Source organism: Gorilla gorilla, chromosome 8 (assembly GCF_029281585.2).
Source record: "Gorilla gorilla gorilla isolate KB3781 chromosome 8, NHGRI_mGorGor1-v2.1_pri, whole genome shotgun sequence".
Lineage (NCBI taxonomy): Eukaryota > Metazoa > Chordata > Mammalia > Primates > Hominidae > Gorilla > Gorilla gorilla.
The window spans coordinates 146,384,271-146,528,449 of record NC_073232.2 but is presented as its reverse complement, the minus strand read 5'-3'; the positions used below and the strand labels follow the sequence as shown (position 1 = coordinate 146,528,449).

General features: G+C 40.0%; 1 protein-coding gene and 1 non-coding gene across 4 annotated transcripts; one reads left to right on the top strand and one right to left on the bottom strand.

Annotated features, from left to right (window-relative positions):
• Positions 1–46,829: 46,829 nt before the first annotated feature.
• LOC134759272 (U6 spliceosomal RNA) lies at positions 46,830–46,936 on the top strand. The gene has a single exon (XR_010135350.1). It is a non-coding gene; the product is annotated as a U6 spliceosomal RNA (small nuclear RNA).
• A 30,024-nt stretch (positions 46,937–76,960) lies between these two features.
• On the bottom strand, positions 76,961–130,890 carry LOC134759270 (solute carrier family 35 member F5-like). 3 transcript variants are annotated; one of them, XM_063710603.1, is made up of 18 exons: positions 130,760–130,890; positions 127,451–127,516; positions 125,201–125,300; positions 123,629–124,151; positions 119,040–119,162; positions 116,942–117,195; positions 116,544–116,685; positions 115,635–115,699; positions 108,930–109,124; positions 100,686–100,853; positions 97,619–97,706; positions 94,621–94,685; positions 92,438–92,542; positions 88,385–88,544; positions 86,104–86,194; positions 82,167–82,321; positions 80,937–81,034; positions 76,961–78,381 (listed from the first exon to the last, which is right to left on the bottom strand). In XM_063710603.1, exons 10-17 carry the CDS (start codon positions 100,747–100,749, stop codon positions 80,959–80,961), a joined length of 804 nt encoding a protein of 267 aa, XP_063566673.1. In that variant the 5' UTR covers positions 100,750–100,853; positions 108,930–109,124; positions 115,635–115,699; positions 116,544–116,685; positions 116,942–117,195; positions 119,040–119,162; positions 123,629–124,151; positions 125,201–125,300; positions 127,451–127,516; positions 130,760–130,890; the 3' UTR covers positions 76,961–78,381; positions 80,937–80,958. The 3 variants fall into 3 exon arrangements, with proteins under 3 accessions (XP_063566673.1, XP_063566675.1, XP_063566674.1); XM_063710605.1 differs by lacking the exons at positions 108,930–109,124; positions 115,635–115,699; positions 116,544–116,685; ... (4 more) ...; positions 127,451–127,516; positions 130,760–130,890 and adding an exon at positions 103,084–103,810; XM_063710604.1 differs by lacking the exons at positions 108,930–109,124; positions 115,635–115,699; positions 116,544–116,685; ... (4 more) ...; positions 127,451–127,516; positions 130,760–130,890 and having other exon boundaries at positions 100,686–102,397.
• Positions 130,891–144,179: the final 13,289 nt, after the last annotated feature.

Sequence of the window (144,179 nt, the reverse complement as noted above, 5' to 3'; positions counted from 1 at the left end):
ATGGATATATCTTCACCGCCATCTGCATGAACATAGATATATCTACACAGCAATCAGGATGAACATGGAAATATCTACACCGCTATGTGTGTAAACATGCATACATTTTCACCGCTATCTGTATAAACATGGAAATATCTGCACCGCTATCTGTATGAACATGGAAATATCTACAGCGCTATCTGTTTGAACATGGAAATATCTACACCGCTATGTGCATGAAAATGGAAATATCTACACAGCTATCTGCATATACATGGAAATATCTACACAGCTATCTCTTTACACATGGAAATAACTACACCGCTATCTGTATGAACATGGAAATATCTACACCACCATCTGTATGAACATGGAAATATCCGCACCGCCATCTGTATGAACTTATAAATATCCACACGGCCATCTGTATTAAGAAGGAGATATCTGCACCGCTCTCTCTATAAACATGGATATATCTACACCGCTATCTGTATAAACATGGAAATATCTACACCGCAATCTGTATAAACATGGAAATATCTACACCGCTACCTGTATAAACATGGAAATATCAGCACCGCTATCTGTATGAACATGGAAATACCTTCACCGCTATCTGTATGAACATGGAACTATCTACACCGATATCTGTATGAACATGGAAATATCTTCACCACCTTCTGTATGAACATAGATATATCTACACAGCCATCTGGATGAACATGGAAATATCAACACCGCTGTCTGTATGAACATGGAAATATCTACACCGCTATCTGTATGAACATGGAAATATCTACACTGCTATCTGTATGAACATGGAAATATCTTCACCGCCATCTGTATGAACATGGATATATCTACACAGCCATCTGGATGAACATGGAAATATCTACACCGCTATCTGTATGAACATGGAAATATCTACACCGCTATCTGTGTAAACATGCATACATCTTCACCGCTATCTGTATAAACATGGAAATATCTGCACCGCTATCTTTATGAACATGGAAATATCTACACCGCTATCTGTTTGAACATGGAAATATCTAAACCGCTATCTGCATGAAAATGGAAATATCTACACAGCTATCTGCATATACATGGAAATATCTACACAGCTATCTCTTTACACATGGAAATAACTACACCTCTATCTGTATGAACATGGAAATATCTTCACCGCCATCTGTATGAACATGGATATATCTACACAGCCATCGGGATGAACATGGAAATATCTACACCGCTATCAGTATGAACATGGAAATATCTACACCGCTATCTGCATGAAAATGGAAATATCTACACAGCTATCTGCATATACATGGAAATATCTACACAGCTATCTCTTTACACATGGAAATAACTACACCGCTATCTCTATAAACATGGAAATATCTACACCGCCATCTGTATGAACATGGAAATATCTGCACCGCCATCTGTATGAACATGTAAATATCTACACTGCCATCTGTATTAAGAAGAAGATATCTACACCGCTATCTGTATAAACATGGAAATATATACACCGCTACCTGTATGAACATGGAAATATCTACACCGCTATCTGTATAAACATGGAAATATGTACACAGCTACCTGTATAAACATGGAAATATTTACACCGCTATCTGTATGAACATGGAAATACCTTCTCCGCCATCTGTATGAACATGGATATATCTACACCGCTATCTGTATGAACATGGAAATATCTACACCACTATCTGTATGAACATGGAAATATTTACACCGCTATCTGTTTGAACATGGAAATATCTTCTCTGCCATCTGTATGTATGAACATGGATATATCTACACAGCCATCTTTATGAACATGGAAATATCTACACCGCTATCAGTATGAACATGGAAATATCTACACCGCCATCTGTATGAACATGGATATATCTACACACCCATCTGGATGAACATGGAAATATCTTCTCTGCCATCTGGATGAACATGGATATATCTACACAGCCATCTGGATGAACATGGAAATATCTAAACCGCTATCTGTAGGAACATGGAAATATCTACACCGCCATCTGTATGAACATAAATATATCTACACAGCCATCTGTATAAACACGGAAATATGTACACCGCTACCTGTATAAACATGGAAGTATCAGCACCGCTATCAGTATGAACATGGCAATATCTACACGGCTATCCGTATGAACATGGAAATATCTACACCGCTATCTGTATGCACATGGAAATATCTTCACCGCCATCTGTATGAACATGGTTATATCTATGCAGCCATCTGTATGAACATGGAAATATCTACACCGCCATCTGTATGAACATGGAAATATCTGCACCGCCATCTGCATGAACATATAAATATCTGCACCGCCATCTGTTTTAAGATGGAGATATCTACACCGCCATCTGTATGAACATGGAAATATCTGCACCCCCATCTCTATGAACATGTAAATATCTACACTGCCATCTTTATTAAGAAGGAGATATCTACACCGCTATGTGTATAAACATGGAAATATCTACACCACTACCTGTATGAACATGGAAATATCTACACCGCTCCTTTATAAACATGGAAATATTAGCACCGCTATCGGTATGAACATGGAAATATCTACACCGACATCTGTATGAACATGGAAATATCTTCACCGCCATCTGTATGAACATGGATATATCTACACAGCCATCTGTATGAACATGGAAATATCTCCACCGCCATCTGTATGAACATGGATATGTCTACACAGCCATCTGGATGAACATGGAAATATCTACACCGCTATCTGTGTAAACATGGAAATATCTACACCGCTATCTTTATGAACATGGAAATATCTACACCGCTAACTGTTTGAACAGGGAAATATATACACCGCTATCTGCATGAAAATGGAAATATCTACACCGCTATCTGTATGAACATGGAAATACATACACCGCTATCTGTATGAACATGGAAATATCCACACCGCTATCTGTATGAACATGGAAATATCTACACCGCTATCTGTATGAACATAGAAATATCTTCACCGCCATCTGCATGAACATGGATATATCTACACAGCCATCTGGATGAGCATGGAAATATCTGCACCACTATCTGTGTGAACATGGAAATATCTACACCGCTATCTGTATGAACATGGATATATCTACACAGCCATCTGGATGAACATGGAAATATCTACACCGCTATCTGTGTAAACATGCATACATCTTCACCGCTATCTGTATAAACATGGAAATATCTACACCGTTATCTCTATTAACATGGAAATATCTACACCGCTAACTGAACAGGGAAATATATACACCGCTATCTGCATGAAAATGAAAATATCTACACAGCTATCTGCATATACATGGAAATATGTACACAGCTATCTCTTTACACATGGAAATAACTGCACCGCTATCTGTATCAACATGGAAATATCTACACCGCCATCTGTATGAACATGGAAATATCTGCACCGCCATCTGTATGAACATATAAATATCTACACCGCCATCTGTATTAAGATGGAGATATCTTCACCACTATCTGCATAAACACGGAAATATCTACACCGCTATCTGTATAAACATGGAAATATCTACACCGCTATGTGTATAAACATGGAAATATCTACACCGCTATCTGTATAAACATGGAAATATCTACACCGCCACCTGTATAAACATGGAAATATCAGCACCGCTATCAGTATGAACATGAAAGTATCTACCCCGTCATCTGTATGAACATGGAAATATCTGTACCGCCATCTGTATGAACATATAAATATCTACACCGCTTCTGTATTAAGATGGAGATATCTACACCGCTAACTGTATAAACATGGAAATATCTACACCGCTATGTGTATAAACATGGAAATATCTACACCGCTATCTGTATAAACATGGAAATATCTACACCGCAACCTGTATAAACATGGAAATATCAGCACCGCTATCTGTATGAACATGGAAATATCTACACCGCCATCTGTATGAACATGGAAATATCTTCACCGCCATCTGTATGAACATGGATATGTCTACGCAGTCGTCTGGATGAACATGGAAATATTTACACCGCTATCTGTACGAACATGGAAATATCTACACAGCTATCTGTGTAAACATGCATACATCTTCACCGCCATCTGTATAAACATGGAAATATCTACATCGCTATCTGTATGAACATGGAAATATCTACACCGCTATCTGTTTGAACATGGAAGTATCTACACCGCTATCTGCATGAAAATGGAAATATCTACACAGCTATCTGCATAAACATGGATATATCTACACAGCTATCTCTTTGCACATGGAAATAACTACACCGCTATCTCTATAAACATGGAAATATCTACACTGCCATCTGTATGAACATGGAAATATCTGCACCGCCATCTGTATGAACATATAAATATCTACACCGCCATCTGTATTAAGGAGTTATCTACACCGCTATCTGTATAAACATGGAAATATCTACACCGCTATCTGTATCAACATGGAAATATCTACACCGCTATCTGTATAAACACGGAAATATGTACACCACTACCTGTATAAACATGGAAGTATCAGCACCGCTATCGGTATGAACATGGAAGTATCTACATCGCTATCTCTATGAACATGGAAATATCTTCACCGCTATCTGTATGAACACGGAAATATCTTCACCGCCATCTGTATGAACATGGATATATCTACACAGCCATCTGGATGAACATGGAAATATCTACACCGCTATCTGCATGAAAATGGAAATATCTACACTGCTATCTACATATACATGGAAATATCTAAACAGCTATATCTTTACACATGGAAATAACTACACCGCTATCTGTATGAATATGGAAATATCAACACCGCTATCTGTATAAACATGGAAATATCTACACCGCTACCTGTATAAACATGGAAATATCTACACCGCTACCTGTATAAACATGGAAATAGCACCGCTATCTGTATGAACATGGAAATAACTTCACCGCTATCTGTATGAACATGGAAATATCTACACCGCTATCTGTATGAACATGGAAATATCTACACCGCTATCTGCATATACATGGAAATATCTACACCGCTATCTGTATGAACATGGAAATATCTACACCGCTATCTGCATATATATGGAAATATCTACACCGCTATCTGTATGAAAATGGAAATATCTACACAGCTATCTGCATATACATGGAAATATCTACACCGCTATCTGTATGAACATGGAAATATCTACACCGCTATCTGTATGAACATGGAAATATCTACACCGCTATCTGTATGAACATGGAAATATCTTCACCGCCATCTATATGAACATGGATATATCTACACAGCCATCTGGATGAACATAGAAATATCTACACCACTATCTGTATGAACATGGCAATATCTACACCGCTATCCGTGTAAACATGCATACATCTTCACCGCTATCTGTATAAACATGGAAATATCTACACCGCTATGTGAATGAACATGGAAATATCTACACCGCTATCTGTTTCAACATGGAAATATCTACACCACTATCTGCATGAAAATGGAAATATCTACACAGCTATCTGCATATACATGGAAATATCTACACTGCTATCTGTATGAACATGGAAATATCTACACCGCTATCTGTATGAACATGGAAATATCTTCACCGCCATCTGTATGAACATGGGTATATCTACACAGCCATCTGGATGAACATGGAAATATCTACACCGCTATCTGTGTAAACATGCATACATCTTCACCGCTATCTGTATAAACATGGAAATATCTGCACCGCTAACTGTTTGAACAGGGAAATGTATACACCGCTATGTGCATGAAAATGGAAATATCTACAGCGCTATCTGTATGAACATGGAAATACATACACCACTATCTGTAGGAACATGGAAATATCTACACCGCTATCTGTATGAACATGGAAATATCTACACCGCTATCTGTATGAACATGGAAATATCTTCACCGCCATCTATATGAACATGGATATATCTACACAGCCATCTGGATGAACATGGAAATATCTACACCGCTATCTGTATGAACATGGAAATATCTACACCGCTATCTGTGTAAACATGCATACATCTTCACCGCTATCTGTATAATCATGGAAATATCTACACCGCTATCTGTGTAAACATGCATACATCTTCACCGCTGTCTGTATAAACATGGAAATATCTACACCGCTATCTGTATGAACATGGAAATATCTACACCGCTATCTGTTTGAACATGGAAATATCTACACCGCTATGTCCATGAAAATGGAAATATCTACACAACTATCTGCATATACATGGAAATATCTACACAGCTATCTCTTTACACATGGAAATAACTACACCGCTATCTGTATGAACATGGAAATATCTACACCACCATCTGTGTGAACATGGAAATATCCGCACCGCCATCTGTATGAACATATAAATATCCACACGGCCATCTGTATTAAGAAGAAGATATCTACACCGCTATCTCTATAAACATGGATATATCTACACCGCTATCTATATAAACATGGAAATATCTACACCGCTATCTGTATAAACATGGAAATATCTACACCGCTACCTGTATAAACATGGAAATATCAGCACCGCTATCTGTATGAACATGGAAATAACTTCACCGCTATCTGTATGAACATGGAAATATCTACACCGATATCTGTATGAACATGGAAATATCTTCACCGCCATCTATATGAACATGGATATATCTACACAGCCATCTGGATGAACATAGAAATATCTACACCACTATCTGTATGAACATGGCAATATCTACACCGCTATCCGTGTAAACATGCATACATCTTCACCGCTATCTGTATAAACATGGAAATATCTACACCGCTATGTGAATGAACATGGAAATATCTACACCGCTATCTGTTTCAACATGGAAATATCTACACCACTATCTGCATGAAAATGGAAATATCTACACAGCTATCTGCATATACATGGAAATATCTACACTGCTATCTGTATGAACATGGAAATATCTACACCGCTATCTGTATGAACATGGAAATATCTTCACCGCCATCTGTATGAACATGGGTATATCTACACAGCCATCTGGATGAACATGGAAATATCTACACCGCTATCTGTGTAAACATGCATACATCTTCACCGCTATCTGTATAAACATGGAAATATCTGCACCGCTAACTGTTTGAACAGGGAAATGTATACACCGCTATGTGCATGAAAATGGAAATATCTACAGCGCTATCTGTATGAACATGGAAATACATACACCACTATCTGTAGGAACATGGAAATATCTACACCGCTATCTGTATGAACATGGAAATATCTACACCGCTATCTGTATGAACATGGAAATATCTTCACCGCCATCTATATGAACATGGATATATCTACACAGCCATCTGGATGAACATGGAAATATCTACACCGCTATCTGTATGAACATGGAAATATCTACACCGCTATCTGTGTAAACATGCATACATCTTCACCGCTATCTGTATAATCATGGAAATATCTACACCGCTATCTGTGTAAACATGCATACATCTTCACCGCTGTCTGTATAAACATGGAAATATCTACACCGCTATCTGTATGAACATGGAAATATCTACACCGCTATCTGTTTGAACATGGAAATATCTACACCGCTATGTCCATGAAAATGGAAATATCTACACAACTATCTGCATATACATGGAAATATCTACACAGCTATCTCTTTACACATGGAAATAACTACACCGCTATCTGTATGAACATGGAAATATCTACACCACCATCTGTGTGAACATGGAAATATCCGCACCGCCATCTGTATGAACATATAAATATCCACACGGCCATCTGTATTAAGAAGAAGATATCTACACCGCTATCTCTATAAACATGGATATATCTACACCGCTATCTATATAAACATGGAAATATCTACACCGCTATCTGTATAAACATGGAAATATCTACACCGCTACCTGTATAAACATGGAAATATCAGCACCGCTATCTGTATGAACATGGAAATAACTTCACCGCTATCTGTATGAACATGGAAATATCTACACCGATATCTGTATGAACATGGAAATATCTTCACCACCATCTGTATGAACATAGATATATCTATACAGCCATCTGGATGAACATGGAAATATCAACACCGCTGTCTGTATGAACATGGAAATATCTACACCGCTATCTGTATGAACATGGAAATATCTACACCGCTATCTGTATGAACATGGAAATATCTTCACCGCCATCTGTATGAACATGGATATATCTACACAGCCATCTGGATGAACATGGAAATATCTACACCGCTATCTGTATGAACATGGAAATATCTACACCGCTATCTGTGTAAACATGCATACATCTTCACCGCTATCTGTATAAACATGGAAATGTCTACACCGCTATCTCTATGAACATGGAAATATCTACACCGCTATCTGTTTGAACATGGAAATATCTAAACCGCTATCTGCATGAAAATGGAAATATCTACACAGCTATCTGCATATACATGGAAATATCTACACAGCTATCTCTTTACACATGGAAATAACTACACCTCTATCTGTATGAACATGGAAGTATCTTCACCGCCATCTGTATGAACATGGATATATCTACACAGACATCTGGATGAACATGGAAGTATCTACACCGCTATCAGTATGAACATGGAAATATCTACACCGCTATCTGTGTAAACATGCATACATCTTCACCGCTATCTGTATAAACATGGAAATATCTACACCGCTATCTTTATGAACATGGAAATATCTACACCGCTAACTGTTTGAACAGGGAGATATATACACCGCTATCTGCATGAAAATGGAAATATCTACACTGCAATCTGTATGAACATAGAAATACATACACCGCTATCTGTATGAACATGGAAATATCCACACCGCTATCTGTATGAACATGGAAATATCTACACCGCTCTCTGTATGAACATAGAAATATCTTCACCGCCATCTGCATGAACTTGGATATATCTACAGAGCCATCTGGATGAGCATGGAAATATCTGCACTGCTATCTGTATGAACATGGAAATATCTACACCGCTATCTGTATGAACATGGATATATCTACACAGCCATCTGGATGAACATGGAAATATCTACACCGCTATCTGTGTAAACATGCATACATCTTCACCGCTATCTGTATAAACATGGAAATATCTACACCGCTATCTCTATTAACATGGAAATATCTACACCATTAACTGTTTGAACAGGGAAATATATACACCGCTATCTGCATGAAAATGGAAATATCTACACAGCTATCTGCATATACATGGAAATATCTACACAGCTATCTCTTTACACATGGAAATATCTAAACCGCTATCTGTATCAACATGGAAATATCTACACCGCCATCTGTACGAACATGGAAATATCTGCACCGCCATCTGTATGAACATATAAATATCTACAGCGCAATCTGTATTAAGATGGAGATATCTTCACCACTATCTGCATAAACACGGAAATATCTACACCGCTATCTGTATAAACATGGAAATATCTACACCGCTATGTGTATAAACATGGAAATATCTACACCGCTATCTGTATAAACATGGAAATATCTACACCGCTACCTGTATAAACATGGAAATATCAGCACCGCTATCAGTATGAACATGGAAGTATCTACACCGTCATCTGTATGAACATGGAAATATCTTCACCGCCATCTGTATGAACATGGAAATATCTACTCCGCCATCTGTATGAACATGGAAATATCTACACCGCTATCTGTATGAACATGGAAATATCTTCACCGTCATCTGTATGAACATGGATATATCTACACAGACATCTGTATGAACATGGAATTATCTACACCGCTATCTGTATGAACATGGAAATATCCACACCGCTATCTGTATGAACATGGAAATATCTACACCGCTATCTGTACGAACATGGAAATATCTACACTGCTATCTGCAGGAACATGGAAGTATCTATACCGCTATCTGTATCATCATGGAAATATCTACACTGCTATCTGTGTGAACATGGATATAACTACACAGCTATCTGAGTATCAATGGAAATATCTACACTGCTATCTCTATAAACATAGAAATAACTACACCGCTATCTGTATAAACGTGGAAATATCTACACCGCCATCAGCATGAACATGGAAATATCTACACCGCCATCTCCATAAACATGGAAATATCTACACGGCCATCTGTATGAACATGGAAATATCTTCACCGCCATCTGTATGAACATGGATTTATCTACACCGCCATCTGGATGAACAGGGAAATATCTAGACCACTATCTTAATGAACATGGAACTACACAGCCATCTGCATATACATGGAAATATCTACACAGCTTCTTCTATAAACATGGAGATAACCACACCGCTATCTCTATAAACTTGGAAATGTCTACACCACCACCTGTATGAACATGAAAATATCTACACCGCCATCTGAAGGAAAATGGAAATATCTACACCGCCATCTGTATGAACATGGAAACACCTACACCGCTATCTGTATAAACATGGAAATATCTGCACCGCTATCTGTATAAACATGGAAATATCTACACCGCTATCTGTGTAAGCATGGAAATATCTTCCCCGCTATCTGTATAAACATGGAAATACCTACACCGCTATCTCTATAAACTTGTAAATATCTACAGCGCTATCTGTGTAAACATGGAAATGTCTACACCGCTATCAGTGTGAACATGGAAATATCTACACTGCCATCTGTATAAAATTGAAAATATCTACACCGCCATTTGTATGAACATGGAAATATCTACACCGCCATCTGTATGAACATGGAAATATCTTCACCGCTATCTGTATGAACATGTATATAACTACACGGCCATCTGGATGAACAGGGAAATATCTAGACTGCTATCTGTATAAAGATGGAAATATCTACACCGCTATCTATATAAACATGAAAATATCAACACGGCCATCGCTATAAACATGGAAATATCTACACTGCAATCTCTATGAAAATGGAAAAATCTACACCGCCATTTGTATGAACATGGAAATATCTAAACGGCCATCTGTACGAACATGGAAATATCTATACTGCTATCTCTATGAGAAAGGAAATATCTACACCGCCATCTGTATAAACATGGAAATATCTACACCGCTATCTGTATAAAGATGGAAATATCTACACTGCTATCTATATAAACATGAAAATATCTACACGGCCATCGCTATAAACATGGAATTATCTACACCTTCCTCTCTAAAAACATGAAAATATCTACAACGCCATCTGTATGAACATTTAAATATCTACACCGCCATCTCTATAAACGTGGAAATATCTACACCGCTATCTGTTTGACTATGGAAATATCTACACTGCTATCTGTATAAAATTGGAAATATCTGCACCGCTATCTCTATAAACATGGAAATATCTACAACGCTATATATAAAACAAGAAAATATCTAGACCGCCATCTCTATAAACATGTTAATATCTACACCGCTATCTGTATAAACTGGGAAATACCTTCACCGCTATCTGTATAAACAAGGAGATATCTACACCGCTATCTCTAAAAACATGGAAATATCTACACTGCTATCTGTATAAACATGGAAATATCTACACAGATATCTCTATAAACATGGAAATATCTACACCGCTATCTGTATAAACATGGAATTATCTTCACCACCATCTCTATCAACATGGAAATATCTACACCGCAATCTGGATGAACATGGAAATATCTACACCCCTATTTCTATAAACATGGAAATATCTTCACCGCTATCGGTATAAACATGGAAATAACTACACCAATTTCAATATAAACATGTAAATATCTACAACGCTATCTGTGTAAACATGGAAATGTCTACACCGCTATCTGTGTAAACATGGAAATATCTACACCGTTATCTGTATAAACGTGGAAATATCTACACCGACATCTCTATATACATGGAAATATCTACACCGCTATCTGAATAAAATTGGAATTATCTGCACCGCTATCTCTGTAAACATGGAAATATCTACACCGCTATCTGTATAAACAAGAAAATATCTAGACCGCCATCTCAATAAACATGTAAATATCTACACAGCTACCTGAATAAACACGGAAATATCTACACCGCTATCTGTATAAACATGGAAATATCTTCACCGCAATCTGTATGAACATGGAAATATCTGCAACGCTATCTCTATGAACTTGGAAATAACTACACCACTATTTCTATAAACATGGAAATAAGTATACCGCTATCTGTATAAACATGGAAATATCTACAACGCTATTTCTATAAACATAGAAATATCTACACCGCTATCTCTATAAACATGGAAATAACTACACCGCTATATGTATAAACATGGAAATATCTACACCGCCATCTCTATGAACATGCAAATAACTACACCACCATTTGTATGGACATGGAAATATCTACACCACCATCTGTATGAACATGGAAATATCTTCACCGCCATCAGTATGAACATGGATATATCTACACAGCTATCTGTATATCAATGGAAATATCTACACTGCTATCTCTAAGAACATGGAAATAACTACACCGCTATCTGTATGAACATGGAAATATCTGCACCACTATCTCTATAAACATGTAAATATCTACAAAGCTATCTGTGTAAACATGGAATGGTCCACACCACTATCTGTGTAAACACGGAAATATCAACAACGCTTTCTGTATAAACATGGAAATATCTACACCGCCATCCCTATAAACATGGAAATATCTTCACAGCCATCTGTATAAACATGGAAATATCTACACCGCCAACTCTATAAACATGGAAATATCTACACCGCCATTTGTATAAACATGGAAATATCTACACCGCCATCTCTATAAACATGGAAATATCTACACCGCTATCGGTATGAACATAAAATTATCTACACCGCCATCTCTATGAAGGTGGAATTATCTACACCGCTATCTATATGAACATGGAAATATCCACACCTCTATCTGTAGGAACCTGGAAATATCTACACAGCTATATGTATATACATGGAAATATCTACACCGCTATCTGTATAAACATGGAAATATCTGCACCGCCATCTTTATGTACATGGAAATATCTACTCCGCCATCTGTATTAAGATGTAAATATCTACACCGCTATCTGTATAAACATGGAAATATCTAGTCCGCAATCTGTATAAACATGGAAATATCTACACCGCTATCTGTATAAACTTGGAAATATCCGCACCGCTATCTGTTTAAACATGGAAATACCTTCACTACTATCAGCATAAACATGGAAATAACTACACAGCTATCTCTATTAACATGTAAATATCTACAACGCTATCTGTGTAAACATGGAAATGTCTACACCGCTATCTGTATGAGCATGGAAATATCTACAATGCTATCTTTATAAAATTGGAAATATCTACACCGCTATGCCTATAAACATGGAAATATCTACACCGCTATCTGTATAAACAAGAAAATATCTAGACCGCCATCTCTATAAACATGTAAATATCTACACCGCTATCTTTAAAAAATGGAAATATCTACACCGCTATCTGTATAAACATGGAAATATCTACACCGTTCTCTCTATAAATTTGGAAATAACTACACCACTATCTCTACAAACATGGAAATATCTAGACCGCATTCACTATTATCATGGAAATAACTACACCGCCATCTGTATAAACATGGAAATAACTACAGCGCTATCTCTATGAACATGGAAATATCTACACAGCTATCTGTATGAACATGGAAATATCTACACCGCTATCTGTATGAACACGGAAATATCTACATCGCTATCTGAACATGAAAATATCTACACGGCTATCTCTATGAACATGGAAATATCTACACCGCTATCTGAATGAACATGGAAATATCTACACCGCTATATGTATGAACATGGAAATATCTACGCTGCTATCTCTATATACATGTAAATATCTACACCGCTATCTGTATAAACATGGAAATATCTTCACCGATCTCTCTATAAACTTGGAAATAAATACACCACTATCTCTATAAACATGGAAATCTCTAGACCGCAATCTTCATAAACATGGAAATATCTACACCACCATCTGTATAAACATGGAAATATCTATACCGCTATCTGCATAAACATGGAAATATCTACAATACTATCTCTATAAACTTGGAAATATCTACACCGCTATCTCTATAACCTTGGAAATATCTATACCGCTATGTGTATCAACATCGAAATATCTACACCGCTATTTGTTTAAACATGGAAATATCTAAAGCACTCACTATATAAACATGGAAATATCTACACCACCATCTCTATACACGTGGAAATATCCACACCGCCATCTGTATGAACATGGAAATATCTACACCGCCATCCGTATGAACATGGAAATATCTACACCGCTATCTGCATGAACATGGAAATATCTACACCGCCATCTGTAGGAATATGGAAATATCTACACTGCCATCTGTATCAACAAGGAAATATCTACACAGCCATCTGTAGGAACATGGAAATATCTACACCGCCATCTCTATAGACATGGAAATAACTACACCGACATCTGCATAAACATGGAAATATCTACACCGCCATCTCTATGAACCTGGAAATATCTACAGTGCCATTTGTATGAACAAGGAAATATCTACACCGCCATCTCTATGAACATGGAAATATCTACACCGCTATCTGTATGAACATGGAAATATCTACACCGCTATCTATATGAACGTGGATATATCTACACAGCTATCTGTATATCAATGGAAATACCAACACTGATATCTCTACAAACATGGAAATAACAACACAGCTATCTGTATAAACATGGAAATATCTACAACGCAATCTCTATGAACATGGAAATATCTACACCGCCATTTGTATGAACATGGAAATATCTACACCGCCATCTGTATGAACATGGAAATAACTTCCCCGCCATCTGTATGAACATGGAAATAACTACACCGCCATCTGTATGAACATGCAAATATCTGCACCGCTAACTGTATGAACATGGAAATATCTACACTGCTATCTATATGAACATGGAAATATCTACACCGATATCTCTGTGATCATGGAAATATTTACACCGATATCTGTATTAACATGGAAGAAACTACACCGCTATCTGTATAAACATGGAAATATCTACACCGATAACTGTATAAACATGGAAATATCTGCACCGCTATCTGTTTAAACATGGAAATATCTGCACGCTATCTGTATAAACATGGAAATATCTACACCGCTATCTGTATAAACTTGGTAATATCCTCACCGCTATCTGTGTAAACATGGAAATATCTACACCGCTATCTGTACAAACATGGAAATAACCACACCGCTATCTCTATAAACATGTAAATATCTACAGCGCTATCTGTGTAAACATGGAAATGTCTACACCGCTATCTGTATAAACATGGAATTATCTACACTGCTATCTGTATAAACTTGGGAATATCTACACCGCTATCTCTATAAACATTGAAATATCTACACCGCTATCTGTATAAACATTGAAATATCCATACTGCTATCTGTATAAACATGCAAATATCTACACTGCTCTCTCTTCAAACTTGGAAATATCTACACCACTCTCTCTATAAACATAGAAATATCTAGACTGCCATCTCTGTAAACATGGAAATAACTACACCGCCATCTGTATGAACCTGGAAATATCTACACTGCCATCTGTATGAACATGGAAATATCTTCACCGCCATCTGTATGACCATGGAAATATCTACACCGCCATCTGTATAAACATGGAAATATCTACACCGCAATCTCTATAAACATGGAAATATGTACACCGCCATCTGCATGAACATGGAAATATCTACACCGCCATTTGTATGCACTTGGAAATATCTACACCGCTATCTGTGTAAACATGGAAATATCAAAACCGAACTCTGTATAAACATGGAAATATCTTCACAGCCATCTCAATAAACATGGAAATATCTACACCGCCATCTGAATGAACATGGAAATATCTACACCGCTATCTCTATAAACTTGGAAATATCTACACCGCTATGTGTATCAACATGGAATTATCTACACCGCTATCTGTTTAAACATGGAAATATCAAAACCGAACTCTGTATAAACATGGAAATATCTTCACCGCCATCTCTATGAACGTGGAAGTATCTACACCTCCATCTGAACATGTAAATATCTTCACCGCCATCTGTATGAACATGGAAATATCTACACCCCTAACTGTATGAACATGGAAATATCTACACCGCTATCTGTATGAACATGGAAATATCTACACCGCTATCTCCATGAACATGGAAATATCTACACCGCTATCTGTATGAACGTGTTTATATCTACACAGCTATCTGCATATCAATGGAAATATCTACACTAATATCTCTATAAACCTGGAAATAACTACACCGCTATCTGTATAAACATGGAAATATGTACACCGCCATCTATATGAACATGGAAATACCTACACCGCCATTTGTATGAACATGGAAATATCTACACCGCCATCTGTATGAACATGGAAATATCTACACCACCATCTGTATGAACATGGAAATATCTGCACCGCAAACTCTATGAACATGGAAATATCTACACAGCTGTATATATGAACATGGAAATATATACACCACCATTTGTAAGAACATGGAAGTATCTACACCGCCATCTGTATGAACATGGAAATATCTTCACTGCCATCTGTGTGAACATGGATATATCTACACCGCCATCTGGGTGAACATGGAAATATCTACACCGCTATCTGTATGAACGTGGAAATATCTACACCGCCATTTATATGAGCATGGAAATATATACACCGCCATCTGTATGAACATGGAAATATCTTCACCGCTATCTGTATGAACGTGGATATATCTACACCGCTATCTGGGTAAACATGGAAATATCTACACCGCTATCTGTATGAACATGGAAATATCTACACAGCTATCTGTATATACATGGAAATATCTACACAGATTTCTCTATGAACATAGAAATAACTAAACCGCTATCTCTATAAACTTGGAAAAATCTACACTGCTATCTGTATGAACATGGAAATACCTTCACCGCCATCTGTAGGAACATGGAAATATCTACACCGCCATCTGTATGAACATGGAAACATCTACACAGCCATCTGTAGGAATATGGAAATATCTACACCGCCATCTCTATAGACATGGAAATATCGACACCGCCATCTGTATAAACATGGAAATATCTACAACACCATCTCTATGAACATGGAAATATCTACACCGCCATTTTTATGAACATGTAAATATCTACACCGCTATCTGTATGAACATGGAAATATCTACACCGCTATCTGTATGAACATGGAAATATCTACACCGCTATCTGTATCATCATGGAAATATCTACACGGCTATCTGTATGAACATGGATATACCTATACAGCTATCTGTATATCACTGCAAATATCTACACTGCTCTCTCAGTAAACATAGAAATAACTACACCGCTATCTGTTTAAACATGAAAATATCTACACAGCCATCTCTATGAACATGGAAATATCTACACCGCCATTTGTATGAACATGGAAATATCTACACCACCATCTGTATGAACACGGAAATCTCTTCACCGCCATCTGTATGAACATGGATATATCTACACCGCCATCTGAATGAACATAGAAATATCTACACCGTCATCTGTATGAACATGGAAATACCTACACCGCTGACTGTATGAACATGGAAATATCTACACCGCTATCTGTATGAACAGGTGTATATCTAAACAGCTATCTGCATGTACATGGAAATATCTTCAAAGCTTTCTCTATAAACATGGAAATAACTACACCGCTATCTGTATAAACATGGAAATATCTACACCGCCATCTCTATGAACATGGAAATATCTACACCGCCATTTGTAAGAACATGGAAGTATCTACACCGCCATCTGTATGAACATGGAAATATCTTCACCGCCATCTGTATGAACACGGATATATCTACACCGCCATCTGGGTGAACATGGAAATAGCTACACCGCTATCTGTATGAACAAGGAAATATCTACACCACCACTTGTATGAACATGGAAATATCTACACTGCCATCTGTATGAACATGAATATACCTTCACCGCCATCTGTATGAGCATGGATATATCTACACCGCCATCTTGGTGAACATGGAAATATCTACACCGCTATCTGTATGAATATGGAAATATCTACACCGCCATTTGTATGAACATGGAAATATCTACACCGCCATCTGTATGAACATGAATATATCTTCACCGCCATCAGTATGAACATGGATATATCTACACCGCCATCAGGATGAACATGGAAACATCTACACCGCTATTTGTATGAACATGGATATATCTACACCGCCATCTGGGTGAACATGGAAATATCTACACCGCTATCTGTATGAACATGCAAATATCTACACCGCCATCTGTAGGAACATGGACATATCTACACCGCCATCTGAATGAACATGGAAACATCTACACAGCCATCTGTAGGAACATGGACATATCTACACCGCCATCTGTATGAACATGGATATATCTTCCCCGCCTTCTGTATGAACATGGAAATATCTACAACGATATCTCTATGAACATGGAAATATCTACACCGCCATTTGTAAGAACATGGAAGTATCTACACTGTCATCAGTATGAACATGGAAATATGTTCACCGCCATCTGTAAGAACATGGATATGTCTACACCGCCATCGGGGTGAACATGGAAATATCTACACCGCTATCTCTATGAACATGGATATATCTACACCGCCATCTGGGTGAACATGGAAGTATCTACACCGCTATCTGTATGAACATGGAAATATCTACACAGCCATCTGCAGGAACATGGAAATATCTACACCGCCATGTCTATGAGCATGGTAAAATCTACACCTCCATCTCTATGAACATGGAAATATCTACACCGCTATCTGTATAAACATGGAAATATCTGCACCGCTATCTGTATAAACATGGAAATATGTACACCTATATCTGTATAAACTTGGAAATATCCACACCGCTGTGTAAACATGGAAATATCTTCACTGCTATCTGTACAAACATGGAAATAACTTCACCGCTATCTCTATAAACATGTAAATATCAACAGCGCTGTGTAAACATGGAAATGCCTACACCGCTATCTGTATGAACATGGAAATATCTACAGTGCTATCTGTATAAAACTGGGAATATCTACACCGCTATCTCTATAAACATGGAAATATCTGCACCGCTATCTGTATGAACATGGAAATATTCACACCGCTATCTGTATAATCATGCAAATATCTACACCGCTCTCTCTATAAACTTGGAAATATCTACACAACTATGTCTATAAATATAGAAATATCTAGACCGCCATCTCTATAAACATGGAAATAACTACACTGCCATCTGTATAAACATGGAAATATCTACACCGCTATCTGTGTGAATATGGAAATATCTACACCGCTATCTGTATGAACATGGAAATATCAACACCGCTATCTGTATGAACGTGGAAATATCTACACTGCTATCTGTATGAACGTGGAAATATCTACACCGCTATCTGTATGAACGTGGAGATATCTACACCGTTATCTGTATGAACATGGAAATATCTACACAGCTATCTGTATATCAATGGAAATATCTACACTGCTATCTCTATAAAAATGAAAATAACTACACCGCTATATTTATAAACATGGATATATCTACACCGCTCTCTCTATAAACTTGAAAATAACTACACCACTATCTCTATAAACATGGAAATATCTAGACCGCCATCTCTATAAACATAGAAATATCTACACGGTCATCTGTATAAACATTGAAATATCTATACCGCTCTCTGTATAAACATGGAAATATCTACAACGATATCATTATAAACATGGAAATATCTACACCGCTATCTCTATAAACTTGGAAATACCTACACCGCTATCTCTATAAACTTGGAAATACCTACACCGCTATGTGAATCAACATGGAATTATCTACACCGCTATCTGTGTAAACACGGAAATATCTAAACCGAACTCTGTATAAACATGGAAATATCTACACCGCCATCTCTATAAACATGGAAATATCTACACCGCCATCTGTATGAACATGGAAATATCTACACCGCCATCCGTATGAACATGGAAATATCTACACCGCCATCTCTATGAGCATGGTAATATCTACACCACCATCTCTATGAACATGGAAATATCTACACCTCCATCTATTTGAACATGTAAGTAACTTCACGGCCATCTGTATGAACATGGAAATATCTACACTGCCATCTGTATGAACATGGAAATATCCACACCGCTAATGGTATGAACATGGAAATATCTACACCGCTATCTGTATGAACATGGAAATATCTACACCGCTATCTGTATGAACATGGAAATATCTACACCGCTTTCTGTATGAACATGGAAATATCTACACCAATATCTGTATGAACATGGATATATCTACACCGCTATCTGTATATCATTGGAAATATCTACAGTGATATCTCTATAAACATGGAAATAACTACACCGCTATCTGTATAAACATGGAAATACCTTCACGGCTATCTCTATGAACATGGAAATATCTACACCGCCATTTGTATGAACATGGAAATATCTACACCGCCATCTGTAAGAACATGGAAATATCTTCACCACCATCTACATGAACATGGATATATCTACACCGCCATCTGGGTGAACATGGAAATATCTACACCGCTATCTGTATGAACATGGAAATATCTACACAGCTATCTGCTTATACATGGAAATATCTACATAGCTTTCTCTATAAACATAGAAATAATTAAAGCGCTATCTCTATAAACGTGGAAAAATCTACACCGCTATCTGTACGAACATGGAAATATGTACACCGCCATCTGTAGGAACATGGAAATATCTTCACCGCCATCTCTATGAACATGGAAACATCTACTCAGCCATCTGTAGGAACATGGAAATATCTACACCGCCATCTCTATGAACATGGAAATATCTGCACCGCTAACTGTATGAACATGGAAATATCTACCCCGATATCCCTATAAACATGGAAATCTCTACAACGATATCTGTATGAACCTGGAAGTATCTACACCGCTATCTGTATAAACATGGAAATATCTACACCGATATCTGTATAAACATGGAAATATCTACACCGGTATCTGTATAAACATGGAAATATCTGCACCGCTATCTGTATAAACATCGAAATATCTACACCGCTATCTGTATAAACTTGGAAATATCCACACCGCTATCTCTGTAAACATGGAAATATCTTCACCGCTATCTGTATAAACATGGAAATAACTACACCGCTATCTCTATAAACATGTAAATATCTACAGTGCTATCTGTGTAAACATGGAAATGTCTACACCGCTCTCTGTATGAACATGGAAATATCTACACTGCTATCTGTATAAAATTGGAAATATCTACACAGTTATCTCTATAAACATGGGAATATCTACACCGCTATCTGTATCATCGTGGAAATATCTACACCGCTATCTCCATGAACATGGATATACCTACACCTCTATCTGAATATCAATGGAAATATCTAAAATGCTATCTCTGTAAACATAGAAATAAATACACCGCTATCTGTATAATCATGGAAATATCTACACCGCCATCCCTAAGAACATGGAAATATCTACACCGATATCTGTATGAAGATGGAAATATCTACACCGCCATCTGTATGAACACGGAAATATCTTTACCGCCATCTGTATGAACATGGATATATCTACACCGCCATCTGGATGAACATGGAAACATCTACACCGCTATTTGTATGAACATGGATATATCTACACCGCCATCTGGGTGAACATGGAAATATCTACACCGCTATCTGTATGAACATGCAAATATCTACACAGCTATCTCTATGAACATGGAAATATCTACACAGCTATCTGTATATACATGGAAATATCTACCCCGCTACCTCTATAAACATGGAAATATCTTCAGCGCTATCTGTGTAAACATGGAAAGGTCTACAGCGCTATCTGTGTAAACATGGAAATACCTACACTGCTATCTGTAAAACGGGCAGATAGCCACACCGCTAGCTCTGTAAACATGGAAATACCTACAACGCTATCTGTATAAACACGGAAATATCTACACTTCTTTCTGTACAAACATGGAAATATCTACACCGCCATCTGTATAAACATGGAAATATCTACACCGCCATCTGTATGAACATAGAAATATCTACACCGCCATCTCTATAAAAGTGGAATTATCTACAACGCTATCTGTATGAACATGGAAATATCTACACCGCTAGCTGTATGAACATGGAAATATCTACACCGCTATCTGTATGAACATGGAAATATCTTCAGCGCTATCTGCATAAACATGGAAATATCCACACCGCTATCTGTATAAACATGGAAATATCTTCAGCGCTATCTGTATAAACGAAATAACTACACCGCTATCTCTATCATCATGTAAATATCTACAACGCTATCTGTGTAAACATGGAAAGATCTACACCGCTATATGTGTAAACATGGAAATATCTACACCGCTTTCTGTATAAAAATGGAAATATCTACACCGCCATCTCTATAAACAAGGAAATATCCACACCATCTGTATAAACATGGAAATATCTACACCGCCATCTCTATAAACATGGAAATAACTACACCACCATCTGTATGAACATAGAAATATCTATACCGCCATCTCTATAAAGGTGAAATTATCTACACCGCTCTCTGTATGAACATGGAAATATCTAGACCTCCATCTCTAAAACATGTAAATATCTAGACCGCTGTCTGTATAAACATGGAAATATCTACACCGCTATCTGTATAAACATGGAAATATCTACACCACTCTCTCTATAAACTTGGAAATAACTACACCACTATCTCTATAAACATGGATATATGTACACCGCCATCTCTATAAAAATGGAAATATCTACACCGCCATCTGTATGAACATGGAAATATCTACTCCGCTAACTATATGAACATGGAAACATCTACACCGCTATCTGTATGAATATGGAAATATCTACACCGCTATCTGTATGAACATGGAAATATCTACACCTCTATCTGTGTGAACATGGAAATATCTACAGCGCTATCTGTATCAACGTGGAAATATCTACACCGCTATCTGTATGAATATTGAAATATCTGCACGGCTATCTGTATGAACATGAAAATATCTATACTGCTATCTGTATGAACATGGAAATATCTACACCGCTATCTGTATGGTCATGGAAATATCTACACCACTATCTATATCAACATGGAAATATCTACAAATCTTTCTGTATATCAATGGAAATATCTACAATGCTATCTCTATAAACCTGGAAATAACTACACCGCTATCTGTATAAACATGGAAATATCTACACCGCCATCTCTATCAACATGGAAACACCTACACCGCCATTTGTATGAACATGGAAATATCAACACCGCCATCTGTATGAACATGGAAACATCTTCACCGCCATCTGTATGAACATGGAAATATCTACACCGCCATCTGTAGGAACATGGAAATATCTACAATGCCATCTCTATAAACATGGAAATATCTACACCGCCATCAGTATGAACACGGAAATATCTACACCGCCATCTCTATAAGCGTGGAACTATCTATACCGCTATCTGTATGAACATGGAAATTTCTACACTGCTCTCTGTACAAAATTGGAAATATCTACACCGCTATCTCTATAAACATGGAAATATCTACACCACTATCTGTATAAACAACAAAATATCTAGACCTCCATCTCTATAAACATGTAAATATCTACACCGCTATCTGTATAAACTTGGAAATATCCACACCGCTATCTGTGTAAACATGGAAATATCTTCAGCGCTATCTGAATAAACATGGAACTAACTACACCGCTTTCTTTATAAACATGGAAATATCTACAACGCTATCTGTGTAAGCATGGAAAGGTCTACACCGCTATCTGTGTAAACATGGAAATACCTACACTGCTATCTGTAAAACAGGCAAATATCTACACCGCTGTCTGTATGAACATGGAAATATCTACACAGCTATCTGTATATCAAAGGAAATATCTACACTGCTATCTCTATAAACATGGAAATATCTACATCGCTATCTGTATGAACATGGAAATATCTTCACGGCTATCTGCATATACATGGAAATATATACACAGCTTTCTCTATAAACTTGGAAATACCTACACCGCTACCTCTAAAAACTTGGATATATCTACACCGCCATCTGTACGAACATGGAAATATCTTCACCGCCATCTATAGGAACATGGAAATATCTACACCGCCATCTGTAGGAACATGGAAATATCTACTCTGCCATCTATATTAACATGGGAATATCTACACCGCTATCTGTATATACATAGAAATAACTACACCGCTATCTCTATAAACATGTAAACCCCTGCAACGCTATCTGTGTAAACATGGAAAGGTCTACACCGCTATCTGTGTAATCGTGGAAATATCTACACCGCTTTCTGTATAAACATGGAAATATCTACAACGCCATCTCTATAGACATGGAAATATCTACACCGCCATCTCTATAAACATGCAAATATCTACACCGCCATCTGTATGAACATAGAAATATCTACACTGCCATCTCTATAAAGGTGGAATAACCTACTCCGCTATCTGTTTGAACAAGGGAATATCTACACTGCTATCTGTATGAAGATGGAAATATCTGCACCGCGATCTGTATGAACTTGGAAATATCTACTCTGCTATCTGTAGGAACAAGGAAATATCTACACCGGTATCAGTATGAAGATGGAAATATCTACACCGCTATCTATATGAACACAGACATACCTACACAGCTATCTGTATATGCATGGAAATGTCTACACTGCTATCTCTACAAACATGGAAATAACTACACCGCTATCTCTCTAAACATGGAAATATCTACACCGCCGTCTGGATGAACATGGAAATATCTACACCGCTATCTGTATGAACATGGAAATATCTTCACGGCTATCTGCATATACATGGAAATATATACACAGCTATCTATATAAACATGGAAATAACTACACCGCTATCTCTATAAACTTGGATATATCTACACCGCCATTTGTATGAACATGGAAATATCTACACCGCCATCTGTAGGAACATGGAAATATTTTCACCGCCATCTGTATGAACATGGAAATATCTACAGCGCCAACTGTAGGAACATGGAAATAACTACACTCCCATCTGTATTAACATGGGAATATCTACACCGCTATCTGTATCAACATGGAAATGTCCACACCGCTATCTGTTTAAACATGGAAATATCTTCAGCGCTATCTATATAAACATGGAAATAACTACACCGCTATCTCAATAAACATGTAAATATCTACAACGCTATCTGTGTAAACATGGAAAGCTCTACACCGCTATCTCTGTAAACATGGAAATACCTACTCCGCTTTCTGTATAAACATGGAAATATCTACACCGCCATCTCTATAAACATTGAAATAGGTATACCGCCATCTCTATAAAGATGGAAACATCTAAACCGCCATCAGTATGAACATGGAAATATCTACACCGCTATCTCTATAAAGAAGGAAATATCTACACCGCCGTCTGTATAAACATGGAAATATCTACACCGCTATCTGTATAAAGATGGAAATATCTACACCGCTATCTGAATAAACATGGAAATATCTACACCGCCATCTGTATGAACATGGAAATATCTACACCGCCATCTGTACGAACATGGGAATATCTGCAACGCTATCTGCATGAACAAGTAAATATCTACAACGCTATCTGTATAAAGATTGAAATATCTACACCGCTATCTGTATAAACATGGAAATATCTACACCGCTATCTGTATAAACTTGGAAATATCTACATTGCTGCCTGCATAAACATAGAAATATCTACACCGCTTTCAGAATAAACATGGAAATATCTCCACCGGTATCTGTATAAACATGGAAATATCTACACCGCTATCTGAATAATCACGGAAATATCCAGACCGCTCTCTGCGTAAACATGGAAATATCTTCACCGCTATGTGTATAAACATAGAAATAACTTCACAGCTACCTCTATAAACATGTAAGTATCTACAATGCTATCTGTGTAAACATGGAAATGTCTACCCCGCTACATGTGTTAACATGGAAATATCTACACCGCCGTCTGTATAAACATGGAAATATCTACAATGCCATCTGTATAAACTTGAAAATATCTACTCCACAATCTCTATAAACATGGAAATATCTACACCGCCATCTCTATAAAGGCGGAAATTTCTACAAAGCTATCTGTATGAACATGGAAATATCTACACTGCTATCTGTATAAAAATGGGAATATCTACACCGCTATCCCTATAAACATGGAAATATCTACACCGGTACCTGTATAAACAAGGAAATATCTAGACCACCTTCTCTATAAACATGGAAATATCTACACCGCTATCTGTATAAACATGGAAATATCTACACCGCTATCTGTATAAACGTGGAAATATCTACACCACTATCCCCATAAACTTGGAAATAACTACACCACTATCTCTATAAACATGGAAATATCTAGACCACCATCTCTATAAACACGGAAATATCTACACCGCCATCTGTATAAACATGGAAATATCTATAATGCTGTCTATATAAACATGGAAATATCTGCAATGCTATCTCTATAAACATGAAAATATCTTCATCGCTATCTCTATAAACTTGGAAATATCAACACCGCTCTTTGTATCAACATGGAAATATCTATACCGCTATATCTGCAGAGATGGAAATATCAAAACCGCCCTCTGTATAACCATGGAAATATCCAAACCACCATCTCTATAAACATGGAAATATCTATACTGCCTTCTGCATGAACATAGTAATATCTACACCGCCATCCGTATGAACATGGAAACATCTACACCGCCATCTCTATGAACATGGAAATATCTTCCCGGCCATCTGTATGAACATGGAAATCTCTACACCGCTATCTTTATATACATGGAAATATCTACACTGCTATCTCTATAAACATGGAAATATCTACACCGCCATCTGTATGAACATGGAAACATCTACACCGCTATCTGTATAAACATGGAAATATCTACACCGCTATCTGTATAAACAAGGAAATATCTGCACCACTATCTGTATAAACATGGAAATATCCACACCGCTATCTGTGTAAACATGGAATTATCTTCAGCGCTATCTGTATAAACATGGAAATAACTACTCCACTATTTCTTTAAACATGTAAATATCTACGACGCTATCTATATAAACATGCAAAGGTCTACTCCGCTATCTGTGTAAACATGGAAATAGCTACACCGCTTTCTGTATAAACATGAAAATATCTACACCGCCATTTCTATAAACATGGAAATATCTACACCGCCATATGTATGAACGTAGAAATATCTACACCGCCTTCGCTATAAAGGTGGAAATATCTCCACCGCTATCTGTATGAACATGGGAAAATCTACACCGCTATCTGTATGAACATGGAAATACCTACACCGCTATCTGTATGAACATGGAAATATCTACACAGCTATCTGTATGAACATGGAAATACTTACACCGCTTTCTGTATGAACATGGAAATATCTACACAGCTATCTGTATGAACATAGAAATACCTACACCGCTATCTGTATTAACATGGAAATATCTACACAGCTATCTGTATGTACATGAAAATATCAACACCGCTATCTCTATAAACATGGAAATATCTACACCGCTATCTCTTTAAACTTGGAAATATCTACTTCGCCATCTGTATGAACATGGAAATATCTGCACCACCATCTGTATGAACATGGAAATATCTACACTCCCATCTGTATTAAGATGGAAATATCTAGACCACTATGTCTATAAACATGGAAATACCTACACCGCTATCTCTATAAACATGAAAATATCTACAACGCTATATCTATAGAAATGGAAATAACTACACCGCTATCTCTATAGACATGGAAATATCTACACCGCGATCTCTGCAGACATAGAAATATCTACATCGATATCTGTATAAACATGGAAGTATCTACACTGCTATCTGTATAAACATGGAACTATCTACACCGCTATCTGTTTAAACAAGGAAATATATACACCTTTATATGTTTAAACATGGAAATATCTACACCGCTATCTGCATAAACATGGAAATATCTACACCGGTATCTCTATAAACATGTAAACATTTACACCGCTCTCTATATAAACATGCAAATATTTACACCGCTCTCTCTATGAACGTAGAAATATCTACACTGCTATCTCTATAAGCACGGAAATATTTACACAGCTATCTCTATAAGCATGGAAATATTTACACCGCTATCTCTATAAACATGGAAATATTTACACCATTATCTCTATAAACATGGAAATACCTCCACTGCTGTCTCAATAAACATGGAAATATCTACACTGCTATCTCTATAAACATGGAAATATCTACACTGCTATCTCTATAAACATGGAAATATCTACACTGATATCTGCAAAAACATCAAAATATCCTCACAGCTATCTCTGTAAACACGGAAATACCTACACTGCTAACTACATAAACATGAAAATATGTACACCGCTATCTGTATAAACACGGAAATATCTACACCGCTATCTGTATAAACATGGAAATATCTACACCGCTTCCTCTATAAACATGGAAATATCTACACCGCTATCTGTAAAAACATATAAATATCTACACTGCTATCTGTGTAAACATGGAATTACCTACACCGCTATGTGTATACACAGTTAAATATCTACAATGCTATCTGTATAAACATGGAAATATCTAGACCGCTATCTGTATAAACCTGGAAATATCTACACCGCTATCTCTATAAACATGGAAGTATCTATTCTGCTATCTCTATAAACATAGAAATATCTACACCGCTCTCTGAATAAACATGGGAATATCTACACCGCTATCTGTATGAACATGGAAACATCTCCACCAATATCTCTATAAACATGAAAATATTTACACCGCAATCTGTATAAACATGGAAATATCTACACCGTTATCTGTTTAAATATGGAAATATCTACTCCGCTATCTGAATAAACATGTAAACCTTTACACCGCTATCTGTATAAAAATGGAAATATTCCACCGCTATCTCTATAAACATGGAAATATCCACATCGCTGTCGGTATAAACATGGAAATAACACCGCTGTCTGTATAAACATGGAAATATCTACACCGCTGTCTTTATAAACATGGAAATATCTACACCGCTGTCTCTATAAACATGGAAATATCTACACTGCTATCTGTATAAACATGGAAACACCTACACCGCTATCTGTATAAACATGGAAATATCTACACCGCTATCTCTATAAACATGTAAACATTTACACCGCTATCTCTATAAACATGGAAATATCTACACTGCTATCTCTATAAGCATGGAATTATTTACACCGCTATCTCTATAAACATGGAAATATCAGCACCGCTGTCTCTATAAACATGGAAATATCTACACCGCTATGTGCATAAACATGGAAATACCTACAGCGCTATCTCTGTAAACATGGAAATATCCACTCCGCTATCTGTATAAACATGGAAGTATCTACACCGCTATCTCTATAAACATGGAAATATCTACACCACTACCTATATAAACATGGAAATATCTACACTGCTATCAGTATAAACATGGAAATATCTACAGCACTATCTGTGTAAACATGGAAATATCTACACCGCTATCTCTATAAACATGGAAACATGTACATCGCTATCTGTATAAACATGGACATATCTACACCGCTACCTGTGTAAACATGGAAATATCTACACCGCTATTTATATAAACATGTAAACATTTTCACCGCTCTCTGTAAAACATGGAAATATTTACACCGCTATCTCTATGAACGTGGAAATATTTACAACGCTATCTCTATAAACATGGAAATATTTACACCGCTATCTGTATACACATGGAAATATCTACACTGTTATCTGTATAAATATTTAAATATTTATACCGCTATCTCTATGAACATGGAAACATCTACACCGCTCTCTATACAAACATGGAAATATCTACAACGCTAACTGTATAAACATGGAAATATCTACACCTCTGTCTCTATAAACATGGAAACATCGAAACCGCCATCTGTATAAACATGGAAATATCTACACCGCTACCTGTATAAACATGGAAATATCAGCACCGCTCTCTGTATAAACATGGAAATATCCACAACTCCATCGGTATATACATCTAAATATCTACACCGCCATGTGTATGAACTTAGAAATATCTACACCGCCATCTCTATAAAGGTGGAATTATCTACACCGCTATCTGTATGAACATGGAAATATCTACACCGCTGTCTGTATGAACATGGAAATATCTACACCGCTATCTGTATGAACATTTAAATATCTACACAGCTATCTGCATATACATGGAAATATCTACACAGATTTCTCTATAAACATGGAAATAACTACACCGCTATCTCAATAAACTTGAAAATATCTTCACCGCCATTTGTATGAACATGGGAATATCTACTCTGCCATCTGTAGGAACACGGAAATATCTACACCGCCATATGTAGGAACATGGAAATATCTACACCGCCATCTATATTAAAATGGAAATATCTACACCGCTATCTGTATAAGGATGTAAATATCTACACCGCTATCTGTATAAACTTGGAAATATCTGCAACGCTATCTGTATAAACATGGAAATATCTACACCGCTATCTGTATAAACATGGAAATATCTGCAACGCTATCTGTATAAACTTGGAAATATGTACACCGCTATCTGTATAAACATGGAAATATCTGCAACGCTATCTGTATAAACATGGAAATATCTGCACCGCTATCTGTATTCTCATGGAAATATCCAAACCACTATCTGTGTAAACATGGAAATATCTTCAGCTCAATCTCTATAAACATGGAAATAACTACACCGCGATCTCTATAAACATGTAAATATCTACAATGTTGCGTAAACATGGAAAGGCCTACACCGCTATATGTGCAAACATGGAAATATCAACACCGCTTTCTGTATAAACATTGAAATATCTACAACGCCATCTACATACACATGGAAATATCTACAACGCCATCTGTATAAACACGGAAATATCTACACCGCTATCTGCATGAACATGGAAATATCTACACCGCCATGTGTATGAACATATTAATATCTACACCGCCATCTGTATGAACATGTAACTACCTTCACCGACATCTGTATGAACATGGAAATATATACACCGCCATATGTATGAACCAGGAAATACCAACACCGCTAACTGTATGAACATGAAAATATCTACACCGCTATCTGTATGAACATGGAAATATCTACACCGCTAACTGTAAGAACATGGAAATATCAACATCGCTATCGGTATGAACATGGAAATATCTACACCGCTATCTGTATGAACATGGAAATATCTACACCGCTATCTGTATGAACATGGAAATATCTACAACGCTATCTGTATGAACATGGAAATATCTACAAAGCTATCTGTATATCAATGGAAATATCTACACTGCTGTCTCTATAAACATGGAAATAACTACACCGCTATCTGTATAACCATGGGAATATCCACACCGCCATCTCTATGAAAATGGATATATCTACACCGCCATTTCTATCAACATGGAAATATCTACACCGCCATCTGTATGAACATGGAAATATCTTCAACGCTATCTGCATATACATGGAAATATCTACACAGATTTCTCTATAAACATGAAAATAACTACACCGCTATCTCTATAAACTTGGAAATAGGTTCACCGCCATCTGTATGAACATGGAAATATCTACCCCGCCATCTGTATGAATATGGAAATATCTTCACCGCCATCTGTATGAACATGGATATATCTACACCGCCATCTGCATGAACATGGAAATATCTACACCGCTATCTGTATGAACATGGACATATCTCCACAGCTATCTGCACATACATGGTAATATCTACACAGATTTCTCCATAAACATGGAAATATCTACACCGCTATCTGTATAAACTTGGAAATATCTACACCGGTATCTGTATAAACATGGAAATACCTACAGTGCTATCTGTATAAACATGCAAATATCTGCACCGCTACCTGTATAAACATGGAAATATCTGCACCTCTATCTGTATAATCATGGAGATATGCACACCGCTATCTGTGTAATCATGGAAATATCTTCACCGCTATCTGTATAAACATGCAAATAACTACACCGCTATCTCTATAAACATGTAAATATATACAACGCTATCTGTGTAAACATGGAAAAGTCTACACCACTATCTGTGTAAACATGGAAGTATCTACACCGCTTTCGGTATAAACATGGAAATATCTGCACCGCCATCTCTATAAACATGGAAATATCTGCTCCGCCATCTGTGTAAACATGGAAATATCTACACTACCATCTCTAAAACCATGGAAATATCTACACCGCTATCTGTATAAACAAGAAAATATCCAGACCGCCATCTCTATAAACATGTAAATATCTACACCGCTATGTGTATAAACATGGAAATATCTACAACGCTATCAGCATAAACATGGAAATATCTACACAGCTATCTCTTTAAACTTAGAAATAACTACACCACTATCTCTATAAACATGGAAATATCTAGACCACCATCTCTATAAACATGGAAATATCTACACCGCCATCTGTATAAACATGAAAATATCTACACCGCCATCTGTACGAACATAGAAATATCTACACTGCCATCTCTATAAAGGTGGAATTATCTACACCACTATCTGTATGAACATGGAAATATCTACACCGCTATCTGTATGAACATGGAAATATCTACACCGCTATCTGTATGAACATGGAAATATCTACACTGCTAACTGTATGAACATGGAAATATCTACATCGCTATCTGTATGAACATGGAAATATCTACACCGCTATCTGTATGAACATGGAAATATCTACACCGCTATCTGTATGAACATGGAAATATCTACAGCGCTATCTGTATGATCATGGAAATATCTACACCGCTATCTGTATGAACTTGGAAATATCTACAAAGCTATCTGTATGTCAAAGGAAATATCTACACTGCTATCTCTATAAACATGGAAATAACTACACCACTATCTGTATAAACATGGAAATATCCACACCGCCATCTCTATGAAAATGGAAATATCTACACTGCCATTTGTATCCACATGGAAATATCTACACCGCCATCGGTATGAACATGGAAATATCAACACCGCTATCTGTATGAACATGGAAATATCTACACCGCTATCTGTATGAACATGAAAATATCAACACAACTATCTGCATATACATGGATATATCTACACAGTTTTCTCTATAAACATGGAAATAACTACACCGCTATCCCTATAAACTTGGAAATATCTACTCCGCCATCTGTATAAACGGGGAAATATCTACACCGCCATCTGTAGGAACATGGAAATATCTACACTGCCATCTGTATTAAGATGGAAACATCTACACCGCTATCTGTATAAACTTGGAAATATCCACACCGCCATCTCTATAAACATGGAAATACCTACACCGCCATCTGCATAAACATGGAAATATCTACACCGCCATCTGTATGAACATGGAAATATCTACACCGCTATCTGTATGAACATGGAATTATCTACACCGCTATCTGTATGAACTTGGAAATATCTACACCGCTATCTGTATGAACATGGAAATATCTACACCATTATCTGTATGAACATGGAAATATATACACCGCCATGTGTATGAACATGTAAATATCTACACCGCCATCTGTATGAACATGAAATAACTTCACTGCCACCTGTATGAACATGGAAATATCTACACCGCCATCTGTATGAACATGGAAATATCAACACCGCTAACTGTATAAACATGGAAATATCTACACCGCTATCTGTATAAACATGGAAATATCTGCAAAGCTATCTGTATAAACATGGAAATATCTGCACCGCTCTCTGTATAATCATGGAAATGTCCACACCGCTATCTGTGTAAACTTGGAAATATCTTCAGCGCTTCTGTATAAACATGGAAATAAATACACCGCGATCTCTATATACATGTAAATATCTACAACGCTGTGTAAACATGGAAAGGTCTACACAACTATATGTGTAAAGATGGAAATATCTACACTGCTTTCTGAATAAACATGGAAATATCTACACCGCTATCTGTACAAACATGGAAATACCTACACCGCTAACTCTATAAACTTGGAAATAACTACATCACTATCTCTATAAACATGGAAATATCTAGACTGCCATCTGTATAAACATGGAAATATCTACACCGCCATCTGTATAAACATGGAAATATCTACACCGCCATCTTTATGAACTTAGAAATATCTACACCGCCATCTCTATAAAGTTGGAATCATCTACACCGCTATCTGTATGAACATGGAAATATCTACACCGCTCTCTGTATGAACATGGAAATATCTACACAGCTATCTGCATATACATGGGAATATCTACACAGCTTTCTCTATAAACATCGAAATATCTACACCACTATCTCTATAAACTTGGAAATATCTACTCCACCATCTGTATCAACATGGAAATATCTACACCGCCATCTGTAGGAACATGGAAATATCTACACCGCCATCTATATTATGATGGAAATATCTAGACCGCTATCTGTATAAGGATGGAAATATCTACACCGCTGTCTGTATAAACTTGGAAATCTCTGAAACGCTATCTGTATAAACATGGAAATATCTACAACGCTATCTGTATAAACATGGAAATATCTGCAACGCTATCTGTATAAACATGGAAATATCTGCACCGCCATCTGTATAATCATGGAAATATCCACTCCGCAATCTGTGTAAACATGGAAATATCTTCAGCGCTATCTGTATAAACATGGAAATAACTACACCGTGATCTCTATAAACATGCAAATATCTACAATGCTGTGTAAACATGGAAAGGTCTACACTGCTATATGTGCTAACATGGAAATATCAACACCGCTAACTGCATGAACATGGAAATATCTACACCGCTATCTGTATGAACATGGGAATATCTACACCGCTATCTGTATGAACATGGAAATATCTACACCGTTATCTGTATGAACATGGGTATATCAACACCGCTATCTGTATGAAGATGGAAATATCTACACAGCTGTCTGTATATCAATGGAAATATCTACACTGCTATCTCTATAAACATGGAAATAACTACAACGCTATCTATATAAACATGGAAATATCTACACCGCCATCTCTATGAACACGGAAATACCTACACCGCCATCTGTATAAACATGGAAATATCTACACCGCCATCTCTATGAACATAGAAATATCTACACCGCCATTTGTATGGATATGGAAATATCTACACCACCATCTGTATGAACATGGAAATATCTACCCCGCCATCTGTATGAATATGGAAATATCTTCACCGCCATCTGTATGAACATGGATATATCTACACCGCCATCTGCATGAACATGGAAATATCTACACCACTATCTGTTGGAACATGGAAATATCTACACAGCTATCTGCATATACATGGAAATATCGACACAGATTTCTCTATAAACATGGGAATATCTTCACCGCTATCTGTATAAACTTGGAAATATCTACACCGGTATCTGTATAAACATGGAAATATCTACAGTGCTATCTGTATAAACATGCAAATATCTGCACCGCTATCTGTTTAAACATGGAAATATCTGCACCTCTATCTGTATAATCATGGAGATATGTACACCTCTATCTGTGTAATCATGGAGATATCTTCACCGCTATCTGTGTAAACATGCAAATAACTACACCGCTATCTCTATAAACATGTAAATATATACAACGCTATCTGTGTAAACACGGAAAGGTCTACACCACTATCTGTGTAAACATGGAAATATCCACTCCGCTTTCTGTATAAACATGGAAATATCTGCCCCACCATCTATATAAACTTGGAAATATCTACTCCGCCATCTGTATAACCATGGAAATATCTACACCGCCATCCCTATAAACATGGAAATATCTACACCGCTATCTGAATAAACAAGAAAATATCCAGACCGCCATCTCTATAAACAAGTAAATATCTACACCACTATGTGTATAAACATGGAAATATCTTCAACGCTATCTTTATGAACATGGAAATATCTACACCGCTATCTCTATTAACTTCGAAATAAATACACCACTATCTCTATAAACGTGGAAATATATAGACCGCCATCTCTATAAACATGGAAATATCTACACTGCCATCTGTATAAACATGGAAATATCTACACCGCCGTCTGTAGGAACATGGAAATATCTACACCGCCATCTGTATTAAGAATGAAATATCTACACCGCTATCTGTATAAACATGGAAATATCTACACCGCTATTTGTATCAACATGGAAATATCTGCACCGCTATCTGCATAAACATGGAAATATCTGCACCGCTCTCTGTATGAACATGGAAATATCTGCACCGCTATCTGTATAAACATAGAAATATCTACACCGCTATCTGTATAAACTTGGAAATAACTACACCGCTATCTGTATAAACATGGAAATATTTACACTGCAATCTGTATAAACATAGAAATATCTGCACCGCTATCTGTGTAATCATGGAAATCTCTTCACCGCTATCTGTATAAACATGCAAAAAACTACACCGCTATCTCTATAAACATGTAAATATATACAACACTATCTGTGTAAATAGGGAAAGGTCTATAACACTATCTGTGTAAACATGGAAATAGGTACACCTCTTCCTGTATAAACATGGAAATATCTGCACCGCCATCTCTATAAACATGGAAACACCTACCCCGCCATCTATATAAACATGGAAATATCTACACCGCCATCTCTATAAACATGGAAATATCTACACTGCTATCTGTATAAACAAGTAAATATCCAGACCGCCATCTCTATATGCATGTAAATATCTACACCGCTATGTGTATAAACATGGAAATATCTTCACCGCTATCTGTATAAACATGGAAGTATCTACACCGCCAACTGTATGAACTTAGAAATATCTACACCGCCATCTCTATAAAGGTGGAATTATCTGCACCGCTATCTGTATGAAAATGGAAATATCTACACCGCTATCTGTATAAACATGGAAATCTCTACACAGCTATGTGCATATACATGGAAATATCTACACAGCTTTCTCTATAAACATGGAAATAACAACACCGCTATCTCCATGATCTTGGAAATATCTACTCCGCCATCTCTGTCAACATGGAAATTTCTACACCGCCATCTGTAGGAACATGGAAATATCTACACCGCTATCTGTATAAACATGGAAATATCTACTCCGCTATCTGTATAAACATGGAAATATCTACACCGCTATCTCTATAAACATGCTAATATCTACACCACTATCTGTATAAACATGGAAATATCTACACCGCTATCTGTATGAACATGGAAATATCTACACCGCTATCGGTATGAACATGTAAACATCTACTCCGCTATCTGTATAAACATGGAAACATCTACACCGCTATCTGTATAAACATGGAAACATCTACGCCGCTACCTGTATAAACGTGGAAACATCTACACCTCTATCTGTATAAACGTGGAAATATCTACACCGCTATCTGTATAAGCATGGAATTATCTACACCGCTATCTCTATAAACATGGAAATATCTACACCACCGTCTGTATAAACATGGATATAACTACACCGCTACCTGTATAAACATCGATATATCTACACCGCTACCTGTATAAACATCGAAATATCTTCACCGCTATCTGTATAAATATGGAAATATCTACACCGCTACCTGTATAAAGATGGAAATATCTACACCGCTACCTGTATAAACATGGAAATATCTACACCGCTATCTCTATAAACATGGAAATATCTACACCGCTATCTCTATTAACATGGAAATATCTACACCGCTATCTATATAAGCATGGAAATATCTACACCGCTATCTGTATAAACATGGAAATATCTACACTGCTATCTGTATAAACATGGAAATATCTACACCACTATCTCCATAAATATGGAAATATCTACACCGCTATCTGTATAAACATGGAAATATCTACACCGCTATCTCTGTAAGCATTTAAACATTTACACCGCTATCTGTGTAAACATGGAATTACCTAACCCACTATCTGTATAAACATGAAAATATCTACAACGCTCTCTCTATAAACATGTAAACATTTACACCGCTATCTGTATAAACATGGAAATATCTACACCGCTATCTGTATAAACATGGAAATATCTACTCTGCTATCTCTATAAAATGGAAATATGTACACCGCTATCTGTAAACATGGAAATAACTACACCGCTACCTGTATAAACATCGAAATATCTACACCGCTGTCTGTATAAACCTGGAAATGTCTACACCGCTATCTCTATAAACATGGAAATATCTCCACCGTTGTCTGTATAAACATGGAAATATCTACACCACTATCTCTATAAACATGGAAATATCTACACTGCTGTCTCTATAAACATTAAAACATTTACACCGCTATCTATAAACATGGAAGTATCTACACCGCTATCTGTATAAACATGGAAATATCTACTCCGATATCTCTATAAAATGGAAATATCTACACCACTATCTGTATAAACATCTAAATATCTACACCACTACCTGTGGAAACTTGGAAACTTCTACAACGCTGTCTGTATAGACATGGAAATATCTACACTGCTGTCTGTATAAACCTGGAAATATCTACACCGCTATCTCTATAAACATGCAAATATCCACACCGCTATCTCTATAAACATGGAAATATCCACACCGCTATCTGTGTAAACATGGAAATATCTACACCGCTATCGGTATAAACATGGAAACATCTACACCGCTATCTGTATAAACATGGAAATATCTACACCGCTGTCTACACCTTCTTTCTACACCTTCTATCTACACCTTCTTTCTAGGACCCACTGACTCTCTTTTAATCTGATCTTCCATTCAGACTTCCCTCCCTGGCATTGTGGAGTTTCATCTGCAAGCTACTCTCTAGACAGTATTTCTGAAAATGATGGCTTCATTCTTTCAAAGTGATGTCAGACTTCTAGAGTGAATTTATTTTGGAGGTGTTTGTCAAGACCGAATTCTGCCAGGGAGCCCCCTAGAGCTCAGACTCATGTCCTCATGCAGGCATTGGAATTGGTTTGTTTTCAATGGCGTTTTACAAAACTCTTTTTTTTTGTTTTTGTTTTTGTTTTTTTGAGACAGAGTCTTGCTCTGTCGCCCAGACTGGAGTGCAGTGGTGCGATCTCGGCTCACTGTAACCTCCAACTCCTGGGTTCAAGCGATTTTCCTGCCTCAGCTGGGACTACAGCACACGCCACCCTGCCTGGCTAATTTTTTGTGTTTTTAGTAGAGACGGGGTTTCACTTTGTTAGCAAGGATGGTCTCGATCTCCTTACCTCGTGATCCGCCCGGCTTGGCCTCCCAAAGTGCTGGGATTACAGGTGTGAGCCACTGCGCCTAGCCTGCAAAGCTCTTTCTTAATAAAAGCTGAGACTGGTCTCAGAGAATACAACAGCAAGAAGAGAAAAATTCATCCCTGGTTCAATGACCACACAGGCAGGGATCAAGGTGGTAAGAGATGGTTGTTGGAGAGAATGTCATAGAGACCCATGTTTAACTCATTCATGTCCTCAAGTTGAACAGTGCTTTGTTGTTGGGGGCCGAATGCCTCAGGTCTCCAGGATGTGCAGTTCAGATGCCCAACACTTTCCAGACGGTAGATTAAAAGTCTCTGCTTAAATATTGAGGCTGGTGGTTCTGTTACTGAGAGCTGTACACTTAAGAGCCTCCAACACATGATTGTGGGTGTCCCACAATAAAACACTTGCTGCAATATTCAACCCCAGACTTGGCTTGAAGAGGAAGATCCCTTCTGATGGTGAGGAGGAGGATGCCGAACCATCCAAGGTCAAGGTGGAGACCCTGCATAAGCTGTGCTAGTCAATACAGGCAGGACTCCTTGCACCTCAGATAATTATCTGATTGGGACTCCATAGACCGTAAGTTTAAAGAAGGTACTGCTCAAACCCAAGTGGATCATTTCTTGGGCAAAACTTAAAGACCCAATGAAGTGAAAACACCTATTATTATGCTCTGGTTATGGGAAAGAGGATATCTCCTGTTAGCATACGGCAATGGTATACCTAGCAATTCAGATGCTAGTTTGTCTGGGAGCAGTCAGGAATCATGAACAGGAAGCAGAAGAGTCACCCCATTCCCTTGAATAAATGGGCTCTGATGACCCTGGAGGATGGAGCTCTAAATGAAAAAAATGGAACAGTCAGACTGGGTGCCAGATGTCAGCAGTGAGACAGATGGTGAGGCCAGGTAAAGTCAAATGCAGCACCCAACAACCTCTCTCATTCCTAATAAAAAGATAGTAAGGGCTCCTTTGAATGTCAGCTTATAAAGATTAGCCTACATCTGGCAGGCTCTCCAGAGGGGAGATTCTGGGACTCTGAGTCTGGAAAAAACATTACTGGAAACTAGGATCAGGGAAGAAGCTGTCCCCTCTCGTCATCCTCAGCCTTCATTCATGCTGCCACTGTAGAGCAGTCATATAGACTCTGAGCATGACATCCTCAGTGTTAGACAGAGCTTGTCTGGGGTCACAGCATGGTGAGAAAAGGAGCCAGAACTGGATAGAGAGGCGCTGGAGAGGACAGAGGGAGAGATGTTGGTTAACACTCAGTAAGGAGGGCTGCCCAATCCATACTTGAGCATGCGAAGCCTGGTATCACCTCATATATAGAAATATGACCCTGGGGACAGAGTTCTGAGACACAGCAGAGCAAAAAACCATGTCGTCTTTACCTCCAAGAAGAAAAGTTTAAGTGAAGTTGGAAGAGACTTTTGCAGGTACTGTGAAGAACACACTAGGGAGAAAGAGAAATAAACATTCTCTGCACTCTCTTGGAGGCTTTATTCTTCCAGATGCTTAGATTGCAAGTAATAATAACCCAGACTACATTAACAGGAAAAAGAACAAAGTATTAGCTCATAGAACTGAAAGCACAGGAATAAGTGCCTGTTTCAGGCAAAATTAGATCCAAGGCCTCCAACAATGTTTTCTGGAAATTGTTGCTCTGATTCTGCTTTCCTCTTGATGTGATTTGGATGTGTGTCACTGCCCAAATCTCATTTTGAATTATAATCTCCAATGTTAGCAGTAGGGCCTGGTGGGAAGTGATTTAAATCATGGGGGCAAATTTCTCATGAATTGTTCGGCACAGTCCCCTTGGTGCTGTCCTCAAAATAGTGAGCAAGTTCTCGAGAGATCTGGCCATTTAAAAGTGAATGAAACCGAGACAGCCAAGTGTAAAGGGGTCCCCAGAGAAACTCCAAATGGCCTGCGCACTGGGAGGGGTGCACACTGGGGTGGAGCCTCGGGAAGTTGGTGCTGTTTGCAGCCGGAAGGAGCCTGGCCCCTCCTCTTCCTGGGCGGAACGTGGGATTCAGTCTGCGAGGTGGGAAGCACACTAGCAGGGTTCTGGCTTTGTAGAAGGTCCCTGTTGGGGTTTTTTTCCCTTTTGCCCAATAATTTCCATTTATTCTCACCCTTCAAAGTGTCTGCAAGCCTGATCTCTCATGGCCATGTGACAAGAACCCAGCTCTTAGCTGAACTAAGGGAAAAGTCCTACAACAAAACCTCCCTCCCCACTCTCTATCTCTCTTCCTCCTGCTCCAACTATGAGAGAAGCCTGCTCTCCTTTCACCTTCCCCCATGATTGTGCAGCCTGAAGAACCATGAGCCAATTAAACCTCTTTTCTTATAAATTATCCAGTCTTAGGTATTTATTTATAGCAATGTGAGAATGAACTAATAGACTTCTCTATTAAGCTTCATTTTCAGGCAGGCTCCCTCACCCCTTCTGGAGAACATCAGCTACTCTAGGCTTACAGTCTACAGTTTAACAATCCCAGGGAAAAAAAACAAGACCCTTTTTCAATATTTCCAGCACAAGTCCAGGCATTGATACCAATTGGTACAGCTTGGTCCTGTGCCCATCACTGGTTGGGCCAATTAGTGTGCCTAGAAGGACATGTGGTCTGATACATTAAGCTCACATCATGACCTTGCCTCTGACACCTGTAGGAGGGATGAGAGCTCCTCTTTATAGGACTGAATTGAGAGTGGGAGGGCTTAGCTCTCCAGAAGAAAACAGGTGCACTGTTCCTCAAAGAAGGAGTGTTGGGAAGGTGAAACAAGTGTTCACTCACCCAGTGGCCTAGGAAGCCACTTCTGCCATAAAATTGCAATACGGGTAAATGCTGGCGCTCTGAACACAGGCAGGGGTGGGCTTGAGTCCTTATGACTTATTAGTATGAGCTCAGTGAATGATTTCACTCCTCTAGGCCTCAGGTTTCTCACTGTAAAGTGAGAATACTGCCTTCTTTGTGGGTATACTGGGAGAGTGAAATGAAACAATATTAAATATTCATTCAAAGCTAAAACTAATAGTACCTTTTCCCAACCTCCCCTAGCAGCTTCAGCTTAGATTAAACTGAAAGTAGATTTTGTCTGCTTTCTTCATAACTATTTCCCTATTCTTTATAGAAAGTAGGCATCCTTGTATACAGTTGCCATAGTGTCAACATTTGTTGAATAAATGAATGAATGATGACAAAATTAATACATTTCTGGAGAATTCCTACCTTTCAAATATCAGCTCCCAAGCCCTAGCAAACAGAATGAATTATCCCCTCCTCTGTGTCTGCTGGTATTTTTAATTAACTCCTCTTCCAGCTCTTATCAGCCAGAATGTGAACCAGGACTGTGTGTGACTCAACTCAAGCTCCTACTGCCTAGCACCCAGCCCAGTTTATGTTGCTGAATAAAAAAGATCAGCTAGTCCAAACACCTCACTTTGCAGATGTTCTAATAGAGCCCCAGAGAGGTTAATTTGCCAGAAGCCCCACAGCTTACCGAGTGATCCATGACTTCTAGTCTATTCTTTTTTCTACTTCATACTCAGAACTCAGTTTTTTTCATGCTGCCATGAGCAATGCACACTGCCAGGAATAAAGCGAAGTTCTTGGTCCTCTAGAAAGGAAGGGGCATCTTCAGTATGAAAAGTCATCATCCTTAAAGAGTGGCATCAAGTATCAAATGCAAGTGTAAGTGTCATTCACTTGCTTCATACCACATATAAACACATTTTTAGTTTCAACATTTTTGTTTTTATTTTTGTTTTTGCAACCTTTGCTTCTTTCCAATAACTCAGGCAAGGCTCAGCCATTCCTACCTATCCTCCCCACACATGCATACCCAATTCCCAACTATGGTTGGAGGAGGCCAACAGGCCTTATTCAGGCTGGAGACTGAATGCTAAGCCCACAGCAGTGGGTTGTTAACCTCCTCACACTATGCCATCCCTTTTTCTGTCTGAAGGAAGCGGTCCCAGCAGGTACTAAGCTAGCATCTCCCCTTCCCTGACTGCTCCTAAACCCAGTTTCCCAAAATCCACGTACCCTGCCCAGTTAAATTCTATTCAAACAGAATCCACCAGAAACACATTCAAGATTATTTATGCTATTTTCCTTCCTGGAGAATATGAAAAGACATTTCTCTTATTCATTTACTAATTCAACAAACATTTTAGCAGATACCTGTACTATGTGCCAGGCACTGAGCGTACGAGAACAAATAAATGAATCATGAAGAATGTATGCAGGGCTAAGGCAACTATGTAATCCCTTAATAGTTTTTGTATCAGAATCCCCAAAGCAGAACTTTCTCATTCACCAACCTCTCCCCGCACTCCTCCCCCCACAAACACCAATATTTAACTCAAAGAGCATGTCGTTAATAGCTTTTTAATTAAGAGGAAAGTTTCTTTCAAGGTAAGCTGAATCTTTTGGCTGCAAAAAGGTGTTCTTCTTATAAAAATAAAAAAACAGCAGGTAGGTCTCTCATATTGATAGAAAGAAGGTTGATGGTGATGTATTCACTGCTTCCTTAATACCAGGAGGAAGGGATGAATCTAAACTCAAAGTACGTGGAATGTTTTGATGTGAGAAGAAAGCAAAACATGTAAGACTCCATCAAAAATCCCCTTTGGAGGAGCTCAGAGGAGCAAGACATTTCTCCAAGACTCAGGTGCACAGCTAATATATCTGAATGAATTAACTCGGCTATGCATATTTTTCTTCCTCTCTTATTCCTAATGAATTCATTCATTTTGAAAATTTAATGACCCTAACTTAGTAGTGTTAAGCCAGGCTTCTAGAATGTTCCCTAGTATTCCAAAGCTCCTTCCTTGCTAATTGTAAAAAAGTTTCCTTTTCAATTTATAAAAAGAGACATCTTGGCTTCTCATTTGTGCAAATATGTCATTTTCGAGTGAGGAAACTGAGACCCAGAGTACACAGCTAAGTAGCTCTAGATCCAAGACCCAAGCCTCTTAACTACAAATTGAGAATTACACTTAAAGAAGTCCATTCGATAACTGTATTCCTTGAAATTTACATAATAGTCTACCAATTATTAAGGGTCTATTATGTACTAGGTACTTTACATATTTTTTTCTTTTAAGCCTCAAGTAAAACCTCCAAGATAGGGGTCACTAATGGATGCTGTTGAAGTGTTTAAATAATACCGTTATATAGCACTTAGGGTGTACTGAATACTTCCTACATATTATCTCCAATTTTCACAAAAACCCTGCAAAGTATCATCAACCTTGTTTTATAGATACAAGACCTGGGTCTCGGAGGGATAAAGCAACTTGCGAAGCTCACGCAGCTAGGACATGAGTAGGGCTGCATCCAGATCTCAAAGCCTGTGTGCTACCCCTGAAATGCTGCCCATGTAGGCAGCCATAGACCTATCTCAGCCCAAATAAATAGCATCAAAGACTCTTTCTCTCAGCGGGCCTATTGTACACCATAGAAACACTCCCCAGCATGAGGTAGCTAACTAGAGTGATGGTGCAACTGATAAGGTAGGTGACACTTCCAGGCAGGGCCGAGCTCTCAGCATAGTAGTGCCATGTAAGGGGACCTTGCATTATGGTTCTATCTGGGCCTTGGCTTGTCAGAGCCTGGAATTTCGCCCTAACATTTCATTTAGGGGTGGCCGGTATCCTTAAATTTTGTTTAATTTTAGCTGTATCACAAAACAACTATCATATAATGATTATAACGATGATGATGCTGATAACTACCATTTATTGAGTCCTATGTCACATGATGTGCTTTATGTACTTTGTCTCTAATTACTATGAAGATTGACTTACCCACCTAAAATGAAGCCCATTTCTCTTTCAGGACACATCCACCTGTTGAATTGTGGTGTTTAAGAGATTTTTTTTCAGAACTGTTGCAGACAGAGGTGAGTTCCTATCTCCTTCTGCAATTACCTGCTGAATATCCTTGAGTGAGAGGTCATTGCCATAAAAATAACTTGCCAAAAGTTAATTTTCCTTATGCATAAGTCGTTGTTGTAGTCTGTTGAAGCTGCTATAACAAAATGCCATGGGCAGAAATTAATTACTCATGGCCCTAGAGGCTGGAAGTGCAAAGTCAAGACACTGGCAGATTTGGAGTCTGGTGAGGGTCTGCTTCCTGGATCATAGATGGCTGTCATTTTCTGTGTTTTCACATGGTAAAAGGGGTGAGGAATCTATCTGGGGTCTCTTTTATAAGGCCACTTGCTCTTTTAAATAAGGGTCCCACGTTGTTGCCAAGTGTACAAAAATAGCAGAAAAGCTAAAATCAAAATGTTGGACTAAGATTAGATGCAGGAAAAGATGTAGACAGGATGTAAAAAAAACAAGTATGTAGAGTCATGAATGGCTCAAAGTCAGACACAACAGCATCACAAATAACAGTCTAAACACTGGTCATCTCTGAGATGTCTTCCACAGATTAATCTCACCCATTGCATACAGATGCTTCCATTTTATCTTAACATTTCGAGGTGATTCATTTTATTTTGAGGACCTACGTGCCATTCATTTTCTTCCACAGCTGCACCAACATACACACACATGCTCAAACATTAGTCTCAACCAAAAATTATATACACAAACAGACTGAAGCTGGGGATGCAGTCAGTCAGCCAGAAGTTGTTTGGTAAATTATCTATTCATTTGGAAGAAAAACAAAGTTAGATCCCTATCTCAAGCTACTGAATGAACAAAATTAAAACTCCAAAATGTAAACATTAAAAAAAACTATAAACATACCAGAGATGATACTTCAAGTTAGAGCAGCCTAAAAAGGTGGACAAATCCTCTCCCCGCCAAAACAAATATAAAAGTATAAAGTTGTTTTGCTCACTTCAGCAGCATGTGAACTAAAATTGGAATGATACAGAGAAGATTAGCATGGCCCCTGCACAAGGATGACACGCAAATTCATGAAGCATTTCATTTTTAAAAAAGTATAAAATTGTTTAAACAAGCGTTTTAGGACTGGAAATCAACCAAAAGCAAATAATAAACTAAAAAGGGTCTATTCATGAAATCTACCCAAATGTCATATAAGAACAGCAAGAGTCTGAACTTACTGATTATTTCCTTCTATCATCTCACATCTATAGACATAGATAGATGAGTAGAAATTATCCTTTCTGCAGCCAGGCGAGGTGGTTCACACCTGTAATCCCTGCACTTTGGGAGGCCGAGGCAGGTGGATCACCTGAGGTCAGGAGTTCGAGACCAGCCTGGCCAACAATGATGAAACCCCACCTCTACTAAAAATACAAAAGTTAGTCAGGCATGATGGCGGGTGCCTGTAATCCCAGCTACTTGGGAGGCTGAGGCAGGAGAATCACTTGAACACAAGAGGCAGAGGTTGCAGTGAGCCAAGATAGTGCCACTGCATTGTGGGCGACAAGAGCAAAACTCTACCTCAAAAAAAAGAAAGAAAGAAAGAAAGAAAAATTATCCTTTCTGAAGAACACAGAAAAAAAAGGCTGGAGAAAAATGATCAGAGCCTCAGAGACCTCTGGGACAACATCAAGCACACAAACATACATATAATAAGAGTCCTGAAGGGGAGGAGAGCAGAAAAAAGGTTAAAAAAATTTTTTTTGAAGAAATAATGCCCTGAAAACCTCCCAACTATGCTGAAAAACATTAATCAGCAGGTTCAAGAAGCGCCACAAACCTAGGTAAGAAAAACACAAAGAGATTTGCACATCATAGTTAAATTGCTAAAAGCCAAAGACAATTTAAAAATCTTGAATGCAGTAAGAGAAAAATAACTCCCATGTACAGAAGAACAACAACATATTTAACAGCTGAGTTTCCATCAGAATCAATAAAGGCCAAAAGGCAGTAGAACAACATATTCAAAAGACTCAAAGAAAACAGTGTCAACCAATATGTCCAGCAAAATCCAGCATATAAACAGAACCAAAGACAAAAACCACATGATTATCTCAATAAATGCAGAAAAGGCCTTTGACAAAATTCAACAGCACTTCATGCTAAAAACGCTCAATAAATTAGGTATTGATGGGACGTATCTCAAAATAATAAGAGCTATCTATGACAAACCCACAGCCAATATCATACTGAATGGGTAAAAACTGGAAGCATTCCCTTTGAAAACTGGCACAAGACAGGGATGCCCTCTCTCACCACTCCTAGTCAACATAGTTCTGGCCAGGGCAATCAGGCAGGAGAAAGAAATAAAAGGTATTCAATTAGGAAAAGAGGAAGTCAAATTGTCCCTGTTTGCAGATGACATGATTGTATATCTAGAAAACCCCATCGTCTCAACCCAAAATCTCCTTAAGCTGATAAGCAACTTCAGCAAAGTCTCAGGATACAAAATCAATGTGCAAAAATCACAAGCATTCTTATACACCAGTAACAGACAAACAGAGAGCCAAATCATGAGTGAACTCCCATTCACAATTGCTTCAAAGAAAATAAAATACCTAGGAATCCAACTTACAAGGGATGTGAAAGGCCTCTTCAAGAAGAACTACAAACCACTGCTCAATGAAATAAAAGAGGATACAAACAAATGGAAGAACATTCCATGCTCATGGATAGGAAGAATCAACATTATGAAAATGGCCATACTGCCCAAGGTAATTTATAGATTCAATGCCATCCCCACCAAGCTACCAATGATTTTCTTCACAGACTTGGAAAAAACTACTTTAAATTTTATATGGAACCAAAAAAGAGACTGCATTGCCAAGTCAATCCTAAGCCAGAAGAACAAAGCTGGATGCATCCCACTACCTGACTTCAAACTACACTACAAGGCTACAGTAACCAAAACAGCATGGTACCGGTACCAAAACAGAGATATAAACCAATGGAACAGAACAGAGCCCTCAGAAATAATACCACACATCTACAACTATCTGATCTTTGACAAACCTGACAAAAACAAGAAATGGGAAAAGGATTCCCTATTCAACAAATAGTGCTGGGAAAACTGGCTAGCCTTATGTAGAAAGCTGAAACTGGATCCCTTCCTTACACCTTATACAAAAATTAATTCAAGATGGATTAAAGACTTAAATGTTAGACCTAAAACCATAAAAACCCTAGTAGAAAACCTAGGCAGTACCATTCAGGACATAGGCATAGGCAAGGACTACATGCCTAAAACACCAAAAGCAATGGCAACAAAAGCCACAATTGACAAATAGGATCTAATTAAACTAAAGAGCTTCTGCACAGCAAAAGAAACTATCATCAGAGTGAACAGGCAACCTACAGAATGGGATAAAATTTTTACAATCTACCCATCTGACAAAGTGCTAATATCCAGAATCTACAAAGAACTCAAACAAATTTACAAGAAAAAAAAACCCCATCAACAAGTCAGCAAAGGATATGAACAGACACTTCTGAAAAGAAGACATTTATGCAGCCAACAGACACATGAAAAAATGCTCATCATCACTGGCCATCAGAGAAATGCAAATCAAAACCACAATGAGACACCATCTCACACCAGTTAGAATGGCGATCATTAAAAAGTCAGGAAACAACAGGTGCTGGAGAGGATGTGGAGAAATAGGAACACTTCTACACTGTTGGTGGGAATGTAAACTAGTTCAACCATTGTGGAAGTTGGTGTGGCGATTCCTCAGGGATCTAAAACTAGAAAAACCATTTGACCCAGCCATCCCATTACTGGGTATATACCCAAAGGACTATAAATCATGCTGCTATAAAGACACATGCACACATATGTTTATTGTGGCACTATTCATAATAGCAAAGACTTAGAACCAACCCAGATGTCCAACAATGATAGACTGGATGAAGAAAATGTGGCACATGTACACCATGGAATACTATGCAGCCATAAAAAATGATGAGTTCATGTCCTTTGTAGGGATATGGATGAAGCTGGAAACCATCATTCTCAGCAAACTATTGCAAGGACAAAAAACCAAACACCGCATGTTCTCACTCATAGGTGGGAATTGAACAATGAGAACACATGGACACAGGAAGGGGAACATCACACAGTGGGGCCTGTTGTAGGGTGGGAGGGGAGGGATAGCATTGGGAGGTATACCTAATGTTAAATGACGAGTTAATGGGTGCAGCACACCAACATGGCACATGTATACATATGTAACAAACCTGCATGTTGTGCACATGTACCCTATAACTTAAAGTATAATAAAAAATATATATATATATATAAAGAAGCTAAAATAAATTCATTCAAAGATATACAAAAACAGGCCGGGCACAGCAGCTCACGCCTGTTATCCCAGCATTTTGGGAGGCCGAGGCGGATGGGTCACTTCAGCTCAGGAGTTTGAGATCAGCCTGGCCAACATGGTGAAACCCCATCTCTACAAAAAATACAAAAATTAGCTGGGCGTGGTGGCAGTCACCTATAGTCCCAGCTACTCTGCAGACTGAGGCACAAGAATCACTTCAACTCCGGAGGTGGAGGTTGCAGTGAGCCAAGATCGTGCCACTGCACTCCAGCCTGGGTGACAGAGCGAGATTCTGCTCAAAAGAAAGATGAACAAAAACAGAATCTGTAGCTAGCAGAACTGTCCCATGAGAAATACTAAAGGAAGACTTTCAGGTTGAAAGAAAATGGTACCAGAAAATGAATCCGCAGAAAGAAATGAAGAGCAATGGAAATGATAAATATGTGGGTTAGCATAAAGGGCTGTATGAACAGGTTTTTTTCTCTTTTTTTTATATGAGTTTGTTTTAAATGTTCTGTTTAAATATATATTTATAGATTATGTAAGTTCATATGATATATATATATACATTTATTAATATAAAATAGTTTAAAATGTTTGTTTAAATATTATATGACTGCACAAGGCAATCACTCTATCACTGTTCTGTCGGATTTATGGCATATATAAGTATAATAAATATAGCATTAATGGCTCAAAGAATGGGGAAATGGAGCTATATTAGAACAAAGTTGTTATATTTTTCAAAATTCCCAGCATTAAGCTAAAGTAGATTGTGACAAGATATATATTATAATCCCTAGAGTAACCACAAAGAAAATTAAATATCAAAATAGTTAATAAAATAACCTAGGACTTAAAATGTCTCACACTTAAAAAAAAAGGATGTGTTTAACACAAGAGAAGGCAGCAAAATAGGATGGGGGGAAGAAAGACATGGGACATACAAAAACAAATAGTAAAATGGCAGATGTAAATCCAAAGATATCAACAATTAAATTAAATGTAATGGATTAAACACTCCAATCAAAAGGCAGTCATTATCAACATGTACGAAAAAGCACGGTCCAATACAGTCGTGTGCTACACCATGACATTTCAGTCAATGACAGGCCGCATACAGGAGGGTGGTCCCATAGGATTATAAAGAAGCTGAAAAATTTCTGTTGCCTCGTGATGTCATATCTGTGGTAACGCTGCAGCACAAAGCATTACTCATGAGTCTCTGGTGAAGCTGGTGTAAACAAATCTACTACCAGTCATATAAAAGTATAGCCCACATAATTATAGTTGCAGTCTCTAATGCTTGATAAAGATAATAAATGACTACGCTACTGGTTTATGTATACACCGTACTATACCTTTTTTTGTTCCTATTTTAGAGTGTACACCTACTTATTTTTTTTAACTGTAGAGCAGCCTCAGGCAGGTCCTTCAGGAGATATTCCCAAAGAAATTATTGCTGTCATAGGAAGTGACAGCTCCGTCCATGTTACTGACCCTGAAGACCTTCCAGTGGGACAAGATGTGGAGGTGGGAAACAGTGATATTGATGATCCCGACCCTCCCTGTAGAGCCCTAGACTAATGTGTGTGTTTGTCTCTTCGTTTTTAACAAAGAAGTTTGAAAAGTAGGAAAAAAAATTACAAATTTTAAAAATAAAAATTGAATAAGGCTATAAAGAAAGAAAATACTTTTGTACAGCTGTACAATATATGCTTTAAGCTAAGTGTTATTGCAAAAAAGTCAAAAAGTTAAAATATTAAAAAGGATAAAAGCCAAGCTTGGTGGCTCATGCCTGTAATCCCTGCACTTTGGGAGGCCGAGGTGGGCAGATCACAAGGTCAGGAGATTGAGATTATCCCGGCCAACATGGTGAAACCCCATCTCTACTAAAAATACAAAAATTAGCTGGGAGTGGCGCCACGTGCCTGTAATTCCAGCTACTCAGGAGACTGAGGCAGGAGAATCGCTTGAACCCAGGAGGCAGTGGCTGCAGTGAGCCAAGATCACACCACTGCACTCCAGCTTGGCAACAGAGCTAGTCTCTGCCTCAAAAAAATAAAAGGGTATAAATTTAAAAAGTTGTAGTATGTAATGTTATTTTATTATCGAAGAAAGAAAACCATTTTTAATAAATTAAGTGTAGCCTAAGTGTACAGTGTGTATAAAGTCTGCAGTAGGGTACAGTAATGTCCTAGGCATTCACATTCAATTACCATTCACTCACTGACTCACCCAAAGCAACTTTAGTCCTACAAGCTCCATTCATGGGAAGTGCTCTATACAGGTGTTACATTTTTTATCTTTTATATCATATTTTTACTCTATCTCTTCTATCTTTAGAAATGTTTATATACACAAATAGTCATGATTATGTTACAATTTCCTGCAGTGTTGAGTACAGTAACATGCCGTACAGGTTTGTAGCCTAGGATCACTAGGTTATACCCTATAGTCTAGGTGTGTAGCAGGCTATACCATCTAGGTTTCTGGAAAGGTACATTTCTCAAAACATCCCTGTCATTAATTGACACATGACTACATAAGCTGTCTTCAAGAAAAGCACTTTTAATTCAGACAAAAGTAGTTACAAAGTAAAAGAATGGGGAAAATATAGCTGGCTCATGCCTGTAATCCCAGCACTTTGGGAGGACCAGGTGGGCGAATCGCTTGAAGTCAGGAGTTCGAGACCAGCCTGGCCAACATGGTGAAACCCCATCTCTACTAAAAATACAAAAATTAGCTGGGCCTGGTGGTGCACACTTGTAATCTCAGCTACTCAAGAGGCAGGAGGCTGAGGCAAGAGAATCGCTTGAACGTGGGAGGCGGAGGTTGCAGTGAGCTGAGATTGCACCAGTGCACTCCAGCCTGGGTGACAGAGAGAGACTCTGTCTCAAAAAAAAAAAAAAAAGAGAATGGAGAAAATATATGTAAATCATACAAAATGTTACCATAAGGGAGTTGAAGTACTTATGTTAATATCAGAAAAAAAATAGAATTTAAATCAAGAAATATTGGTAGGGATAAATAGCAACAATATTTCATAATGATAAAAGTATCAAAACATCAGAAACATAAAACAATTATAAAGACATAGGCATTGAATAACACATACATGCAGCAAACACTGACAGAATGGAAAGGAGAAATGGACAATTTAGCAATTGTAATTAGAAATTTTAAGTCCCTTCTCTAAGTAACTGATAGAATGGCTAGGCATAAAATGAATAAGGATATATAAATCTTGCACAACTGTCAACCAACTTTACCCAGCTAACATATAGAATGCTCCCACCCAACAGCAGGGTATACAGTCCTTTCACATCCACATGGAACATTTTCCAGGATAGAGCCTTTGCTGGATCACGAAACTAGTCTCAATAAACTTAAAAGGATTGAAGTCATCTGAAGTATGTCCTCCAACCCTGATGGAACTAAATTGAAAATTAACGACAGAAAGAAATTTGGTAAACCCTCAAACATTTGAAAAACATACTTCTAAATAACCATGGAGGCCAGGAGCGGTGGCTCATGCCTGTAATTCCAACAATTTGGGAGGCTGAGGAGGGTAGATTACCTGAGGTGAGGAGTTCGAGACCAGCCTGGCCAACATGGCGAAACCCCATATCTACTAAAAATACAAAAATTAGCCAGCATGGTGGCACGCACCTGTAGTCGCAGCTACTCAGGAACCTGAGGCAGGAGAATTACTTGAACTGGGAGGCAGAGGTTGCAGTGAGCTGAGACTGAGCCACTGCACTCCAGTCTGGAAGACAGCATGAGACTCCGTCTGTGAAACCCCGTATCTACTAAAAATACAAAAATTATCTGGCATGGTGGCACACGCCTGTAGTCACAGCTACTCAGGAGGCTGAGGCAGGAGAATCACTTGAACCTGGGAAGTGGATGCTGCAGTGAGCCGAGGTCGTGCCATTGCACTCCTGTCTGGCCAATAAGAGCAAAACACCACCCCCCCAAAATAAAATAATAAATAAATAAGTAATTTAATAACCATGGATCAAAGAAAAAAAATCATAAGGTTAATTAGAAAACATTTCAAACTGAATGAAAACAAAACCACTGAAATCTCTGAGGGTAGCTAATGCAAGGCCTAAAAGAAAGTTTATAGCTTTAAATGCTTAAATTAGAAGGAAGAAAGATCTATAATCCATAATCTAATCTTTCACTTCAAAAGGTAGAAAAAGAAGGGCAAATTAAACCCAAAGTAAAGTGAAGGAAACAATAGCAATCAAAATACAAATCAATAAAATAAAAACAGTAAGGAAGAAAGTCAAAAGCTGATTATTTGAAAAGAGAAATACAGTTGATAAAATTTTCTCTAGACTGACAAAGAAAAAAAGAAATAAGACATAAATTATGAAAATCAGGAATGAAAAGGGAATGTAGCTACTGACCCTACAGAAAGGATTTTAAGAGAATACTATGAACAGCTTTATGCCAGCAAATTACACAACATAGATGAAATGTATAAATTCCTAGAAAGACAAAAATTACCAAAACTGACTCAATCAGAAATTTAAAATCTGAGGAGACTGATAACAAATAAGAAATTGAATTAGTAACTTAAAATCTTCCCACAAAAAAAAAACTCTAGGCCCAGATGACTTTACTGGTCAATTGTATCCAATATTTAAGGAAGCAATCTTGCCAATCCTATACAAACTCTTCAGAAAATCTGTGTATTTGTTTATGAGGGCTGCCATCACAAAGTACTGCACTATGTGGCTTAAACTATGGAAATTTACTGTCTCACAGTTCTAGAGGCTACAAGTCCAAGACCAAGGTGTTGGTAGGTTGGTTCCTTCCAAGGACTGTGAGGGAAGGGTCAGTCCCAGGCCTCTTTCACTGGCTTGCAGAGTCATCTTCCGCCTGTCTTCACATTCTCTCCCCTCTGTCTGTGTCTGTGTCCAAATTTCCGCTTCTTACAAGGACACCAGTCGTATTGGATTGGGACCCACCCTAAAGACCTCATTTTAACTTGATTACCTCTATAGAAACCTCATCTCCAAATAAGAGCACATTCTGAGGCACTGGCACTTAGCATTTTAACGTATACATTTGGGCAGGAGGGCACAGTTCAACCGATACCAATAGGTGAGGAGGAAATATTTCCTAACTCATTCGATGAGGCCAGTATCATTACCCAGATACCAACACAATACAAAGATATCAGAAGTAGGAAAAACTATCAACTAAAATCTCTCATAAAAATAGATGCAAAAACTCTTTAAAAATAATACTAGCAAACTGAATACATAAACATATATTTTTAAGTACCCACCATGACAAAGTGGGAATTACCCCAGGAAAGTAAGGTTAGATTAACATCTTAAAATATATTAATATTACATACCATATTAATAGAATAAAGAATAAAAATCGCATGATTATCTCAATAGATATAGGAAAATCATTTGACAAAATCCATGATAAAATAAAAAGAACTTTCCACAAAGTAGAAAAAAGCAGAACTTCTTCAACCTTATAAAGAGCTTTTCTCAAGAAACCTGTATCTATGTGATATTTGATGGTGAAAGACTGAGATCAGAAACAAGACAAGCATGTCCATTCTTAACACTTCTATTGAAAATTTTACTGAAAGTTATAGCCAGGGATAGACTGGAAAAAAATAATAAAAGGCATCCAGACTGGGAAAAAAAAAATAAAACTGTCCTTAATCACAGAAGATGTGTGCAGAAAATCTGATGGAATCTATTTTAAAAAACCTGCTAGAACTAATGAGTAAGTTTAGGAAGGTTGCAGGATATAAAACCAATATAAAAAATCAATTGTATTTTATATGCTAGCAATGAACAATCTAAAATGATATTAAGGAAAAAAATTGCACTCACAATACAATAAAAAATAATAAAACACTTGGGAAAATATCAACAAAAGAAGTGTAAGACTCATACACTGAGAATTTCGAAACAATGTTTTGTGAAGATCTAAATAAATGGAGAAATATGTTATGTTCCATGGCATTTTATTATATTTATAGCATAGTTTTATTATAGTTATAAAATCAGTTTTTTTCTTTTTAATGGAGTTCTTTTTCAAGTTTGATTTTTTCTTTTTTCTTTTCTTTTTTTTTGTGTGTGTGTTTGTTTGTTTGTTGAGACACGGTTTCACTCTGTCACCTAGGCTGGAGTGCAGTGGCACGACCTCAGCTCACTGCAACCTCCACCTCCTGGGTTCAAGCCATTCTCCTACCTTAGCCTCCAGAGTAGCTGGGACTAAAGGTAGGCACCACTACGCCTGGCTAATTTTTGTATTTTTTTGTAGAGACAGGGTTTCACCATGTTGGTCAGGCTGGTCTCGAACCCCTGACCTCAAGTGATCCACCCACCTTGGCCTTCCAAAATGCTGGGATTACAGGCGTGAGCTACTATGCCCAGCCCCGAATTTGATTTTATTATACCAATATTATCTTCTCCCCTCCCACAGTTCCCCAATCACTTCTCTACACACTCTGGTCTGACACAGTTTCAAATTTGTGGAGTTGATATCTGGGGCTCCTACTGGAAGGAGGATAAAAACAGAAGGAATTTGGCACGGGGCTCCTCCATCTTCCACACATGCGGCATTTGTTCTAAGAATGTCACCTCCCTCACAGTGCATGTCAGAATGGCACGCCAGCATGGGCCTCTGGTCTAGCACACAGAAAGGGTAAAAAGTACATATGGTGACCATTGTCACTTTGCAGATTTCCTGCCTCCCACTCACATGTCTGAGACCAGTTTTGCTACTGTTGCACCGCTAACCACAGAAGCCAGAAAGGGAAACTACTTTCTTTCTTTTTTTTCTTCTTTTTTTTTTTTTTTTTGAGATGGAGTCTCACTTTGTCGCCAGGCTGGAGTGCAGTGGCACGATCTCGGCTCACCGCAACCTCCAACTCCCTGGTTCAAGCTATTCTCCTGCCTCAGCCTCCCAAGTAGCTGGGATTAGCTGGGTGTGGTGGTGCATGCCTGTAATTTGTGTATTTTTAGTAGAGACAGGATTTCACCATGTTGGCCAGGCTGGTCTTGATCTCCTGACTGTGTGATCCACCCACCTTGGCCTGTCAAAGTGATGAGATTACAGGCGTGAGCCACTGCGCCCAGCCAGGGAAAATAAGTTTTCAATAGAGAATTTTCTATTAAGGAAGAGAGTGTTCTTTCAGCAAAGACAGGCTTTAGCCACACCTGTTTTTATAAGGATTTGAGGGGAGGGAAATATGCCAAGAGACAACTTCAGAAGTTTATAAAGACAAGAGCGACCTCTCCAAAACAGCTAGGAGAGTGGGTCTTTAGTGGTGAGGTCTTCATCTCTGTCTGATCTCTCTAGGCTGAAGGACAGATGTGAATTTGCTGTGAAGGGATATTCTTCTCAAGGACACTTACCGTCTGTTTCCTGGGGATCGGAAGGTAAGTCATCAGTGTCAAGAACCTTACTGGTAAAACAATAAAACAATGTATTCATTCGGATTTGTGCTCTTCAAGTGAGAGGGGTTCCAAAACAGCCTTTCTGTCTGGACCCCTCGATGGTAAACCATCCCGTGTGAGGTCTGCTCTTTACTGTGTGGACGAGGCCAGGGCTGTCATTTGACATCCGTGGCCACAGCCCGGAGTCGGCCAGCTCCGGTGCGATTGTACTTAGTACATCAGTAGTCACGAGAAAACTGGCTAAGAAAACACAGAGCTTCAACTGGAACAAAATGTTATACGTGCAACACCCATGACCGTGTGGCTGTTTTATCCCCATTGCTCCTTTCTTTTCTGCAGAAGGTTCTTTTTAAATTTTAACGTATATTTGTCCAATTGTTTGGTAATGCATTTCCATGTTTTCAGAAATAGTGAATCAAATCTGGACTGGGACAACACTCCCTCACTTACCTCCTGCACCCAGAGCCTGCCTCGCTGTGGGAATGCCCCATCCTTGGTGTCTTAAAATTTGCAGAGCGTCTTTACTTGTACATGAGACATGTACATATACAGAGCAAAAATTCTACATGACCTCACTTACGTGTGGACTCTAAAAATGTCACACTCACAGAAGTGGAGAGTAGAATGATGGTTACCAGAGGCTGGAGGGAGGGGCGGGCAGGGAAAGGGGAGAGGTTGGTCAATGGGTACAAAGTTATCATCAGTTAGAAGGATTAAGTTCTGGTGCTCTATTGTACCGCGTGATGACTATAGATAATACTAATGTATTGTGTATTTGAAAAGACCTGAAGGAGAGGATTTTCAATATTCTCACCACAAAGAAATGGTAACTATCGGAGGTGATGGATATGCTAATTAGCCTGGTTGTATCATTCCCCAGTGTATATGTGTATCAAAGCATCACACTGTATCCCATAAATACATGCAATTATTTTTTAATTAATTTTTTTTAAAAACTTAGGCCAGGCTTGGTGGCTCATGCCTGTAACCCCAACACTTTGGGAGGCTGAGGAGGGGGGATCATTTGAGGTCAGGAGTTTGAAACCAGCCTGACCAACACAGGGAAACCCCCTCTGTACTAAAAATACAAAAATCAGCCAGGTGTGGTGGCATGTGCCTGTAATCCTAGCTACTCAGGAGGCTGAGGCAGGAGAATCACTTGAACCCAGGAGGCAGAGGTTTCAGTGAGCCGAGATCACACCACTGTACTCCAGCTTGAGCGACAGAGCGCAGGCTCTGTCTCAAAAAAAAAAAAAAAACCTAAAAACTTCAAAAATAAATGTGTATCTTATTGTCCCAAATGTTTCACACACCAAAAAACCATTCTGTTCTAAACCTTGTTTTTCTTTTCATTGAACAATAATTTTTGGAGAGCTTTCCAAAGCAGCACATACAGAAATTCATTTTTTGTAGCCCTATAGTATTTTATCTTCGCACAATTTATTTCAAAGCCTCTATTGAGGGACACGTGGACTGTTTACAATGCTTTACTATTATTAAAAAAAAAAAGAATGCTGCAGTGAATTACCTTACACATGTATCTTTTGCGTTGTATCTATGGAATAAATTCCTAGATATAGAATTGGGAGAGATATACATTTGCAATAAATATCACCAGACTGTCCTTTGTAGGCTTTGGCTTATCACTTTATAACATAAAAATTTTTATAAGATATATCCTTACCTCATACCGTATAAAAAATTAACTCAAAATAAAACAAAAGCCTACATGTAAGAGAATACACAGGGATAAATCCTGATGATCTCAGATTTGGCAATGGGTTCTTTGTTCTGAGAATCCTGACTCCCTCACAGTGTGTGTCAGAAGCTCAAGCAACAAGAGAAAAACATAGATGAAATGAACTTCAACAAAATTTTAAACTTTTGTGCATTGAAGAACTCTATCAAAAAAGTGAAATGACAACCCACAGAATGAGAGAATATGTTTGCCAACTGTATATATCTGTTCAGGGTCTGTCTAATATTGTCCTGTGATTTCCCAGATTTTTTTTTTTTTGAGATGGAGTCTCGCTCTGTTGCCCAGGTGGGAGTGCAGTGGCACGATCTCAGCTCACTGAAACCTCCACCTCCCATGTTCAAGCCATTCTCCCACCTCAGCCCCCCAATTAGCTGGGATTACAGGCACACGCCACCACACCTGGCTAATTTCTGTATGTTTAGTAGAGATGGGGTTTCACCATTTTGACCAGGCTGGTCTCAAACTCCTGACCTCAAGTGATTTGATCTCAAGTGATCTGCCCACCTTGGCCTCCCAAAGTGCTGGGATTACAGGCGTGAGCCACTGCGCCTGGCCTTAAATTCTTTATGTCTATTTGGCATCTAGTAACTGCAAGGCCAGCAGACAAGTGTTTACCTCTCCCCTTCAAGAAGGGGCATTCCCCTCCAAGGATGGGGCATTCCCACACTGAGGCAAGGCTGGGTGCAGGAGGCAAGTGAGGGAGACTTGTTCCCGTCCACGTTTGATTCACTGTTTCCAAAAACATGGAAATGCATTATCAAACAATTGTACAAATATACGTCAAGTTGCCTGGAATTCTCCTTTCGTGTGCAGACAGGCTGATCCAAGTCTGTGCCTCCACCTACCTTCTATATAACTCTCACACACCAAACCAATACTTCCCTTATCCTAAATCATCCCAAGGCCAGGTTCCAGGCAACTAGAGACCACCCCCTATAGCCCAGGCTCACCCATGTTATTCAAAGTAGCCAGTCCTAAACTGATGGCCCGGCCCTGCCTTGCCTTTCCTGCAGAAACTCCAGTAAGGGCTATGGCCCATGCCTTCTCACTCATCTTTTGCCTCTTGACCATCCTAATGCTTTCGCTGTGGCCCTGCGTGTTGTGGCATGTCCCCTCCTCTCAGGAACTGTAAGAAAACTCTTCTTTCAGTAACATTGGCCTCTCCACATCATCATTCAGTCACCTCCATAAACTAAAATCCTGCCATTACAATTGAGACAAGTATCCATAATATATAAAGAATGGTCACAACTCAACAATAAAAACACAACCCAAATCAAACATGAGCAAAGATCTTGAACAGACAGTTCTCCAAGGAGGATATACAAATGGCCAGCAAGCCCAGGAAAAAGATGCCCAACATCATTAATCATCAGGGAAATGCAAACCAAAACCACCATGATGCGAACAATATGAATGTCATGAAGGCCGCTGAGCTGTACAATTAAAAATGCCTCAAATAGGCCAGGTGCAGTGGTTCACACCTGTAATCCCCGCTCTTTTGGAGGCCAAAGTGAAAGGATTCCTTGAGCCCAGGAGTTCAAGACCAGCCTGGGCAACATGGGGAGAACCCAGCTCTACAAAAAATAAAAAATTAGCTGGGTGTAGTGGTACATGCCAGTAGTCCCAGCTATTCGGAAGGCTGAGGTGGGAGGATCACTTGAGCCTGGGAGGTTGAGGCTGCAGTGAGCTGTGACTGCACCACTGCACTACAGCCTGGGCAAGAGTGAGACTTTGTCTCACAACAACAACAACAACAACAACAGGCTAAAATTATAACTTTTATGTGCTGCATATTTTACCACGGTAAGAAAAAAATAATTAAAGCATTGTGTTAGTCAGGGTTCTCCAGAGAAATAGAACCAGTAGAATTTGTTTGCTTGTTTATAAGCTATTGATTGGCTCATCTAGAACCAGAAATACCATTTGACCCAGCAATCCCATTACTGGGTATATTATAAATCATTTTACTATAAAGACACATGCACACGTGTGTTTACTGCAGCCCTATTTACAATAGTAAAGACTCGGAACCAACCCAAATGCCCATCAATGACAGACTGGATAAAGAAAATGTGAGACATATATATCATGGAATACTATGCAGCCATGAAAAAGAATGAGTTCATGTCTTTGGAGGGTCATGGATAAAGCTGGAAACCATCATTCTCAGCAAACTAACATAGGAACAAAAAACTAAACACCACATGTCTCACTCATGAGTGGGAGTTGAACAATAAGAACACATGGACACAGGGAGGGGAACATCACACACCAGGGCCTATTGGGGGTGGGGGGAAAGGGGAGGGAGAGCATTAGGAGAAAAACCTAATGCATGTGGGGCTTAAAACCTAGATGACAGGTTGATAGGTGCAGCAAACCACCGTGGCACATGTATACCTACGTAGCAAACCTGCATGTTCTATGCATATATCCCAGAATTTAAGTAAAATTAAATTAAATTAAATTAAAGAGATATTGATTGGATCACATCATTCTGGAGGCTAAGTCCCGCTGTGAACCACCTGTGAACTGGACCCCCAGGAAAGCCTGTGGTGTCCCAAAGTCCAAGAGGTGGAGAATCAATAGTGTAGATTCTAGTCCAGGTCTTAAGGCCTGAGAACCAGGAGTGGTGAGGGCTGGAGAAGATTGATGTCCCACCTCAGTAGTCAAGCAGAGTTAATTCAACCTTCCTCTGCCTTCTTGTTTTATTCAGGCCCTCGGTAGATTGATAATGCCCACCCATGTTGACCATCTTCTTTACTCAGTCCAACCATTCAAATGCTAATCTTTTCTGGGAACACCCTCACAAACACACCAGAAATAAGGTTTAACCAACCAGCTGGGTATCCCATCACCCAGTCAAGTTGACACATAAGAGTAACTATATCAAGCATAGACCATAAAAACGAAACCAAAACATCACAGTGATACACCACTTCGACTTACGAGTAAGGCTGTATGAAAACAAGAAAGCCCCTAAAAAACAGAGCATAACAAATGTTGTTGAGGATGTGGAGAAACTGAGACACTCATACATTGCTGGTGGAAAGGAAAAATGGTGCAGCCACTGTAGAACAGCTGGGCAGTTCCTCAAAACATTAAACACTGAGTTACCATTCGATCCAGCAATTCTACTCCCAAGTATATATCCAGGAGAAATAAAAACGTGTCCACACAAAAACTTGAACACGAACATTCGCAGCAGCACTATTCATAATAGCCAAAAGGTGGAAACAACCCGAACACCCAACAACTAATGAATAGATCAACAAAATGTAGTTTGTCCACACAATGGAGTATTATTTGGTCATAAAAATAGGCCAGGCGCGGTGGCTCATGCCTGTAATCCCAGCACTTTGGGAGGCTGAGGCTGGTGGATCACTTGAGGTCAGCAGTTCAAGACCAGCCTGGCCAAATGGCGAAACCCCGTCTCTACTAAAAATACAAAAATTAGCTGGGCGTGGTGGCGCATGCCTGTAATCTCAGCTACTCAGGAGGCTGAGGCAGAAGAATCGCTTGAACCTGGGAGGTGGAGGTTGCAGTGAGCCGAGATCAAGCCACTGCACTCCAGCCTGGGCGACAGAGCGAGACTCTATCTCAAAAACAAACAAACAAACAAAACCCGTAAGATTCCAACCTTTTGGGCTCAGCAATTACACTCCCAGAAGTCATGCCTCAAATGCACTTTTCTGTCTTCTAGGTCTTTTCTCCTCTCTGTCCTAATCTCCTCTCCATGCCTCAAGTGATGCCAATAAATGGGTAATAATTCCCTTAAACTCCATGGAATTAATTTCTTTTTGACTACAGGAATTCACAGTTCAAAACAAAATAACCCCAGATTCCTTAATAAATAGAAACCTTAAAGTTCCTTCTAAAAAGATTCACAGCTATAAAAGTAATAAATGAATCGCCCAAAATACTGCACTGTGGGTCGGGTTAATAATCCTACTGGACAGGAGCTGGCATGACTCAGTTTGGGCGGCCGAGCCCAGACATCAGCATATGTGCTACTGTAGTGCCCTCTTCTGGCCGAATACAAAATCAAATTTATGTGGCCGCTTTTAGTCAAGTTTTCCATAGCTGCTTACAGGCACTGAGTTTCCTGCGACTTCCTGTTTATTGCCTCTGCTCTCCTCAAGTTCTCAACTTTTTCTTGCATCAGCTAGGCTTGCCTCCTCCTCCTCAGGGAAGATCAAGATCCCCTGATATTCCTAATCTCAGCTCCCAAGATTTGCCCCTTCCACTACCCTGTTTCCTGGCTGTTTGCACCATAGCCTCCCACCTTGAGTAAGTCTAGTTCCATCTGTTCTCTCTTATCTATCTGCCTCCGTACTGGCCATTTACCATGTGCCAACATTGCATCTGGGCCTCTGCAATCATGACCTACCTGCCGTTCCCTCACTCACTGCCCCATCTCACCTACACTTGCCTGAGCACTCTCCGTTGATTCCTTGATCCGGGTTTTATAAAATGAGGTCTGTGGACAATCTACATTCTCTCCACCTGGCTGCTTGCTACCGGGCAGATTCGTGAGCTCCCTGAATCAGACCTTCTGGAATCCTGGAACCCGCATTTATAATACCGTAAATAATTTTTATGTACATGCACACACATACACACAAACACACACACAACATAAAAACCACCCTGGGCTGGGCACAGTGGCTCACGCCTGTAATCCCAGCACTTTGGGAGGCCGAGGCGGGTGGATCATGAGGTCAGGGGATCGAGAACATCCTGGCTAACACGGTGAAACCCAGTCTCTACTAAAATACAAAAAATTAGCCGGGCGTGGTGGCGGGCACCTGTGGTCCCAGCTACTCGGGAGGCTGAGGCAGGAGAATGGCGTGAACCCGGGAGGCGGAGCTTGAAGTGAGCCGAGATCGCGCCACTGCATTCCAGCCTGGGTGACAGAGCGAGACTCTGTCTCAAACAACAACAACAACAACAACAACAACAACAAACACCCTGATGTTTTTGTTTGTTTGTTTTACTAAGCCATATTATCTTGTCCAGAAACTTGCCATGGCTCCAAGCCATCTAAAGATTTAAATGCAAAAGACTCAGATTGGCTTTCAAGGCTTTTGGTAAATTGTTTTATATATTTTTTGTCCTTTCCTGTAAGAGGATTATATTTCCCCTTTCCCAGGGATGGCAGGCATGGCCAAGTGACTTGCTTTGGCCAATGAAACGTGAACAGCTGTAACATATGCCACAGTCAAGCGGACACTACGAAAACCATTGAACAGTTCTCCCATATTTTCTTTCCCTTGGCCAGAATTGATGATAACCCAGATCGAAGCTGCTTCTGCAGCCTGACCCCAGAACAAAGGAGCCATGGAGCAGAGCTACAGATACCCACAAGGGAAATGTAATGTAAGAGAGAAATAACCTTGTAGTATTGCTGTGATTTGGAGAGTCCTTTGTTACTGCAGTTTAACTGCCTAAGCCGACTGATACACAGTATTTCACAATTTGCTTTTCTAACTCTGTTTCCCATTATTCCCTAACACTTATTCCAACTCCTGCCAGACTGAACTACTTGCTTTTCCCCAAAGACCAACAAATTTCTCCAACTCGATGCAGTTATTTGCTTCCTATCTCCTGCCTGCCAACAATACCTCTCAAAGTTTAATTTCAACCTTCAAGTTCATCTCAAGCGCTACTTTCTCTGTGCAGGGGTGTCTGATCTTTTGGCTTTCTGGGCCACACATAAGATACACTAACACTAATGATGACTGGTGAGCTAAAAAAAAAAAAAAAATCTCATAATGTCTAAAGAGAGTTTATGAATTCGTGTTGGCCCACATGCAGCCTGCGGTACACAAGCTAGACAAGCTTGGTAAAAAGCCCTTCCCCATTCCTTTGATGCCAACTACTGTAAACTATGTTATTGTTTCGACATATTTTCTTATCACCTCCGCCAAGAAAAAAATCAAACTCCTTGACATTAAAGACTATCTTATTGGCCAAGTGCAGTCTCTCACACCTGTAATCCCAGCACTTTGGGAGGCCGAGACAGGCGGGATCACTTGAACTCAGGAGTTCGAGACCAGCCTGGCCAACATGGTGAAACTATGTCTACTAAAAATACAAAAATTAGCCAAGAATGGTAATGTGCTTCTGTAATCTAAGCTACTTGGGAGGCTGAAGCAGGAGAATCACTTGAAACCCAGGAAGCGGAGGTTGCAGTGAGCCGAGATCACACCACTGCACTCCAGCCTGGGAGACAGAGCAAAAAAAAAAGACTATCTTACTCACCACTGTATTCCTTGAAACTTTGCAAATAGTAGGTATCCACTCAAATATTTATCAAATTAGCACATTCAATTAGAGAACTGCTGTTTAATATGTTTATGATTTTTTTACAGGAAGATTTTAAAGAACATTTAACATACTCATTGGGGAAGCAAAATTAACATGCAAGAAGAATTAAAAATCATAGCAAATAGCAAAGATTCCTACTGAGTAAAATATGGGCCAGGCACGGTGGCTCACATCTGTAATCCTAGCACTTTGGGAAGCCAAGGCAGGCAGATTGCTTGAGGCCAGGAGTTCGAGACCAGCCTAGGCAAAATAGCAAGACCTCATCGCTACTAAAAATCAAAAAACTTAGCCAGGCTTGTTGGTGTGCACCTGTAGTCTCAGCAACTTGAGAGGCTGAGGTGGGAGAATCACTTGAGCCCTGGTAGTGGAGGTTGCAATGAGCCAAGATCATGCCACTGTACTCCAGCCTGGGTGACAGAGCAAGACCCCATCTCAAAAAAATAAATAAATAAAAATAAAGTATAACTCAAAGTTTAATGAATCTCTTTCTCTCTCTCTCTCTGTAAAAATAAGCATGTCTTGACCTTCATCTCTCTCCCTGGATATACTCAACAGATCTTAAAGTAAAACTTCACCAAAGGGAAACAATGTGTCACACGACTCATGAGTTACGACCCCTATTGTTATAGTCCATATGCTAAAAGCAAAGATTTTTCTAATTATGGAACAAATTAGCTTATGTAAATTCTTAGGCGTAGGAAAAAATATATTTCCCTGCTTTTGATTAAAAGCCAACAAAATATAATTCCAATTTTAAAACAAATCCCCTTACCAAATCCCAACAGCAAAGTGCTGCCCCTACAAACCTCACAGCAAATAGTCCTTATTCTCAGTGACTAGCAGCTGCCTCTTTTCTCACTCCTCTCCAGCTTCAATTAACCTAATGCCCTCTGAGACATTTTGGCAGTAATTGCAAAGCTTCTTCCGGTTTGGGAATCTAATTTAATTAGATTGGCGAGAATTGATTTTAGATGTTTCTCCTCAATACTAATTCAAAACTTAATACTTACTTTGCTTTTGTTTCCTGGTAATAACTGGTTTACGGCCCTGAGAAGAAAAATTGGGGCCAATAAAACAAGCTGGATTAGCCTGGTTCTTCACTGACTCCACAATCGGCCTACCATTTGTGCAAAGTCCACTCCAGGAGAAAAATGCTTTGAAGGTAGGACTCTAACATCCCAATGTGTCCAGACTCAGTGGGTTCTTGGTCTCACTGACTTCCAGAATGAAGCCGTGGCCCCTCGCGGTGAGTGTTACAGTTCTTAAGGCGGCATGTCCGGAGTTTCTTCCTTCTGGTGGGGTTCGTGGTCTCGCCGGCTCAGGAGTGAAGCTACGGACCTTCGCGGTGAGTGTTGCAGCTCTTAAGGCGGCGCGTCTGGAGTTGTTCATTCCTCCTGGTGGGTTCGTGCTCCCGCTGGCTTTAGGAGTGAAGATACCGACCTTCACCGTGAGTGTTACAGCTCATAAAGGCAGTGTGGACCCAAAGAGTGAGCAGCAGCAAGATTTATTGCAAAAAGCGAAAGAACAAAGCTACCACAGCTTGGTAAGGGAACCCCGGTGGGTTGCCACTGCTGGCTCCGGCAGCCTGCTTTTATTCTCTTATCTGGCCCCACCCACATCCTGCTGATTGGTCCATTTTACAGAGAGCCAGTGGTCTGTTTTGACAGGGCACTGATTGGTGCGTTTACAATCCCTGAGCTAGACACAAAAGTTCTCCATGTCCCCACTAGATTGGCCAGATACAGAGTGTGGATTGGTGCATTCACAAACCCTGAGCTAGACACAGGGTGCTGATTGGTGTGTTTACGAACCTTGAGCTAGATACAGAGTGCCGATTGCTGTATTTACAATCCTTTAGCTAGACATAAAAGCTCTCCAAGTCCCCACCAGAGTCAGGAGCCCAGCTGGCTTCACCCAGCGGATCCCGCACAGGGGCCACAGGTGGAGCTGCCCGCCAGTCCCGCACCCTGCACCCGCACTCCTCAGCCCTTGGGTAGTTGATGGGACTGGGCACCGTGGAGCAGGGGGCGCTCTGGCCACACAGGAGCCCACGGAGCTGGGAAGGCTCAGGCATGGCGGGCTGCAGGTTCCAAGCCCTGCCCCGAGGGGAGGCAGCTAAGGCCCGGAGAGAAATCGAGCGCAGCGCCGGTGGGCCGGCACTGCTGGGGGACCAAGCACACCCTCCGCAGCCGCTGGCCCGGGTGCTAAGCCCCTCATTGCCCGGGGCCGGCAGGGCCCGCCGAGCCCACACCCACCCAGAACTCGCGCTGGCCCGCAAGCACCACGTGCAGCCCCTGTTCCCGCCCTCGCCTCTCCCTCCACACCTCCCCGCAAGCTGGGGGAGCCACCTCCGGCCTCGGCCAGCCCAGGAAGGGGCTCACACAGTGCAGCGGCAGGCTGAAGTGCTCCTCAAGTGCCGTCAAACTGGGAACCCAGGCAGACGAGGCGGGGAGAGTGAGCGAGGGTTGTGACAGCTGCCAGCACGTTGTCACCTCTCACTAATCCAAAGACTGAAGATTAATTGTTGGCCAATACTGCTTCCTTTGTGGATCCATATCAGTCTAGTATAGAGAACACTAGACTGACAGTCAGAAAATGTGAATTTTGTCAGCAGCCTAGATGTTAAGAAACATGGGGCATATAAGGGTGGTCAGGTAATTTAATGTCTAAACTATGACACTTTTGAAACTGAAAGGGGCATTATTCATGATTGTCCTAGGACAGCAGGTAGAAACTAGGACTGTCCTTGGCAAACCCACACACCTCGTCACCCTAGAGACCCTTGAAAAATGATGCTGTGGGCCGGGCGTGGTGGCTCACGCCTATAATCCCAGCACTTTGGGAAGCCAAGGAGGGCGGATCACGAGTTCAAGAGATCGAGACCATCCTGACCAACATGGTGAAACCCCGTCTCTACTAAAAATACAAAATTTAGCTGGGTGTGGTGGCATGCGCCTGTAGTCCCAGCTACTCGGGAGGCTGAGGCAGGAGAATCGCTTGAGCCCAGGAGGTAGAGGTTGCAGTGAGCCGAGATCTCGCCACTGCACTCCAGCTTGGGCGACAGAGCAAGACTCCATCTAAAAAAAAAAAATGCTGTGATTAGTGAACTGATTTTAAATGTTTATCTCTAAAGGTTAGGGTTGACAAATGACTAAGTGACTTTTCAAAATAATTAGTAGATGAAGAAAGAAGTTATAAGTAGTCAAGTAGTCAGATCAAGGCTTTAAGAACACTATCTCCTTAAGATTCTATTTTCAGTCTTTCAAGAAAAAAATTTAAGAAATTATTTTTACTCTTTCCCAAAGCTTCTATGAATACACTATCCTGAATGCTTTCATTCTTATCTTTTGTCACTGAAAAATATTTTTCATATTTTATATATGTTTGGTTTTAAAGAGGCAATAATGTTCTTCACATTTCCCTTTAGCTCAGCTTGGGAGAAGAAAAAGGGAAAGGGGAGTAAGTAGAGGAGGGAAGGGATTCGAAATACTAGTCCAGGGCAGGTACTTTCCCCTAATTCCACTTTCTGGAGTGGACTTGACATGGATAAAGGTGATCTTGGTTCCAGAATATTTCTTGTACCGTGACATCTTCGCAGGCTGTGATTCTACTGTTGAAAGTAAGTGTTGTCCATACGATATGGTCCCCAGTGCAAATGTGCCAATTCTGAGCCTGCTTGACCTGAGGTCTGCGGCTCTGCTCTAAGTCAGGGGAGTCGACACCAGAGGGATACCACCAAGCTCCAAGCTCCTGTGCCAGCTGGCTTCCAGTCAGCTCCTGCCACTGGGAGTCAATGGCAAAAAGCAAAGCAAAGCGAGAGTATTTCTTTCCCTCCTTCTTTGCCTCCAACTGCAGCACCCTGAAGGCCCCTGTGCTCTGCTGCGGGGGTTGTGCTTCCTCTGGGTGACCCTGGCCTTGAGCTTTATGACGGCTTCCTCCCTCCACCCCACCATCCTAGGGATAGCATTGGCTTTCTGCTGTTGCTAATTTCTATTCCAATTTTGGAGGAAAAGTTCAATGGAAGGGACTTATCATGAGATGGAATGTAGATCTCTTATTCAGGACCCTCCCAAGGGCAATTTGATTATTCAAAAATTTCACCTTTTGGCTTTAGACCTTAACATGCATAAGATGCAACTCAGTGTGTTTAATGTTTGGTCTCCAAAGCTGAGTGATGTGCTCCACAAGAAGACCTACTTTATCAAATACCCGAGACACATCTTAGAGACTAAGGTGTGAAAGAATGAATGAGTGAAAATGTTTTAATAAAAGGAAACTAGAAATCAAATATTTGTATAAGGACAGATTTGAGGTTTTTCTGTACTTTTAATGAGCTAGAAAATGCATACTATAAATAGAATATACAAATGATTTTACACAAATGAAGCATTAAAAATCACAAATCTTATATTTGGTTATCCACAGTCTATAAAATAATGTTCCCAAATTATATACTTTAAAATACACAATGTTTCAAGTTGCAGACAAAACCAGGGTAGTTTTGGCCCTAAATCATAGCTAACATAAGTAGGAATTATAATTAATTTTATAATTGTGTTTAAATTTTAAATACTCTAGAATCTGAAAATATTAAATATTAAATAGATGGAGGGATCAAATTATCAAGTTTTTTAACAAAATTGAGGTAAAAATCTGCATTAAATTCCACCAAGAAAAACATTTCTAAAACATTGTTTCCATAACTCATTATAAATATTTCATCTTCCGAAAGTACTCTTTGATTACCTCTGGACTTCTGGGTCTGGTAATTAAGTTGACTTAATATTTGCACATAGCTACTGATTACTCAATACAGGCCTATCAGATAAAACTAAAATGCTGCAACTTAATCAGAATGATGCAATCTTGTCTTATATAAATATACAAATCACAGTATGCTGACACTAGATAACTTCAGCTTTATTTGCCAAAGGGGATTTAGAATATACTACAAAATTGTATATAAAATAACCCTTTACAAGGATTTACTAGGATGACTGCAAAGAAAGGGAAATTAAATATACCTGGTCCCATACAAGAATTGTTGCCTAACCTCATATACTAATTTGAATATGAAGACTCACTTTTTATTTCTTATTTTTTTGAAACAGGGTCTCGCTCTGTCACCCAGGCTGGAGTGCAGTGGTGTGATCTCAGCTCACTGCAACCTCTGCCTCTTGGGTTCAAGCGATTCTCCTACCTCAGCCTCACAAGTAGCTGGGACTACAGGCGTGCACCACCATGCCTGGCTAATTTTTTGTATTTTTAGTAGACAAGGGGTTTCTCCATGTTGGTCACACTGGTTTTGAACTCCTAATCTCAGGTGATCCACCCGCCTCGGACTCCCAAAGTGCTGGGATTACAGGTGTGAGCCACCGCACCTGGCCTGAATATAAAGACTCATTTTAAATTATACTAGTTGAACCTTTATACTACAATGTATCCTGACACTTATTTTTTTAAACCATTATCAGATATTTCATGTTCTACTAGTAAAGGGAATTCGCATTTTCAATGTCCTGTCTGCATTCCTCCTAGCCTCTCTCTGCTCGGGTTTTGGAAAATAGATCTTTCAAATGCAATTGCAGTATCCAAGGAAATTCCTCCCACCCATGCCACCAGTGCTCATCCTGTGGGCACCCCACAGTCAGCAGTTTAAGACCATTCTGGATGAATGCAAATGCTTGATTCAATTTTCCCAAATCCCAATCAACTAGCTACAGCTTTTATTGTATGCAATCTTCCCAACATTGCAGTAAAGCAGTCTAGATGGCTGGGGAAAGGTAAAAGAACCCTGGTTGTGATTATTTTTTTCTAACAAAATGGAATTAAAAGATGAGAAAACCTCGTAGTATTTTAGTCTGGTACTTTTAGCATCCCCAACTTTTAAGATTATAAATTCACAATAGTGAACACCCTAGTGACAACTTTTAAATAAAATACTGGATAGCTGGGCACAGTGGCTCACACCCGTAATCCCAGCACTTTGGGAGGCCGAGGCGTGTAGATCACTTGAGGTCAAGAGTTCAAGACCAACCTGGCCAACACGGTAAAACCTCGTCTCTACTATAAATACAAAAAATTAGCTGGGCGTGGTGGTGCATGTCTGTAATCTCAGCTATTCGGGAGGCTGAGGCAGAAGAATCACTTGAACACAGGAGGCAGAGGTTAGAGTGAGCCGAGATCATGCCACTGCACTTCAGCCTGGGCAATGGAGCGAGACTCTGTCTCAAAAAAAATAAAAAATAAAAAATAAAATACTGCATAATTACATGCTATAGTAAATTAATCATACGCTCACAATTTTAGCTTGGATTTGTTTTGCAACTGATTTGATGCTGTCTGAAAATCAAGATCAAGCAGGTGATGAAAACTATACCTTTTGAACATGCATTAGGTAACCAGGGGGCAACATAGTAGGGACTAATAAGGCCAGTAACTCAGGAAAATTAGCCTATTCATCTGACATATTCGGCCTCCATAAAACTGCCATGGATTCCAACTGTATTCAAACATAATACAACTTCTTCAATGCTGCTTTATAAATCTGACTGAAAACTTTTAAGGAGTCAAGATGCTGAACACCCTAACAAAAGCAAAAACAAAATCACGGCCTATGTGGCGTCACTGTTATCACCACTCTTTACAAAGCACTAAGTACATACAGGTGTTTGGCATTGTCTCTGGAACTACAAAACTACGGCCTATGTGGCGTCACTGTTATCACCACTCTTTACAAAGCACTAAGTACACACAGGTGTTTGGCATTGTCTCTGGAACTACAAAATTAAACTTTTAGAATCACAGCATTTTACACCTGAGAGGAATCTTAAAAGATACTGAATTTCGCTCCTCACTTTATAGCTGAGAAGAGTGAGGGAAGGACTGACCATGGGAGTCAGCATTTTTCAAGCATCCAGGCACGCTGGGCCTGGTATTTCAATTAGAGTTTCTGATTCTCACAGTCTCAGGCAGGTTGCATTAACCTCCACTTCACAGCTAAGTAAATGCGGATCTACCAGATTGAATAATCTCCCCCAAATAAATTCACTAATGAGGAACAGAAGGAATCCAACGTCAGAGTTAGTGCTCTTCTCAGAGTAATAATCTGCAAAGTGTGGTCCTGGGACCAGCAGCTGGGGCATTACCTGGGCGCTTGTTAGAAAGGCAAATTACCAGGCCCACCATCCCCACCGCCAGACCTACTGAATCAGAAACTCTAGGGTGGCACCCAGCAATCAAGTTTTTGGTTTTGTTTTTTTTAATAGACAGGGTCTCACTTTGCTGCCCAGGCTGGACTGCAGTGGCCCAATAATAACTCACTGCAGCCTCGAACTCCTGGGTTCAAGTGATCCTCCTGCCTCAGACTCCCAAGCAGCTCAGACTACAGGTATGCACTACCATGCCTGTTTGTTTTTTGTTTTTGTTTTTGTAGAGACAGGGGTCTTGCTGTATTGCCCAGCCTGATCTTGAACTCCTGGGCTCACGTGATCCTCCTGCCTCAGTCTCCCAAAGCACTGGAATTACAGGCATGAGCCTGTGTTCTCCCCTCTCTTCCAATAATGTGTATTCAACAAGGCCTTCAGGTGATGCTGGTGCTGTCTGAAAGCCACTGCTCTCCAGCATGTGGTCTCTGAAACTTTACTTAGGAGTATGCATATTAAAATATATACATAACTTAACACTATGCTACTACAAAGGGCAAAATAATTCACTTTATTGTACTTTATTTTAGAATAATTAAGACAAGGATAGGCTTCAATGAAATTTCGCTTTCATGTTACATGGTCTGACTGACACTGGATTTCTTCATAAGAAAAATAAATGTGAAAGCTATTCCAAGTAAGCAAATGGTGGCAAAAACAATCTAAAGAATTGGTTTTAGCCAGGCATGGTGGCTCATGCCTGTAATCCCAGCACTTTGGGAGGCCAGGGCGGGCAGATTACTTGAGCTCAGGAGTTCAAGAGCAGCCTGGCCAACATGGTGAAACCCCATCTCTACTAAAAACACAAAAATTAGGCAATATAGCAAGACCCCATCTCTACCAAAAATACAAAAAAACTAATCAGGAATGGGGGCACATGCCAGTAGTCCCAGCTACTCAGGAGACTGTGGTGGGAGGATGGCTTGAGCTTGGGAGGTTGCAGTGAGCCAAGATCCTGCCACTGCACTCCAGCCTGGGTGATACAGTGAGACCCCATCTCAAAAAAAAAAAGAATTTCATCTCATGTCAAAAATAAGACTCTTGGACAGAAATCTTCTGCCTGCCTTCCAAGGACCCACTGAAATTAATGGATACTCTCACATGACTGACTTTATTATTAAATACTTGCTGTAATCACAACTAGGCATAGGAAAATCAAGTAGAGAAATACTGAATGCCTAGCATACAACGATCTAAGTGAAAGTTAATAAAAGTAGCTCTTCAGAAAGACATCTCATGTAAAATTAAATTTAAAACTAAAAATTTCATGAAGTGACCTGTTAAGAGTTTCAATTTAGAAGCTTTACTTTTCTAATTTTAAAATATCATGAATGAAATGGTGTCTTCATCTAGGTGCTTCTCCATCAAAATCCCTAGCTCAAAAATAAAAATCATGTTTGTGTCACCCCAGATTCAAAATGCTGTTATTGGAAATGTTACCATTTCACATGAACATTCCAGCAAATATGCATATAGAGGGTACTCATTACTTTTGGTTGGTAATTTTTCCTTAAATATATTTCAATGATTTCATTGTTTGACATTTTCATAGTTAACGTATACTGAATACAGAAAATTTTGTAGGAAAACACTATTTTTTAAATGTAGTAACATTAAAATATTAAAATATCTCGTTTATTAAAGGCTCTTAAGATTTAAAGAAAAATTTCCTGTGCACATACAATGTACCTATGAAATACTGTATTATTAGTTATTGTACAGGCAAATGAGGCTGTTACTATAAAAAAAAGTGGTGTCTAAAAATTGCAAGTCTATGTGAAAAATGAACCTCAATTTATCTAAATGGGATTTGGGGGACACGGCAGACTACTAAAATAGAACTCAAACTTCAAATTCTGTAAACTGAACATCTCAATAATGCCACTTCACCACTTAAAAAAGTCAGCACACAATGTTAGCTATGTAAGTTTATCTGCAGATGTTACAGGTAATTATTTCTGTTAACTCCTCCTAAAATATTATTTAGTAATAAAGAATATTTCAAAAGGAGAGTAGGTAGAAATGAAGCAAGATCATAACTATAATTACTTAATATGAAAATGACATTTCATTTACTTGCTAATATGTGAAAAAAACATTTTCTAATTAATTCCTCCTTTATCCTTCTTTAAAAACATTTTATTTCTTCAACCAGCACACTGAGGATTAGTGCTATGGGTATTACCACAGTGCCCTATGAAAAAACTTGGCTTCCAGAGGAGTCATACCTTGCATACCTTGGTGTCATACCCCAAATTGGCTCTGCATGATTGATTTTACAGTGGGCACTAAAATTCTTCTGAAACAAGGCTGTGTACCTTTGAGAACATTCACATTTAACCTTGTGAGCTCACTTCTACAAGAACAATGAACTTATTTGTCAGCTGCCAGGGGGAAAATCAGCTTAATGTAAAGAATTAATTAAATCAGGTTGACAGAAGCCAATATCTCAATGTTTTTAAATTAAAATTTATTTAAAGGAATAAGTATGGGTGCATTACATAAACCTAATGGTTCTTCTAAGCTTCAAAAAGCACTCATTTCAAAAGTATTCACTTTTTTTTTTCCTTGAGATGGAGTCTCGCTGTCGCCCAGGCTGGAGTGTGGTGGCCTGATCTCGGCTCACTGCCAGCTCCATCTCCTGGGTTCACGCCATTCTCTCGCCTCAGCCTCCAGAGCAGCTGGGACTACAGGCGCCCGCCACATCGCCCAGCTAATTCTTTGTATTTTTAGTAGAGACGGGGTTTCACTGTGTTAACCAGGATGGTCTCGATCTCCTGACCTCGTGATCCGCCCGCCTCGGCCTCCCAAAGTGCTGGGACTACAGGCGTGAGCCACCACGCCCGGCCCGAAAGCATTTACTGTTAAGGCTGCCTCATTTTTCAGCTTTGTTGTAGTTGAGATTCTGATGTTCACCTAATAAAGTCCCTGACAAAACAGATTTCCTTCAATCCAGGTCATAATTTGAAACGTTATACAATAATGAGATTTAAGTGATGAATGGAAAGAAAAGTAGGAGACTGAAAAGATATCAGAAATTTCTATTTGTTTTTAGATTCAGAAAAATATAATTACAGGCCAACATGGGTCTGACAGAGAGGAAGGACGTCAGCAGTTACTTGAATGTAACCCCTTCCCAGCATTTCCAAAGACCTGCAATGTGCTCATTGTGATCCAAGGGCCTTGTTACCTAGTTTCTAGGTGATCTACAGAATTGAAACAACCCAGCACAACTTTATTTCTTGAGAAGATGAACCCTTAACTATGAAGGTGCAGAAAGGAAGTCTTCAACTGCTCACTCACCATGGCTACAGTATTCAAATGCAACAATCATTCAGATAAATAAAACCTGTGAGAAAAAGCCAACAGGTGGGCAAGCAAAGTGGCAGTGATTCATACTTTCAGTTAACCAATTGAACAGTGGTGCTTCCTTCTAAAGAAGTTGTTCATTGATTTTTGTTTTTTAAGAAACAGAAAAGCAGCAGTATAATGAAAGAAGATTGGCTGAAGGTCTATGCAGCCTGTTAACTACGGCTTAGTACTTCCAGAATCCTGAGGAACAACACATGACCTGTGTCATGATAAGAGCACAGAACACATGAACAACCAAAAGATTCTAAGCTCAGCCTCTTTCCCTATAGTATTTACAGAATAATTTTAAATTTCAGTTTCACCTCCACTACTTCAACGATTTTACCCTGTAAATTGCTGAAGGTCTTTGTGAACTGTCGAACAGCAAAAACAGAAAGTAGAGGTATCTAGATTATAAACTTCAACCAAAAGTAGTCCTTGAGTAATTAAAATGTTACTTCATTATGTTCTTTTTAAAAGAAAATTCCTCAGAAGTCCACATTCTTTACATGCCTTCACCCTGTTGAGCTAAACAGGTCAAAAGTATAATAAACTCAACATTATTTTTAACTTGCATTATTGGTGGTGCCAAATGAGAAAAGAGCTGTTTTTGCCACTTTGGGCTGGATGATTTAAAAAAAAAGAGAGAGAGAGAGCTGTTTGTATTTTAAATTTAATATCATAAACAATTTTTAAAGGTAATATAATATAGAAGTTCTCAGAATGAAACAAAAGGAAGGCTAAACTTCATTTTAGACTCATGGTAACACCAAAGCAATTTTAAGAATGTGAATAGGAAGCTAAACACTGCAAAGAGAATTCTTAAAAATCAGATTAGTTAAGAAATTTTGAAGAGAACTAAACTCTTCACACAGAAAACTTGAAAAGAATATTGATTAATCAAAAGCCTGTGAATCCTGGGACATACATTTACTGATATCTATGGTGAATAGAGTCCAGGAGCAGTTGCATAATAAGTACATGTAAGGCCTAAGTTTAAGAATTGCAATTAGGAGTATTTTACATTTAATTTATAATCTTAGTAGAGGAAAAGTTCTGATGTGATTTTAAAAACAGAATCCCTTCTCACCTTACTTACTTGGTACTTTAACCATTACAAATTTATTCAGGAAAACTAAAATTATTTAAAGAAGAGACATCTAGTTCTAGAGTAATCTGGCACATTCATATGTGAAAAAAATTAGAAATCACTTGATACATCTACAATACACAAATACACGTATAAACATTGTATTTTAATAATACTCTTTGTCACTTCAATTTAAATCATTCCATTATGAAAATTTCTTAATTGAAGGGAGACTATTTCTTCAAAACTCTAAATTAAACAGAGCTTTATCAATTAAGTTTACAGCAATATAGCCTTTAGAAATACATATTTCTTCATTTTATAATAATACTTCCCCTTTAAAAATTTGCCACGGTTTGTCACAGATTTAAAATACAGGGCACCTAATGCTATAAAAGAATAATACAGTAAATGTAGTGTAAGTGAACCAGATATTTTCTCAAATACTTATTCTTTTTAAAGTCCCATGAAATTTGCACAAACATGCTTGTTGCATAAATTAAACATTTTTTGTGTAGTTAATTTGCAATATTCTACAAAACCCAAAAATATAATCCACACTTATTACAGGTAGCTTATTTTAGCATTTTACCTGTCAGAAATACTGGTCTATGAACACTTAAGTGATTTCTTGAAAACATTTTCATAATATATTCCAGCATTTAACATGTGAAAATAAAGTCCCAGAACATTAGGATTTATTCCTTGATTAGTTCAAATGATTTCAACAGCTGAATTCCTTGAGATGTGTAAGGCAGGTTGGTCCTTTGGATGGACTGTAGACTGAAACTTCCTATAACTGTAGTGATATGTACACAGCTACATAGCAAAGTGCTTCATTATGAAAATGAAGAAAACAGGTATGAGAAAAATATATTTTGGAGTTTCAAAGAACTGAAACTGTTATTTTTCAGACTAGGCACTGAAACATTTTTTCTACAAAAACTTGCCAGAGATTGTCTCTTCGATGTATAGTTCCATTATCAAGCTAAAAACAGAAACCACAGAAATGTGATTAGATTATAATTTCACAGTTTTAGTTTTCTATAGTTTACATTTTAAAAAGCAAATTATCTTAAGATTGAAATACCTATTTTCACTGTATACATACTTAATAACTGGATACTCAAATTTGGAGTACTAAGAACTTATGAATGTGACTTCTATAGCAATGTCAAAAGCTGACATCAACACTAAAGACTGTGTATTAGCAGTTAGTTGTACCCCTGGTATATTCCACCATTACTCCTGCAAAGACAAAGACACCTGCCCAGTCTATTCTACTCTATTGCAATCCATCCTCTCTAGTCTTCACTCTCTTCTTTACACAGCTCTCACTTCTAAAAATACTGAAACCTTGCTGGATATGGGTAGGTTTAAGTGTGAGTATGAGAACAATGCACAGCATACCCAAGAAAAATAATGCATAAATCACAGCATTAAAAAGCTTTCAACAATACAAAGTCCTCACTTAATGTCATAGGTTCTAGGAAACTGACTTTAGGTCCCCGAATAACATTTTTTCGTTCAGTGTTGTTATGTTATAATGTTGATGCAAAAAAAAAGGTTTGCTGTAATTTTGTGTAAAGTCACAGTTTATAAGAACCTACTGATGATGTTAAGTGAGGACTTACTGTAATTGTGTTTACGTTTTTTTAAATTTAAAGATGGCACATAAACATATATTTAGTTCCACTTGTTCTCCAAAACCTCACTAAAAAGGAAACAAAGGGTTAAAAAAATATATTTTTTAACAGAAATAAGGTCTCACTATGTTGCCCAGGCTAGTCTCAAACTCCTGAGCTCAAGTGATCCTCCCTCCTTGGCCTCCCAAAATGCTAGGATTACAGGCATGAGTTACTATGCCCAGCCTGGAATTTTTTTCTTAAAAGGAATAAACCACATGGACAAAAAGAAAAGTAGAGAGATGAGAAAATAACAGCCAACTCTTGGTTAGCAATGGAAAAACAGGACCAGATATCTCTGTAAGGAAGGGTGAAGAAACAACTAAAAACAAGAAGACTGGTATAATGTCTATAGAAAAAGCAGACAGACACTCAGATGCCCTCTCTTACTTTTCACAGTTGGCCAAGTGCCTTTTCTCTATCCCAGGAGAAGACTTTAAGGTTTACTCTCCAAAAAGGGTAGTAACAGAGAATCTCTGGATAAGGGAAATACCAGGACGAATCCTACATAGCTCAGTTATAAGTAACAATTTTTTAGTGACAACAATATAAACACTGACTACAGATCTATCCAAAATTATGCAATAACTATACAGGGATGATGAGGAGGCCGAACTGATATGGAGACAAGAGGCATATGAGGTGGGAGCAGAGGAGGAGTAAACTTGAAAATAATCTGTCCTCATTGATCTTAGTGGGAAAGTCAGCTGAAGATGCCTAAAACCGAGAACTCATGAAACACAAGTCATAAGCGTGATACTTAGGGAGACAAGAAGGAAAATACCAAAAGAATCAGCTAAGAGTTTAATTTCCTCAGAGTGGGAAGAAAATGAAAGCAGGATGAGCAGGGCAGGGAAGGGCAGGGGTAACTGCCTTGTACAAAAAGTCTTGGAGAACTAGAGCTCAAACCATGTGCAGGTATAAACTAGATTTAAAAACAGCACACTAAAGAAAAACAGAAAACCAGGACCATTAGCTTTAGGTTAGAAGCAAGTTTACCATGAGGATAACGAAACTTAATCTTCAAGCCTAATATAAGTGTTAACAACTGACAGGAGTTGTACAATGTTCTAGATAGGGAGGGAAAACTCAGTAGCAATCAAGAAACATTTCAATATAAATTGCCTAAAGATGTCTTAGAAAAACTAGAAAAATTCTAGTAGTTTATTGTGATCTTTCATTCTAAATAATCACTTTTGTACCTGCAAAATCTGTATGTTACATTTAATCCAAGCTTTCATTCAGCAAAATATTAAATGTCATGTACTCTATCATCGAAGACATATAAAAGACACTATTTCTTAAAATGTAAAAAATGGAAAAATATTCCAGAAGCATTGTTAAATGACAAAGCAATGTCAGAGAATGAGGATAAGCACTGTGCCAGTTATGTAAAACACACACATAAAGACTAGTATTTTCCAACCAGTATATTGTACCCCAGGATATTACATTTTTCTTTTACCATCAGAGAAAAAATATTTTTCTAAAGCATATTATTAAATAAAATGACCCTTAGCATGAATAAAAATGAGTTAAAACTTTCTGATCATTTGAGTCAGGCACTATTATACATACTTTATATTTACCAAGTATTTACTATTTTAACACCCTCATAAGGGAGGTTCTACTGTAATCCCATTTCACAAATAAGAAAGCCGGAGCATCAAGAGATTAAGAACCTTGCATAGGGCCACACAGCTAGTATGTGGAGAAGACGGAACTGGAGTCCAGGCTTTGGCCCCTTTAGCCTCTAAGGCTGTATTGCCTCTCAAACAACTAATTATAGAAAATCAACCCTTTGAATATGACACAGATAAGAACCTTATTCAATACTAAACCCAGCTCACATACAAACCTGGGCTACAGATCACAAACAGCTAACTAGCTCCATCCTCCTGAGAAACACTGTGCATAGAGATGAGACTCTCACACTGTTCGCTGTCTTCTGGAACTCTTAAGAAAAAAAAAGCAATAATTAAGGAAAGCTTTAGAGCTGAAAAGGAACCTCAAACCTTATTTATTCCATTGGCTGAAGCTATGTGGACAGGATGCAAGTCAGTGGCAGAACCAACACTAGGATAAAATTTCCCAAGAACTTGTCCCAAGTTAGCGTTTTTTGTTTTTGTTTTTTAAATAAGAGATAGGGTCTCACTTTTTGTTTTTTAAATAAGAGACAGGGTATCACTTTGTCACCCAGGCTAAAGTGTAGTGGTGCTATTATAGTTCACTGCAGCTTTGAATTCCTGGGCTCAAGTGATCCTCCTACCTCAGCCTCCCAAGTAGCTTGGGACTACAGGTATATGCCATCGTGTCTGGGTAATTTTTTTTTTAATTTTCTTAGAGACAGGGTCTTGATATGTTGCCCAGGCTGGTCTTGAGCTCCAGAGTCACTGGAACCATGTTCTTTTTATAGCAAAATGTAAAAAGCTTTCATTCTTAAAAAGAAAGAAATTGGAAAGAAAAACTGAGGCAATACTATTCTATCATGAATTATGTTCAAACCAATAAAAGTTTTCTATATTTAAGTTTGTTACGGCAAAACAGTAAACATTTTGGTATTACCTGTGAATCATATTTTTTTTTAAAAAAATGTAGTTACTAGGCAGGCAAATCACTTGTGGTCGGGAATTCAAGGCCAGCCTGGCCAACACGGTGAAACCTGCCTCTATTAAAAATACAAAAATTAGCTGGGCATGGTGGTGCACGCCTGTAATCCCAGCTACTCAGGAGGCTGAGGCAGGAGAATCACTTGAACCCAGGAGGCAGAGGTTGCAGTGAGCCGAGATCGTGCCATTGCACTTCAGGCTGGGCTACAGAGCAAGACTCTGTCAAGAAAGAGAAAAAAAGAAGAAAGAGAAGAAAGAAAGAGGGAAAGAAAAGGAAAGAAAAAGAGAGAGAAAGAAAGAAAGAGAAAGAATCTTATTACCCAAAAGATCTAAACAAATTATTTTCATCTGCCGTAACATATAAGTTATCATCTTTCAATAATTCCTCACAAAATCTCTAAAAGCTAGGCCAGCATGATGCAATTCTGAGTTATCCAGCAAACACTATTTTTAAAAATGTGTATTGGGACTAAACGTACCTCTGAATTCGATGTTTTCTGCATATAAAAGCAAATATTCTTCTGATTCCCACCATCACAGGATCCCAATTATTATAATGGCATAGGAGAGTTACAATAAAAAATGAAAAAAATACAGGGATAGCTCCTGCAAAAAATAACCAAGAAAACTGCACCTAAAAATAAAAGATAGAGGAAAAAACACACCCACAATTATCATTAAGGCAATTTTCCCCTTCAGTGTAAGTTTTCTATTTGTGAAAACTAGCAGGAATAAGAACAATGGGAAGACAAAATTAAACACTGACAATGTATTAAGTGTATTGTTATTAAATAAGAATTCAAGACTTCAACTTACTATTCCATGTACCTAAATTACCAACAACAATAGTTCTTGCTTGGAAAATAGGCTAAAGGAAAGCCAAGAAAGCATACTTTCCATTTATAGGCATTGTACACTTAGAGTAGAGATATACAGTATGAAACTTTGCTCCTGCACACCATGTTGCTCATTTCTTCTTCACTGTTTGCTGCCTAGTCTCAAGTGGGTCTCTCTCCCTCAGTTTCTGAAGTCATCTTCAAAAAATGTATATTTTCATAAAAAGTTACAGTTGTAGTATGCTGTGTATGCTACAGTCCTTATGACAGTACCAAAAACAAATTAAGTGCAAATTTGACACTCAAAACTCGCTTATCTAGTAATAAATGAAAAAAGCTCAAAATGAAATAATGACCAAATAAAATAAAGAAAAAAAATAGAAATATTTTTACTAAGGAATGTTAGCCAGAGAAGACAAGCAACAAGACAAGCCTCATCAGTGATGTCAACAAGTCTGATCCTCCAATCCATCATTTATCAGGGTTGTCAAGAAAATAAAAAATATCTGTAAGTAGGGTGGAGGTATTAAAATCAAAAAGAAAAAAATAAGAAAAACAAATATATAAATAAAAAGAAAATAAAAAATAATGAGATGCCATCCAAAACAAAACTCATTCTTCCCTTTCACTGGTTCACTTTTACCATCTAGACTCAGCTAAAGATCAGAAACGATTGTCAAAGAAGCCTACACTGATCAACCACTGAGACTTAAGTGTAACACACAGGAGATTTGCTTTAAAAATAATGATGAAAATAGTAACTTCTATCTATAAAATAGGGAAGGAAAACTGTGTTTGCCCTCTTTGAGAATTAGAAAAAAAAAAAAGGGCATGGAGTCATAGGTAAGACTCCCTCTGGTGGAAAACATATACTATTCCATTTCATAGCACCATTAGTCAGAGTAAACGAGTTTTGTGAGCATAATGTCTTTTATGAGGGAACTCACAATGCATAACACAAGAATAATAACTGACAATTTTTAACATGCATGCCCTATTTCTATGGTATTCATATACAATGACTGAGTCAGCCTAAGAACACCCCGGAAAGAATAGTCATTAAACTGAAAAGCCTTCATTTAGTTATGAAATTACCAATATATTTTAACATATTCCTGGAATATTTGCCAGAATGACTAATAATCAGGAAAAACCATGCTGCATTTAAATTATCCAAGATCAGAAAAGGTATTAAGAAGTTATAAATAATGCGATTAAAAATGTAGATATAGTTGATAGAATTATTTCATGAATATTCAACTAAAAACCTTATTTCATAACTGAATCTAAGCAAACTTAATAAAGATAGATAAAGCCCTAGAAGACTTTAGAAGGCAAGTTCACTTTCCACAATGTAGCTGTTTATATGTTGTCTCATAATAAAAAACTTCTAATTTGATTTCCAACAAGCTAAGACAAAAGAAATGAAGCCATTTATTACAACAAAGAAAATTACCTATGTAAACAAAAAATTTTTTCTAATTCCTAAATATATCTGAATATCAAATAGAATATGATCAAGGATGATTTCTGTTATATAAAATGATTATAAATAGATTTAAATAACCAATTTGTTTCAAGCACAATGTTAATAAATGCTAACATTTCAGAAGCTATATATAAATACAGTTAGCTAATTAAACCTAAAAACCCTAGAAAAGTAGATTTCTCTTATCATGTTTGTGTTACAGTTCTGGACACACACTGCTGCTTTTTCCAGATGGAATCTCCCTAACCTCAATCCTGACACCAACACACAGCCTGCTCCTTTAACTGACTGCCCAGTTCTAGATATGAAGACAATCAAGAACACCAAATCTTTTCTTGATTGTCTTCATATCCAGAACTGGGCAATCAGTTAAAGTTTGGTTATGTTTTTATAATTAATTGCATGTGCATACATTTCCCCGTTTTGTCTTTACCCTAAAATACTTTATTAAACAAATTATAACCATTATTGTTTGTAATGATAATTATGAAATGACTAATCATTTAATACAATTAGGTCCCCTGTGACTATTTTCTTAAAAATTCCTGAACATTAAGCTGCAATTTTTTTCAATCTACGAAAGCTTTTGTTTTTAAAATATCAGTACAATAAAGATGATTTACACAGTAGTCTACCAAAATCCTCTAACAAGTAGCACCTTCCCAGTTTCACAACCAGTTTGGTTCATATTCAGGATTATGACCTGAAGATGAAGAAGGGCCTAGATATTACTTAAATCTATAAAAGAATGATGTGTAATAATGTGCAATGTTAGTGTTATATAGAATTTCCACATTCTTTGAAAATGCAAGTTATGTAAGATAATTAATTCTCAATTAAGGAAAGAATCTCAGTTCTTTAACCATGACAAATAAGAATTTACTGACCATAAAACAAAGTTAAATATCAGTAAAGAATTATTTTATAAATAAAGAGGATATACAGCACTAAGCATATTTTCCTTTTATCTTTTTTTTTTTTTTGAGATGGAGTCTTGTTCTGTTGCCCAGGCTGGAGCGCAGTGGCATGATCTTGGCTCACTGCAATCTCCGCCTCCCGGGTTCAAGTGATTCTCCTGCCTCAGCCTCCCAAGTGGCTGGGATTACAGGTGCCTGCCATCACACCCAGCTAATTTTTGTGTTGTTAGTAGAGACGGGGTTTCACCATGCTGGCCAGGCTGGTCTCGAACTCCTAACCTCAAGTGATCTGCCTGCCTCGGCCTCCGAAGTGCTGGGATTACAGGCGTGAGCCACTGTGCCTGGCTAAGACCTAGAGAAAAATAGGTTTAAAATTTTGATTATTGCTTGTACACATTATAAGCCTTTGGGCCTTGAAGTATTTCCCTCTTCAAATTATATTAGACTAAAACACACATACACACACACACACACACATACACTTCTGTGACTTAGTAGTTGCAGTTAAAAGTTAAATGCCTACATATACTGAACTGTGTGATAAATGGCTATGCTCCATCTTTCAGTGCTGGGCAACAGCATACCTCTGTTCTTCCTGCTACACTCAGGAGCACTGAATAAACTCTTCCCTTCTAGGCTGCTGGCAGCAACATCCCAGATTCTCTTTTCTGTGGTGTTAGCATTGCCAATATTTATCACGAGAATCCCCACATCCATACTAGGCCTTCAGAGAAACGGGATGGGATACCCACTCTGCTGAGTCCAGAGAGAGATGGCTAACTTTTACTGCAAACAGCATGATTCCTGTGCTGCTCATTCAGCACAGTGTGAAGGAGCCTGTGACAGGGTTTATCGCAGAAACTAAAATGCTTGTATGATAAAATGTGACTTACCAAAGAACATCTGGAACAGAATCAGCTCAAAAACTGGAGAACTACATATGAAGATGATGCCCTTAACTTAGAAATTTAGGGAAAAAATGGAAAAGCTAAAAATGGAAATTATCTATTTCTTCGGTACTTTCTATATTTCTATGTAGTAAAGCACCTTGGGAGAGAAAGCATCAAGTATTATTTATGTTTGTATCCTTATAATTTAATCACATCTCAACTTTCATTAGGTTTGTTTTAATAACACACCTAAAATATCTATGAATAATAAATAGCTTCCTTACCTTTTGCACACACATGTCAGCTATTATGGACAGAGGTATTGTAAGGCTTAGTGCAAGTGTGCCTATCAATGATGAGGTAAGAAAGCAGCCCCTGAAAAAAAGAAAATATACATTTCTATATTTAAAAAATTAAACAACCAAAGAAAAACACTGAACAAAGACTTTCTATCCTATAATATAGGCCTGTGAGATCAGGAGCAAAGATAAGAGGCTAGGATGGATTGAAACATAAAATATAATAAAGTTATTAAGATGATTCTCAAAGTTTTTCTTCAAATATTAAAAATACAAATATATAAGTGTAAAAAGCTCAAAATATTTTATGCTATTTTCAAGATCTGTTTGCAGATATTATTCAACTTTGGGTGTATAGCTTATATTTCATTAATTTTTTTAAAAAACTGTTGAACAGTTATTACAGTTTTGTGATGATTTGTAGATAACAAAGAAAACAGCATTATTAACACTGCAGGACAATACTTCACACATAGACCTTAAGGAAGTGATAAGCCAACATGTGATTCTGTCACCAAGCAAAAATATCTCACCTTCATGAACACTAAAATCATGTGTTACTCTTTTGATTTGGCTTGGCATAAAAAAAGAAAGACTTGAATATTCTTAAAAAATATTTTCTTGTTGTTTTCCATTTTTCTAACAATTGTCCTAACCAAAAGCTAAGTAAGCTCTTTATTTTCACCTTGAATTATCAATGTGGGTATGAAATTTTGAAATATCTATCTGCATACAATTTTGTTGAATTGAAAGAAAATATTACACCCAATGGAGACAGATGAGCCATTTATAAAGACTGATAATTTGGGCATATAAGGAGAAAATGAATTATAAGCCAAGATAAAACCATAATGTATATCGTTAGGACTACAGATCCATGGAAGTTATAGGCAAGTAAAATCTAGCTCAGTATATGTCAGAATTAATAATGCTGTCCTGCAATAAAAGGGGCTATCTCTCAATAAAGTGTCACTAGAAGTAATGAACAGAGGCTGAACAACGAGTCCTTATTGATGAGGTAAAGGAAACAAGTACTTGTGGTTCCCACTACTTAGCTGCTCTGTGAAAAGAGCATTCGGGGTCAAATACAGCATATGTTCTTGGATGTTTATCATGCAGAGTACTATAATAAAAAACCTGGGAGGTAGAATTATAAAGCCTGTTTGACTTAATCCAGCTGTTAAGGTGGATCCAATTTAGCTAAAGGCTAAAGCCTTTTGTCATCTGTTAATAGTTAAGGTTAAAAAAATCGAGTATCTAAAATGTACATAACTAAAGATGAAAAAATTAATGAGCAAATGGATTATGATTTTAAACAATTTTAGATCAGCAAAGGAGTTTAGATAAGAACATAAATTACTACAATACAAAGTAAATCTTTAAGTATTACACAAAAGAGAGTGATATGGGGGATACCAAGAAAATAGGTATTTCTTAACTGGGCAGGGAGACACAGCACTATAGGCAGAGCATTAAGGAAGACTCCACAAAAAAGTCTATTTCTGTTGCAGTCTTTTGCAAGGGAAAACTAGTTAACAGTTTCAATGGGTATGTAATAAAATTCATTTTATTTGCTTATGTTTTATTCATTCTATTCATTTCAAATTTCTATTAAATAAAAATAGGACTAAGTATAAAGCTCTGTTATTTGAAAGGTCTCTCAAACTCCATACGTGATACTGTCTTCAAACTATTTTAAGTTTATTATCGCATATCAGTATATTGGATATACAGCATATCAAAGTATGTTAACATCTCAAATCAATCAGAGTTTAAGGTTTACATATCTGGCTCACCCATATGAAAGGTCCTGAAAATAAATAAAACAAAAACACCTATGAACAAGCAAACAGATATTCCAAAGCCTCTTAAATAAGCACCATCTCCTGGATTCTCAACTAGAACTCATGCACTCATACTTGGCACACATACCTCATATGCTTGGATATCCATTAGATAATGACTACTTTCATTTGCATAATACTCCACTTTCTAAAACATTTTTACCGATTTAGACCATTCATATTCATTCTTTCATTCAACAAGTATTTATTGAGCTCCTTCTGTGGACAAGGTACTACTCTAGAATGGGCACACAGAAGTTAAAAAACAAAGTCCCTGCTCTAGTGGAGTTAAAGTATTCAGTTGTATGTGTGTTGCAGAATGGGGTGCACAGGAAGGGCCACCAGCAAACAGACAAATATAAACGCTTAAAATATCCAAAAATTAATCAACTGATAATAATTGGAGAATAAACAGTACATACCACAACCACAGGAACTCTGAGAGTACTGTTCCAATAAGGTCATTAATGATAATGCACATTAATACTACTTTATTGGGAAACTCGAAGTCCTCAAATCCAGTATAATGAAGTAAAAAGAAACCTGACCATAAGAGCAGCAGATTAAACAAACCTACAAAACCTGAACATGTATAAAAGAGACAAGAGTTAAAATTGATTTATTTCTATTTTCCAAGCTTATTAACTCTAAAATCAAAATTAGATTTTGCACAAAAGCACTCTGGGAGGTTTCCTTAGCTAAAACTTCTGTTGGTTTGTTTTTAAGTCAGTCCTGTGAATAGCTCAACACCATTAAAAAAAAAACTGTCTGAAGCAACTGGTGATCACTCAGTTCAACTATCCACATTGTATGGGAGCAACTACTATGGAATAAACCACTTAGGACAACTCAACAAGAAGGGTTGTTAACCTTAGCTACTGATAATATAGTGCCCTAGAACTTAAAAGAAATAACTGGTATGTATGTGTTTGTGTACTCAGCCTAAATTAATTTTGAGGAATTAGATGGTTTGCTCTCTGATTCAATTATTTATGTCCAAAACACTTGTGCTTTGCGAGCAATAATGGAAGAAGGTTCCAAAGGAGATAAAACTCTTGGTTCCTGCATTCCCAGACCTCTAACTAGTTAGTGAGAAAGTATGTACACACAAAGAGCTATTCAACGTATGAGCAAAGTACCACTGACTAGTTATTAAGGAAAGCCATCCCACATAGTGGTTAAGTGTGTACTCGGCAGTCTGACTGCCTGGGTCCAATCCCAGCTCTATATATCACTCAATAGTAGTGCAAGCCTTATACCTCTTTAAGCCTCAGTTTTCCAATCTATAAGCATAAAATAACATTTAATAATATTTAATTAGGTTTCTGGGAAGATTAGACAAAACACGTACAATATAGCATAGTATCTGGCACATGGTAAGCACTTAATAAAAGTTAGCTAATATTATTATAGAAATTAAGTTTATATATGACTATATACAAGTAAAAGTAAAGAATATAAAGAAAAAAGATTACAATTCTATAATAAATTTTGTTGTACTTCCTATACAGTTTATGTCACAAATTTGCTATATGATTTATGTAACTATACAGCTTTCTTAAAAGAAAATTAAATTACAGTAGATATATAATTGATACTTACTATGTCACCTAAATAATAAACCAGTCATTAGGGATGCCTAGTTAAATCTTAACAGGGCAGGAGCACCCACTCTCTGTCTGATGCTAAAGACTCACAGCCACCCCACTTCTGTGAAGGGGGGCAAATAAGTCTGCCTTTCCCAGCAAGTTCCCACCCTCCACTCCACCCCATCTTCTGCAGCTCATGACTAACTGATGGAGGCTTTACGAGGCCAGCCATCACGACTCAAGGCCCAGACATATTAGCTGCTCTCCCTCTGCTCCCCGCCTCAGTACCTGCAATGAATTGGGCCAAACCTCAGTTATACTTGTGCGCCACACGGTTCTTTCCCCTTCTCTATCTTGCTTCCTTCACTGCAAGTTTTTCCTTCAGTGAACTCCCCACAAAAAATCACCCACACAAATTCCCCATCTCATATCCTGTTTTAGGGAGTCCAACTATTATGGTTTGGCTCTGTGTCCCCACCCAAATCTCATCTTGACTTGTAATCCCCACGTGTCAGGGAGGGACCTGGTGGGAAGTGACTGGATCATGGGGGTGGTTTCCCCCATGCTGTTCCCATCATAGTGAGTTCTTACAAGATTTGATGGTTTTAAAGTGTTTGGCAGTTCCCCCTTCTCAAGTTCTCTCTCTCTTGCCAGTGTGTAAAACATGCCTTGCTTCCCCTTCACCTTACGTCATGATTGTAAGTTTCCTGAGGCCTCCCCAGCCTTGCAGAACTGTGAGTCAATTAAACCTCTTTTGTTTATAAATTACCCAGTCTCAGGTAGTTCTTTATAGCAGTGTGAAAACAGACTAATACACCAACTTACATCTATTGATTAAAAAAACAACAACAAAAGAACGCATATACAGCAAGGACACATGACCTAAAATGCTTAAATAACATTACAAAGTTGTTTTAATGAAACACCAAAATGTGGCATTACCAAGATCTAAATCTATTTTCTAGTCCCTGAAGTGCTGAGTCTATGAAATCCCACATAAATTAACATCCTTTGACCTAGAGACAAAAGTCCCAATGACCCCACCTATTCCCTCGACTGCCCAGAATCTGGCGCCACTTGCCTTTCTGTTCTTCTTCCACAAAGCGAAGTTCCAGCACAATCATTCAGATCTACTCACTGCTCCCTGTTAAGCCTCTGCTCACACTCCCTTGCCTGAAGAGCCCCCAACATCCCAATCCTAACTTCTCCAAATCCTGTCTATTCTAAAGCCCAGGGCAGATCAATATTGCTTTACATATCACATCACATATGAACAGGACCAACACAAGCCACATGTCTATATGCACTCTCCCTAATATGAGTAAATTAAGCAATTTTTCTTGCAACTTGTCAATGTATAAATTTTTAAAAAGTACCACTGACCCAACCACCTACCTATAACACTAAAAAAAACTAGCATTTTATTCCATTCCAAATAAAATTTTCTATGACTCTCAAATAAAATATCATTAAAATTATCTTTTCTTTTTTAAGAGACAGCATCTTACTCTGTTACCCAGGCTAGAGTGCAGAGACACAATCATAGCTCACTGCAGACTCGAACTCCTGGACTCAAGTGATTCTCCTGCCTCAGCCTCTCATGCAGCTGGGATTACAAACACATGTAACCAAACCTGGCTATTATGCTATATTTCTTGAATTCTATATTTAAAAAGAATTTAAGCAATCATTCAGCCTCATGGCTTTTCAAATATTTTATTTTTGTTAGTCTTTAGGTACAAGTATTTAATCTATTTTTAGTTTTAAAATAGTTTTAAAATAGTCTTTTTAAAAAAAAATTAAATAGAAATGCAGTCTCCCTATGTTGCCCAGGCTGATCTTGAATCCCTGGCTTTAAGCAGTCCTCCTGCCTCAGCCTCTCAAAGTGCTGGGATCACAGGCGTGAGCCACAATGCCCAGCCATAAGAAAAATCTTTACTATAAATTAAATTCTAATGCAAAATGCTCAACAAAGTAGAGCTGTTCCACAGGTGAAGCAGCAAAGGAGTCCAAGAACTAGACCCCTACATGCAACTGTATTTCCTTCCAACCATCCCAGAAGCCTACCTATTCCCTAAATCACAGTTTAGAGGCCATTCATCTAGTCCAATTTCCTCATATTTCAGATGCCTGTGAGATAAATAAAGTTACAACAGCTGGATTCCAGGTCTCCTGACTCCTTGTAAGCTGCACTTTGAACTCTTATCACGGAGCTTCTTTATCTATTTATATTCAGATATCTTTTGAAAGATTATCTTGTCAATGTGTTCTTCGTCTGCAGTCCTACAGATATCGCAAGTTCTTTCCTGAACTGATGTCAGGCAAAGGAAAATTTATAAACCATATCCAGAAACTATAATTGGGTAATTTGAGAATGAATCTATGTTACAAAAGTGTCTGTGTCTTAAAGATAAAATGCAAATGAAAAGCATTTAAATGGCCCACAATTTTTAATGTACATAAGTACATAGACTGCGACAGCATTAAACATATAATTCGGGGGCAGTCTCCCCAGTCCTTTGCTAACTATTCAAAAATGGCAAAATGTAAAATACAGCAGGTAAACTCTCACATGCTTATAAGAGCATAAATCTGTCCTATCAGTGAGATAAATATCTGACTTGCAGTCTGAAGACATCAGTTTGAAAAAAGTGTTAGGAGTTTCTTTCTGTCTCACACTGAGGAGACGGGCACTCCCTCATAGGTGCACAACTATGCAGGATAAAGTAAGGAAAACATTGGGACTGGCCTTCATAATCTTTAAATGGTTTTAAAGAATCATACAGAAGAAAAAAAAAGGCTTCCCTATTCCCTCCAAAAAACAAAAGCAAAACCCTGTGTTAATCATTTAGAGTAAATAGCCTCCCAAGTTACATATATTCTTACCAAAGAACATTGGAATATCCAACTTGTCTTCTCTATCTACTTTTCTCTTAATCATAACAATATAGACAGCATAGAGCATGGCTCCAGCAAGAGACCAAATGGAACCTGTAAAAATGGACGTGATTTAAAGCAATCACTCATTAGCTCATTCAATATACGCTTAAAATCCAATAATGTGTCAGATAATATTGCAAGAATATACAAAAGTGAAAAGATATATAATGATATAAATCACCTTTATATTGATATAAAGATATATAATGAAAAGGTATAGCCTACCCCATCCAAGTCTTCTAGGAGTACAGGAAGGAGTTTAATGTGTTAACAAATAAATGCAAAAGCATTCACCTCAATGATCCGACCAAAACCTATACATATTATAATAATACAACTCCAAAGTAACACTTTGTTTTTAATTTAGAAATGCATGTTTCTTATTTTACCCTACATAAACAATCTTGACACCTGGCATTTTCCAACTTAACAAATGCTTTTTTCCGTCACTAAGCTGTTGCTTGTATTGTCTTCCTTGCCCCCATATACCATTCTTAATATGTATTGCACTACCACTCCCATCTTAAAGGCTCTGTTAAAGTTCCATTTCTTCCACAAAGCATCCTCTTTCTAATCGGCTGTATTTCTGTCCTGTCTTTTGTTTTAGACAATACTTACTATTGTCAAGTATGGTATTAGTTTAATCCCTAGTAGCTTCATTTTATAAATCTCATATTGTTCCAAATAGAGAACTCCTTGAAAACTGCAAACACATAATTTATACTTTTTAATGTTCCGAAATAGCTAACATAATACAGATCTCACAGTACATGAATAATAAATACTGATTCTCCTTATTAACTCTCAAAAACATTTAAACTTTTCCAAACAGCTAAATAATGTTCTGCCAAGTGGTCATATTCAATACTTTAATCAATTATTCAAAAGACGAATGTTTTATTACTTTTTTTTATTATTTTCAAACTTTTTTTAAAGCTAAGGAAAAGCCTGTCAACAAAATCTTGCATACACATGCACATACCAAATACATACATTGTTTTATATACACAAAGCTGCTCTGGGTGAGAAAGAGGTGAGGAGGTTCAAAGCACAGCTCACTGGGTAGTAGCTAGGAATAATTCAGAAAGCATTGTTCTATTCAATAAACCTCAAATATCTAAAGAAGTATTCAAAGAGAAATAATTAATCTAGGTTTATTTTTTATTATGAGGTCTCACTATGCTGCCCAGGCTGGTATTGAACTCCTGGCCTCAAGCGATCCTCCCACCTTGGTCTCCCAAAGCACTGGGATAACAGGCATGAGTCACCATGCTCAGCCCAGCTAGGTTCTGATTACTTTTGTTTTTGTTAAGTCTAAGCAATGGATCAAAATCTAAGTGTTCACCATAGCAGTAACTATGAATCAAGAATCAAGAGTAAATGACAATATTCGTGGGTGAAGATATGACAGCAACAGGAAATTTGTATAGCCTCAAAGTATCCCCCACAAGATGCTTATTACTTACAGTGGGAAATATTAGTAACTTTACACTGGAGTAGGGTGGTTAATTTTAACCACCTTAAAATTAACATTACCAGCAACAGGACAAATCAATATCATGTGCCTTTTGGTAGAATGCACTGATCAGGAAACAATATCACTTCCATTATATTCTTACCAAAAATGCACAACCTCAATTTAACCAAAGAAAATGTCAGACAAATGCAAATTGAGGAACATTCTACAAACCAACTAGGTGGTACCCTACAAAAGTGTCAAGGTCATAAAAGACAAGAAGACTGAGGAACACTTCTGCATTTAAAGGAAACTAAGGAAACACGACAATTAAATGCAATAAATGATCCTGGATCAGAAAAAGAACATTAGTGGAAAAAATGGCAAAATTTGAAAAGGCTTTATAGATAACAGTATCATAATCAACGTTAATTTCTGATTTTTATAACTGTATAATATTTATGTAAGTTGCTAACATTTGAAAAATCTGGGTGAAGGCTATGAGAATTCACTAAACTATTTACGCATTTTTTTATGTTATTTCCAAAGGAAAAGTTCAAAAAAAAAACACCCTGCTAGTGCCTACCCTTCGTACGTTCATCTGTGCACATGAGCACGCACATGTAACTTTCTTGTTTACTCTAACAGAGAGAATCCAGAGTCAAGTACTTACCTATTGTACCTCTTCCAGCAGATTTTTCAGACCCTGACAGGTTTACCAGTACAACACCTCCAATGCTATGAGAATAACAGTCATTAATGATGAGCTAAAGAATTCTGAAAAGGCTAATCATAAAGATAAAAATTATTTATAAGTGATCAAGACTAATCTCAACTTTGGGTAAAACTATCAAATAATTTAGCAATTTCAATAATAATATCTAACAATATCAATATAATATAGTGTTATATTTGTATTAACTCATTTAATCCTCACAAAATGTACAATATTATACCTTATAAGGAAGTCTTATTACTGCCATTCCCATTTTACATGTGAAAGCTAATACATAAAGAGGTAAGGTAACTTGACCAAGATCACATAGCCGAGACTGAAATACAGGCAGTTTTACTCCAGAATCCAGTGCTTTTATGTGCTATGCTATCCACTGTCTTTCAGTTAAGAATGAATTAACCAACTTGTCATCCCTTTCCAATCTTTCTTTTGGATTATACAAATATATCAAACCCATATAAATCCACCAATGGTACTACTCTTGCTTATTGGTAAAATCTAAATTAACAGTAAAACTATCCTTAAGTACTTAAACAATTTCACTAATCTCATGATTTTAGTGGATAAAAATAAGACTTAATTAAGGATGTAGAGATATCAGAGGTCATTCATAAACTCAATTGTTATTTTCTGGGCATCTAATATGGGCAAAGCACTGGGTTACAGAAGTGAACAATACAGATGTGGTTCCTGTCCTCAGGGAACTCTTTACATTGTCTATTTCTATGAATCTTATAAATTGTAACACGTTTTCAAGTAGATGAGATATTGCTAATTAAAAAAAAAATTAGCCTAATTCTCTCACCCTGATGAGAAAGACCAGTGTGGCAGTGGGAGAGGAAGATGAAAGAAAATATGTATTCCCTTACGGAAAGATGTCATCAGAACTCAAGTGTAGTCCTTACATTAAATATGCAAACCCTTCAATTAAATCATCACAATTTTCTGTAATAATCACTGTTCATATTCAGATTCAGCTATTATTTATTGAGTATCCACAATATATTAGAAACCAGGGATTTTGTTTCCATTTAAATGATGATGATTATGATAATGGCTAAATATAGTGAGCACCTCCTGTTGTGTATCAGACATTGTTCCAAGCACTTTAGAACTTCTACTCATTTAATCCTCATAATAACCCTATGAGAGAAATCCTGTTATTATCCCCAATATACAGATGAGAAAATTGGCACAGAAATGTAAGGAACTTGTTCAAGATCTCAAAACTAGTAATGATGGAGATGGGATTGGATTCCAAGTTGTTTGGCTTGAGGCCACACTCTTGTCTCTCAATTGATGAAATGAGATTTCTTTGCTTAGATTCCCTTCAAGATTGTTGCTATGGAAAATTCTTTTTATAGCCTCAGAAATTGAATCTCTTAGTAAAATGCCAATTCAAAACAAAATATTAAACAATGTTTAATACATAATTCTTAAGAACATATATTTACTCAAAAAATTTCTAAGTAACACTTTTTTTTAAAGGTACAGATAGTAAATATTTTAGGCTTCTGGGCCACATGGTATTGCAATTCAGCTCTGCCTCTGTAGTGCTAAAATGGCCATAGACAATTTGCAAATAGATGAGAGTGGCTGTGTTCTAATACAATCTGATTTACAAAACCAGCAGCTGACCCAACATAGTTTGCCAACCTCTGTTCGTCTACCTACTTTAATGAGAAGAAGTAATGTACTCTGTCAAAATACTTACAAGTTCAATATTTTATATCCATTTCCTTCTTTATCAAGTCTTTATTAAGATACCACGAAGAAAAGTTATAAATTAGCACATATTTTAAATAAAGTTAAATAAAACCTCATTTACTTCTCCAATACAAACATATTTCCCTAATGCAAAAATTTGCTCGGCTTAAAACATTAGTAAACCATGTAAAAGAATAAATCCCTAGTGGCCATAAAGTCTGAATGATAAATTAGTTGGATCAACCAGCTGCCCATTGGAGCAACCGTGGTTAATTTACCCTTATAACTAAAAAAGAAAAACATTTAATATTAATAGCTACCAGTCTTCTATGATTGCCCAATACCAGACACTTCATAGCTATTACCACTAAACTTTAAAACAAGGCTGCAAGGTAAAATAGATAATATCATTTTCTCAACTAGGAAACCCTTTCAGAGTTTAAGGAAACTGCCCCAGGGCAAACAGCAGAGCTCTTATTCAATCTCAGCTTTGATAACCAAGAAACACTACTCTCCATCAAATCATCCTGCTATCTTCTCTGATTTTGTTTCATAAAATAAGTTTTATTAAACCAACACATCTTTTTTCAATACTGTCTACGGGCAAAGCCCTATGCTAGGTCTTTGATGACACAAATATAAAACAAGGCTATGGCCTTCAAGGGTTTACAAATCAGTAGGGAAGACAAGACAAACATACACAAAGTTAAATTAAAATATTTAAGTATAGTTATCAGCAACACTCATATTATGCAGTAGTGCAAAACTGCCAAATGAATTATACAGAAAATAACTGAAACATCACCTGAGGCTTAGACAATTAGAGAAAACTGAATGTTAGCTTTTTAAGAGAAGTAGAAAAAGGAGAAATAAAAATCAAAACAAAGAGGGGAAATTGCCTTAAGAAAAAGAAATAGAAACTTGGGAGATTATGAGGATTAAGCTGCCACATTAAGTGTGAACGTCAGTCCAATACTTGATGAGTCTGCAGACACATGAATGGGAACCAAAGCAGCCTTGGGGTTTTCCCTCTGGTTACCCTACCCAGGAAGGTTTAGAAACCTAGTGCAGGATGTGACAGGGCTAAGTAGCATCATGTCCACTTAAAGCCTTCTTTTATCCACATCTTTCTTTGCTCTTACAATACAAACTACCCTGGTGCCACTATCAGAAATTGTAATATTGTATTTTTAAGCAGAGTAAACTAGCTATCACACTATATGCTTACCTTAAAATTACAGCTAATAGTTTAGAAAGGGTAAATCTATCTCCTCTGTTACTTGGAAATACTGCAGCAAGGATTAAGGTAAAAAGTCCTATGAGGAGAAAAGAATTTAAAAATGGTACATGAGTTTAAATACTGTCAACATTTTTACTACCAACTTCATTGTTTAAATAAGCAAATTATATACCTACCTTTCCAATTATTTTTGTCACTCTTAACTAAGAAAATGACTGCAGTTAAGTAATGACTAGACTGAAATGTTTAAAGTTCATGCATAAAATAGCCTCCAAACTAAACCATGTTTATTTCAACAGTACAGATCAAGTACAGTCCTATTTATTTTAAACTAATAGGAAACTTAAATCTTATTCAGAGTAACAAGCTGACTTCATCATAATCAAGCCTGTGTCCCTAAAGTTACTTTTATAGCTTTAAAAATACTTTTGTCTTCCAGATTTGAAAGGTGATTCAATCTTAAAAATAAAACACCTATCATAGGGCAAATTATAGTTCTGAAATAAGCAATTAAATTTTAGCCAAAGGGTCTAGAAAAAGATCTCTGGAAAGGATGTGTGAAGGGAAAGGCAACTACAATACAAAAGGCCAGCCTATAAAACTGTAATATGTTGTTATATAAAAAATATTGTAAAGTATTTGAAGGAACATAAATAGCACAGGCTAAGGCATGAAACTACAGTCATGCTTAACAACAGGGATAAATACAGAGAAAATGTGTGTCGTTAGGCAATGTCATCCTTGTGCCACCATCATAAGGCATACTCACACAAACCTAAATGGTATAGCCTACTACACAGCTAGGCTATATGCTATAAGCCTATTGCTTGTAGGCTACCAACTTGTATGGCATGCTACTGTATTGAATACTGTAGGCAACTGTAACACAATGGTAAGTATTTGTGTATCCAAACATATTTAAACATAGAAAAGGTACAGTAAAAATACAGTATTATAATCTTATGGGACCACCATCGTATATGCAGTCTGTTGTAGACTGAAACATCATATGCAGCACCTGACTGTATACAGATTAAAAGGCAGTTATAATAGACTAATGTATATTAGAACTAATGTAAGAAGCTATAACAAGATTAAAATGTTGTACATGTACACATATATATACCAGAAATACATACACTGATTTATAATGCAGATTTTTAAAGACAAATTTCTTACCGGAAGTTGAAGATAAAATATTAACTATAGCAACTTGTGTGTCTGAAACTGCTTCTTGATATGACAAATTTGCCAAAAACCACTAAAGAAAAAGAAAACCAAAGTGAACCCTAATGAAAGACATGTTTACATCTGTCATTACAATTCAGAATTCCCTTTTTTGTTCTCCTCCTAAATACCGTTCTCACAAGATGTTTTAAAAGCTGCTTTGTATTGAAAAAATCACAGGCTCCCAAAAAAGACAAACATTTATAATCAGACCTAAGACCATGCTACCCAATTACCCTTAAAATTTAACAATAGTTGGTTAACAATTAGCATTCAGGTTTTTTTTTTATGAGTAAAATCAAGTATCAAATCAATTTAAAAATTTGCTTTATCTAGGCTGCATGTAGTGGCTCATGCCTGTAATCCCAGTACTTTGGGAGGCTGAGGTGGGTGGATTGCTTGAGCCCAGAAAGACCAGCCTGGGCAACACAGTGAAACCCCATTTCTACAAAAAAAAATACAAAAATTAGCCAGGCATGGTAGTGCACACCTGTAATCCCAGCTACTCAGGAGGCTGAGGTGGGAGGATTACTTGAGCCTGGGAGGTTGAGGCTGCAGTGAGGCATAACTGCCTCACTGCACTTCAGCCTAGGTGACAGAGAGACCATTTCTCAAAAAAAAAAAAATGCTTTATCTAAGTACTGCTGACACTCTGTTAAGTTTATCTAAATCATATTTAAATTTGAGAAAATTCTCCAACATTAGAATATATACAGATGAATACAGCATAATGAGAAATCTATTAAACCAGATGATGTGCATGGATATGGATGGACCTAGCTAGCTAGCTGGATTGAAAAATAAAAGGCTATATTCACTTTGGAAATTTAGAAATGTCCTATGGAAATGATAATTTATTGATTAATTGTGATTGCTTTTCTGAATCTCAGTTTGGAGACACAACCCAAAGAGTTCTCATAACTTTGGATACAGTGAAGGAAGTTTTCCAGCTATCAGGACTTTTTTTAAAAAATTCTTTCTTCTCTTCCACTTATCTAGGTTAGGATGGAGAATAAGAAATAATACTTTTTTTGATGAAGGTTGGCAGGATGTGTGTGTGTCCAAAGTTCAGTAATTTTCACTGATAATTCATCCATTTTTTGTGGATAACACTTTTTTACTATCTGAAACAATGCTACTATGAATATCTTAATTCTAGTACACACCTGCCACCTGGTGCATAAGTACATGAGTGTCACCAAAGCATATACTAAGAGGTAGATTGCTGGGTCAAGCAAACTAAACTAATGGCTGGTTTTTGGTGTCTCTGTTACTTACACTGGTTGACTCGAAGAGTTATTCCACCAAATGACTTATCTCTATTAAGAGAAGGACATCTCTCGATCTCTCTCAGAGCTTGTGGCTGAGTAGTTTTACACTAGTATTTACATTGCAAAGAAGTAGTAGAGACACATGATTGTAGAGCACTACCAGAATGCAGCAGATGGCTGAGAGCCTAGTAGTCTCCATTCAGTCCATACTGTACTCAAGGCTGAAGCCAGAATGAAACTGTGGCAACGTGGTTCTGATTCCATCTGCAATCCTTTGATTTCCTAGATAATTTCACATGCCTATCTAGATAGGTCTCGAACTCCTGACCTCAGGTAGTCGACCCACCTCAGCCTCCCACAGTGCTGAGATTACAGGCATGAGCCACCACGACCTGCTAGGAGTTCACGCTTTAGTTGGGGAAAATATACAATAAGCAAGCCAATTTTTAAAAAGAGAACTGCAATTAGAGTTAAATGCTACAAAGACAATCTCACAGGAAGATGGGATGTAGAATGATAAGGCTCTCAGAATACTAAGAGAAACTATTGCTTCTTACGATGTTTGTCTTTCTTTGTATCAGTGCTCAGCTGAGTCTGCAGTGCTTCAGAGGCAGCTTTCATTTTATAAAAATCTATGATTTCTCCTTCCAGTTGTTTTTCTCTTCCTCGAGCTTCCTTATCTCCTCCTGTTGAATCATTTTAAGATGCTCGAATTTGTCCTGCAGCTGTGAAACCAATGTGCAGTTGTGACACCAAAGCAGTGTGGCTGAACACCCAAAAGAATATGCTTTTTTCTGATTATCAAACAAACCCAAATCATCACAGTAGAGCACGATCTTAATAACAATCTCAAAAACTCAGGAGTAAACACTCAGATATGGAATTTTTCTTTTCTTCTTTTTTCCTTTTATAAGATGGAGTCTCACTCTGTTGCCCAGGCTGGAGTGCACTGGTGCGATCTCAGCTCACTGCAACCTCCATCTCCCAGTTCAAGTGATTCTCCTGCCTCAGCCTCTTGAGTAGCTGGGACTACAGGCATGCACCACCACTACAGGCGTGTGCCACCACACCTGGCTAATTTTTGTATTTTTAGTAGAGATGGGGTTTTGCCATGTTGGCCAGGCTGGTCTCGAACTCCTGACCTCAGGTGATCCTCCTGCTTTGGCCTCCCAAAGACTTTTTTTTTTTTTAAATATAGAGACAAGTTCTCAGTACGTTGCCCAGGCTGGTCTCAAACTCCTAAACTCAAGTGATCCTCCCACCTCAGCTTCCCAAAGTGCTGGGACTGACTGGATGCAGTGGCTCATGCTTGTAAACTCAGCACTTTGGGAGGCCAAGGTGAGAGGATCTCTTGAGCCCAGGAGTTCAAGACCAGACTGGGTGATATAACACAACAGTAAACTTCAACAGGAGAGAGAATCTGTAAACTTGAATATAGATCTTCTGAAATTATCCAGTCAGAGGACAAAGAAAAAAAGAATAAAAAAGAGAAAAGAAGGCTGGGTGTGGTGGCTCAAGCCTGTAATCCCAACACTTTGGGAGGCCGAGGCAGGCAGATTAAGAGGTCAGGAGTTCAAGACCAGCCTGTCCAACATGACAAAGCCCCATCTCTACTAAAAATACAAAAATTAGCCGGGTGTGGTGGCACACACCTGTAGTCCCAGCTACTTGGGAGGCTGAGGCAGGAGAATCGCTTGAACCCAGGAGGCGGAGGTTGGAGTGCAATGTGAGCCGAGACCACACATTACACTCCAGCCTGGGTGACAGAGCATGACTCTGTCTCAAAAAAAAAAAAAAAAAGAAAAAAAGAGACAGAGAAAAGAAAGCCAACAAGACACCATTAGGCAAACCATTGTCAGGTTATGGGAGTTTGGGAAGGAAAGTAGAGAAAGGAGAAGAAAGCTTATTTAAAGAATGGCTGAAAACTGCCTAAATCATGGGAAAGATTTACACATCTAAATCCATGAAGCTTAAAGATTCCTAAAGAGGTTCAAACCAAATAGATACTCACCAAGTCACAATATAATCAAATAGTCAAAAGTTAAAGAAACTTTGCAGGTCAGGAGAGAATCGAATAATACATTCAAAGTGCTGAAAGAAAAAAACTGCCAGCAACTAATACTATGTCTGACAAAGCTGTCCTTCAGAAAGAAAAAAGAAATAACGTGTTTCCTCGACAAACAAAGCTGAGGGCATTCAGGACCACTAGGTCTACCTTAAAAAAATGCTTAATGGAGTTTTTCAAGTAAAAATGAGTGAAGTTGGGAGCAGTGGCTCATGCCCGTAATCCCATTTTGGGAGGCTGAGGTGAGTGGATCACCTGAGGTCGGGAGGTCAAGACCAGCCTGGCCAACATGGCAAAACCCCACCTCCAGTAAAAATACAAAAAATTAGCCAGGTATGAAGGCCACTGAGATCGTGCCACTGCACTCCAGCCTGGGTGACAAGAGTCAAACTACATTTCAAAAACAAAAAACAAAACAAACAAAAAAACAAAACTTGAGGCCAGGCCTTCTGCTCCTCTCCAACCTCCCCTTCTCTGGGCCCAAGCCACCTTGGCTGAGGAGGGGGCGAGGAGGTGTGAGCCCCTGCCAGGAACCCCCTGCCCAGACCAAGTACTCGGCCCCCAGGCCTGCGTTCAGTGAGGTCTCCCGTGGCGTCAGCATGTTCGTGTGGAGGAATGTGGAAGGTCACTCTGCGGCCGTGTTGCCCTGGTACTCCATCCCCTTCCTCACCCCTCCCTGCAGCCACACGAGGCCCAGCAACCTGCCAGTCACTCAGTGGCCTCCAACCAGAGAAAACAACCTGCCAAGTTGGCAGCTGTTACTCATGAGCGTCCACCAGGTGGGACAGGGAGTGTTGACCCTGGGCGGCCCCCTGGAGCCACCTGCCCTGAAAGCCCAGGGCCCGCAACCCCATACACTTTGGGGGTGGTGGAACCTGGTAAAAGCTCACCTCCCACCATGGAGGAGGAGCCCTGGGCCCCTCAGGGGAGTCCCTGCTGAACAGTGAGACAGAGAATGACCATGATGATGCTTTCCTCTCCATCATGTCTCCTGACACCCAGTTGCCTCTACCACTCAGATGATGTCAGGCCCAGTCCCTCAGTGCCCTGCGCAAGGAACAGGACTCATCTTCTGAGAAGGATGGACGCAGCCCCAACAAATGGGACAAGGACCACATCCGGTGGCCCATGAGTGGCGGTCATGATCTTCAGCAAGCGGCACCAGGCCCTGGCAGGGAGCACCAGGGTCACTCCAACCAGGATATCCGGACCGTCAGCCAGATGCTGACTCTGGCCCAAAGACTTCTACTCAGTATGGAGCTCCAGGCCACTTTGCAGCCCCTGGTGAGGGAGGTGTATATACCATGAATTGTGGGACCTTCAGAGCTTTTCACTTTTCGGAAAATAGCTCCTGTAGGGGCTACAAGATGGAGTGTGAAGAGGGCCTTGGGCCACAGGGAGGTGCCTGCGGACTAGGGGGAGTTCATGCACCCCTTCTTTCTCCAGAGGGGCTGGACTCAGGTGAGTATGGGGGTGGGGACTCCTGCACTTCGACACAGGCAGTGGGAGGGTTTTCTCCCCATTCCCTCTGCACTCCCAACTTGAGCTATACTTTTTAAGAAAGTGATTCACCCTGCCTTTGCCCCCTTCCCCAGAACAGAACACGTTGATCATGGGCGATATTTTTCATTGTGCCAAAAAGTTGCCATGACCGTCATTAAACCTGTTTAACACCAAATAATAAGGAAAATAAAATAAAAAATTCGGGCTTGGTGCAGAAACTCACCCCAAATAAATCACCTACCAAAATATTTACATAATGGTGGAAATATTCCAAAATTCAATATTTTGGGATTTATACACAAAAGATAAACAAATTAGAGGCCAAGAGGCTGCCGGAAGGGAAAAACGGGGCCTGGGAAGGCCGTTGTGAGGAATGAGCTGGGCCTAAAGAGGCCACTGGCAGGCGGGAGCTGGGCCTGCCGAAGCGGCCGAGAGGCAGGAGCTTTGGACTCGGGAGGCCGCAATGAGGCGAGAGCTAGCTGGGCATGGAGAGTCCGCTGTGAGTCCGCTGTGAGTCCAGGCCCATGCAGGCCTTCGAAAGGCAGGAGGCCGGGCCTGCAAAGGCCCACTGGAGGTGAAGTTCTGGGCCTGAAGAGGCCACCAAAAGTCAAAAGCGGGGCCTGGGAAGGCCGCCAAGAGCCATGAGCTGGTCTCGGCTGAAAGAGGCCACTGGGAGGCAGGAGGAGCTGGGCCTGGAGAGGCTGACTCGAGGAAGTTTTGCACCTGGAGAGGCCGCCGAGAGGACGGAGCTGGGCCCGGGGAGGCTGACTTGCTGCTCTTCCAGGCCCAATTCCAGGCCGACTTGACGACGACTTGGGCCTGCAGAGGCCGCCGGGAGGCCGGAGCTGGGCCTGGAGAGGCCGACTTCAGGATGATTTGGGCCTGCAGAGGCCGCCGGGAGGCCCAAGCTGGGCCTAGAGGAGCCCACTGACCTTGCCATCGGAGGGCAGGAGCTGAGCCTGGAGAGGCCACCGTGAGGCCTGAGCTGGGCCTGGGGAGCTTGGCTTCGGGAAGTGGTGGGCCTACCAGGGCCGCTGGGAGCTGGGCAGGAGCTGAGTCCAAAGACGTTGTTGGGAGGCCAGAGTCAGGCCTGGAGATGCAGCCGGGAGGAAGAGCTGGGCCCAGAGAGGACGCCGGGAGGCTGCAAGTGGGTCTGGAGAGGCCGATTTGAGGAGGCCCGGCCTCCACCTCCCACATGGCGGCCTCTGCAGGCACAGCTGTTTCTCCTGGTTGCATCTCCCGCCTCCCAGCAAACAAGCTTTTTTGGCTCAGCTCCCGCCTGCGTTTGTAGACCCCGAAGTTTCTGCAACCAAGCTCTTCAGACCCACATCCCGCCTCCCAGTACCTGAACAGTCCCAGCTCCGGCTGGAGAACAGAGTCTGTAGGCCCCGCTGTTGCCTCCCAGGGGTGTCTCCAGACCCAGCTCTCGCCCCACCACGACCTCCCAGGCCCAAGTCGCTGCCTGCCTCCCAGCAGCCTGCGTGCGACCCTGCTCCTCCCTCACTGTGGCCTGTTGAGGCAGGGGCTCACGCTGACCTCTCTCAGAGTGGGAGGGGCCGGTGTGAGGCTAGGGGCTCCCGCTGACCTCTGTCAGCCTGGGAGGGGCCGGTGTGAGGCAAGGGGCTCAGGCTGACCTCTGTCAGCGTGGGAGGGGCCGGTGTGAGGCAAAGGGCTCACGCTGACCTCTCTTAGCATGGGAGGAGCCAGTGTGTGGCAGGGGCTCATGCCTCTGGGCAGGGTACCAGAGGCATGGGCATCAACAGGCCACCGTGAGGGAGGAGCTGGGCCGCACGTGGGCTGCTGGGAGGCAGGCAGGGACTTGGCCCCGGGAGGCCGCCGTGGGGGCAAGAGTTGGGCCTGGAGAGGCCCCTGGGAGGCAAGAGTGGGACCTGCAGAGGCCACTCTCCAACCATTGCTGGGCCCGTACAGGCCACCGGGCGGCAGGAATTAGGCCCGAAGTACTTAGCTGGAGAAAGTTCAGGACCTACAAAGGCGGTTGGGAGCTGGGCAGGAGTTGAGCCAAAAGAGCTTGCTTACTTGCTGGGAGGCAGGCCCGGAAGATGCCAACTTCAGGACAACTTGGGCCTGCAGAGGTCGCTGGGAGGCCCAAGCTTGGCGTGGAGAAGCCCACCGACCGGAGACCATTTGGGGCCTGTAGGTGCCATCGGAGGGCAGGAGCTCATCCTGGAGAGGCCACCGTGAGGCCTGACCTGGGCCTGGGGAGCTTGGCTTGAGGAAGCTGTGGGCCGACCAAGGCCGCCAGGAGATGGGTAGGCACTGAGTCCAAAGAGGTTGTTGAGAGGCAGGAGTCGGGCCTGGAGACACAGCCAGGAAGAGGAGCTTGGCCCGGAGAGGACGCCCGGAGGGTGCAAGTGCTCTTGAGAGGCCGACTTGAGGAGGTTCTCAGCCCAGAGAGGCCGTCAGAAGGGAAAAACTGGGCCTGGAAAGGCTGTTGTGAGGAATGAGCCCCATGGGCCTGAAGAGGCCACTGGCAGGCGGGAGCTGGGTGTGTAGAAGCTGCTGAAAGGTTGGGAGCTTGGCTTGGGGGGTCCACAGTGAGGCAGATGCTGGGCCTGAAGAATCTACTGTCAGGTAGATGTTGGTACTGTAGAGGCCGACGGGAGGCAGAGGCTGGGCCTGGAGGGGCCAAGATGCAGGAGCTGGGCCTGGAGAGGCTGCAAAGAAGCATGAGCTGGGCCTGGTGAGGTCGACTTGAGAAAGCTCAGGGCCTGGAGAGAAGGCTGGGAGGCAGGAGCTGGGTCTAAAGAGGCCATTGTAACGATGGAGCTGTGCCTGTGGAGGCTGCTGTGAGGCAGTAGGCTCATCTGCAGAGACTGCCATGAGGTGGGGTATGGGCCTAAATAGGCCATTGTGAGTCATGAACTTGGTCTGTAGAGGCTGACTGGAGAAAGTTCTGGGCCTGGAGAGGCTGCTGGGAAGTAGGAGCTGGGCCAAAAGATTTAAGCACATTTACATTTATTAGGCACTTTATTTCCATTATTACAATATATAATAATATATTTAATATATTAATATATTTAACATATTAATATATATAATAAATATATATTTATTAGATATCCAATATATAATAAAATAATTATAGAACTCACCATAATGTAGAATCAGTGGGCGTGTTAAGCTTGTTTTCCTGAAACTGGATGGTCCCACCTGAGCGTGATGGGAGAAAGTGACAGATCAATAGGTATTAGATTCTCATAAGGACAGCACAACCCAGATCCCTCACATGCACGGTTCACAACAGGGTGCGTTCTCCTATGAGAATCTAATGCTGCTGCTCATCTGAGAAGGTGGAGCTCAGGCGGGAATGTGAGCAAAGGGGAGTGGCTGTAAATACAGATGAAGCTTCCCTCACTCCCTCACTCGACACCACTCACCTCCTGCTGTGTGGCTCCTTACGGCTCCATGGCTCAGGGGTTGGGGACCCCTGCTCAAGTGCATCCAAAGCGACCCTTCCCACACCAGTCTTCATAGTGGTCAAGGGCAGCAACCACTTAGCTCCCAAGGCATGTGCCTCACCTGGCATTTCGTCCCAATCAACAGTAAGTGGTAGCTTGAGTCATTGTGAGGTCACTTCCTGGAAATCACCAGCATCCCATTTCCCACTGGCAAAGAGCTCAGCACTGCCCCCTGGGAAACCAAACCTATGCCCAAATCCCATCTGTGTGGGTTTATCTCCTGGGACCCTTCCTAACATATTAGTCAGAGTCCAATCAGGAAGCATAAACCACTCAAAAGTTTAAAGTGGTAAAATTTAATACGGAGAATTATTCATTATAACAGGTGAACAGCATAATGAGAGATTGGCTAGCACAAAGTAAAGAGAACTCTAGAGAATACAGGACTAGCCCAGGCCAGACATGGTGGCTCATGCCTGAAATCCCAGCAATTTGAGAAGCTAATGCAGGAGGATTGCTTAAGGCCAGGAGCTGGAGACCGGTCTGGACAACACAGTGAGACCCTGTCTCTATCCAAAAGAAGAAAAAAGTTAGCTGGGAGTGGTGGTGCACACTTGTAGTCCCAGCTACTCGGAATGCTGAAGTTTGAGCCTGGGAGGTCAAGGCTGCAGCGAGGCATGATTATGTCACTACAGTACAGCCTGGTGACAGAGCAAGACCCTGTCTCAAAGAACAAAACAACAACAACCGTTTACAGACAGAAAAGAGATAGAGCTAATAAGCTGAGAAAAGATGTTGAAATGTGACAAGTAAAGTAACATGAGGTCTTTTATCTATTTAAAATAATCAAACAAAAAATGACTTACTAAATTATAATACCCTGTGCTGGCAAAGGTGCAGTGAAATGGGCACTTTCTTATACTATGAGGGGTGTTTAAATTGTGTATAAGCCTTCCCGGGTAAAGCCTGTCAATTTTTTAAAATAATGGAGACAGGGTCTCACCATACTGCCATACTGCCTCCTCCAACTCTTGGCCTCAAGCAATCCTCCTCTCTTAGCCTCCCAAAGTGCTAAGAGTATAGCTGGGAGGCACCCAAAACCCTGTCAATTTACATCAAGGGTAATGAGAATGTCCATTCACCATGACTCACAGTAATCTTACTTCTGGGGAGACAATTCAATCTAAACAAAAGGTCATCTGTACACACACAGTAAAAATCTGGGAGTAACTGAAGACAGAGTTGGTAAGTGAAATAAGAAACAGTTCTAAGAAATTAAACTATGATATCAATAGGCACCTGGTATAAAAGGTCAGTTGATGTTAGCTGCTACTTTTTTGTTGTTTTGAGACAGGGTCTCACTCTGTCACCCAGGCTGCAGTGCAGAGGCCTGATCATGACTCACTGCAGTCTCAGCCTCCCTGGGCTCAAGTGATCCTCCCACCTCAGCCTCCCAAGTAGCTGGGACTACAGGAACATGCCACCACACTAGGCTAATTCATGTATTTTTCTGTAGGGATGGTGACTCCCCCTTTGTTTCCAAGGCCTATCGCAAACTCTTGGCCTCAAGCCATCCTCCTGCCTCAGCCTCCCAAAGTGTTGTGATTACCAGTGTGAGCCACCACACCTGGCCAGCTGCTACTTTTAGCAATATTATTATTATTATTCCACTCAATTAAAAATTATTATTTTCAAGGCTACGCAACAGTATGTATCCTACAGCGTAATTGTAAAAACATATACAGTCGCCGTCCCTCAGTATACAGAATTAGTTCCAGCCCCCCATCTCTGCATATACCAAAATCCATGCTTACTCGTGTTTCGCTGTCACCCCTCTGGAATCCACGTATATGAAAATTCCAAATATTAGTTGGGCATAGTGGCAAGCACCTGTAGTCTCAGCCACGTGGGAGGTTGAGATGGGAGGATCGCTTCAGCCTGTAAGGTTGAGGCTGCAGTCAGCTGCGATAGCACTACTACCCTCCAGCCTTGGACAACAGAGGGAGACCCTGTCTCAGAAAAAAAAACAAAATAAAACAGGTTAGAAATTGTAATGAGGTCTGTTGGGCAAAATTCCATATAAGCAAAGTATAAATTAATAAAGCAAATCGTGATAAATTAGTACGATTGACTTTCTGGAGTTTCTGACAACAAAAGTAAGGAAAATGCAAAACACAAAGACAGAGAGTAAAAAGAGAAATTAGGAAAGCATTCTACATGTTTAATAGGAAGACACTGGTCATGTTCGTGCAGCGGCAGTATGTCGTGACATGACATACCTTGGAGAGAAGTTAACAGATGAGGAAGTTGATAAAAATCATCACAGAAGCAAAATACTGGTAGCGACACTCAAGTAAACCACGAAATTTCCATAACTTATGTCAGCAAAGTGGGAATATTGTACAGTGTGTGTTGAAGTTCCTATACAACGTTGTTTATCTGCCATTTGTTTGTTTGTAAGGAATGTATATACTAAAAGTTCTTCTTGCTGTCAAAAGAATATGTGTGAATAAGTCATTTTAACTTATTCTTCTGTTTTTCTTTTATCTTCCTGCCATCATCCCACAGCCTTACTTTAGAAATTTTTTCTTTAGAAAATTGAACAAGTGCTCCTTGTGGTGGCACATACCTCGAGGATGGGAGGCAGGGGTGGAAGGGTCACTTGAGGCCATTAGTTTGACACCAGCCTGGCCAACAAAGTGAGACCCCATGTCTACAAAACAATTTAAAAATTAGCCAAGTATCGTCATGTATACCTACAGTCCTAGCTACTCAGGAGGCTCAGGTAGGAGTACCCTTAGCCCAGGAGTTCAAGGCTGCAGTGAGCTGTGATAGCACTACTGTACTCAAGCCTGGGTGACAGGGTGAGACCCCATCTCCTAAAATAAAAAACAAAGAAAAAAAGTAGTTCAAGTAGCAAGCTGTGTGTGGCTTAGTCTGAATATTTGTAAACTAGAAATTCTCAATCTTTTGGGGTCTAACATCCCTTTACCTTTTTTAACTTTATTGAAGATCTCTAAGACTATTTCTTTCTGTAGATAATTATATTAAAACTAGAAAATAAGACCCAAATTTTTAAATATTATTCATCACATATTAAAGCCATTACATGTTGATATAAGATTTTAAAAATATTTAATATTCATTACATATTAATAATAAAACCATTACATGTTGATATAATACTTTTTTTTCTTTGAGACAAAGTCTTGTTCTTTTGCCGAGGCTGGAGTGAAGTGGCTCAATCTCAGCTCATTGCAACCTCCGCCCCGCAGGTTCAAGTGATTCTCCTACCTCAGCCTCCCAAGTAGCTGGGATTACAGGCGTCCACTACCATGTGCAGCTAATTATTGTATTTTCTTTGTAGAGAAGGAGTTTCACCATGTTGGCAAGGCTGGTCTTGAACTCTTGACCTCAGGTGATCCACCCGCCTGGGTCTCCCTAATTGCTGGGATTACAGGTGTGAGCCACCGCGCCCACCCCGATTAATGTATGTTTTAAAACCCTGATTAGTCAGGCAACAACACCGGGCAGGGGTCCCCTCATTCCCAGCGACGCAAACCCCACTGCACGGCTGAGGGGTTTCAAGGGCTGCAGAGCCAAAAGGCTCTGACTTGAGATATTATTTTACTTGTATTTTTATTTGTATTGTGAGACAGGTACTGCTCTGTCACCCAGACTGGAGTGCAGCTGTGCATTTACAGCTCGCTGCAGCCTCGACCTCCTGGGCTCAAGCCATCTTCCTGCCTCAGTTCCCCAGTAGCTGCTAGTACAGTTGAGTGTCACCATGCCTGGTTATTTTTTTAACTTTTTTGTAGAGTGAGGGTTCTTGCTATGTTGCCCAAGCTGGCCTCAAACTCCTGACCTCAAGAGATCTGCCCACTTCAGCCTCCTGAGTAGCTGAAACTACAAGTACACATCACCATGCCTAGCTACATTTATTTAATTTTGAAAAATATTTTTGTAAAGAGCAGATCTTGCTGTGTTGTCCAGGCTGGTCTTGAACACCTGCCCTTAAAAGATACTCGCACCTCTGCTTACCAAAGAGCTGGGACTACAGGCATGAGCCATTGCAATGAGCCTGAAGAGATTTCTTTAATCTAGCATCCCATACTTGGTAGGATTGGGAAAGGCAGTAGTGTTTTTTAAAATTACTTAATAATTTCAGTAACAATCAAACTCAACCTTGACCACTGCCTTCTCTCACACCCCATATCCAGTCTGTCAGGAAATCCTGTTGATTGTCTTCGACATCTACTAAAGATCCCCACCCAGCAACTCCCTGGCCTCCTCCCCTACTTCTCCCCTCTGACCATCTCTCAACACCACCACGACCCTGGTCAGGACCACCATCATCTCCCGCCTGGATGTTGCCAAAGCTTGGCCCCCATGCTTCTATCACATCTTCCCACAGTCTTTCTCAACTCAGCAGCCAGAGAATGCTTTTAAATCGGGAGACAGATCATGTCGCCTCTCTGCTCAGAACCCTCCCGCAGTTCCCATCTGAGTCAGAGTAAAAGCCAAAGCCCCACCAATAACCTCCCAGGGCTTATGTGATCTGTACTGATCCCCACCCAGCAACTCCCTGGCTCCCTCCCCTAATTCTCTTCCTCTCTCCATCTGCTCCATGGGCCTCCTTCCAGAGCCAGAGACACACCTCAGACAGTTTATTCTATTGTTTCTGCCTACAATCCTCTTCCCTCAGCACCTTGGCCACCTCCTTCCCCTCCTTCAAATCTTTACTCAATTTTCACTTAGGAGGCCACCCCTGACCATTCTATTTAACATTGCCATCTGTCCCCATGCCCACCATGCTCATTTCTTCTTTCTTTACTTTCTTCTTTCTTTTTTTCAAGATCTCACTGTCACCAAGGCTGGAGTGCAGTGGCGAAATCACAGCTCACTGCAACCTCAAATTTCCAGGCTCAAGCGATCCTCCCACCTCAGCCTCCCGAGTACCTGGGACTCCACGTTCATGCCACCATGCCTGGCTAAATTTTTTAGTATTTTATTTTATTTTATTTTATTTTGAGACAGAGTTTCACTCTTCTTGCCCAGGCTGTAGTGCAACGGTGCGATCCCGGCTCACTGCAACCTCCACCTCCCAGATTCAAGTGATTCTCCTGCCTCAGCCTTCCAAGTAGCTGGGATTACAGGTGTGTGCCACCACGCCCAGCTAATTTTTGTATTTTTAGTAGAGCCGGGGTTTCACAATGTTGGCCAGGCTGGTGTCGAACTCCTGACCTCAGGTAAGCTGCCCGCTTCGGCCTCCCAAAGTGCTGGAATTACAGGCGTGAGCCACCATGCCTGGCCAATTTTTTCATTTTTTGTAGAGACAAGGTCTTACTATGTTGCCCAGACTGGTCTTGAACTCCTGGCCTCAAGTGATCCTCCTGCCTAAATTCCTAAAGTGCTGGGATTACCGGCATGAGCCATCATGCCTGGCTTCATGTTCATTTCTTCTTGCTGCTGCAACATAGTTTGCAGTTTCCTACATTTAGTGGCTTAAAGCACCACAAATCTACCATCTTACAGTTCTAGGGGCCAGAAACCCAAACTAGGTCTATTAAGGCTAAAGTCAAGGTGTCAGCAGGGCTGCATTCCTTCTGGAGACTCTAATATGTTCCCTTGGCTTTTCCAGCTTCTAGAAGCCACCCCCATTCCTTGGATCATGGCCCCTGACTCCATCTTCAAAGCCAGAGGTGAAGCATCTTCAAATCTCCCTCTCTTACCTCTGCTTTCATCACCACATCTCCTGCTCCAATTCTGAGTCTCCTACTCTCTTTTTTTTTATAAAGACCCTTTTGATTGCTGGGCATGGTGGCTCCCACCCAGAATCCCAACACTTTGGGAGGTCAAGGCAGGAGGAACACTTGAGGTCCGAAGTTTGAAACTAGCACGAAAAACACAGTGAGACCACCCCCTCTAGAAAAAAAATAAAAATAAATATTAGCCCGACATGGTGGTATGCGCCTGTAGTCCCAGCTCCTTGAGAGGCTGAGGTGAGACAATCGATTTAGCCCAGGAGTTTGAGATCAGCCTGGACAACATAACTCAATCTCATCTCTACAAGGACGAGGTGGGAGGATCACTCGAGCCCAGGAATTTGTGGCCAGCCTGGGCAACAAAAGAAGACCCCATCTGGCCAACACGGCCAACCTGGCCACCATGGCAAAACTCTGACTCTACAAAAATGAGCTGGGCATGGGTGACATGCATGTGTAGTCCTAGTTACTTGGGAGGTTGAGATGGGAGGATTGCCTGATCTCAGGAGGCCAAAGCTATAGTGAGCTATGATCACATCACTGCACTCCAGCCTGGATGACACAGGAGATTCTGTCTCAAAAAAAAGAAAAGAAATATATATTTAATCTCTGTCCCTGGTTCGTGGCACAGAGCTTCTAAAGCTCTTACAAAGACCTCAGTGATAGATGTGACAGGAACATCTTTTGTTTTAATATTTGGTCTTGGTCCCAGGTTTCTAACACAAGAGCCTCTAAGAACTTTGGGATCTCCAGCATGGTAAGAATGCATTTGGGGATGTTGTTGAGATGACTGGGTGACTGCAAGCTCCTAAATTTCTTCAAGAGGAGGGCTGATTACCACGCAACCACATGGTAAGAGGCTTGGAACTTTCAGCCTCATGCACTGAACTCCAGGAGGAAGAGGGGCTGGAGACCGACTTAATCACCAACAGCCAAAGATTTTATCAATCATGCTTGCATAATAAAGCCTCCATAAACACCCTGAACGGGGTTTGCAGAGCTTTCAGGGTTGCTGGACACAGGAGATGCTGGGAGGGTCGCATGTTCAACAGAGGGCATGGGAGCTCTGTGCCCCTCCGAACTTAACTTGCCCTGGGTATCTTTCTTTTTTTTGAGACAGGATCAGGCTCTTTTGTCCAAGCTAGAGTGCAGTGGCACAATCTCAGCTTACTGTAATCTAAGCCTCCCCAGTCCCCAGCTCAAGGTATCCTCTCATCTCAGCTTCCCTAGTAGTTGGAACTCTAGGTGCACAACACCACACCGGTTATTATTATTATTTTTTAATTTTTTATAGAGACAGGTTTTCACCATGTTGCCCAGGCTGGTCTCAAACTCCTGAGTTTAAGCGATCCTCCCACCTTGTCCTCCCAAAGTGCTGAGATTACAGGCATGAGCCACTGCATCCAGCATGCACGTCTCTTTCATTGACTGTTTCTGAGATGTATCCTTCACAATCAACCAGTAATAGGAAATGAACTGGCCAGATGTGGTGGCTCACATCTGTAATCCCAGCACTTTCAGAGGCTGAGGTGGGAGGATCACTTGAGACCAGGAATTTGTGGCCAGCCTGGCCAACACAACAAGACCCCATCTATACAAAAAATAAAAGAAACTAGCCAGACGTGGTGGTGCAGGCATGTAGTCTCGGCTACTAAGGAGCCTGAGGTGGGAGAACCACTGGAGCCCAGATAATCAAGGCTGCAATGAGCTATGACTGCACCATTGCACACCAGCCTGGGCAACAAAATAAGACCCTCTCTCTCAGAAAAAAAGAAAATAAACTGTTTTTCTGAGTTCCGTAAACTGTTCTAGCAAATTATTAAACCCAAGAAGACAGTTATGGGAACCCCCGATTGGTAACAGGTTGGTCAAAAGTATGGTGACAACTTAGGACTTGCCATTGGCATCTGAAGTGAGGATGGCCTCGTGGGACTGAGCCCCTAACTTGTGGGGTCTGTGCTAACTCCAGGTAGTGTCAGAATAAAGTCATGGGATACCCAGTTAATATCCAGAGCACTGAAGAATTTGGTGTAGAAACTCCATACATACATTCAGTCAGAAGTGTGTGAGTAGAGACAAACATGGGCTTTTCTGTCACCTACCTGCTTAACTGCATAGGAGAGGCAATATGTGGTGCTCATGAACAAAGCAAACATTAAAGTCAGACCAGACCCAACATTTGACTCAGTCTTAATATCCAGGTGAGCCTGCGCAAATCATTCATTATTCCTAAGGCTTCATCACTCCATTCATAAAATGGAGATAACTGTGGCACCTACTTGTGATTCTGTGAGAATTAACGAAATATTATGCTTGGGGTTATTGTGATCATTATACCTGTTCCAAACTATTTGACAAGGACAGTGATGGATGAAGACATCAAAAAATCAGAAACTGCAATGAGGTCTCTCAGGCAAAATTCCATACAAGCAAATTACTGTGTCTACAAAGCATTCCTGCCACACTTAATTCACCATTCCCTGAACAAAATACGCCATCTTCGTCATTCAGGTCTGTACGGTGCTGGTTTCCCTTCCCGGGCAGTTTGCGCTATCCCATCCCGGCCCATTCCCCATCCCTCCACCTCCTCCTTCCCTCCCCACTCCCATACAACTCTTCCTCATCTTTCAGGACTTGGCTTCAATGTCACCTTAACTGGAAGCTTCTCTCACTCTCCAGAAGAGCTTCCCATTGCACTTGATGCATGCACTATTATTTGATCATTTTTAAGTTACAGTCCAAATCTTTTTGTACCTGAATAACATGTTGCCCAGTCAGTCTCTCTTCCTGGATTCAGAAGTCCTTCATGGTAGATCCAGCTGGAACTGACAAAAAGACATCTTTTGACATAAACGGATGACACAGACAGACATAAATTCTTAAATGTCTTAAATGTTATGTGCAAATTAAACAGAATTCAAAGACTTCTGGGGAACACTTAGGAAGTTACTGGGAATGTCATAAAGGGTTAATTTGTATTTTATTTTATTTTTTGAGACAGTCTCATTCTGTCACCTAGGCTGGAGTGCAGTGGTGCAATCAGGCTCACTGCAGCCTTGACCACCTGGGCTCAAGTAATCTCACTTAATTTTTATTTGGTTTAAGAAAGTCTTGGTTGAGGGTGGTGGCTTATGCCTGTAATCTCAGCACTTTGGGAGGCTGAGAGAGGTATATTACTTGAGGCCAGGAGTTTGAGATCAGCCTGGGCAATATATTAAGACCCTGCCTCTACCAAAAAACAGAGTGAATGTGTGGAAGACAATTTTTCCACAGACTGGGAGTGAGGGAATAATTTCAGGATGATTCAAGTGAATTACATATATTGTGCACTTTATTTCTATTATTACTACATAGTAATATATAATGAAATGATTCTACAACTCACTATAACGTAGACTCAGTGGGATCTCTGAGCTTGTTTTCCTGCAACTAGACTGTCCGTCTGGGGTGATGGGAGACAGTAACAGAATATCAGGCATTAGATTCTCATAAGGAGTACACAACCTAGATCCCTCACATGCACACTTCACAACAGAGTTTGTGCTCCTATGAGAATCTAATGCTGCTGCTGATCTGACAGGACATGGAGCTCAGGTGGTCATGCAAGCGATGGGAGGGGCTAGAAACACAGATGAAGTTTCTCTTCACTCGCCTGCTGCTCACCTCCAGCTCTGTGGCCCTGTGGTTGGAGACCGCTGCTCAAGTGCATTTGAAAGGATCCATCCCACGCCATTCTTCAGAGTCATCTTTACTGCTGCAGTGGTCAACTTGTAGCACCCCTAAGCTCGCAGGACATATGCTTCAACTGGCATTTCACAATCAACAGTATGTGGCAGCTTGAGTCATTGTGAGCTCACTTCCCGGAAATCACCAGCATCCCATATCCCATTAGCAAGGCGCTCAGCACTGCTCCTTGGATAACCAAACCTATTCCCAAATCCCATCTGTGTGCTTCTATCTCCTGGTACCCTTCCTAGCATCAATTCTGTATTTGTAGGAGTCCAATCAGGAGACACAAACCACTCAAAAGTTTAAACTTGAATGAGCAAGATGGCTCACACCTGTAATCCCAGCACTCTGGGAGGCCAAGGTGGGTGGACTGCTTTGAGCTCAGGAGTTTGAGAACAGTCTGGGAAACACGGCGAAACCTCGTCTCTACAAAAAAACACAAAAATCAGCTGGGTGTGGTGGCACTTACCTGTAATCCCAGCTACTCGGGAGGCTGAGGCAGGAGAATTGCTTGAGCCTGGCAGGTGGAGGCTGCAGTGAGCAGAGGTTGTGCCACTGTACTCCAGCCTGGGTGATGGTGTGAGACCTGGTATCAAAAAGAAAAAACGTGTATATATATATATATGTAAATTTAATATAAAAAGTATTAATTTGGGCCAGGCAAAATGGCTCATGCCTGTAATCCCAGCACTTTGGGAGGCCAAGGCAGACAGATCACCTGAGGTCAGGAGTTCGAGACCAGCCTGACCAGCATAGAGAAACCCCATCTCTACTAAAAATACAAAATTAGCTGGGCATGGTGGCACATGCCTGTAAATCCCAACTACTCGGGAGGCTGAGGCAGGAGAATCGCTTGAACCCGGCAGGTGGAGGTTGCGCTGAGCCGAGATAGCGCCATTGCACTCCAGCCTGGGCAACAAGAGTGAAACTCCATCTCAAAAAAAAAAAAGGTATTAATTTTTACAGAGGATCAGCACAATGAGGGACACACTAGCATAAAGTAAAGACAACTCTAGAGAATACGGAACTAGCAGAGGCCAGGCATTGTGGCTCATGCCTGTAATCCCAGCAATTTGGGAAGCCTAGGCAGGAGGATCGCTTGAGGCCAGGAGTTGGAGACCAATCAGTGCTAAATAGTGAGACTCTGTGTCTACCAAAAAAAAAGAGACATTAGCCAGGTGTGGTGGTGGTGCACACCCATAGTTCCAGCTACTTGGGAGTCTGGGATGGGAGAAATCCCTTGAGCCTGGGAAGTCTACACTACAGTGAGCCAAGATTGTGCCACTGCACTCCAGCCTGGGCGACAGAGTGAGACCCTGTCTTAGAAAGAAAAAAGAAAAGAAAGTGTTAATCCCCCTATGGGAATCTCCTCTTCTCCTGCCCTCTCTGGAACCTCACTTGTCGGTTCTTCCTCCCACTTTCCTGTATCTTTAACTTATCCCCCACTTTTAGCTCCTTCCCATCATCATTTAAATTACTCAAACTTCTTCTGTTTTAAAAACCTCTCCCTAAACTCAGGGAGGTCTCCTGCACACCCATTGAGCCATCTGCTCTCCCTGGTGCCTTCTCTATAGCAGCCTGAGCCATGTCTCTAATCCACGAATCTCATCATGTTACTCCCCCATTTACATCACTTCTCCTTGCCTCAGGGATTAAGTCCAAACTCCTTAACAGCCCCTGCTCTGCCCTGCCTTGCAAGGCAGCCTCACTGCTTGCCCCTCTCCATTTCATCTGCTATGGAGTCCAACTGAGCCTCATCTGCCCCTTGAACACACACTCTTTCTCCTCTGGGAGTCTCTGAAGTGGGTAATATCCTCTGCTTATAATATGCTTCCCCTTAAACCTCTACTCTCTTCCTAGCTAGCTTCGACTCCTCTGTCACTTGTCCGCTTTGGCATCACCTCCTCATAGACTTCTTTGACTCCCGAGATTCTCAGGAGCATGGCAGGTGAAGTGCTCCTCCCATGAATGGATGGAGATTAGGGAGTGCGTGTTATTCATGCTTAATTCACCAGTGCTTAGCTGAGTACCTGGCATAAAATAGTTACTGTGGTGGCCAAAGTAATAACCCCCACCACCACCAATTGCTCATGTCCTATGTTACACAGCACAATTACACAGGAAGGGGGAATTAAGAGTGCAGATAAAATTAATGTTGCTCATCAGCTGACCTTAAAACAAGATTATCCTGGAGTATCTAGGAGAGCCCATGTAATTACAAGCATTCTTTAAAACTGGAAGAGGGAGGCAGAAGGTTAAGAACCAGAGACGGTGGGCACAATGGCTCATGCCTGTAATACCAATACTTTGGGAGGCCAGGGCAGGAAAATCCCTTGAGTGCAGGAGTTCAAGGTCAGCCGTGGCAACATACTGAGGTCCCATCTCTACAACAAAATAAAAACAAAATTCACTGAGTGTCACGATGCTTACCTGTAGTCCCAGCTACGGGAAGGCTGACATGGTAGGATTGCTTCAGCCTGGGAGTTTGAGGCTATAATGAGCCATGATAGGAGCACTGAACTCCATCCTGAGTGACAGGGCAAGGTCCTGTTTCTGAAGGAAAAAAGGACATTGGAATCAGGGTCCTCTCCATCCTGAGGTGCCTACAAGGCATCTCTCTCTGCAAATGAGTAAACATCACCCTCCAACTCCTTACAGAGTGGAGCAACAGGAAAACTCCTTCACCTCATTTCTGTGCTGCTTGGGAGGCCTGGACAGCCCAATAACTAGCTCCTTGCTGATGAAGCAATCAGGAAATGGCTCGAGTTGAGCTAAGGAGAATTTGGGTCCTTCTTTTGGTTCTCAGTAGGCAGGGTAGGGGCCAGGCATGGTGGCTCATACCTGTAATCCTTGCACTGTGGGGGGCCAAGGTGAGAGGATTGCTTGAGGCCAGGAGCTCAAGACCAGCCTGGACAACACAGCAAGACCTGGGTGGCATACACCTGTGGTCCCTACTACTTGGTAGGATGAGGTGGGAGGATTGATCACTTGATCCCAGGAGTTTCAGGCTGCAGTGAGCCATGATCACACCACTGCACTTCAGCCTGGGTGACAGAGCCAGACCATGTCACAAAAAGTTAGAAAGAAAAAAAAAAGAGAGGGAGAGAGACTATACACAGGCACCACCACATTTGGCTAATTTTTAAATATTCTGTAGAGACAAGGTCTTGCTATGTTGCCCAGGCTAGTCTAAAACTCCTGGCATCAGGCTGGGCATGGTGGCTCATGCTTGTAATCCCAGCACTTTGGGAAGCTAAGGCAGGCAAATCACCTGAAGTCTGGAGTTCGAGACCAGCCTGGCCAACATGGTGAAACTCTGACTCTATCAAAAATACAAAAATTAGCTGGGCAGTAGTGGCGTGTACCTGTAGTCTCACCTACTCAGGAGGCTGAGGCAGGAGAATCACTTGAACCTGGGAGGTGGAGGTTGCAGTGGACCCCATCACTGCACTCCACCCTGGGTGACAGAGCAAGACTCTGTCAAAAACAACAACAACAACAAAAACAAAACAACAACAACAAAAAAAAAACTCCTGGCATCTAGACATCTTCCTGTCTTAGCCTCCCAATGCCCTGGGATTATACTGTTTCCTATAATTGAAGACACTTGTTCTTATACTGCTTTAAGGTATAAAGGAAGAAAAAAAAAAAAGATAACGGCAAATGTTGGTGAAGGCCAGGCATGGTGGCAGCCTGTAATTCCAGAACTTATGGAGGCTGATGAACTTAGGTAGAACCTTGTTTACTAGAGTATTAGGCATGGGTTTGGGCAACTATTCTAACAAGAGAAACTGGCTTCAGTGAGGGCAAGTTGGCAATCCAAGGTATAGCATGCATAGGGCTGGCAAAATTCAGGGTGACTGAAGCAAAAGCTTCAGAACCAGAAAGACCACATCTGGGGGTAGAGCACAAAACTCTCAAGAGATGAATCTTTGTAAGAGTGAGGCAGAACTATATAGCAGTTTTAGGAGATCTGTTGGTGCCCAGCAAGAGCTCCAAATGGGCTATATGCAGGGATGCAGGCTGTAGTCTCAGGAGAGGAGGTTCACAAAAGTCATTCAGTCCAAGACCTCAAACTGTGTTCTCTACTAAAAGGAATCAAGGTTCCCTAGAGAAATGGCTGACTCCATGTATGGTGCAGTATATTGATCCTGGAACATCTTTTTTGCCAGAAAGCAAGGAAGCCATCAAAGTCCAACAGGATCACATCAAAAAGACATGAAAGTCAACTTGAAGAGTAATTATTAACCTAGATGAGACAATGTAAGCATCCAAAACAATAAAGACTGCAATGGCCTGAAACACATAAAATGCAAACAATAATCTATGAGTTAATAATGGTATTCAAAAAAAAAACTACTGGTCATTAGAGGGAAGGTTACTAGGTCACTAACTTACTACTCTGAAAAGTGACTTAAGATGAGAGGTAGGGTGGAGAATTAGCTATTTATTCAGTCTCTCCTGTACAAACATAAATTTTTAGGGAGATTGAAGCAGATGAAACAAATCTGGAAAAATGGAGGTAACTGCTTAATCTGCGGGTTGGGTGCATGGAGGTTCAACATATTTCTTTTGTGTATATTTGAACCCCCTACAAAAAAAACACAAGACAGAATGTGAGCCAAGCAGCTTAGGGTTTAGGCAAGGCTTCTGCCTACAAGAGACACCAGGATATGAGGGGTAGTTTTAGCCCTAATGGGCTGAGCCAACTGGAGGTATATAGGGAAGTGCTAAATTGCAGAGGTATCATGTTGCCCAGCACTTGATCAAATCCTAGATCCTAGGTCTGCTTGGTAGCATGCTTCCTAGGTAGTGGATCTGAGGCTACCTATAGAACTTCCTTTGCAGTCATAATTCGCTCAGAAACTACAAAAGTGCTTGCTCTTGAAAATGGAGTCTTTGTCCATTTCATGCTTCTATAAAAGAATACCACAGACTGCATAATTTATAAAAAGGAAAAAAGGAAGGAAAGAAAAAAGGAAGGAAGGAGGGAAGGAGGGAAAAAGGGAAGGAGGGAAGGAAAGGAAGGAAGGGAAAGAGAGAAAGAGGGAAGGAGGAAGGGAGGGAAGGAGGGAGGGAGGGAGGGAGAGAGGGAGGGAGGGGAAGGGAAGAAAAGGGAAGAGAAGGGAAAGGAGGAAGAAAAGCAAAGGAAAGGAATAAATTTTATTTCTTAACAGTTCTGGATGTTAGGAAGTCCAAGGTTGAGGGGCCTGCATCTGGTAAGGGTCTTCTTGCTGCATCATCCCACTACAGAAGGCAGAAGGAAAAGAGAGTGCAAGAAAGCAAGAGGGCAAAAGGGGCTGAACTCTGTTTTATAATAAGCCCACTCTGTGATTACTAATCTATTACCACAATAACAACATTAACTCATTCATGAAGGCTATTTTATTAGGCCCCACATCCCAACTGTTGCATTGAGGATTGAGTTTCCAGGACATAAACTTTGGGGGACACATTTAAACCATAGCGGAGCACTTAGGTTAATTCAACTAAGAGGAGCTGGGAAAATCAAAGGCATGAGAAAGACAGCAAAAGCTAGCAGAGAGAAATGCATAGGTTAAGGAAAAAAGTCACAGTGAATCCTGTAGTGCAGGCTACTTTATCAAAAGCACCTAAAAAAGATCTCATTAACTCCCCCAGCTCACCTCCACCCACATCTAAAGAGCCACACACAGCACCACCAAAGGCAGCACAATGAGAACAGCATTCTCCTCAACAGACAAGCTGGGAGTATCTAGACACCTGACCTCAATAGCTCCAGAACAGCCCTAAAACATTTCCTCCCTAACCACCACTCAAGTCACCAGCTTGGAAAGTATTAAGAAAACCCAAATCCTGACACACCACTATGAAACAACTTAAAACAGCAAAGAACAACCCATTTAAACAGCAATGCCAGCTGTTGGGAAAAAAAGGAACAATGAGTAGAGGAGAAACAGACCTCTCGGGGTCCACCAAGACCCAGTCTCTCAGCTTCAGCACTTTTAAATGCAGAATCCACACCCCTCTGGGGCCTGTGGAGCTCCACAAGGCATGTCGTCCTCAAAGATAAATGAGCAGGCAAGCTGGCTAGAAAACCACTAAGGGTATTATTCTTTAAAGAATCTTTATAGGGTCAAAGAGGAATGGGTCTTAACTGGCTATGTGAACTCCCCACAGATTCTGAGGATGATGTCAGTATCCCTTTCCAGATGTGTTTAACACTTTGCAGTCACTTGTATTCCTGCCACTGAGTGCCAGTGCTTTGCTAATTTGAACTGATTCCAGCTCACGCTGACCCCAGCTCCCTGGATGTTACCATTAGCCAAGACTGTCACCCATACTGTACCCTTTCAAAGAGTCCTAAAAACAGCTCTTCACCTACTCTTCCAAGACAAGTAAAAATGTCTGCCAAAGAAATGGGGAAAAAAGATTCAGAGAGTGAAAACAATTAATATACTAACAAGAGAGCAAAAAGCAAAGGGGGAGGAGAAACTAGGAAAATCATAGATGGGCTCTCACCTATTTCCAAAGCTGGGCTAATGTCCTTTTGCTTGTGTCTGAATAAGGCACCAATTTTAAGCTGCTAATGAAAAAAAAAGAAAAAGAGAAAGAAGCAGGCCCAGGCTGGGCGCAGTGGCTCATGCCTGTAATCCCAGCACTTTGGGAGGCCGAGGCGGGTGGATCACCCAAGGTCAGGAGTTCTAGACCAGCCTGGTCAACATGGTGAAACACCATCTCTACTAAAAATACAAAAAATTAGCCAGGCACGGTGGCGCATGCCTGTAAATCCAGCTACTAACGAGGCTGAGGCAGGAGAATTGCTTGAACCTGGAAGGCAGAGAATGTGGTGACCTGAGATCACGTCATTGCCCTCAAGCCACGGCAATGAGAACAAAATTCGGTAAACACAAAACAAAACAAAACAAAACCACCATAAAATAACTCAGACTTAATTAAATACAACCCTAGTGGTGAATGACTAAAGATGGATTACTCATAACAGAGACAACAGTCCAATAAGAATTCAGGAATCTTACCTTTTAATAACAAAAAAATCCTTTCCTTCGAAAGTAACATCCTCTCAAGGCCAGGAATTCCATTAGTAGAAAGCCTTCCTAAAAAACAAAATTCCTGGCCAGGCATGGGTTCACGTCTGTAATCTCAGCACTATGGGAGGCCGAGGCGGGAAGATCACTTGATGTCAGGAGTCGAGGCGGGAAGATCACTTGACGTCAGGAGTTCGAGACTGGCCCGGCCAACATGGTGAAACCCCATCTCCACTAAAAATACAAAAATTAGCCTGGTGTGGTGGTGGGCACATGTAATCCCAGCGACTTGGGAGGCTAAGGCAGGAGAATTTCTTGAACCCAGGAGGCAGAGGTTGCAGTGACCAGCAAGGTTGCGCCATTGCACCCCAGCCTGGGCGATAAGAGTGAAAACTCCACCTCAAAAAAAAAAAAAAAATTCCTTTGGGAAGGCCTTCTACATAAAAATCTTCAACATGAGACTGGAAAAAAGGGTATGGGATCATCACCGGACCTTTGGCTTTTACAGCTCGAGCTATAAGAACAAAAAGAAAAAGGGATATCATTTAAACACAGTATGTAGAAAAGAATAATTATTGAATCTGTACTGGTCTTTAACTTTTACACTTTGATCTTTAATTCTGTTATTGTGATTGAGTCCAAAGAAAAATAGTATGAGTAAAATAAAAAGAACATCAAAAATGCTAATATTCTGTTTACCAAAGTCTGTAGTGAAATATCCCATTAAATCCAAGTGCAGTGACACACCCATAATCCCAAGCACTTTGGGAGGCTGAGGCAGGTGAATCTCCTGAAGTCAGGAGTTCAAGGCCAGCCTGGCCAACGTGGTGAAACCCCAACTCTACTACAAATACAAAAATTAGGCAGGTGTGGTGGCAGAGGCCTGTAATCCCAGCTACTTAGGAGGCTGAGGCAGGGAGAATTGCTTGAACCCAGGAGGTGAGCTTGCCATGAGCTGAGATCATACCACTGCACTCCAGCGTGGGCGACAGAACAAAACTTCAACCTCCAAAAAAAAAAAAAAAAAAAACAGCTAGCAGGTGACATTTGCTATGGGGAGACTAGGGATATGATCTTGCTGCAATCCTTCCATTTTAGTAAATCTAAACAGTGTGGATCCATTCTGTTTCATCCCCACTCCACTCCAGAGCCAAAACAAGAAAATCAATTATATTTCTAGTTCTTTAAAAACACATCTAACTAAATCATCTAATTAAAAGATAATATGCATGGTTCCATACTCTAAAAGAAAACTTATGTCCTGCATATCATGGACATTTGATGAATGCTTATTCAGTTGACTGGTGTAGACTTCAATAATAACCTGTTCAATGCATTATGCCAGATGAATCTTGCATCTCAAAAGTAGAACAAATATTGTTCGTTCAGTTTTGTCTACCCATAAATGCAATATTTACTAATAAAAAGAAAATGAGTTTATTGTTCTAGAGAGTATGAGAATTTTGACAACATGAATTCTCCTGTCCTAGGACATAATTAATACTTAGAGGCATACTATTTCATGTGGAAGCTACCATTAAATCAATGTTAAGTGATAATCACCTCACATAATCTTCTAATCTGACTTAAGACTGAAGACGTACCACACAAAGTTGATTTATCAAGTTCTAAATCTTCACCTGTTGAATTCATAAGTTCATGTCTGAAAGGTGAGAATAAATACTTAATATTCACTAGGCAATATTCAGCAAAGTAATATCCACTAGTGCATATTTAATATTTCATCATGAACTGCGGGTGTGAAGAGAAAAGACAGGCTGGGCACAGTGGCTCACACCTGTAATCCCAGCAGTTTGGGAGGCCGAGGCAGGCAGATCATGAGGTCAGGAGTTCGAGACCAGCCTGGCCAACATGGTAAAACCACGTCTGTACTAAAAGTACAATAATTAGCTGGGCATGGTGGCAGGCACCTGTAATCCCAGCTACTCGGGAGGCTGAGGCAGGAGAATTGCCTGAACCCAGGAGGTGGAGGTTGCAGAAACCATTATCACGCCACTGCATTCCAGCCTGGGCAAGAGAGCAAGATTCTGTCTCAATCAATCAATCAATAAAAATATAAGGAGGAAGATTTACTGTGTATTTATATGTCTGGTATTATGTGAAGCACTTTACTATCTTATCAAATCTTCGGGACAGATCTTCAGTTCTCATGACCACAAAAGAGGATACTAAAGCTCAGACAGGAGAAGAGACGTAGCCAGCCTGTGTCCCCAGGGCCTATGGTCTTACCACTAGGTTACAGTGTTTCCAGATATCACATGTTGTGAGATTTTTGCTTTAAAATGAACCAAAAAAAAACCAAAGGTGAAAAAGGCATAAGCTATTAAAAAGTGGGAGAAACACTAAGAGAACCTTAACCATGTAACTAAAAATATTATGGAAATGTTACTGAATTCATTAGCAAATTTAGTGCTAGGTTTTCATTGAGGAGTAGGTTATATTACTCATCATGAAGAAAAATGTTCATTTTAAGTACATTAACATAAATACCATCAATATTGTTTATCATGTTTAAATGTTCACTTAAAGCAATTCAGTTAAAATTCTGCATATCATACAATTTTATAGTTTGCTAATAGGTTACAAGTAAATAGTCACCCAAATGAAAACATCATGTTTTCCACTGGTTGTTGCTCTTTTTAGGTGAGCATTTGATGTATACCAACAGAGAAAGGATAATAACAAATCGCTAATTTCTTTCATCACTATATAAAGGTGGCTTCAGGATAGAATAGTATCAGGGCAACGATGAATTTGAAATCTAACATCAATTCAGTGATGCATCAAGATAAAAGTAGAGACAATAGGGGCACCTTGGTGAGTACTGAACATTTTATTTATTTATTTTGAGATGGAGTTTTGCTCTTTTTGCCCAGGCTAGAGTGCAATGGTGCAACCTCGGCTCACCGCAACCTCTGCCTCCTGGGTTCAAGCGATTCTCCTGCCTTGGCCTCCCGAATAGCTTGGATTACAGACATGCACCACCACACCCGTCTAATTTTGTATTTTTAGTAGAGACGGGGTTTCTCCATGTTGGTCAGGCTGGTCTCGAACTCCCAACCTAGATATCTGCCTGCCTTGGCCTCCCAAAGTGCTGGGATTACAGGTGTGAGCCACCGCGCCCAGATGAATTCCAAATTTAACAAAGCAGACTAAGAGAAACAATTCATTTAAAAAAATAGTATTTGGCCAGGCATGGCAGCTCACACCTGTAATCCCAGCACTTTGGGAGGCTGAGGTGAGTGGATCAGGAGGTCAGCAGTTCAAGACCAGCCTAGCCAAGATCATGAAACCCCGTCTCTACTAAAAATACAAAAATCAGCCAGGCGTGGTGGCTGGTGCCTGTAATCCTAGCTGCTCGGGAGGCTGAGGCAGAGAACTGCTTGAACCCGGGAGGCGGAGGTTGCAGTGAGCCGAGATCGTGCCACTGCACTCCAGCCTGGGCGACAGAGCAAGGCTCCGTCTCAAAAAAAATAAATAAATAATTCAATGAAATCCCTAAGATCCAGGGCTTTGCAATAAATATGTAAATAAATTTCCAATCTCCATACTGAAAGTTTAAAAGAAATGCTAACTAATAACTAAAGAAATACAACTTTTCCTCAGCTTTGCAGCAATCTAGAAACAAAGTGTGTAGATACTACAAAGCACCTTACAAGGAGAAACGTGTAAGGATGGCATGACTCGCCGGCAGCCCTGGGCTTTTCCACGGTACCCCCATGATGAACAGTAACTCCATTGTGTAAACGCCCATGAACATAAGATTACAGGACTTTTCCAGTTTAGACATACCATATTTTCTTTCAGACAATTCTTCAATTTGTTTACATAGATCAGCGATACGAGGATTCCATTTCTCTGAAAATCAAGCAAAAGTTCCTTCTCAATAATATGTCCCTATGTCAGAGCAGCACTAACGTATAATGACTGATTTCATATATTTTACATTCTAACAGTCCATACCATTTTATTGCTTTCAAGAAAAAATTTCCCTTTTTTGGTGGTTCTTAGAATTGGTTTAATGGGAGACTATTAGAGAAGCTGAAAAGCAGGAGGGCAGAAAAGTTCAATCAAATTAAACACAATAACAGGGAGGTCACAATAAGGAGGTCTCCAGGGGTCTTTTAGCAAACTTCCTAAAACATGTCTCAGCTGTGTGAAATAAGACTTTACAGCAGCCAGGTGCAGTGGTGCACGCCTCTAATCCCAGCACTTTGGCAGCAGAGGCAGGCGGATCACTTTGACCTCAGGGCAACACAGCCAAAACCCCCCACCCTAGCCCCAACCCCACCCCGTCCCTACTAAAACTACAAAACAGAAGGGCACGGAAGCTGTATTGGAAGCGATGGTGTGTACTAGATCAGTGATAGGGCATGGTGTGGATATTATTACATTAGTATTGGAAGCGATGGTGTGGATTAGATCAGTGAAAGGGCATGGTGTGGATATTATTAAATTAGTATTGGAAGCGATGGTGTGGACTAGATCAGTGATAGGGCATGGTGTGGATATTATTACATTAGTATTGGAAGCAATGGTGTGGATTCGATCAGTGATAGGGCATGGTGTGGATATTACTACATTGGTATTGGAAGCGATGGTGTGGATGAGATCAGTGATAGGGCATGGTGCGGATATTACTACATTAGCATTGGAAGCGATGGTGTGGACTAGATCAGTGATAAGGCATGGTGTGGATATTACTACATTAGTATTGGAAGCGATGGTATGGATTAGATCAGTGATAGGGCATGGTGTGGATATTACTACATTAGTATTAGAAGCGATGGTGTGGAATAGATCAGTGATAGGGCATGGTGGGGATATTATTACATTAGTATTGGAAGGGATCGTGTGGATTAGATCAGTGATAGGGCATGGTGTGGATATTACTACATTAGCACTGGAAGCGATGGTGTGGATTAGATCCGTGATAGGGCATGGTGTGGGTATTCCTACGTTAGTATTGGAAGAGACGGTGTGGACTAGATGACTAGATCAGTGTTAGGGCATGGTGTGGATACTATTACATTAGCATTGGAAGCGATGGTGTGGATTAGATCAGTGATAAGGCATGGTGGGGATATTATTACATTGGTATTGGAAGCGATGGTCTCGACTAGATCAGTGATAGGGCACGGTGTGGATATTACTACATTAGTATTGGAAGCAATGGTGAGGACTAGATCAGTGTTAGGGCATGGTGTGGATATTACTACATTAGTATTGGAAGCGATGCTGTGGACTAGATCAGTGATAGGGCATGGTGTGGATATTACTACATTAGTATTGGAAGCGATGATGTGTACTAGATCAGTGATACGGCATGGTGTGGATATTACTACATTAGTATTGGAAGCGATGGTGTGAACTAGATCAGTGATAGGGCATGGTTTGGATATTATTACATTAGTATTGGAAGCGATGGTGTGGACTAGATCAGTGATAGGGCATGGTGTGGATATTATTACATTAGTATTGGAAGCGATGGTGTTCACTACATCAGTGATAGGGCATGGTGTGGATATTATTACATTAGTATTGGAAGCGATGGTGTGAATTAGATCAGTGATAGGGCATGGTGTGGATATTATTACATGAGTATTGGAAGCGATGGTGGGGAGTATGTCAATGATAGGGCATCGTGTGGATATTATTACATTAGTATTGGAAGCGATGATGTGGATTAGATCAGTGATAGGGCATGGTGTGGATATTATTACATTAGTACTGGAAGCAGTGTTGTGCACTAGATCAGTGTTAGGGCATGGTGTGGATATTATTACATTAGTATTGGAAGCAATGGTGTGGATTCGATCAGTGATACGGCATGGTGTGGATATTATTACATTAGTATTGGAAGCGATGGTGCGGATTAGATCAGTGATAGGGCATGGTGTGGATATTATTACATTAGTATTGGAAGCGATGGTGTGGACTAGATCAGTCATAAGGCATGGTGTGGATATTATTACATTAGTATTCGAAGAGATGGTGTGGATTAGATCACTGTTAGGTCCTGGTGTGGATATTACTACAATAGTATTGGAAGCGATGGTGTGGATTAGATCACAGACAGGGCATGGTGTGGATATTATGACATTAGCATTGGAAGCCATGGTGTGGACTAGATCAGTGATAGGGTATGGTGTGGATATTAGTACATTAGTATTGGAAGTGATGGTGTGGATTAGATCAGTGTTAGGGCATGGTGTGGATATTACTACATTAGTATTGGAAGCGATGATGTGGATTATATCAGTGTTAGGGCATGGTGTGGATATTATTACATTAGTATTGGAAGCGATGGTGTGGATTACATCACTGTTAGGGCATGGTGCAGATATTATTACAGTAGTATTGGAGGCGATGGTGTGGATTAGATTAGTGTTAGGGCATGGTGTGGATATTATTACATTAGTATTGTAAGCGATGGTTTGGACTACATCAGTGATAGGGCATGGTGTGGATATTATTACATTAGTATTGAAAGCGATGGTGTGGATTAGATCAGTGATAGGGCATGGTGTGGATATTATTACATTAGTATTGGAAGCGATGGTGTGGATTACATCACTGTTAGGGCATGGTGCAGATATTATTACATTAGTATTGGAGGCGATGGTGTGGATTAGATCAGTGTTAGGGCATGGTGTGGATATTATTACATTAGTATTGTAAGCGACGGTTTGGACTACATCAGTGATAGGGCATGGTGTGGATATTATTAAATTAGTATTGGAAGCGATGGTGTGGACTAGATCAGTGTTAGGGCATGGTGTGGATATTATTACATTAGTATTGGAAGCAATGGTGCAGAGTAGATCAGTGTTAGGGCATGGTGTGAATATTATATGGGTGTTAGGGCACGGTGTGGATATCATAGTAATGTAGGGCACCGTGTGATTATTATATTAGAGGCCACTGTAAGAATATATATTAGCAGCCACTGTGTCTTGGACATTGACAATGATGTTAGGGTGTACTCCAAACAGTGAGATTTGGGGGTTTTATTTTTCTAGATGGATTTCTTCCTCTGCTGAGTGCTCTAAAGACTCACTCCTTGGCACTCAGGGCCGTGGACAGGAGCTTTTTACTCACCAATGAAGAACACCAAGTTAACACGACCCTCGTGCTGCCCTGAGGAAGTTGAAGCTCCTCGCTGCTTCTGGCACCTCCGCGGGAAGTTGGTTGGGGCGGGATCGCGCGCCCTCTGGTGGCTCCGTGGTTCAGCACAGAAGCTCTTGCTCAGTTTCTCGGCGGATGTGCGCCCCCTCCTGGCTGTCCTGAAATACCTATAAAATTCAATATTCAGTTTATTCAGTGTCATAATTTTGGAAATTCAAACCGAAGTAAAGGCCACTATATCCATACCCTTCCCATAAATGGTGGTGGAAGAATTATTTGGAAGCCATATAGAATGAAATGACTCTATACACAAATTAAAACAGAAAAACCTACTCAAAATAGTCCAGAGACTACAACTTCAAAGGCAAAACTATAAACAATCTAAAAGAAAACCTAAGAGACATTGGATCTGGTGTTGAGTTTTAACACACAGCATCAAGTGCCAATTCGTGAAAATACTGAGAACAGACTTTATAAAACTAAATTTTCTACTATGAAAAACCCTATTCAGAGAACAAAAAGACAAGACACACTGTGAGAAGATATTTACAAAATACAAACGTGATTTTAAAACCTGTATTGAAAATACACAAAGAACTCTTCAAACGAACACTAAGAAAACTAAAAACCCAAATAAAACTGTGTGGATTAGATTGTGTGGATTAGATCAGTGATAGGGCATGGTGTGGATATTATTACATTAGTATTGGAAGCGATGGTGTGAATTAGATCAGTGATAGGGCATAGTGTCGATATTACTACGTTAGTATTGGAAGCAATGGTGTGGACTAGATCAGTGTTAGGGCATGGTGTGGATATTACTACGTTCGTATTGGAAGCGATGGTGTGGATTAGATCAGTGATAGGGCATGGTGTGGATATTATTACATTAGTATTGGAAGCAATGGTGTGGATTAGATCAGTGATAGGGCATGGTGTGGATATTATTACATTAGTATTGGAAGCGATGGTGTGGACTAGATCAGTGATAGGGCATGGTGTGGATATTATTACATTAGTATTGGAAGCGATGGTGTGGACTAGATCGGTGATAGGGCACGGTGTGGATATTACTACATTAGTATTGGAAGCGATGGTGTGGATTAGATCAGTGATAGGGCGTGGCGTGGATATTATTACATTAGCATTGGAAGCGATGGTGTGGATTAGATCAGTGATAGGGCATGGTGTGGATATTATTTCATTAATATTGGAAGAGATGGTGTGGACTAGATCAGTGATAGGGCATGGTGTGGATATTATTACATTAGTATTGGAAGCGATGGTGTGGACTAGATCAGTGATAGGGCATGGTGTGGATATTATGACATTAGTATTGGAAGCGATGGTGTGGACTAGATCAGTGATAGGGCATGGTGTGGATATTATGACATTAGTATTGGAAGCGATGGTGTGGACTAGATCACTGATAGGGCATGGTGTGGATATTATTACATTAGCATTGGAAGCGATGGTGTGGATTAGATCAGTGTTAGGGCATGGTGTGGATATTATTACATTAGTATTGCAAGTGATGGTGTGGACAAGATCAGTGATAGGGCATAGTGTGGATATAACTACATTAGTATTGGAAGTGATGGTGTGGACTAGATCAGAGATAGGGCATGGTGTGCATATTATTACATTAGTATTGGAAGCGATGGTGTGGACTAGATCAGTGATAGGGCATGGTGTGCATATTATTACGTTAGTATTGGAAGCGATGGTGTGGACTACATCAGTGATACGGCATGGTGTGGATATTATTACATTAGTATTGGAAGCGATGGTGTGGACTACATCAGTGATACGGCATGGTGTGGATATTATTACATTAGTATTGGAAGCGATGGTGTGGATTACATCAGTGTTAGGGCATGGTGTGGATATTATTACATTAGTATTGGAAGCGATGGTGTGCACTAGATCATTGTTAGTTCATGGTGTGGATATTATTACATTAGCATTGGAAGCGATGGTGTGGATTACATCAGTGTTAGGGCATGGTGTGAATATTATATGGGTGTTAGGGCACGGTGTGGATATCATAGTAATGTAGGGCACAGTGTGATTATTATATTAGAGGCCACTGTAAGAATATATATTAGCAGCCACTGTGTCTTGGACATTGACAATGATGTTAGGGTGTACTCCAAACAGTGAGATTTGGGGGTTTTATTTTTCTAGATGGATTTCTTCCTCTGCTGAGTGCTCTAAAGACTCACTCCTTGGCACTCAGGGCCGTGGACAGGAGCTTTTTACTCACCAATGAAGAACACCAAGTTAACACCACCCTCGTGCTGCCCTGAGGAAGTTGAAGCTCCTCGCTGCTTCTGGCACCTCAGCGGGAAGTTGGTTGGGGCGGGATCGCGCGCCCTCTGGTGGCTCCGTGGTTCAGCACAGACGCTCTTACTCACAGTTTCTCGGCGGATGTGCGCCCCCTCCTGGCTGTCCTGAAATACCTATAAAATTCAATATTCAGTTTATTCAGTGTCATAATTTTGTAAATTCAAACCGAAGTAAAGGCCACTATATCCATACCCTTCCCATAAATGGTGATGGAAGAATTATTTGGAAGCCATATAGAATGAAATGACTCTATACACAAATTAAAACAGAAAAACCTACTCAAAATAGTCCAGAGACTACAACTTCAAAGGGAAAACTATAAACAATCTAAAAGAAAACCTAAGAGACATTGGATCTGGTGTTGAGTTTTAACACACAGCATCAAGTGCCAATTCGTGAAAATACTGAGAACAGACTTTATAAAACTAAATTTTCTACTATGAAAAACCCTATTCAGAGAACAAAAAGACAAGACACACTGTGAGAAGATATTTACAAAATACAAACGTGGTTTTAAAAACTGTATTGAAAATACACAAAGACCTCTTCAAACGAACACTAAGAAAACTAAAAACCCAAATAAAACTGGGTAAATATCTGAACAGACATCCAGCCAAATAAAATATATAGATAGCAGGCCAGGTGTGGTGGCTCATGCCTATAACCCCAGCACTTTGGGAGGCTGAGGCGGGTGAGTCACCTGAGGTCAGGAATTTGAGATCAGCCTGGCCAACATAGTGATACCCCCTCTCTACTAAAAGTACAAAAAAATTAGCCAGGCATGCTGGTGGGTGCCTGTAATCCCAGCTACTTGGGAGGCTGATGCAAGAGAGTTGCTTGAACATCAGAGGTGGAGGTTGCAGTGACCCAAGATCATGCCACTGCACTCCAGCCTGAGTGACAGAATGAGACTCTATCTCAATTAAAAAAAAAGAAAAAAGAAAAAAAAGAAAATACACAGATATCACATAATCACACAAAAGGATGCTCAATATATCTCATTAGGAGACTGCAAATTAAAATAATGCTGAGATATCACTGCACACCTAGTACAACTGTGGGACTCTTAAAAAATCTCAACAGTAACAATTGGAGGTTGAAGAACAATAGGTACGGCCATTCATTACTGGCAGAATGCATGAATGGGTACAGCCATTTTGGGAAATAGTTTGACAGTTTTTCCCAAAGATAAACAAGTCTTACCTTACAATCCAACAAATGCACCCCTAAATTGTGTATGTTTAGACAGCTGCTTTGAAAAATTATGTTCAAACAAAAACTAGCATGTAATTATATATGAGCCACTCTACTCATAATGGCCAAAACTTGAAGTAATCAGAACGTTCTTCAATAGCTGAATGCATAATCAATTTGAAGTACAACCATGCAATGGAATACCATTCACCAACAGAAAGGAATGAACTGTCAATCCATGAAAACAAATGAATGAATCTTGCATCTATGTTGCTAAGTAAAGGGTGGCAGTATGAAGATGCTATACATTATATGACTCCATTCATATAACATTCTGGAAAAAGCACAACCAAAGAGATGATAGTCAGATCAGTGACTGTCTGGGGTGGGGATTTGAAGTATTCTGTATGCTACTTCAGTAGTGGATATCTGACACTATGCATTTGATAAAACCCACAGAATTTTAATGCACAAAGAACAAATCACAATCTACACAAATTAAATGATTTAGGATGTGGAAGTATCTAAGGACAAAATACAGAGTGCAACCAAGAATCTAACTGTATTACCAATGTATGTTGCAAGTGGTGGGCCAAAGGTGCTGAGCTGGAAATGAGTAGAATCCATAGACTAAAAACAAAACGTACTATATACACGAACAGTGGACTCTATTTTATAAAGTTATTTCCCATAGGGATAATAGTTAATTTTGAAACTACTATATCTGTAAAAAGAAAAATAACCATGATTTTCCTCTATACTCTCAACACTCCACTTTTAACAGCAAATTGTGGGGGGTGGGGGGTGTTTCCCATACCAACCGATATTCCAACTCTCTGGAAAACAATTGGGTATCCTGTAATTCAACTGTGACACTGATTACCTGGAGTTAGTATACACCCTACAGGTTAAGGGCTTAGTAACACCAGACTGTCCACAACCTCAGATGCCAATCACAAGTAGTGAATCCCCAGTTTACCCAAACTTCTATATGACTTGGCCAGAAACTAGGCATTCCTACACCCCCTCTTCAGGTTTGACAATTTGCTATGATGGCTTATGGAACTAGGAAATACTTACTTATGTTTACTAGTTATTATGGTCTCAATGTGTGTACACCCCCCACCCCAAATTCCTATTTTGAAATGTAATCCCCAAAGGGATGGTATTCAGAGGTAACCGAGAGGTGATCGGATCATGAGAGTGCTGTCCTCATGAATGAAACCAGTGCCCTTATAAAAGCATCTAGGAGCCCGTTTCCCCATTCTGCCATGTCACGACATGCTAGAAGGCACTATCTATGATAGATGAGCCCTCACTAGACATCAAATCTGTCAGCCTTGATCTGGAACTTTCCAAATTCCATATTTTAGGAATTTTTATGGAAGCTTCATCATGTAGACATGACGGATTATTAACTCCATTTCCAGTCCCTTCACACCCTCAAAGGATTGCATGTTAAGCTAAAAGTTACAACCTTCTTATCATGGCTTGGTCTTTCTGGTGACCATCCCCATCCTGAAACCATCCAGGAACCCACAGAGTGTCCTTATTAGAACAGAAGCCATTCCTATTATCCAGGAGATTCCAAGAGATTTAGGAACTCTGCGTCAGGAACCAGGGCCAAAGACCAAATATTAGAACACAAGATGCTCCTAGCAGCCCTACTGTTCAGGAAATTATAATAGTTTTAGAAGCTCTGTACCAGGAACTGCAGACACAGACCAAACATATATTTCTTTTTAAGTCCCAACCTGGAATCTTGATCAAGAATGAATTCCTTGTTCCCAATGGTACAAGGGATGAAATAAATGGCAGATAGTAGGAGCCAGGTTCCTCACTATTACAGTGAGAAGTTACAGATAAAAAATAGGGAAGCCTAGAATGATCTCTGTCATAATGAGTCAGAATATATATATACAACATAAGTATAAATTCACATTTAGCTTAACATATACATAGATGATTGCACATAGAAACCTTTATAATTAAGTGGGTACATATAAGTTAGAAGACACATATATTTCTTTGCACTGTCAGCTGTAAGTGTCATGATGCAATGACCACATTTAGTGGCCAGATGTAAGTTTTTCATACCATTCTCTAACAAAAGAAATCAGGGCTATTAGAAGAAATAGCTGAAACTAGGACTGGGACAGAAAATATATGAGCCAGGGTACTTTTGAAGTAACAGAAATAAATTATAAAAAAAAACATGAAATTATGTAAAAGGAGCCAGTGGAAAGAGCTACCAATGGCCACAGGTATGAACAAAGAGCAACAAAATACTGTACAATTAGATAACAACCAAAAGATTAAAGTAACTATCTGTGGACCCATACTGGTATAAATAAATGATTAAACAGATATGCAAATGGGCTGAATAGAAATCTCTTATACAGAAGAATTCCAAATACCTGATATAGACAGCCATCAAGGAGGTGGGGCTAACTCCCCACTCCTTTAAGTATGAGCTCTGCATGATGACTTCCTCCAAAAGCATACATACAATATAGACATGGGAAAAAAGTAACTTCACAGTGAAAAACCTGAAAACACTGCCTCAACCAAGTGATAAAAGTTAACATTAATGGTGATAACACATCTTGAGAGCATGAAGTGACAGCATGAAGTGACTAGACTAGCACTTGCAAACCAAAAATAAAATTCAAAGATCTTTCCCACAACCACCTCTCCACCAGGGGACACCAAAGTTAACCTGGAAGACTGGTTCAGGCTATGATGGGAAAGAGGTGGTCAGACATGCCTCATGATGCCCTCCTCCCTTTTGGAATTCAGGAAAAGCCAATCAGCATTTAACATCAACACAACCTAAAATCTGATAAGAAACATTTACAATCTATTCTCTCTGAAGCCTGCTACCTGGAAGCTTCATCTCCATGACAAAACCTTGGTCTCCATAACCCCTTATCATAGCCCAGACACTCCTTTCTATTGATAGTAAGTCTTTCAACAAACTGCCAATCAGAAAAATTTTAAATGTACCTATAACCTGGAAGCCCCACCCCACCCTAATCCATTGGGTTGTCCCACCTTTCTGGACCGAACCAATATATATCTTAAATACACTTGATTGATGTCTCCTATCTCCCTAAAATGTATAGAACCAACCTGTACCCCAACGACCTTGAGCACATGTTCTCAGGGTCTCCTGAGGGCTGTGTCAAGGGCCATGGTCACTCATATTTGGCTCAGAATACATCTCTTCAAATATTTCACAGTCTTTGACTCTTTTTGTGGACACACTACACATCTGCTCTGCTTCCCGCAAACCCCTAAACCCAGGCTGATTATGAGAAAAACCCCAAGTAAACCACAATGGAGGACATTCTACACAATACCTGACCAATCCTCCTAACACTGTTCCAGGTCCTCAGAAGTAAAGTCTGAGAGGCTGTCACAGCCAAGAAGAGCCTGACATGATGACTAAATGTCCTATGGGATCCTAGATAGGATCCTGGGAGAGAAAAAGGCAGAACTAAGGGAAACCAAATAAGATGTGAGCTTATTTAATAATATAGTAATACCCAGTCATTAAGTATGACAAGAAATGATGTAAGATGTTGGTCAGGAGTGGTGGCTCATGCCTGTAATCCCAGCACTTTGGGAGGCTGAGGCGGGCGGATCACCTGAGATCAGGAGTTCAAGACCAGCCTGGCCAACGTGGTGAAACCTCATCTCTACTAAAAATACAAAAATTAGCCGGGCATGATGGCAGGCGCCTGTAATACCAGCTACTCAGGAGGCTGAGGCAGGAGAATCGCTTGAACCTGGGAGGCGGAGGTTGCAGTGAGCCGAGATCACGCCACTGCACTCCAGCCTGGTTGAGACTCTGTCTGGGAAAAAAAAAAAAAAGATGTTAAACCTATCTGATACATGTTGATATGTTAAAAAGAGGGGAAACTAGGTTGCATCTACATGGGAAATCTGCATTTTCTTCCCAATTTCTGTATGAATCTAAAACTAATTTAAAATAAAACTTCTATTTAAAAATTGTAATTTTTTCAGATATCTGCTAAATTATTTGTACTAAAAATTAGTAATTGACAGTAACTACTCCTACTTTTAAAAATAAGAGCATTCATGATACTGCAAAGTAAATTATACAGACTAATACATACTTTCAAAGAAATGCCCCTTTTACATGTTTTATGTTAAGATAACATATACGTGTAAACATGGTCATATCATTTTTCTTATGGTGTAGTTCACTCTCTAAGAAAGCTGGTCATCTTAGAACCAGGGAAAAAAATTCACATTTTGGAGACTATTTGAATTTATGGCTGGACGTTTTCAAAGTATGACTTTGTGAAAAAAAAAAAGTTCAAATTGATTCCTTGTGACTGGATCACTTATTCTAATGAATGCTTGTCTTTATTTTGTTTCCCAGCATTCCTTTCAGCTACGATACAACAGAAGCAAATATTTACCACTGGAAAAAATATTCAAAGACACTCTTAGGTTAATCTATAGCTGATGACAGTCAGTCTAGTCTACATAGCAAGCAGCTTCAAGATATGATTACTTAGCTAAGAGGGAAATGGGACGTGACTGCTGCCTCATTCCCATGCCTCCCTGGACCTGATAATTTAGAGGAAGCTCACATTCGCAAGATAAAAATTTTCTTTTCTTTCTCAGTATTAAATATGCTGTCACAATAGAAGAAAGCTTTACTGACTTCTTAAATGATGTGTTGAGACCGGAAACCTAAAATGATAGTTACTGAGAATACTGCTAATGCCCTAAGTTTTTAGTCACACCCTCACCTAGGTAGGAACCTAACCAAAAGGGGAGAACTGTTGAACAAATTACGGGAGGTCATTGTTTTGGTCACAACTCCCGCATTAGGCCACACTGAGCAGGCAAAACCAGAATGGAGACACTCACGCTGAATGACACACAACAAAGCTGAAACTTTAAGGAAGTAGATAGATCCCAAAAGAGCTCCCTTTTTCCCTGAAGAGATTCCAGTCTACCTGAGTCAGCATAAAGAAGTTCCCTCTGCTTTAATTCTTACCAAAGCAAGTAACTTGAAGTAATCTGATATTAACAAATCAGTTGTTATTTTCTATTGCTCTATTTCCGCCTTACACAACACAGTGTTCTGCTATTGCCCAGAGGGCACTGAGACCAAATAAAACTTGAAAATGCCACACTGAAAGCAAATAAGTCCTAATAACTCAATTTACGATAACAAAGAGTGACACCAATGCCCAAAGTTTTGATCAATATCTCAAAATTGAGAGGCTGACCAAAAGGGAGGAATTCTTACATCAAACAACATTTGGGCTTTAGAAGCCTCCCAAGGAGTCCTTGTAAAGAGTCGCGGCCGGGCGCCGCGTAATCCCGGCACTTTGGGAGGCCGAGACGGGTGGATCATGAGGTCAGGAAATCGAGACCATCATGGCTTACAAGGTGAAACCCAGTCTCTACTAAAAAAAAATACAAAAATATTAGCCGGACTTGGCGGCAGCCTGCAGTCCCAGCTACTCGGGAGACCGGGACAGGAGAATGGCATGAACCCGGGAGGCGGAGCTTGCTGTGAGCTGAGATCGCACCACTGCACTCCAGCCTGGGCGACAGAGCGAGACTCCGCCTCAAAAAAGAAAAAAGAAGAAGAAGAAGAAGAAGAAGAATCGCAACCTAATTTAGTATAGAAACAAACTGAAAATCTGACTTGGGAATGTATCATGGTAACACATTGCGGCGGTTCAGCCAATCACATCAGCCGAGTGTCAGTCAACGGCCGGCAGCCAGCTGTTCAAAACAAGTTCCAAGACGGCAAATCCAGGCTGTAACCAGGTCTGTAACCAATCCAGCCACCTCTATACCTCACTTCTGTTTTCTGTATGTCACTTTTTTTCTCTGGCTATAAATATAACCCGCACATGTTGTGTGGCAGATCATTCTGAACCATTTTTGGTCTGGACTGCTGCCTGATTCTAGAACCACAAAAAAAAAGCCAATTAAGATCTGCAAACCCACATTTGTTGTAATTTTGTATTTTAACAGTTGTGCCCTACAAAAGACATTAAGCTGAAATTAATTAAAAATCATTTACGGTCATGATTAGGTCATAAAAAATTGTCAAACATAACAATTCTTCAAAAAAAGCTGAAAAGTATATTTTAAAAACATTGTTGATGGAAAAAAGAGTGCAAAAGTAGATAGGAAAATTATGTACAAAACTAAAAACAGAGGAGAAATTAAAAGTCAAATAATTGCATCAAACTGGAAACCTAGAAAAAATGGGTGATTTCCTAGTAAAAATACACATTAACAAAATGGGCACTGAAATAAGGCAACTATGAATATACCAATTAGCATAGAAAAGCTAAGAAAGGTCCTTAAAGATCTCCCAGTGGAAAAAGGCCCCAGGACCATCTGGGTCCATAGCTTAGTGTAAGCTGACTTAACTAAATGTGATTTTACACTCGTGCATTGCATACATATGATGGTGGTCCCATGAGATAAAAATGGAGCTGAAAAATTCCTTCCTAGCCATCTTGTCATAAGCTCATGGCTCAACGCATTACCTTTTCTCTGTTCTGATACCATGAGAGGAAAATAAATCTCAGGACCCCCAAATCACTAAGCCAAGGGAAAAGTCAAGCTGGGAGCTATGTCAGGCAAACCTGCCCTCATTCTATTCCTAACTAAGATAGCTACAAAGACAAAAAGCTACATACCTCACTCACAACTTGCACACAAAGAATTTCCTTTAGAACAAAGGACAGACAGCACTCAAAGTCATCCCTCACCTGAGACAGATGCATATCTGATTGCTTCCTCTGCCCTATTATTTATGTAAAAATGCAGATTCATTGAGCCAGACTAAATTGTGTATTCAGTGGAAGGCTGATGAAGGATTCAAAAGAATGCAACCTTTTGTCTCTAACCTACTTCTGACCTGGAAGCACCCCCACTTCCTGCTTCCAGTTGTCCCGCCTTACTGGGCCAAATGACTGTACATCTTACACGTCTCATGTATCCCTAAAATGTACAAAAGCAAGCTCTACCCTGGCCACCTTGGACACACGTCGTCAGGACCTCTTGAGGCTGTGTCACGGGCGTGTCCTTAATCTTGGCAAAATAAGCTTTCTAAATTGACTGAGACCTGTCCCAGATATTCTGGGATCACAATCTACAATCCCCATGGTGTTATGGTTGACTACAGCATTCAGTACAGAGACATGCTGTACAGGTTCGTAGCCTGGGAGCAATAGGCTATACTATGTAACTTAGGTGTGGAGTGGGCTACACCATCTAAGTTTTATAAGGACACTCTACAGTGTTCACACAAAGATGAAATCACCTAAGGACAGATTTCTCAGAAAGTATAACATCGTTACGAGATGCCTGAGTGTATTTTAAATGGTCAAAGCCTAGGAGAAAAAAAGAAACTTAACTCTTGTTATGGGTTAATAACAAAGCTTAAGAGAGTTAACATATTTCATCTAATCTAAGATGCCAATGATTAAAAGACATTATTTTATGCACCATCACAAATAGGTTTCCAATTAAACCGACTTTCTGAATAACGCACAAATGTGAATTTACTTCTATTAACGCCAGGAAAGTAAAATGAAAAATAAATTATGGTTTTGACATGTTAAAGCAAATACGGCGGGGGTTAGCCTGAGGCCTTCCCTAAGCAAACAGAAACCGAACTTGGAGGCATTTGAACTGACTTAAAAAAATTCACAAACCAACCACAGTCAATGCCAAAAAGCCCAGCAGCCAGTTGGCTGTATGACTAGGGACGCTGAGGGAAGCATCCCCACCACAGGCGGTCGCCTAGCTGGAGCCACTGAGGAGCCTCACTTACGGGCCGCCCTAAGAGCTCGAAGCCCCAAGCCGACTTCCGTTCTGGTGCTTCCTGCGTGATTCATGAACCATTCCTTTGCCGAAATAAACTCCGCTTAAATTTATTTTACCTAAAATCCTGTTAACAGACAAAGTCCAGTATTTACACTTAAAATACGGTTGTGAAAACTCACATCTACATCTGGTCTTCAATATTTTTCAAGTACTTTAACACTCTAAGAAAAACGAGCCACTGGAACGCAAATAAAAGCAAGTCGTGGGGTGCGCGTCTCCCTGGGGCTCTCCATGTTGCCCTCAGGGTTTCTCCCTTCTCTGTCCCGGATCCACCCCAAACAAACCCAAATTGGTCAAAAACTTAAAATCGAAACAACTCAGGTATGCTGTAATAATGAATAACAAAGCCACTTAATGATGGGCCACTTTGTAAAATAAAATAAATACAACTTGAGAAAGTGGAGCGCGAGGCAGCGCGGCCTCCTCAGCACTGAGCCGGGACGGAAAGCTTTTCCTCACCTTTCCTCGGGCAGCCTCGGGGACCATGAAGCCACAGCTTCCCCAGTCGTTCCTGAGGAGCTGAGGAGAAGGAGGCTGGGTGGTCCCTGGCCACGGTCCCCAGGTGTTCCTATAGAGCCAGCGGCGTCTCCCGAGTGGGTCCTGAGGAGGAGGAGGCTGGGTCCTCTCAGGTGTCCCTGTAGGGATGACGGCGCCTCCTGCGTAGGTCCTGAGGAGGCGGCTCGGCTCCGCCCCCTGGAGCCGCCGGGCTTCTGTGCCGGAACCCGGGCGCCTCTTGAGGTTCTGTGAGGCGGCATCGCGCCCCCTGACGGCCGTCGCAGGCGGTGCAGGATGCTCAGGTGCTCGCGGTTGAGCTGTGGCCTCGCCCCTCCGGTGGATCTCCGAAGTTCACTGTTCTGACAATTACACGCCATGACTTTTGAAAAACCAGCTGAGGCCGGGCGCGGTGGCTCACGCCTGTAATCCCAGCACTTTGGGAGGCCGAGGCGGGCGGATCGCGAGGTCAGGAGATCGAGACCATCCTGGCTAACACGGTGAAACCCCGTCTCTACAAAAAAAAAAAAAAACCAAAAAAAAATTAGCGGGGAGTGGTGGCGGGCGCCTATAGTTCCAGCTACTCGGGAGGCTGAGGCAGGAGAATCGCTTGAACCCGGGAGGGGGAGGTTTCAGGGAGCCTCCTCTAAACAGAAAAGACTGACCCCCAGTCAGTGTTTTATTTTCCCTGATGACTGCAGGCCATGAACTTATGGAACAATAAGGTAATTAGGCTCTTGGACCCAGGGAAGTAGCTCCATGCCACCTGCCCTCATTTGCTGAGCATTTTGGTTTCTCGGATCTGCTACTCAGTTTCCAGTCTCTTCCTCCCTGCCAATGCTGCCAGCGTGCCTCTTCTGCAAGCAGCAACCGCCTTCCACCTTCCATTCTCTACTCTTTAGCCATCATCTGGCTGGACTTTTCAGAATGGACTGCAAAGGAGAATAAACTGGCTGAGTCTGGGGGTGCGCTCACGTGCAAAGTTGCAAGCTTTAATGTACCCATCTTGTCAGATTTTGGCTCCTTAGAGTTCTTTCTCATTTGGGGATCTCATGTGCCCTCTGATGAGGTGGGCTCACTGACTGTCTGCGCTGGTGGCATCTGGCAGCACCTTGTCACGTGCACCTAGGTAAGAACCTGGCTGCACCTGATGCTTAGCCAAACGGGGAACCCACAGTTCTGTGTATCAGGTGATGTTTAATCTCTGGAGGTTAATGAACGTGAGGGAGCGATACTATCTGGGACTCTCCACATATTGCGTCTGAGTCACTGAAGGAAAAGAATGTGGGGTCTGTTTGCTGGGACTGGACACCTCCATAATCACATGCTCCATGAAATGCAGGCAGGAGATCTCACTTTCTACCTCTGGGATGGGAGTGTGCAGTTTCAGAATGAGACTAGCCCACACAACTGACTCTTTATTTGGGAAAGAGAAATGAAATCAGATGCAGCAATT

Excerpts from the sequence above, each read along its gene's own strand:
- LOC134759270 (XM_063710603.1), bottom strand. The coding sequence starts at position 100,749 with ATGAAAGCTGCCTCTGAAGCACTGCAGACTCAGCTGAGCACTGATACA. Across the intron at positions 97,707-100,685 it reads TACAAAGAAAGACAAACATC|GACTTTTTACCTTAATCCTT; the intron begins GTAAGAAGCAAT and ends TTCTCCTCATAG. Across the intron at positions 92,543-94,620 it reads TGCTGGAAGAGGTACAATAG|GTTCCATTTGGTCTCTTGCT; the intron begins GTAAGTACTTGA and ends CCATTTTTACAG.